This window comes from Moschus berezovskii, chromosome 9 (assembly GCF_049115385.1).
Source record: "Moschus berezovskii isolate FMDL1 chromosome 9, NW_MosBer_1.0, whole genome shotgun sequence".
NCBI classification, from domain to species: domain Eukaryota; kingdom Metazoa; phylum Chordata; class Mammalia; order Artiodactyla; family Moschidae; genus Moschus; species Moschus berezovskii.
Genome location: NC_142468.1, coordinates 57,482,019 through 57,599,804, shown reverse-complemented (window position 1 = coordinate 57,599,804; position 117,786 = coordinate 57,482,019). Strand labels below are relative to the sequence as shown.

Sequence of the window (117,786 nt, the reverse complement as noted above, 5' to 3'; positions counted from 1 at the left end):
TCCTTGAACTGGTCTTAGTAATTAATAATCTTCTTTTTAAAAATATTTATTTTTATTTATTTGGCTGTGTTGGGTCTTAGTTGTGGCATGTGGACTCTAGTTCCCTTGCCAGCGACTAAACCTGGGCCCCCTGCACTGGGAGCACACTCTTAGCCACTGGACCACCAGGGATGTCCAGTAATTAATAATCTTAAGGAAACAAAAGAATGCAGGACTGTTATCAGGTACAATAACAATAGTAAAGATAATACATCAGCAATAAAGACTCCCAGTTCTGTTTCAATGGTAAAGATTTGCCTAAAACCTCAACCACCAGATCAAATGGAACCTAAGGGATGATGCATTTGACCTTTCCTGACCTTCATGACTTCAATCAACTAAAGCTTGGACTGTTGTCAACCTTTGTCTCAATTCTACGCTGAATTCCCCTCTGCTCAAGCCCTTTCATGAATATGCATGTACAGTTACCTTGAAATTTCCCCATTTTGCTGTCTGTACACTGCTTTGAGAAAGACCCCCAGTGTTCTCCATACTCGCTTCAAGTAATAAATCCTTCCTTCTCCTGATCTTTGGTTTCCTTGTGTTTTTTTGCATTGACGTCCACCAAGTGGTGAACCCAGTTTTTCATGTAGCAAAATGGCTATCTACGTTTTTTCTTGCAAATTTCACAAAACTATTTCATTATCATTATTCAATATCTCTAATTTACTCTTTAAGTTCAGGGCTAGGAAAAAAGTTTTGTTTTGCCTGACAAACGCATATGCTCAGCCTGAGAGCTAACTTACCATATTCAGGCTTTATCTTAATTCCCAGGAAGCTTGGAGCTAAATCTAATAGTCGATTATAGCAACTATTCTTCTTCGTTTTAATTACAATTACTGCCATGACTTCAGAATATGGCTTATTCTTTTATCCCTATTTTGATTTGATTACCTCGATTTTAACCAAGATCTGTGTCTCCATTAAAGCTGCCTCAAATACTTTGGAAGTAGGCAACTCAACATAGAGAGCTATAAGTTGGGGGAATTTGTACTTATGATATTTTGACTATATCTCAGTTCACTTTAGTCTTTAAGTCTAGTTAAGAAATGGGGAGAAGGAACAAGATGGCGGAGGAATAGGACGGCGAGAACAATCTCTCCCCCCACAAATTCATCAAAAGAACATTTGAACGTGGAGTAAAGTCCACAAAACAACTTCTGAAGGCTGGCAGAGGACATCAGGCACCCAGAAAAGCAGCCCATTGTCTTCTAAAGGAGGTAGGAAAAAACATAAAGATAAAAAGAGAAACAAAAGAAGTAAGGATGGAGCTCTGTCCCGGGAAGGGAGCTTTTAAAAAGAGAGAAGTTTCCAAACACCAGGAAACACTCTCACTGGCAAATCTGTGGCAAGCCTTAGAACCTCAGAGGGCCACATAACCCGGAGGAAAAGAAAGAAATAATTAAAACCCACAGATTACCCGCCAAATGGTAACTCCCAGCGGAGAAGCATCACAGACGCCTGCATACGCCATTAGCAACTGGGGGCTGAGCAGGGAGGAGCCGGCTGAACTGCTTAGAGAGAGGACTGGGCTTGAATGCCGCGAGAACAATCTGAGAGAACTGGGGATAGCAAAGCAGACTGGGATAGCTTCCCCACGAAAAGGTGGAAAGTTCTAACCTAAGACTGTGCTAACCCCGCTCACAAAACAAAGGACTGAGCAGAGCGAGCCGGCTGCGGTCGGCCCATCCCCCACCCCCCCTGCCGAGACAGGCAAGGAAGGGCAGCCAGAGCCTGAGGGGGAAACTGCGGCCCCAGAAAGGCATCTGATAAAAACTGCAGGCAGGCTTGTTGCTAATCAAGACTTCTTGGGCTCCAGCCGGTCGATATCCACCTGAGAAGGTGCACCGGTTGTACACCCAGAAAACCGAGTGGCAGGGACTGGGGAGGTGACAAGTCGCAGCGACCGCACTTGCCAAACACCTGGTCACCTGAGCTACTCAGACCTGGGAAGGCACAAAACGCAGGCCCAACCAAGTCTGCGCCTTTGTGGAGTACCCGAGAAACTGAACTTGAGCTGCTCAGACCTGGGAAGTTCATACAACCCAGCACCGGCCTCGGACAGTTCCTGGCACAGCAACCTAGAGCCTGTGCAGTGTAGACTGGGACAGCACATGCGCTGTGAGCGGAGGCAAACCCAGTGTGGCCAAGATGCTGCGAGTGTCCCCACAGACGCCAGAGTTATTTGTCTGCAGTGTTCCTCCCATCCCAGAACAGGACTGAAAAACTGAGCCTTAAAAAGTGCCCACCCGCACCCTAGTGTCAGGATGGAAATTAGACACTGAAGAGACCAGCAAACAGAAGCTAAAACAGAGGGAACCACCTTGGAAATGACAGATAGAGTAGTCTAGAGGCTACTCCAAGAATAAGACCAAAAACCAGAGGCAAGAGGCTTAAGCCCGAATCCTGAGAACACCAGAGAACTCCTGACTCCAGGGAACATTAATCGATAGGAGCTCATCAAACGTCTCCATACCTACACTAAAACCAAGCACCACCCAAGGGTCAACAAGTTCCAGAGCAAGACATACCACGCAAATTCTCCAGCAACACAGGAACATAGCCCTGAGCTTCAATATACAGGCTGCCCAAAGTCACTCCAAACCCACTGACATCTCATAACTCATTACTGGACACTTCATTGCACTCCAGAGAGAAGAAATCCAGCTCCACCCACCAGAACACCAACACAAGCTTCCCTAACCAGGGAACCTTGACAAGTCACCCATCCAACCCCACACACAGCGAGGAAACTACATAATAAAGAGAACTACACAAACTGCCAGAAGAGGGAAAGGCCACCCCAAGTAAAGCAATATAAGCAAGATGAAGAGGCAGAGAAATACCCAGCAAGTAAAGGAACAAGACAAATGCCCACCAACACAAACAAAAGAGGAAGATATAGGGAATCTAACTGATAAAGAATTTTGAATTTTGGTGGTGAAAATGATTCAAAATCTTGAAAGCAAAATGGAGTTACAGATAAATAACCTGGAGAAAAGGATTGAGAAGATGTAAGAAAGGTTTAATAAGGACTTAGAGGAAATAAAAAAGAGTCAATATTCAATGAATAATGCAATAGATGAGATCGGAAACACTCTGGAGGGAACAAACAGTAGAATAACAGAGTCAGAAGACAGGATAAGCGAGCTAGAAGATAGAATTGTAGAAATAAATGAAACAGAGAGGGAAAAAGAAAAACGAATTAAAAGAATGAGGACAATATTAGAGACCTCTGGAACAATGTTAAACGCTCCAACATTCGAATCATAGGAGTCCCAGAAGAAGAAGACAAAAAGAAAGACCATGAGAGAATACTTGAGGAGATAATAGTTGAAAACTTCCCTAAAATGGGGAAAGAAATAATCACCCAAGTCCAAGAAACCCAGAGAGTCCCCAACAGGATAAACCCAAGGGGAAATACTCCAAGACACATATTAATCAACTTAACAAAGATCAGACACAAAGAACAAATATTAAAAGAAGCAAGGGATGTACACCCGGGGCGAATTCATGTCAATGTATGGCAAAACCAACCAATATGATATTGTAAAATAATTTGCCTCCAATAAAAATAAATTAATTAAAAAAAATAAAAGAAGCAAGGGAAAAGCAGCAAATAACACAGAAGGGGATTACCATAAGGATAACAGCTGATCTTTCAACAGAAACTCTTCAGGCCAGGAGGGAATGGCAAGACATACTTAAAGTGATGAAAGAAAATAACCTACAGCCCAGACTACTGTACCCAGCAAGGATCTCATTCAAATATGAAGGAGAAATCAAAAGCTTTACCGACAAGCAAAAGCTGAGAGAATTCAGCATCACCAAACCAGCTCTCCAACAAATGCGAAAGGATCTTCTCTATACAGGAAACACAGAAAGGGTGTATAAACTCGAACCCAAAGCAATAAAGAAAATGGCTTCGGGATCATACTTATCAATAATTACCTTAAACATAAATGGGTTGAATGCCCCAACCAAAAGACAAAGGCTGGCTGAATGGATACAAAAACAAGACCCCCATATATATTGTCTACAAAAGACCCACCTCAAAACGAGGGATACATACAGACTGAAAGTGAAGGGCTGGAAAAAGATATTCCACGCAAATAGAGACCAAAAGAAAGCAGCAGTAGCAATACTCATATCAGATAAAATAGACTTTAAAACAAAGGCTGTGAAAAGAGACAAAGAAGGAAACTACATAATGATCAAAGGATCAATCCAAGAAGAAGATATAACAATTATAAATATTTATGCACCCAACATAGGAGCACCACAATACGTAAGACAATTGCTAACAAGTATGAAAGGGGAAATTAATAACAACGCAATAATAGTAGATTTTAATACCCCACTTACATCTATGGATAGATCAACTAAACAGAAAATTAACAAGGAAACACAAACTTTAAATGATACAATAGACCAGTTAGACCTAATAGATATCTATAGGACATTTCACCCCAAAACAATGAATTTCACCTTTTTCTCAAGCGCACACGGAACCTTTTCCAGGATAGATCACATCCTGGGCCATAAATCTAGCCTTGGTAAATTCAAAAAAACTGAAATCATTCCAAGCATCTTTTCTGACCACAATGCAGTAAGATTAGATCTCAATTACAGGAGAAAAACTATTAAAAATGCCAACATACAGAGGCTGAACAACACGCTGCTGAATAATGAACAAATCATAGAAGAAATCAAAAGAGAAATCAAAATATGCATAGAAATGAATGAAAATGAAAACACAACAACCCAAAACCTCTGGGACACTGTAAAAGCAGTGCTAAGGGGGAAGTTCATAGCAATACAGGCACACCTCAAGAAACAAGAAAAAAGTCAACTAAATAACCTAACTCTACATCTAAAGCAACTAGAAAAGGAAGAAATGAAGAACCCCAGGGTCAGTAGAAGGAAAGAAATCGTAAAAATTAGGGCAGAGATAAATGCAAAAGAAACAAAACAGACCATAGCAAAAATCAACAAAGCCAAAAGCTGCTTCTTTGAGAAGGTAAATAAAATTGACAAACCACTAGCCAGACTCATCAAGAAACAAAGGGAGAAGAACCAAATCAATAAAATTAGAAATGAAAATGGAGAGATCACAACAGACAACACAGAAATACAAAGCATTATTAGAGAATACTATCAGCAATTATATGGCAATAAAATGAATAACCTGGAAGAAATGGACAAATTCCTAGAAAAGTACAACTTTCCAAAACTGAACCAGGAAGAAATAGAAAATCTGAACAGACCCATCACAAGCATGGAACTAGAGGCTGTAATCAGAAATCTTCCAGCAAACAAAAGCCCAGGTCCAGATGGCTTCACAGCTGAATTCTACCAAAAATTTAGAGAAAAGCTAACACCTATTCTACTCAAACTCTTCCAGAAAATTGCTGAGGAAGGGAAACTTCCAAACTCATTCTATGAGGCCTCCATCACCCTAATTCCAAAACCTGGTAAAGACCCCACAAAAAAAGAAAACTACAGGCCAATATCACTGATGAACATAGATGCAAAAATCCTTAACAAAATTCTAGCAATCAGAATCCAACAACACATTAAGAAGATCACACATCATGACCAAGTGGGCTTTATCCCAGGAATGCAAGGATTCTTCAATATCCGCAAATCAATCAACATGTAATACACCACATTAACAAACTGAAAAATAAAAATCATATGATTATCTCAGTAGATGCATAGAAAGCCTTCGACAAAATTCAGCATCCATTTATGATAAAAACCCTCCAGAAAGTGGGAATAGAAGGGACATACCTCAACATAATAAAAGCTATATATGACAAACCCACAGCAAACATTATCCTCAGTGGTGAAAAACTGAAAGCATTTCCCCTAAAGTCAGGAACAAGACAAGGGTGCCCACTCTCACCACTACTATTCAACATAGTTCTGGAAGTTTTGGCTACAGCAATCAGAGCAGAAAAAAACATAAAAGGAATCCAAATTGCAAAACAAGAAGTAAAACTCTCACTGTTTGCAGATGACATGATCCTCTACACAGAAAACCCTAAAGTCTCTACCAGAAAACTACTAGAGCTAATCAATGAATACAGTAAAGTTGCAGGATATAAAATCAACACAGAGAAATCCCTTGCATTCCTATATACTAATAATGAGAAAATAGAGAAATTAAGGAAACTATTCCATTCACCGTTGCAACGAAAAGAATTAAATACTTAGGAATATATCTACCTAAGGAAACAAAAGACTTATACATAGAAAACTATAAAACACTAGTGAAAGTAATCAAAGAGGACACTAATAGATGGAGAAATATACCGTGTTCGTGGATTGGAAGAATAAATATTGTAAAAATGAGTATACTACACAAAGTAATTTATACATTCAATGCAATCCCTATCAAGCTACCAACGATATTTTTCACAGAACTAGAACAAATAATCTCACAATTTGTATGGAAATACAAAAAACCTCGAATAGACAAAGCAATCTTGAGGAAGAAGAATGGAACTGGAGGAATTAACCTGCCAGACTTCAGGCTCTACTACAAAGCCACAGTCATCAAGACAGTATGGTACTGGCATAAAGACAGAAATATAGATCAATGGAACAAAATAGAAAGCCCAGAGATAAACCCACGCACCTATGGACACCTCATCTTTGACAAAAGAGGCACGAATATAAAATGGAGAAAAGACAGTCTCTTTAACAAGTGGTGCTGGAAAAACTGGTCAGCCACTTGTAAAAGAATGAAACTAGAACACTTCCTAACACCATACACCAAAATAAACTCAAAATGGATTAGAGAGCTAAATGTAAGACCAGATTCTATAAAATTCCTAGAGGAGAACTTATGCAAAACACTCTCCGACATAAATCACAGCAGGATCCTCCAAGACCCACCTCCCAGAATATTGGAAATAAAAGCAAAAATAAACAAATGGGACCTAATTAAAATCAAAAGCTTCTGCACAGCAAAGGAAACTATAAGCATGGTGAAAAGACAGCCTTCAGAATGGGAGAAAATAATACCAAATGAAGCAACTGATAAAGGATTAATCTCCAAAATATACAAGCAGCTCCTACAGCTCAATTCCAGAAAACTAAGTGACCCAATCAAAAAATGGGCCAAAGAACTAAACAGACATTTCTCCAAAGAAGACATAAAGATGGCTAACAAACACATGAAAAAATGCTCAACATCCCTCATAATCAGAGAAATGCAAATCAAAACCACAATGAGATACCATTTCACACCAGTCAGAATGGCTGCTATCCAAAAGTCTACATGCAATAAATGCTGGAGAGGGTGTGGAGAAAAGGGAACCCTCTTACACTGTTGGTGGGAATGCAAACTAGTACAGCCACTATGGAGAACAGTGTGGAGATTCCTCAAAAACTGGAAATAGAACTGCCATATGATCCAGCAATCGCACTCCTGGGCATACACACTGATGAAACCAGAATTGAAAGACACACATGTACTAAAATGTTCATTGCAGCACTGTTTATAACAGCCAGGACATGGAAGCAACCTGGATGTCCATCTGCAGACGAATGGATAAGAAAGCTTTGGTACATATACACAATGGAGTATTACTCAGCCATTAAAAGAATGCATTTGAACCAGTTCTAATGAGGTGGATGAAACTGGAGCCTATTATACAGAGTGAAATAAGCCAGAAGGAAAAACACCAATACAGTATACTAATGCATATATATGGAATTTAGAAAGATGCAAATGATAACCCTGTATACGAGACAGCAAAAGAGACACAGATGTATAGAACAGTCTTTGGGACTCTGTGGGAGAGGGTGAGGGTGGGATGATTTGGGAGAATGGCATTGAAACATATATGTTGTCATATGTGAAACAAATCACCAGTTCAGGGTCGATGCATGTTACAGGATGCTCGGGGCTGGTGTACAGGGATGACCCAGAGGGAGGATAAAGGGAGGAGGGAGGTGGGAGTGGGGTTCAGGAAGGGGAACTCATGTACATCCCGGGCGGATTCATATCAATGTATGGCAAAACCAACCAATATAATATTGTAAAATAATTAGCCTCCAATAAAAAAATTTTTTTTAATTGATTAAGAAGAAAAAAAATGGGGAGGCAATGTAAAACCTGTAATTAAGATTCGGTTTTCATCATTGGAGAAATGATGTTTTAATAATCAGTTATCCACTCTCCAAAAAAACATACCTAGACCTTACAAAGAAATATGAGCAGCTCTAATTATGAAGTAAATGGGAACCCATTCCAGTGTTCTTGCCTGGAGAATCGCATGGACAGAGGAGCCTGGTGGGCTACAGTCCATGGGGTTGCAAGAGTCGGACACAACATAGCGACTAAACAGCCACCACCAATGTAAAATGTAATGAATCTGCCCCCCTATCTATGAAGACATCTTTTTAAAATTTATTTTTAATTGGTGGATAATTGCTTTACAATGTTGTATTGGCTTCTTGCATAAAACAACATGAATCAGCCATATGTGTATATATATATGTGTGTGTGTGTGTGTATCTCCTCCTTCTTAAACCTCCCTCCTATCCCCATCCCCAATATTAAGACATCTTTAACTGATATGTCTGTTGGAATAGAAATTAACTAGAACAAACCATCAAAATCACCAATGAGATAATCTTCAGCATTCATGGTTATTTACAAAAAACACTTATTTCAAGCTTTCACTGAATTACATTTATATAGCGCATTGCTGTTTAAAAAGCACTTTACACTGATTTTAGCAATTCTGTTTACAAGTGAGGACTGAGAAGCTAAGTAGCTGTGCTATTGACTTCTCAAGTTTTTATGAACTTGCTATGAGCTTTCTCCAGAGACTCGAAAACATACTAAGTGATGTTGGGAGTTAAGTCTCGAAAAGATACCTGGGGGAAGGAGGCTGACACACTCTATGGATAAGAATACAAACTGCTGGGTGTGCACCTGGAGGAGTGGGAATGTAACAAAGTAATATCACATTTTAGCAATTTATCCAGTAATGCTTGGACATCAGTTCAGTTCAGTTCAGTCGCTCAGTCGTGTCCGACTCTCTGCGACCCCATGAATCACAGCACGCCAGGCCTTCCTGTCCATCACCAACTCCCGGAGTTCACTCAAACTCATGTCCACAGAGTCGGTGATGCCATCCAGACATCTCATTCTCTGTCGTCCCCCTCTCCTCCCACCCCCAATCCCTCCTATAATCAGACTCTTTTCTAGTGAGTCAACTGGTCACATGAGGTGGCCAAAGTATCGGAGTTTCAGCTTTAGCAATACCTACTAGTAATTCACAATATGCTAATGAATTCACTTGAGCTTTATTTTCTGATAGTGCCGATAGATTATACTCAACCATTTACTTATTCGTTCAAAATGCATGTTGCCTGACTATGACGTATCAGGCACAATGCTAGGCACTGGGAGTTACACCAATGAAACAGCTGTGCATCCTGTCTTCAACGAGCTTACGGTCTAGTGAAGACACCAGACAGACAAGTGAAAGTCATTCAGTTGTGTCCAACTCTTTGTGATCCCAGGGACTATACAGTCCATGGAATTCTCCAGGCCAGAATACTGGAATGGGCAGCCTTTCCCTTCTTCAAGGGAATCTTCCCAACCCAGGGATCAAACCCAGGTCTCCCGCATTGCAGGCGGATTCTTTACTAGCTGAGCCACAAGGGAAGCCCCAAAATACTGGAGTGGGTAGCCCATCCCTTCTCCAGCAGATCTTCCTGACCCAGGAATCGAACCAGGGTATTCTGCATTGCAGGTGGATTCTTTAGCAAGCCAGGCAAGAAGGATTATGAGGATATAAGAAAGGGGAACAGAAATCATCCTGTCATTTTTAAGATTGCATCCAAGTACTGCATTTCGGACTCTTTTGTTGACCATGATGGCTACTCCATTTCTTCTAAGGGATTCCTGCCCACAGTAGTAGATATAATGGTCATCTGAGTTAAATTCACCCACTCCAGTCCATTTTAGTTCACTGATTCCTAGAATGTCGACGTTCACTCTTGCCATCTCCTGTTTGACCACTTCCAATTTGCCTTGATTCATGGACCTAACATTCCAGGTTCCTATGCAATATTGCTCTTTACAGCACCGGACCTTGCTTCTATCACTGGTCACATCCACAACTGGGTACTGGTTTTGCGTTTGCTCCATCCCTTTATTCCTTCTATAGTTATTTCTCCACTGAGCTCCAGTAGCATACTGGGCACCTACCGACCTGGGGAATTCCTCATTCAGTATCCTATCATTTTGCCCTTTGTCACTGTTCATGGGGTTCTCAAGGCAAGTATACTGAAGTGGTTTGCCATTCCCTTCTCCAGTGGACCACATTCGGCTGTGGTCCATGTGATCAGATCGGCTAGTTTCCTGTGATTATGATTTCAGTTTGTCTGCCCTCTGGTGCCCCCTAGCAATACCTACCGTCTTATCTGGGTTTCTCTTACCTTGGTCGTGGAAAATCTCTTCACAGCCGCTCCAGCAAAGTGCAGCTGCTGTACCTTACCTTGGACGAGGGGTATCTCCTCAAGGCCGCCCCTCCTGACCTTGAACGTGGAGTAGCTCCTCTCGGCCCTCCTGCGCCCGCGCAGCCACCGCCTGTTGGACGTGGGGTAGCTCCTCTCGGCCGCCGGCCCTGGCCTCAGGCGTGGGGTAGCTCCTCACGGCCGCACCTCTTTGTGTGGTTTGTTGCGCCGGGGCCGGCGTCTCTCGCGTCGCCTCTGCGCCGCCAGGGCCGGCGGATGCAATCTTAAAAATGACAGGATGATTTCTGTTCGTTTCCAAGGCAAAACATTCAATATTACAGTAATCCAGGCCTATGCCCCAACCAGTAATGCTGAAGAAGCTGAAGTTAATCGGTTCTATGAAGACCTACAAGACCTTTTAGAACTAACACCCAAAAAAGATGTCCTTTTCATTATCGGGGACTGGAATGCAAAAGTAGGAAGTCAAGAAACACCTGGAGTAACTGGCAAATTTGGCCTTGGAGCACGGAATGAAGCAGGGCAAAGGCTAATAGAGTTTTGTCAAGAGAATGCACTGGTCATAGCAAACACCCTCTTCCAACAACACAAGAGAAGACTCTACACATGGACATCACCAGATGGTCAACACCGAAATCAGATTGATTATATTCTTTGCAGCCAAAGATGGAGAAGCTGTATACAGTTAGCAAAAACAAGACCAGGAGCTGACTGTGGCTCAGATCATGAACTCCTTATTGCGAAGTTCAGACTTAAATTGAAGAAAGTAGGGAAAACCACTAGACCATTCAGATATGACCTCAATCAAATCCCTTATGATTATACAGTGGAAGTGAGAAATAGATTTAAGGGACTAGATCTGATAGATAGAGTGCCTGATGAACTCTGGACGGAGGTTCGTGACATTGTACAGGAGACAGGGACCAAGACCATCCCCATGGAAAAGAAATGCAAAAGAGCTAAATGGCTGTCTGAGGAGGCCTTACAAATAGCTGTGAAAAGAAGAGAAGCGAAAAGCAAAGGAGGAAAGGAAAGATATAAGCATCTAAATGCAGAGTTCCAAAGAATAGCAAGGAGAGATAAGAAAGCCTTCCTCAGTGATCAATGCAAAGAAATAGAGGAAAACAACAGAATAGGAAAAACAAGAGATCTCTTCAAGAAAATTAGAGATTCCAAGGGAACATTTCATGCAAAGATGGGCTCGATAAAGGACAGAAATGGTATGGATCTAACAGAAGCAGAAGATATTAAGAAGAGGTGGCAAGAATACACAGAAGAACTGTACAAAAAAGATCTTCCCGACCAAGATAGTCACGATAACGTGATCACTGACCTAGAGCCAGACATCTTGGAATGTGAAGTCAAGTGGGCCTTAGAAAGCATCACTACTAACAAAGCTAGTGGAGGTGATGGAATTCCAGTTGAGCTATTTCAAGTCTTGAAAGATGATGCTGTGAAAGTGCTGCACTCAATATGCCAGCAGATTTGGAAAACTCAGCAGTGGCCACAGGACTGGAAGAGGTCAGTCTTCATTCCAATCCCAAAGAAAGGCAATGCCAAAGAATGCTCAAACTACCGGACAATTGCCCTCATCTCACACGCTAGCAAAGTCATGCTCAAAATTCTCCAAGCCAGGCTTCAGCAATATGTAAACCGTGAACTCCCAGATGTTCAAGCAGGTTTTAGAAAAGGCAGAGGCACCAGAGATCAAATTGCCAACATCCGCTGGATCATGGAGAAAGTAAGAGAGTTTCAGAAAAACATCTATTTCTGCTTCATTGACTATGCCAAAGCCTTTGACTGTGTGGATCACAATAAACTGTGGAACATTCTGAAAGAGATGGGAATCCAAGACCACCTGACCTGCCTCTTGAGAAACCTGTATGCAGGTCAGGAAGCAACAGTTAGAACTGGACATGGAATAACAGACTGGTTCCAAATAGGAAAAGGTGTACGTCAAGGTTGTATATTGTCACCTTGCTTATTTAACTTATATGCAGAGTACATCATGAGGAACGCTGGGCTGGAAGAAGCACAAGCTGGAATCAAGATTGCTGGGAGAAATATCAATAATCTCAGATATGCGGATGACACTACCCTTATGGCAGAAAGTGAAGAGGAACTCAAAAGCCTCTTGATGAAAGTGAAAGAGGAGAGTGAAAAGGTTGGTTTGAAGCTCAACATTCAGAAAACAAAGATCATGGCATCTGGTCCCATCACTTCATGGGAAATAGATGGAAAAACAGTGGAAACAGTGTCAGACTTTGTTTTTTTGGGCTCCAAAATCACTGCAGATGCTGTTTGCAGCCATGAAATTAAAAGACGCTTGCTCCTTGGAAGGAAAGTTATGACCAACCTTGATAGTATATTAAAAAGCAGAGACATTACTTTGCCAACCAAGGTCCGTCTAGTCAAGGCAATGGTTTTTCCCGTGGTCATGTATGGATGTGAGAGTTGGACTGTGAAGAAGGCTGATCGCTGAAGAATCGATGCTTTTGAACTGTGGTGTTGGAGAAGACTCTTGAGAGTCCCTTATACTGCAAGGAGATCCAACCAGTCCATTCTAAAGGAGATCAATCCTGGATGTTCATTGGAGGGACTGATGCTAAAGCTGAAACTCCAATACTTTGGCCACCTCATGCGACAAGTTGACTCACTGGAAAAGACTCTGATGCTGGGAAAGGTTGGGGGCGGGAGGAGAAGGGGACGACGGAGAATGAGATGGCTGGATGGCATCACCGACTCTGTGGACATGAGTTTGAGTGTACTCCGGGAGTTGGTGATGGACAGGGAGGCCTGGCGTGCTGTGATTCATGGGGTCGCGGAGAGTCGGACACGACTGAGCGACTGAACTGAACTGAACTGAAGAAAGGGGAAAGTGAATCCATGGAACTCAGATTGAACTCAAACCCAGTCAAAACCCATGGTCTTTTAACTGAGATCACACACTTGTTTTCAAGACTTAATGAAACTCAGGTTTTGAATGTTCCATTGCAGAAAGAATTCAGTGAAAGACAAAGTGATAAGTAAAAAGTGGATTTATCTAGAGAGAAACACACTCCACAGTGTGTTGGCCATCTCAGAAGGTGAAAGTTGACTTGAAATATGGCATGGTTATTTTTTATGGGCTGGGTAATTTCATAGGCTGAGCAGGAGGAGTATTCCAACTATTTTGCGGGAAGGGGTGGGGATTTCCAGAACTGGGCCGCCGCACACATTTTGGCCTTTGACGGTTGGTCTCAGAACTATCATGGTGCTGCTGGATGTGTCATTTAGCTTGCTGATGTGTTACGATGAGCATATAATGAGGCTCAAGGTCTAGTGGAAGGCAACTCATCTGCCATCTTGGACCTATTTGTTTCTTCATCCACCATCTTGGACCTATTTAGTTCTGATCAGTTTATGTCATGTCCTTGGGCTATGTCATTCTTTCAAAGGTTGTACCCTGCCCTCTTCTCTCCTGTTTCAGAAGGAGAGCCAATCAAATTTGTGAGGTATTGCTAAAGAAGATGACACCCACTCATTCAGGATTCAACTTTGGAGTTAGTAAAGCTAGGAAGTAGGAGAGACGTAGAAAGACAAGAGAAAAGGCTTCAAAGTGAAAGAAAGCAGGGCATTTCTGAGGACAGAAAGTAGGTCAGGATGTCCTCGGAGGGTGAGGAGAGAAGAGACAAAAAAGGCCAGCAGGTTAGAGTTCACCTCAAGTTCCAGGCTTATCCAAGGGAGTGGCAGAGTCTGATCTCCTTTGCAGATAATGGGAAATGGGATTCCAGGTAAGAAGTTCTCGGCATCTGCAGGTATGAATCAGGGAAACAGCAGGAGTCTGGAGAAAAACAGATAAACTCAAGAGATTTAGGAACTGTGCAAAACAAAAGTTAGTTACTGATGAGCTCCATGGAGTGAGGGAGAAGGAAAAATCAAGGATGATGGTTTCTGCAAAGATACACACACACACACACACACACACACAAATTAATTAATTTTACTTGTGTTGACTGAAAAAAAAAAGGCACAACCTAAAAGTTGAGAATTTTGTTTCATTCAGCCCACTTCATTCATTTAGCCCATCAGACAGCCTCTCAGGATATTTCTGAGTTACTGATCCAAAGAGGCAAGGAAGATATATAGGAATTTTTGAAAAAGCAAAAACCTGGTAGTCAGAACATCAAAAAGATTACTGTTCATGTTAATGAATTTAGCACTTTTCTACAGGTGGGAAGATGCAAGAGACTGGGCTCATTGAAATCATTTCTTAGGTATGCACCTTACCTATCTAGATCTAGGGTGAGCATCCTGCTTTTCTTCATCCTGAATCCCCTCTAGGTGCTGTTTTGTGGGGGGTGTGTGGGGGGGGGTGGATGCAGTCAGTGGCTCATGGCTTGATGGCCAAAATATCCTTTGCTGATATGGCCATTGATATGTTTCATACATACTTGCTGTGGGAGTAGACTCATGTATCCCTGTAACTAATATTAAAAAACTTAAATTTTGTGAATAGGAAACATTGAAGAGAGGGGAAGAGAGGATTTACTCAATTTACTGATATATAAACAGCATTCTGCGTGATTTGTCTTAGAAGATCCTTCTGTATTTAGTAAAGGTTAAAATAGTGTACGGAGAAGGCAATGGCAAGCCACTCCAGTGTTCTTGCCTGGAGAATCCCAGGGATGGGAGAGCCTGGTGGGCTTCCGTCTATGGGGTCACACAGAGTCGGACACGACTGAAGTGACTTAGCAGCAGCAAAATAGTGTAAGATATTTAACAGAGACTAAAGATGAGGGCCATATAATGAAGCTTCTCTTTTTATTGCCAAACTTACTGAGGCTCTGATGAATTTACTTCCAACTTTTATATTTGGTTTCTGTTGTGGTGCCCGGGCTCCAGAGCATGTGGGCCACCCATGGGGCATGTGCAGGCTTAGTAGTTGAGGCCCTTGTGGGAGCATGTGGGATCTTAGTTTCCTGATCAGGCATTGAACCTGAGTCCCCTGCACTGGAAGGAAGAGTCTTAACCACTGGACCACCAGGGAAGTCCCCCTTTACTTTTAATCTTTCTTCAAATTAAAAAGTAAATGGAGAACCAAACAACTCCTAATTTATACTTAACTTTATTCAGTGACAGTTGATTTTGATGACTGCTGAAATTCACTCATTTTTCCCCCAACATTTCTTAAACACCTACTATATGCCAGGTCCTTTGTCTGATACTGTGAATACAAAAACCAAACACTCAGTCCCCAGCCTACAAGAGCTGAGTCTAGTGGGGAAGGAAAGTAAACAGATGATTCCAATCCAGTGCCGTGAGTGACACTTTGGGCAGACACAGGCGAGTTCCTAACCACGGATGGGGCTGTTGCTGAAGTCTTCCCACCAAGCCCTTACTGAATATTGAAAGATAAGGAGAAGTCAGTCAGGTAAGGGGTGAGGAGTCAGCAGAAGGAGCAGCCTAAGGAAAGGAATGACAAAGCGTGTTATGTTTGGAGATGCAAGTACTGATGAGGTTCAAAAGATATGAGTTCAAGTGTGACAAAATCAAAGGCTGGAGAGAAAGAGGTGGAGATGGCAAAGTGTGGCAGTGACAGATTTAAAAACCATTCAGCACTGTGAAAACTGGAGAGGAGGAAAATAAAATTAGAGACTAGAAGACTGGTTAGGAGAGGTTACAGAAATCTAGACACAAGATAAGGAGGCCTGAACAAAGAGAAACTAACATGACATTGTAAATCAACTATAAATCATCAAATCTGCTGCAAAATATAAATAAAATTTCCCTCTCCCAAAAAACAACAACAAAAAGAACTCTAAGTCAGATATAAAGTTTGCTAAAATATCTCAGGTCTACCATGGTTTGTGACACATACCTAGCAAAGTAGAAGAAACATTTTTAAAATGTGCATTTCAGACAGACATGAATATTTTCATTATGTAGTTTTTATTTTAGACGAACATTGTAAAAAAAAGTTCATCTGGAATAAAATCCATTTTTTTCTTAAAAAGAAAAAAAAAACCCAAAACACAGCATCATTATCAGTACACAGTTAATGAGTTGGCTTCAACAAGATTAACAACATGACAGGTCCACTTTATCTGCAGGTTTTTCACATTAAGCCGTTGGAGCAAAGGTAAAGTATACTGAAACACAGGATGACAACTCTATGGAAAAAACAGGTATTTCCCATTTGGGACATGATTTTAGTCAAAAACTTTAAGGTATTTTGCTTTAAAGGAACAGTGTCAGCTGCAAATAAACAAAGTAAGACCCATCTGTAAGGCCATAGGAATGAATTATAATTAAATTCACATTTTAAAAAGTAAGAAATGAAACAAGAAGTTCTATTAGTTCTTGGCAATAAGAAATGCAATTGTGTATGGCACAAGCATTTTAAAAAATGAAGTAAAATGTGAAAATATACCTAAAACAATTGCTTGCTAATTTCCATTTCTGCAAATTTCACTTACATTTTCTTCATAGTGATCATGACATTAATTTTATTAGTCTGAAAAAAGACCATTTCTACTGTAAAATTGTGCTAGTACTTGAAATTTTATTAGCATATCCTGTCCATCTACATTTCTACAGGACAAGGAATTTTTTAGACATTCCCCCACCCCCTTCTTTGGATGTAACAAGAAGGAAAAAGGAATGTCCTTTCTGTTTTAAAGGAAAAATCTAAAAAATCTGACATGAGAAACAAGTGCTTAAATCTGAGATAAGAAAACCAACATAACAAAATGCTGTTTTAAAATTTTAAGCTTAGAAACTCATCTTTCAAGATTAAGCACTAAATTTATAAAGAAATCAAAGTTATGAACAAGGAAAGTCTGCTTACTTAAGAAAGTCTGTATCACTTACTGTTCACAAGAAAAACTCAGTAAGCCATAATACAGATTCTCAGCATTCAGAACCTGTAAAATGGAGTTATAATCTCTTATTTAGAAATTTCTGCAAACATTTATCTATATTGCACAGCTAAATTTATTAATGGAGATAGGAAGATAATACTTTTTTTTCTGCGCTATTGGATAAGACATGTATGTTCTATCCTAAACTACCTCCTACCTTTTCCAATGATGCTTTAGTTCAAAACAAAACATAGAGTCTAAATTGTGCTGGATACTTAAAAGACTGGCTCACTGTTTTTCTACTAGGTATTAGAATACTAGTTAGCTAAATGAGGTATAATTAAAAAATAGTCCTTCAAAGTAAAGAGCATAGTCTTCTGAAAACTTGTAACAAAGACTGCACAAAATGTTCATGTGAAGAGTAAGAAACCCTGCAGCACCGCCTAACTGATGCACAGGTGGATTATTTTCCCATCATCTGTCTGAAGAAAAATGTAGTTAAAATAAGTTCCCAGTGAAACATTTTACAATTAACTGATCTACATGCTACTTAGTTACAGCACATTTGCATTGTCTGATAACCCTCAGACTCTTATGTGAAAAGGTCGAGCCCAATCATTGTCAGAAATCAGCACACAGATAATAAAACGCAGCCACTGAACCACTAACACTGCTGCAAAAAATCTTCATGTATCCTGACCCATAAGACCACAAAAATGTTCACAAAACTAGATTTCTTCAGTTTCAGCAGGGAAAAGACAATTATCTGTCACTAAATTCATCTACAAATAGAAAAAATAATGCACCATATGTACATTATTAAGCAAAGTGGAATATTTATTGGGGCAGTGTTACCATGCAGAAAGTAAATTTCCTATGGTCTTAGCTCAAATTATATACAATTTAGCAAAGCTAAATGTAAGAAAATAGCAAGGACAATTTATTTCTATATAACAGAGTATATACCCCCAGTTTGCTGCTACTTCAAAGAACACTTTTAGACTCATCTAACTTGTACAGGCTTTTTCAAACGGAAGTTCATGGAGACTAGTTATTAACCCATAAGCGACAACAGAAGAGAAAAGGAAAAAACAAACAAAAGCAAAGCATTCTGTTAAAAATTAAAAAAGGCTAAGCACAGAATATGTCAGTTTTGGTTTGCAGACAACCCCTGAGATATAAACCAAAGTGTTAAGACACCAAAGAGTCCGAGGTGAATTACTAAGAGGGTTACATTCATATGCGGTGTCCTAGCACTTGCCTTTTAGAAATTACCTTGTTACCATCCAAAAAGCTTGACTGCTGTGATCTTTTTCTGAAAATTAGTGAACACAAGATGTTTCTAAGAAATTATTTTCTTCATTTCAGAAATTTATTAATATCTAATTTTAAGATGGTAGACTTACAGTCCACTTGTGATCAAGGAACTACTGATTTTACTGGTACACCAATAGGTGCTTTTAAGCCTATAAGTAAGTACAAAAAAAAAAAGTCAAGGAGACCGAAATTTGTGAATATTAAGTTTAGAGAACCCATCAAAACTAGCTCTGGTATATATTTCCTGCCACTAAATTGTGCCTAAGTTTTCAAACAGCAGTGAAGACTGACTGGTCCAAGTGTTCCAGTGATACATCTTAATTTGAAGCAGAATTCTCTGCAGTAATAAGCAATCCATTTCCACTTTCACCTACCAGCCTTAACCATCAAGCATGATGGTAACCTTTGTGAAACAGAACTGGCTTAACAGGAAGTATAATTATTATTCCCTAATCACCTCGTTATTACTCCCTCTGTGTTATGACACTGAAGACTGGAGTAATAGAATGAATTTGGCACGTAAGTTAATACTAAATACTTCCTTTTTTTCCTTATGTGACGGTTTCATCTACAAAAGGCATTACCAGTACCAGTGTATGATGAGAAAGGCAGCTAAGCTTTTGATTGGCTTTGGCCCAAATGGCTGGACCAAGTTCTATAACAGTGAACCTAAACAGATGGATCTGGGTTCTACACATTCAATAACAGCTGCTGTAAAACTGAAACCATGCTCTTATTTTCTCTAATGAAAAGGTGGGACTTTTTCTAGAGGATGCACTGGGACTAACTACTCTTAATAATAATAAAAGTCCAATAAAAAAAAATCATTTCCACCACTACCAACAACTATCTCTAAGAAATTACATCCACAAGTTAACCTCTCTCCCCATGGGTAAGCTTTCTATGATCTAAGTCTGAATCTAACTCTTCAGACAGGGATTATGGTAAGACCTGGACATTACTACTAAACCAGCAAGGTAAAATCGAATCTAGGAAAAGATATATGACATATGCTGATGTGACAAAACATCAATTAGGTGCTGAAATAAAACCCTAAACTAACTCTCTGCCTATGTAAAATTCCAGCTCAAGAAGTTTGCATGTAGAAACAGACAGCAGTGTTCAAATATGTCATAGGTGAGTGATTACAATAGGTCAAATGTAGGAAAGAAGAGGGAATACAAATCTCAAGAAAAGTGACATTAGATGATTTCCAAATTCAGCTTCAATAGATTAGGCAGAAGTAATCAACTGAAAAAAATGATTTATTTAGCTACTCAGACTCTCTTGCAAAAAGGTCAGGAATGAAGAAAAACTCTAAACAATCTGAAGAAATAAACTGCGGCCTTTTATGGGCATTTTTAGGAATTTCTAAGATAAACTTTTATCAAAATTTAATGACTCTTTTATTTAAGAAAACCAGAGCCCTTAAATAAATGCTATCAATGCAATAACATTTGCCCGTATGAACCAGACCAAATGTCCTACAATTTTAGTATATTAACCTCTGCTTTAAATGTTCTATTCTTTTCTAAAAAACATTCCCCAAAGCAAATTTGTCTAGAACTTCATGTCAGAAGTGTGCAGATATGAATCTCAGATTGTGTTGTAACAATGAAAGGCTAACACTGATGTGCAAAGTGAAAAAGAAAAAGATAGCAGCTTCTGCAACACGCAATAAAACAGAGGAAAAACAAGTTAAGTCCGGCACGTGTCTCCACTTCATGGCTTCCACGTTTGAAGAGAGAAGCCTGTTATCCTGATGGGCCATAAGGCTGGAATCCACTGCACACTCAGTGTGCAGAATCTAGGCATAGGTTCAGCGGTGCTCTCAGTAGCAGCCAGGCAGGATGGTTCTGAGGCTGGGTGACCTGTGCTTTCAGAGAAGCAGGAGAGGGTCCTCAAGGTGTGCTGCAGTCTCTCAGAAAGAGTTCATCAAAGTAGCGAACAACGGAAGAAACTGGTCTTCTTTGATCGGTTTTCTGTTATTTTCACTGGTCCACCTGCCCCTGATGAATTGCTGTCATTCTGAAAAACAGAAGATGAAGTTACCAAGGAGATAAAAGTTTCATGGTTTGAGCCCAATTATCTAAAAAATAAAAATATCTAACCATGCCCATAAATTTGTACTCAGTAGTCTAAGGAACTAGTTAAGCTCTTACATTTTCTATTTCTTTGGAAACAGTGGGTTAAGATGGGAAAAATATTTTAAGGTGAGCACCTAATATATTAATAACATTTTCGTTAGGAAGTTCCTATTTCCAGTCCAAAGAAATTATAGCCACAAGAGTGTAAAGTATCAAGGGTAATGATGAAAACGATGTTAAGATATTGGTACAGGCAATCCTGTTAGAGGCAAGAAGAGCTGGTAACATAAGGCATACAATTACATGCAAGATTCAGGGTAAACCAAACTTTTCAGGTTGTCCTAATGAGTCATCACTGAGGTTGTTTCAAATTGAAGCAAACTTCAGCAACTTCAAAATCATAGCTATATACAGACACAGAGAGAGATTATACAAACCATTTTTCTGTTGAGTTTTGTCATTATATCTCGTGCAAGTGTAAAAAATGCCTAAAAGGTAAACCAAAAGATTCCATTATCATATGTTTATCTTTTAAATTAGAAATGTAGATTTATTTCATTATATGGTAAAAATATATTAATGTTTTTAATTGAGAAAAAGAACATAATTGCAATCAGCAGACACATGACTACTGTAACTTATTTTTCAATTTTATCATAAAGGTTTTCCAATATAATCAAACTGTCATTCATCAAATATTTTCTGCACATAACAGCTGGCACTGGGACTTCCCTGGTGGTGCAGCGGTTAAGATCCGCCCTGCAATGCAGGGGACACTGGTTCGCTCCCTGGATGGGGAACTAAGATCCCACATGCCACGGAGCAACTAAGCCTGAGCGCTGCAACTGCTGAAGCCTGCAGGCTTTAGAGCCCATGTGCCACAACTAAGACCTGCGTGATGCAACGACAATCCCACATGATGCAACTCAGACTCAGTGCAGCCAAACAAGAAAAATATTAAAAAAAACAACAACCCACAAACATCTGGCACAAGTTCTAACATGACACTTGAGTTATGCAAACACCAAGATCATTTTCGAGGCAGAGGCTCTACAGCGCTTGTGTGTCCCCAAGTGGGGGCACAGTTCCTGGTATAGGAGATGATGAGTATCTGCTTAATAACTGAAGGAGTAATTCTCCCTTGTGGCTCAGACAGTAAAGAATCTGCCTGCAATGCAGGAGACCCAGGTTTGATCCCTGAGTCAGAGAAATCCCCTGGAGAAGGAAATGGCAACCCATTCAAGTATTCCTGCTTGGAGATTTCCAAGGACAGGCTACAGTGTGTGGAGACACAGAGTCAGACAGAACTGAGTGACTAACGCTTTCATTTCACTTTCACAGCTCTGAAATCTATTTTCATAAAAATTTCTACCCTTTATTCCCAACTTCCTCTCTTTCAAATTACTTTCACTCTTATCCCTGAAAACATAGAACCTCTCGTGTCTCAACCTCCCCAAATTCCAACAGCTTCTACACTCAACTAAATTCCCCACTATGGAAATAAGTTCAAATGGTAGCGGGACAAAATCTCAGTGGCATTTTATGCCTAGTGTGTCTTGATCCAACTCTAAGCCAAATGTTTTTAAAACTTATCATCCTGACTTTGTTTCTACAGAGCCAGGATTCTTAAGGCTTCTTCAGTTGTCTCCACGCTAAACCCACTGGTACATCAGTCTGTTCCCAACAATTCCTCATGTCCCCAAACATGTCCAGCAGGGTTATTATTCCCAAACCAGTCAAAAAGAAGCAGTATGATAACTACTATTGTCACTCTGTCAGTGTCTCACGGTCACTCTGGTCACCTGTGTGTCCAAGTTTCTAAGTAATCCCATCCCAGTCTTTGAGGTTAAATTAAAGCTCTGGGAAAATTGCTAATCTTCACAGAATACCTGACTAGAATAAGCAGCTTGAGCAATCCCCAGGTCAATATTTCCATAGAGAGAGCTCAATGTGCTCTCTTTCTCTTTTTTCTTTGGCCATGCCATGTGCCATGTGGGATATCTTAGTTCCCTGACCAGGGATTGAACTTGGGCCCTCAGCAGTAAAAGTGCAAAGTCCTAACAATTGGACTGCCAAGGAATTCACAATTCAGTATTCTCTTTAAGTCACAGGTGAGATCAGGGCACAGGACTAGTGGAGACTAAAGTCAGAGTAAAGAAAACATTCTGTGGCATGGTCCTACCACATCTCAGAGCAAGTTTCTCTCCTGTCTCCACCATTAACGCTGACTGAAGAGGCTCCTTTTTTGTATGAAAGCAAATCCTTTTGTTGCAAGCAAAAGGAAGCATTTTTCTGCTTTTCTATTCTCCAGTAAATAAATTAGAAGAGGTTTCCTGTTTCCTAACACCCACTAGCCAACCTGAAAAAATGACCATTAGTTATTTAAAAGAAAGAAAAAGTTCTGAGCAGTGACCACGAGTCAAGTCATTAAAGTCTCAATTTGCAGTCATGATGTCACAGTAAACAGTGACTTAGCTTGAGAAAGCAAATGTTTACAAAACCCTCAGTATTACTGTTAAGTAAATGACATGTATTAACACATAATACATAAATTATTTTTAAGATCAATTTTAAAAATGTTTTTAAAAAAGAAAATATTATCAAAATTCTGCCCTTCTAAAGAAAATCTATTTCTTTGGAGACTTTATATAATTTGGTTTTAACAGTTAACCCACTGAAAACTTATTAAAACGACCCTCTGATAAACAGTTTCTTATATCTACTTAATGCCATTGTATTAAAAGGGATCATGCTTAATTACTTCAAGCATGTATTCTAAGGGAATCTGTTCAGTAAGCTAACAGTTGAATTGTCTCTTGAGAGTGCAGACATGAAAGGAATTAAGACTCTGTGCTACAAGTTAGTGTAGGATGACATGAACAATGATGAATTAGCAGAGACCACAGCAGCAGGATTTCCAGCTTCCCAAACAAAGGGCAAAACTGAACTTAACCTGAACTCCCATCTTCTGTCCAGTGACGCTTAATGAAGCGATCTAATATATGCCATGTGAAAGACAGGCACCAGAAATCTAGCAACCAAGGTCCTCATAACAGCCAGAAGCACAAAAGTTTATGAAATGGAAGTGGAAGCATTCACTAAGTCAGGAAATATCAAGGCTCGGAGAGCTGAACACCGGCGCCAAGACACGAACGCTACTACATAACAGGTCACCAAACATTTCCTTCTCACCTCTTCTACATTCATACTGGATTTTGCACTCGTCTCCAAGAATTTAATCCCATAGTCAATTGCTAACTGAAAGACAAAAGAGGAACACTGAAATTCAGGGCAAGCTTCTTGAACATATACAGCATTTATTTATTTTTTTTTTAGGTTTTCTGAAGTCCCAAAGGGAGAGTACTTAGTTCAGAACTCCTGTGGTCCTCAAATTTCTTTGCTTTCTTCTATCGTGTTTGAAATTTAGAGATCCAATTCCATCATCATAAGTAACTAAAATGGCACCACTGCCACTCAAAACATAACTTGGGTACTCTCTTTTTTTCTATTATATCTTTAGTTCTCTAATCACTAGAAAACATATTAGACACTCACCTCTAGCATAAATGTGGGATACATATGACTTAAAATTACAAATCTCCAACAATTACTATTGTAAGTTTTCATTATTTTCTTAATAAGTTGGATATTTAAGATAATACATATTATCTTAATAAATAAAATAAATAAATTTTCTTAAACTGCATAAAAGAACTAAAGCCTAAAATACTAAAAATCTCATTGCTTGGGTTTCTATTAATTGTGGCAAATTGTGAATTCTTCTACATTCCCATCTATTTCCAAAGAATTCCCAGTTCATTTGCAACACCAAGACTAAGTGAATGTTTTCAGGGGAAAAAAATGTATTGTCAGATTAAAAAACAAAATGCATTTTGCCTGTACCCCCTAAAAACAAACAAAAAAAAAGCTAAAGCAAAACTCCAAGACTTCAAAAATTGAAGCCTTTAAGTCAGTTTGGAAACTGTCATAGAAATGAATATATATGTATAATAGACTCTTGTTTTGCAGGACACAAAAGAGAGAAAAGGTTATAAATATAAATATCTACAGCTCAATGAGTTTACAAAGAGTTTATTCATAATGACCTAAATCTAATATGTAGTAAAATATTCTTGGAAAACGAAATAGTGAATTGAAAAATGATTACTGTTGAAACTTTACCTATCCTCTGACTTTTTTTCAAAGAGAAGGAATTGGTTTAACTTCAGAACTGGGCATTTGCACACAGATATGGAAGAAACAGCCTGAACTCTCAGCCGCGCAAATCTGAAAAAGGACCAAATTGTATCTCCCAGAAAAGAGCAAATTCTTGAGGAATGAGTCATGACTACACAGTCTATGGAGCTGGAGCTTGAATACTAATTCATACCATTCAAGTATGGATTACAACTGTCTGCTGGCTTTTTAATGGATTAAAATATAGATATTTTTAAAACAAATCAATAAATAATAGCATGAAAATGAATGCTTAACATGAGTAGACTCCAATCTTCATTTATTCAGTTCAAACTTACCTTCTCTCCTCTTTCTTTTGATACTTGTCTTTTGTCATTCATATCACACTTGTTCCCCAGGATCATTCTTTCAACATCTGAAGAGGCGTGCTGCAGGGATAAAACAGTATATTAGGAAACAACATGAGAAAAACACAGCTGTCCAACAGGCACATCTTAACCTGTCAGAAGCAGATCCATAAATTTAATTGCAAAACAAATAATCTCTTACTCAAGACAAAACCTGATTCAGAGAAAAATTTTTTAAATGAGAGGAGGGGAAAGTTACAGCATAACTTTTCCCCCAAAGCCCTTGCAGTCAATCTGAGGTCTTCTTTGGTATATGAACAAACAAAAATCAAACCTATAGTTATCCAACAATAAAACTCCCAGATGTTAGTCTGGGTCAAAGAAAGGAGAGAATCTCAGTACCAAGAGAGCCAATGCAGAAGGTATTCTGGATTTTGAACTACTTAAACAATAAATTCACATGGTTTAATATAAATGTGTATTAAATTATTTCAGAGTCTGAAATGTCAGAGACAATAAAAAAAGGTCTCAATACCAAAGTGGAATTAAATCAAATTTTAAATATCTAAGAAAAATGAAATGTCAGAAGGGCAAAATGAGTTACCAGAATAAAGATGTATTTCTGCCAGTCAAACAGTATGAGGGAACAGATAGAACCTGAGAACCAGACAATCCATGGGGTCACAGAGAGTCGGACACGACACAGAGACTGAATGACAACAATTTCTTTTTAAAGGCTCTAGGAGCACATGCAAGTACCTCTTTCTGACCTGAGTCTTCTCATGTGTAAAACAGGGGTTTTTTAACTTACATTATTTTCAAGATTGGGGACAAGTTTAAAATTCTGCGAAACCGCCCTGCTGTCTGCACTCCCTAGGCCAACGGAGGAGTCAGCCTGGCAGTACCAGAGATGTTACTCTCCCTGGCACTCCTCAGAGTGGAGGGCCTGACGTGCCCGCACCCTACTTCTAGCAGCTCAGCTACGTGACAGGCAGACAGAAGGAGCGAGCCCTTTATAAGCACCCAGAAGGATTCTTTTCCAGTATCCATTGTCTTTCCCATACCTACCTCTTCAATGTTTCTTATCCAATTTTTAATATTGTCAAAGGACCTTTCATTTGTGATGTCATAGACCAGCATAATTCCCTATAAGAGGAAAAAAAAAGATCTTTAGTGCTTTATACATTTTAAAGCAAAGAATATCATATCAACGTTCTCTTCCAGGAACTCTGTGTTAGTCCTTTTTCTGTCTTTATAAAAGGAATTTATAATAAAAGTTTAAAATACAGAGAAACAAAATAAATTAAATAAAATCTTCCATAGTCTCACCATGTAAATAAATACTGTTAACATTTTTTTCACTGTTAACCTTTAATGAATTCGTGATTATGGTAAAGGTGATACACCCTTTCTACCTGACCTCATATGATGAGAACGGGTACCAATTAAAGCTAGCAGGATATTTACGTTACGTTAAAATAGAGATAACATTGAAGGTAAGAGGGGATCACTTCTGCTGTGCACTTACTTATTCTAAGCAGAAATTATCTTGCTTCTTACTCTTAAAAAAAAATTTTTTTTTTTGGCCACATCACACAGTATGTGGGATCTTAGTTCTTCAAACAGGGATTAAACCTGAGTCCCCCGCATTGGAAGCATGGAGTCTTAATCACTGGACCAACAGGGAAGTCCTTTTGCTTCTTATTCTAAGATTGTAACCACAAAACTTTAGATTCATTTCTTTTTATATGACTGATCAAACATTACTAATCTAAAAAAAGTAAATCACAGACACTCAAAATATAATGCATTTGTTACACAGTTTAATGAAGGCACAATCATCATATTTTGGAAGACCCCATGTCTGGTATTTGTGAACAGTTAATCTTCTAAATGTTTCAGCTGACACTTGTATGCTACCCACTTCAAAATCTATATCACAAGACTGTACTTGTGTAGTAAGTGCTAGATCCACCTCTATCTATCTATTTCAACAAATATTTAGTGAGTACCTACTATGTGCCTGATGGTGTAACAAATGCTACCAGCAGTAAATAAGACAGGCAAGGGCCCTTCTTCTTATGGACGGCTGGCAAAGAAAACAATGAACCACTAGTTATATAATTAATTATAATTTAGACAATTGCTATGTCTATGAGTTCTGAGTGAAAATGCTAATCTAATCTGGTTGAGGGGCTAGGGTGGTTCTTGGAGGGTTTCCCTGAGAAAATGACATTAAAGCCAAGGCCTGAGGCCTGAGAAGACTTGAACTGGGCACAGGGGTAGAGGCTGGGGTGAAGAGGGCAAGCCCTCAGTGTCTGGAATAGCACAGAAACGGGACAAATTATCTCACTCTCCAGAAAGGCACAAAACCTGTTAGACTGAGTAAAGACCGAGTAAAGGTCTTTAGATTTACTCAACCTATTAGACTGAGTAAAGCATGGCAAGAGTGCCCCGGTTTGAGGGACTTTACTGGTGGTCCAATGGCTAAGATGATGAGCTCCCAATGGAGGGGGCTGGGGTTCGATCCCTGGCCAGGGAACTAGATCCCACATGTACCAACTAAAGATCCCAGAGACTGCCAGGAAGACTGAAGATCCTGTGTGCTGCAACTAAGACCCAGCACACTCAAATAAATGAATAAACATTATAAAACAAAACAAAAAAAAGAGTGCCTGGATCCAGTGGGAGAAGGGCACAAGATAAAGCTGAAAACAAAGACAGGGGTCAGGGTGCCCTGGAGAACACTGATTGGACGTCAGCTCCTAGATGGCCCATTTGGTCACCGAAAACTCAACTTAGTGAAACAGAAGTTGTCTTTGTGTCCTCCAAATCTTCTCTTTCTCCCTCTACTCTCATTTGAAAGAAGTGCAATACAACCCTGTAGGGCTTCCTGTGTGGCTCAGTTGGTAAAGAATCCGTCTGCAATGCGGGAGATCTGGATTCGATCCCTGGATTGAGATATCCCCTGGAGAAGGGAAAGGCTACCCACTCCAGTATTCTGGTCTGGAGAACTCCATGAACTGTATAGTCCTGCTGCTGCTGCTAGGTCGCTTCAGTCGTGTCCGACTCTGTGCGACCCCACAGACGGCAGCCCACCAGGCTCCCCCGTCCCTGGGATTCTCCAGGCAAGAACACTGGAGTGGGTTGCCATTTCCTTCTCCAATGCATGAAAGTGAAAAGTGAAAGTGAACTCGCTCAGTCACGTCTTAGCGACCCCATGGACTGCAGTCTACCAGGCTCCTCCGTCCATGGGATTTTCCAGGCAAGAGTACTGGAGTGGGGTGCCATTGCCTTCTCCAACTATATAGTCCATGGGGTTGCAAAGAGTCGGACACGACTGAGCGACTTATACTCACTCACTCAACCCTGCCAGCCTGTACAAGCAGACCCCTGGGAGTAATTTCCTCTACCACCAGTCAGTCACTAAGTCCTATGGACCCAACAATCTCAATATTTCCACAATCCAATACCCCACATGCATGGCCTTATTCACATTTTCATCAATTAGCCTTTACCTGGGTGACTTAGGTCTCCCTGCTTTCATTCTTAACCTCTTCTAATCCACTCTCCGTAAGGGCACCAGAGTTATCACCTTATTGCTTAAAATCCTTTAGCATCTCTCCATTGTACTCTTAATTATATTAAAATTCCTTAAATAGTAGGCAAAATCTTTCAGGGTCTGGTTTCCAACTTTATAAATAAAAATAAAATATAAATAAACAAATCATATACAACACACATGTACACGTAGATGAAAGAATTCAGGAAACATAGCAAAATGTTAACAGAAGCTATGTCTCATGTGGGGTTTTAAGACAATTTCTTGGGATTTTTAAAGCTTTTGAATTCAGCAGTGGCCACAAGACTGGAAAATATCAGTTTTCATTCCAATCCCAAAGAAGGGCAGTGCCAAAGAATGTTCAAACGACCGCACAATTGCACTCATTTCACATGCTAGTAAGATTATGCTCAAAATCTTTCAATCTAGGCTTCAGAGGTGCATGAGCCAAGAACTTTCAGATGCACAAGCTGGGTTTAGAAAACCAGAGATCAAATTGCCAACATTCGTTGGATCATAGAGAAACCAAGGGAATTCCAGAAAAACATCTACTTCTGCTTCACTGACTGTGCTAAAAGCCTTTGACTGTGGATCACAATGAACCATAAAAAATTCTTAATGAGATGGAAGATCACCTTACCTGTCTCCTGAGAAATCTGTAAGTGGGTCAAGAAGCAACAGTTAGAAGCTTACATGGAACAACATACTGGTTCAAAATGGGAAAGGACTAAAACAAGGCTGTATATTGTCACCCTGTTTATTTAACTTATAGACAGGGTACATTATGCTAAGTGCCGGGCTGGATGAATCACAAGACGGAATCAAGAAAAGGATCAACAACTTCAAATACACAGATGATACCATTCTAGTGGCAGAAAGTGAAGAGGAACTAAAGATCCTCTTGATGAGGATGAAACAGAAAAGTAAAAGAGCTGGCTTAAAATTCAACATTCAAAAAACTAAGATCATGGCATCTGGTCCCATCAATTCATGGCAAATAGAAGGGGAAAAAGTGGAAGCAGTGACAGATGTTATTTTCTTGGGCTCCAAAATCACTGTGGACAGTGCCTGCAGCCATGAAATTAAAGCACACTTGCTCCTTGGAAGGAAGGCTATGACAAACCTAGACAGCGTATTAAATAGCAGAAACATCACTTTGCCAACAAACATCTGTATAGTCAAAGCTATGGTTTTTCTAGTAGTCACGTATGGATGTGAGAGATGGACCATAAAGAAAGCTGAGAGCCGAAGAATTGATGCTTTCAAACTGTGGTGTTGGAGAAGACTCTTCAGAGTCCCTTGGACTACACGGAGATCAAATTAGTCAATCCTAAAGGAAATCAACCCTGAGTGTACATTGGAAGGACTGATGCTGAAGCTGAAGCTCCAATACGCTGGCCACCTGATGCTAAGAGACGACTCAGTGGAAAAGACCCTGATGCTGGGAAAGACTGAAGGCAAACAGAGAAGACAGAGGCAGAGGATGAGATGGTTAGACAGCATCACCAACTCAATGAACACGAATTTGAGCAAACTCCAGGAGATACTAGGGATTCCCTGGTGGGTCAGATGGTAAAGCATCTGCCTGCAATGTGGGAGACCCGGGTTCGATCCCTGGGCTGGGAAGATCCCCTGGAGAAGGAAATGGCAACCCACTCGAGTACTCTTGCCTAGAAAATTCCATGGATGGAGGAACCTGGTAGGCTACAGACCATGGGGTCGCAAACAGTCGGACACGACTTCACTTTCACTTTCCAGGAGATTCTGAAAGACAGATAAGCCTGGCTGGCTGGAGCCCATGCAGAATGGGACACGACTTAGCGACTGAACAACAAGAACATTATATGTAAGCTTTTCACAAGCAGAAAAATAAATATTCTTTAAATTTAAATGGCAAACATTTTTACCCTCCTTCCTCCTAGCCTCAAAAGGAAATGTTTAACTTTGACTATACTGTAAAGAAGATTTTACAATAAGCAAATTTAATTTTAAAAAATCAAAGTGGAGAACTATACACTTAAATGCTAAATTTTATCTTACATATATTTTACAAAAATTTTTTAAAGCCTCAAAAAAATGCAGCCTGAATAATTCCTGATTCAAACAGCTTAGCTGCCTAAAATATTAAAATTAACCAAAATACTTCCAGAGCTCTACTGCCTCTTGGGCTATACAGACAACCTGGATCTTCACTGCTTTCTGTCTGTCAAGTAGTACTTGGAGTAGTTAGCACAGGAAGTAAACACAGTGTAGTGGTTAAGGGCACAGATTCTGGAGTCAGAGACGCTCAGCCTGGGCTTCACCACATGCTACCTGGGAGATGCTGGAGAGATTACTTTGTCCCTCTCAGTCTGCATTTACTCATTTGGGAAGTGAGGACAAAATATTTTCCACACTGCCCTTTAAAAAATAAAAACAATATTTATGTACTTTAAAAATGTATTATATATTTTTATTTATTTGGCTGCATCTTAACTGTGGCATGCAGGACCTTTCGTCGTGACATGCACACTTCTCCAGTTGTGGCATCTGGGCTCTGGAGCATACGCACAGGCCCAAGAGTTACTGCATGTAGGTTCAGCGGCTCTGTGGTATGTGGGAGCGTAGTTCCCCAATCAGGGATTGAACCCACTTTCCCTGCATTGCAAGGCAGATTCTTAACCACTGGACCACCAGGAAGTCCCCCAGATTGGATTTTTGAGGATCAACTGACGTTATTTGTAAAGTATTTTACCTAGAACCTGGAAGTTCATGGTTCACGTACTGTTGAAGCCTGGCTTGGAGAATTTTGAGCATGACTTTACCAGCGTGTGAGATGAGTGCAATTGTGCGGTAGTTTGAGCATTCTTTGGCATTGCCTTTCTTTGGGATTGCAATGAAAACTGACCTTTTCCAGTCCTCTGGCCACTGCTGAGTTTTTCAAATTTGCTAGCATATTGAGTGCAGCACTTTTACAGCATCATCTTTTAGGATTTGAAATAGCTCAACTGGAATTCCATCACCTCCACTAGCTTTGTTCGTAGTGATGTTTCCTAAGGCCCATTTGACTTCACATTCTAGGATGTCTGGTTCTAGGTGAGTGACCACACCATTGTGGTTATCTGGGTCATGAAGATATTTTTTGTTTAGTTCTTCTATGTACTCTTGCCATCTCTTAATATCTTCTGCTTCTGTTAGGTCCGGACCACTCCTATCCTTTATTGAGCCCATCTTTGCATGAAATGTTCCCTTGGTATCTCTAATTTTCTTGAAGAGATCTCTAGCCTTTCCCATTCTATTGTTCTCCTCTATTTCTTTGCACTGATCACTGAGGAAGGCTTTCTTATCTCTCCTTGCTATTCTTTGGAACTCTGCATTCAAATGGATATATCTTTCCTTTTTCCCTTTGTTTTTAGCTTCTCTTCTTCTCCAAGCTATTTGTAAGGCCTCCTCAGACAACCATTTTGCCTTTTTGCGTTTCTTTTTCTTGGAGATGGTCTTGATCACTGCCTCCTGTATAATGTCACGAACTTCTGTCCATAGTTCTTCAGGCACTCTGTCTATCAGATCTAATCCCTTGAATCTATTTGTCACTTCCACTGTATAATCATAAGGGATTTGAACATCCATGAACTTCCAGATGTTCGAGCTGGATTTAGAAAAGGCAGAGGAACCAGAGATCAAATTGCCAACATCCGCTGCATCATAGAAAAAGCAAAGGAGTTCCAGAAAAACATCTACTTCTACCCTATTGACTACACCAAAGCCTCTGACTGTGTGGATCACAATAAACTGTGGAAAATTCTTAAAGAGATGGGAATGCCAGACCACCTGATCTGCCTCCTGAGAAATCTGTATGCAGGTCAAGAAGCAACAGTTAGAACTGGACATGGAATAACAGACAAGTTGGCTTAAAGCTCAACGTTCAGAAAACTAAGGACATGGCATCTGGCCCCATCACTTCATGGCAAATAGATAGGGAAACAGTGGAAACAGTGACAGACTTTATTTCTGGGGACTCCAAAATCACTGCAGATGGTGACTGCGGCCATGAAATTAAAAGACGCTTGCTCCTTGTAAGAAAAGCTATGATCAACCTAGACAGCACATTAAGAAGCAGAGACATTATTTTGCCAACAAAGGTCCGTCTAGTCAAAGCTATGGTTTTTCCAGTAGTCATGTATGGATGTGAGAGTTGGACTGTAAAGAAAGCTGATCGCCGAAGAACTGCTGTTTCTGAACTGTGGTGTTGGAGGAGACTCTTGAGAGTCCCTTGGACTGCAAGGAGATCCAAGCAGTCCATTGTAAAGGAAATCAGTCCTGAATATTCATTGGAAGGACTGATGCTTAAGCTGAAACTCCAATACTTTGGCCACCTGATGCAAAGAACTGACTCATTGGAGAAGACCCTGATGCTGGGAAAGATTGAAGGTGGGAGGAGAAGGGGATGACAGATGATGAGACAGTTGGATAGTATCACTGACTCAATGGACATGAGTTTGAGTGAGCTCCAGGAGCTGGTTATGGACAGGGAAGCGTGGTGTGCTGCAGTCCACGGAGTCGCAAAGAGTCAGACACAACTGAGCGATTGAACTGAACTGAACTAACTTACCTAGAACCTAGGACACAGCTTGAACTCAATGACTGGCAGCTATTACTAATTTATATCTGGTTTCAGTAACAAAAACCCTTTGACTACTTCCTACGTTTTTAGGCTAATTGATACTATCAATCAGTTGGAAATACAAATTCAGGTACACCAGTTAAAATTTTTATATATTTAGTATACAGACCTTTAACAACAACAGCCTCTTTAGAGTTCACAAGACAGTACTGAGAAATGTTGAATACGGTCCCTCTTCTCCTCAGAGCCTGACTGTCCATTAGGGTTACTGCTATGCCTACACATGTTGCCGAATAGTACGAAACAGGCCAAAGGACTGTGTCATGGTGGCAGACTCAGTAGTGTACTTGCCACTACGCTGTGAACCTGAGCCAACCCAGCCAAACCTGCCAGAACCACCACTTGTGGAAATGAGAACATGACGACCCCACATCCCACTGAAACGGATGATATGCAGGATCCAAGACTCAAGTAGAGCAGGGTTTCCTGAGGATGTGTCTAAGATTGTTTCTGGGTCTGAAATTTTTCACTGATTCACTCCTTCAGTAAGTATTTATTGAACATCTACTATGTGTAAGGCCCTGACATCATAGCAAAGCAAAAGAGATAAAAAAAAAAAATCCCTACCATCAAAATGGAAAGGATGATATATTTTAGAATAGCAACGATATCTAATTACTTGCAATAATGTGAAAATGGCTAGGCAGTACATAAATGAAAAAGACAGAACATCTTCAAATCTCAAAGAACATATTTCAATGACTTCTTGGCTTGTACCATAAGCTAGAGCTACACATCCAAGGCAAACATTTGCTCCACACTTCAAGTGTTCTTGCCCACTGTCTAGTGAAAACAAGCTTGTAAGTGGTATCGATACATTATTCCCCAAAAATAAAAAACTGTGTTTAAAAGATGCCTCTAATCAAAATTACCTATGAACTATTCTAAATCATCCCATAAAAAGATGTTCTTATTTACCCTTAAAAATGCTTCCTGGGGGAAAATAAACAACAAACAAACTTTTCACACAAGGTAAGTCCCTTCCCTTGGATTCTAATCTAAGCAAAATAGAGAGTAGTTGACAACTGCCCTTCTTAAAATAATGACTTTTAAAATCTTAAAGTATTATAGGGTGGAGAACATATATATATGTAACACTTAGTTGTATATAGTTCCAAGATAGGAGAGCTTTAAAAAGGAATCCCCAACCTCTGCGGGGGGATATTACTGGCACTAAATAATGGAGAGTAAGTGGCAGTGAAGGAGGCGGGGAGAGCAGCATGACAATAGAGGGATCTGTGGGTTCAGATCACAACTGCCTGCAGCAAAGGGGCAGCCATCGCCCCTACAGCTCCACCACCTCCACACCACTCTCAGCACCAACAGTCTTTTACACAACAAGCTAGGGATGATGGCAGCTGGCACCCCAGAGTCTACCAGGTTGGTCTACCTGATCTCGACTGTACAGTCTTCTCTATGAGCATAGGTGATTTCATCATAATTTAAAGCTCCAAGTTATACATGACTTAAGCCTAAAAGCAGGAGATAAAGCCCTGCTCTGGGTCTGACATTCTAGGCTTGGTTCAGTAGAGCTCAGCTTCTACACTGCCTTATTCACCATTGTACTCGCAGCACCACACAGAATCCACCATGAGCCAACAACAGAATGGGCTGTGTAGATGAGGCATCTTAGGATGGAAAACAGCCAAGTGACAAAGTTATGATAACAAGGATAAGGCAAGTATGTAGCAAAGACGGACTTGGTAGTCAAAGATTCACCAGATGCTAAGCCTCAGATAGTCATAGATCCTTCGGCTACTTCCTGGCCAGCTGGCAGAAGACTGGTGGAGGAGACTCCAGAAAGATGAGCCAATAGGAGTGGATGTTGTAGATCTGGTGAGAGATAAAGCATGGTGGTGGCAGGGCTGAATGGGGGAGAAGGTGCAAGAAATGAATACTTGGTTACAGAGCTTGTGGTTTGTTAAAATTTGGCAAAGGCATTAATAAAAGGACAAAGCACAAAAATATATTACCACTCAGAATGTGTGGAGTTCTAACGCATCTCCAAATACATGAGTAATATTATGAAGACCAATGGTTGAGGACACAGCTACTAAACCCAGTATTAAAAAACCCTTTAAATGCCTTGTTTGCACATCAGAAAATCTATTTTCTCCAATGTACTAGACTCCAGCTTGAATCCTACAAATCTGACAAATGAACATGCATGTTTTACTTCCACGAAACCCTAAAATACACTCACCATGGCTCCTCTATAGTAGGCTGTCGTGATGGTTCGAAATCTTTCCTGACCCGCTGTGTCCCTAAAATTTGAAACAAAGGAAAGAGTGGTTAGAAAAATCATCAACAACATAGCTGACAAGAGACTCTGAGCTGCAGGAAGATGTAATTGCGGTCTGCTCACAAATGCAGTGGTTTCAGGGAGAAGGGGGACAAGACACAAAGGGAGCCTGTTGTGCGTCTGTGAGCTGGAGGCGGCTGTGGCCACGGGAGCCTGTCAGGAGCTCACAATGACTTGGGTGAAAAACTTGGACTCTGATGACAAAAGCAGCGACAAGAAAATGCACAGCCCTGCTAGGAACCGGCACACTGTGTTCGTCAACCAGAAGAGGAAGAGAATAGAGAATAGTTGTAAATTCTTGGACTCCTAGAGGAGTCCTATTCCTATAGAAAGGAGTCAATTCCTTTCTATAAATGCCTAATCATTAGGGCATTTTGCTCTTTTGACGGAAAGTCTGATTTCTATACAAAGCAAGCAGTCAGGCTGGACTTACTACTGTGCAAATTCTGCTCAGTAGAGCATGCTAAAATGGATCTCCTCAAGAACTTTTTTAGCTCTAGAGCCCGTGATTAAATGAGACCCTGGAGTTCAACATGCAATTGTTGACTAAGACTTCAAAATATGAACAACACCTTCAAGTTATATAAACTTGCATTTATTCTTACTTTTTTGGCTAATGACATACCATTAAAATACATTTTGAAAAATGTTGACATTTTAAATTACATTTACCAAAGCGATTCTTATAAAGGAAGTCAAATTTCCTTGGTATCTGGGAAAAATCAATATTCCTAAATTTTCTACTTCCTGCCAGAACTAATTTCATTCCCTGTGTTACTAAGACAAAACTAAATTGTTTAATTTGATTGCTTCTAAAAAGGAGGAATTTGTGGAAATACACTAAAACTGTAATATGTGCATACCAAATTTAAGTGAGATGAAGGCCCAAGGAAAATATGGTAATTTAAAATGTTAATAAATACCTTACCATTTATGCATACCTTATAAAATACTTTCAGATGGTGTGCAAATGATGCCCACCACAGCCCAATGTGGTAGTTTTACCATCATCCATGTTCTCCAGAAGAGGAGACAGGCTCAGATGGGCTGTGGGCCCAGCTCTGCCACTAAACAGCTCATGTGAGTGCTGAGTCACTTCAGTCATGTCCAATATTTTGCAACTCCATGGACTGTAGCCCGCCAGGTTCCTCTGTCCATGGGATTCTTCAGGCAAGAATACTGGAGTGGATTGCCATGCCCTCCTCCAGGGGATCTTCCCAACTCAGGGATCAAAACTGTGTCTCTTAGGTCTCCTGCACTGGCAGGCAGGTTCTTTACCACTAGCACCACCTGGGAAGCCCAAACAGCTCATACCCTTGAGTGAGAATCAAGTATCCAAGACCTTGGCTGTTTAGTGCAGGGCCGGGTCTCACACCACCATTATCTTATCCTGCCATCTTCTCATTGATCAGGATTAGATAACACATGCACTTATTCTGATACCCAGCAAACAAATGGGGAAAAGAGAAGCAAAGCAGCTTTGAGCAGACTAAGTATATATTTTGATTCTACTATGCTACTTGATTTAGAACCAGCTTTGCAGTGAGGATGGAGAAGAAACCCTACCATCCTGAACGCAGGTCATGAAGAATGAATGTAGGCTATTTTGCAGCCAAGAGTGCTGATAAATAGTGCCATGGAGCTCTAATTAGCTGATCACCCACAGGCTCCTAGAAATGTTCCTTATTGTTCTGATCAAGACTATACAGCAGTGGTCCCCAGCCTTTTTGGCACCAGGGACCAGTTACATGGAAGACAATTTTTCCACAGACTGGTGCAGGGGGAATAGTTTCGGATGACTCAAGCACATTGCACTTCTTGTGCACTTTATTTCTATTATTATTGCATTGTGATACATAACAAAATAATTAGACGGCTCGCCATAATGTGGAATCAGACCAGCAGGCATTAGATTCTCATTAGGAGTGCCACAACCTAGATCCTTGCATGTACAGTTCACAAGGTTTGCACCTCATATAAGTTTGCATTCCTTTGAGAATCTAATGCTGCCACTGATCTGACAGAAGGCAGAGCTCAGGCAGTAACGTGAGCGATGGGGAGTGGCTGTGAATACAGATGAAGCTTCACTCTCTCGCCTGACCCTAGCCACCTGCTGTGTGGCCTGGTTCCTAACTAGGCATGGTAGTGGTCCCTGGCCTTGGGGTTGGGGAACCCTGCTGTACTGCATAGAGTCAGACATTCTCTTTGCTTTTCCCTTAAAATAATTTTTTTAACCTTTAAAATATTTGACTTCTTATTAAATAGCAACAGATGAAAAAAGCAGCAGGTGGTAATCTTCAAAATGTCTTGCAATGAAATATACTGGGAACCTCTATAGGGGTTAATAATGCATGAAGCTGACGCAAGGTTCTGGGATACTGGGGTAATTGTCCCAGTTCTATCACTAACCCAGACACACGCCCACAGATGGACTTAACCACTCTACGTCCCAGTTTCCTGTAAAAGAAAAGCGGTGGATTTCAATATAATGTTCTAGTTCTATCCTGGTTCTAAAATTCAAAGAAGAAAAACAGCCCAAGGAAAAAGCTGACATATATGTATTACTTTACTATTTTGACCTGCTTCCTTCTGAAGTCTATGATGTTCTAAATGTCTAAGCTTTGTTTCCTGCTGTCATTGTCACACATTAGGTCAGTAAACATCATCAAAACCCTTCCTTAAGGCTGCAAACCTATGTGGGCCCATGGAAGGCCTCATACTGAAAGAACTTAGATCAGTTTATAGGAGGTTCAAAAAAAAATCGAAGAGTGTGAGTTCAAGCCAGAAATATTCAACCAGGCAATCTGGAGGAACCATATTTATTCATTGTAGTTTGACATATCCTTCAGGAATTAAACCAGTTGGAGTTGACTGATCGTAAGGAGACCTTTGCCATGCCTATTACATGAGAGATGAGAGGCTTGCCTTTTTCCTCCCTTATTCTCCAGCGCAGGGTTCCCCATTTTAAAATGAAGGAGAAGAAACAGGCAAATGAATGAGGAAATATCAGAGCCGGAAGGGAACTCAGATGTCGTCAGTCTGACCAACCAATTTACAAATGAGGTCAAGAAGGCCCTGAGAAGGGAAGCAAAGAGCTCCAAGTTCTTAGCGTACAGGCTGACTCTAGATTGGCACTTTGTTTGGGGTTCTTACCACTCAACTCCTTTGCCTTATCTGATTTCACAGCTACAACAACCGCAGTGAAAAAGTAACTGACATACTTTAGAATTCAGTTTCCTCCCCTCTAAAATTAGCATTTTGGAAGAATGAGTTCTCAGATCTCTCCTGGCAGTGAGCATTAGTGATACCATCCTTACTATCCCACTCTTGGTGGAGACATCTTTGCACCCATTTCCCCTTGGTTCTGATAAAGAAAAGATGTTTTAGCTACCCAAGGATACCGCTAATTTACCACAATTCACCTTCTTATTCCTGCTTCAGTACCTGACTAAAGTAGAAATGCTGTTTGCATATATATATATATATATATTTTTTTTTTTACTTACCATATCTGAAGCTTAATTTTCTTTCCATCTAGTTCTATCGTTCTGATTTTAAAATCAATGCCTGCCAGAAAAAGAAAGAAAGACATGCTCAATGTCTTCAAATATAATTCAAGTCTTATTGGGAAAAGGACAAAGATTTCTATTGAAGAAAAGCTCTCCAACGCACTGGAAAATGTGAACACAGAGAGGGTGTGAGCGGTATGTGTCCCCTGAATACAGGCTAAAGAAAGGAATGCTAATTACTCTGCAAAGAATTCCCACACATGTTAAATGCAAAGTATTATATGCCTCCTTATTTTGACACAAATGGATCACATCCCTCAAAGTTACGTAATTTAGATAGATTGAGACCATGCCATATTTTCTACTTCCTGAAATGCAGATAAACAAAGCTTCCTACCCACCCCTCATGCCCCATCCTTCCCCAAAGAAGGCTATGAGACCTCTTTCTGTTTTCTTCCACCTCCTTCCATTTATTTCTTTAGAATTTGCAACTGGCTAAGGAAGAAAGAACAAAAGAAAAACCATCTATCTGAAGGCAGAAATAGGAAAGTCTGTAGATTTATTTTATACAGTTAGCAAGTATTTTACATACACGTTAATAAATGTAAATAGCTAAAGGGGCTTTTAGACCTGGCTGCACTTTAGAATTACCAGCAGAACTTAATAAAAATAATGGCTAGACCTGCTCTTTTCCCCAAATTTTCAGATTCTGACTTAACTGTTCAAGGGTAGGATCTGCACACTGGTAATTTTATTTTTTATTTTTTAACTGAAGGACAATTGCTTTACAGAATTTTGTGGTTTTCTGTCATACATCAACAAGAATCAGCCACAGGTACACCCATGTCTATTTTTACTTTAATATTTATTTATTTTGGCTGTGCTGGATCTTAGTTGTGGTATGCAACGTGGGATCTAGTTCCCTGACCAGGAATCGAACCAGGACCCCCTGCATTGGGAGAGCAGTCTCATCCACTGAACCACTAGGGAAGTCCCCACACTGGTAATTTTAAATGTTCCCCAAGTGATTCTAACCTGGAAGCCAAGGTTAATAAAGTATCAACAGACCTGACAGGTAGCACTGTGACAGTCATTTGCAGTCCCAGCATTCAAACATTCAACTCTTTCCTCACCTATTTATCCCCCCCACGGAAAGTGAAAGTTGCTCAGTTGTGTCCGACCCTTTGTGACCCCATGGACTATACAGTCCATGGAATTCTCCAGGCCAGAATACCAGAGTGGGCAGCCTTTCCCTTCTCCAAGGGATCTTCCCAACCCAGGGATCAAACCCAGGTCTCCCACATTGCAGGTGGATTCTTTACCAGCTGAGCCACAAGGGAAGCCCAAGAATACTGGAGTGGGTAGCCTATCCCTCCCTTCTCCAGCAGATCGTCCTGACCGAGGGATTGAACCGGGGTCTCCTACATTGCAGGCAGATTCTTCACCAACTGAACTATCAGGGAAGCCCTATCCCCCCACTACAGTAGCTCAAAATCTACTCAGCAATTTCAAATATAAAGAACCACAAAGTCCCTGACAAATACCAGCATCCCCTATGATTTACTGAGAATAGGCTGCTGCTCTTTCTGAAGGGACCAGTGAGTGAACACAGCTCAGTTGCAATTTACTAAATCCTCATCATCTGGCCACTCAGCTTTTGTTTCAGACGTTTCTACTCCTTCACATTCTCTATGCTGTGCTGTGCTTAGTTGCTCAGTCCCGTCTGACTCTGCAACCCCATGGACTGCAGCCTGCCAGGCTCCTCTGTTCATGGGTATTCTCCAGGCAAGAATACTGGAGTGGGTTGCCATGTACTCCTCCAGGGGATCGTCCCAACCCAGGGATCGAACCCAGGTCTCCCACACTGCAGGAGGATTCTTTACCGACTGAGCCACCAGGGAAGCCCATGAGTACTGGAATGGGTAGCCTATCCCTTCTCCAGGGGATCTTCCCAACCTAGGAATCGAACAGAGGTCTCCTGCATTACAGGCAGATTCTTTCCCAGGTGAGCTACCAGGGAAGCCCTTACATTTTCTATGCTGCTGCTGCTGCTGCTGCTGCTAAGTCACTTCAGTCGTGTCCAACTCTGTGTGACCCCATAGATGGAAGCCCACCAGGCTCCCCCGTCCCTGGGATTCTCCAGGCAAGAACACTGGAGTGGGTTGCCATTTCCTTCTCCATACATTCTCTATAGAACCCCTTAAAGTGATTTCCAAACATTTCAAGAAAACATGTCAACTATGCATTCTCTAAAAGCAGGGGTCCCCAACCTCCAGGCTATAGACCAGTACCTCTGTCAGATCAGCGGCAGCATTAGACTAGAAATAAAGTGCACAATAAATGTAAATGCACTTGAATCATCCAGAAACTATCTCCCCCACCCCTGGTCTGTGGAAAAATTCTCCCACAGAATTGGTCCCTGATACCAAAAAAGTTAGGGACTGCTGCTCTAAAGTGACTTAAACATCAAATGCAGCTATTTAGAGGTAGGAAAGTCTTCAAGGGCTATATTACTACATTATTTCTGCATATTAGCACTGAGAACACCCAAAAAGGCTGCTTGCCAGCTCCAGCTTCACATAAGGCAAAGGCATAAGCCAAGTGGATTTGCCCATTCTTCTCTATGTGGCAGCTTTCCACCAGGGAACCTTTCTAGGTATGCTTGTGAATCTCGAAATAGGTGGCAGTCACACCCAAGCTAATCTAGCAGAACGGCTTCACATTCTGTCCCCTCACTAATAACCACGTAATATTAACAAATACACGCTCATACCCAACATCCCCAGGTTATCTGATCCACATTCCCTCCTCTAAGTTACCTCAGTACTGCAGGGTCTGCGGTCGCTGAAGCAAAACCGAGCAACACAGCAGCACATTCTTGTTAGCATCACACAGAATTCACTGTGATTATCATTCATTTAAGACTTAACACACACTGATTTTTGTGATTTATCTTTTTATATCTCTCCAAATCCAGTGTAACAAAGACCCTCCAGGGATTCTCTCTAGCCTTTATTCTTTTTGGTCCTCGCATCAAGAACAATGCCCAACTCCTGGTAGGCAATCGATAAATGTTTCTTGATACTTTTTTTTTAATTCATAATTTTTCAAATTTATAGAAACAAAAAATAGAATGGTGGTTATAAAAGGCTGAAGGGAGCAGGGGGGAAAGGAGAGCTGTTTCATGGGCAACAAGTTTCAGATTTGCAAGATGAAAAAGATCTGTTTCACAACAATGTGAATGACAATACTGCTAAACCGCTCACTGAAAAAAGGGTTAAGATGGTTAACTGTATTTTATATGTTGTTGTTTTTTTTAATCACAGTAAAAAAAAAAAGAAGAAAAATTCCTGACTTTCAAAATACCTACTGTAACTCCGGAAAACAACCTACTTAACTGGAAGACTAGGGTCATCCAACATTCCATCTTAAATAGTTTGTTCACATTTTAAATAAAGGATGATGTCTATCAAAATGCCTGCCAAGTGAATACTTTTCTTTATTCTATTTTATTAAGATGTAACTCCTTTACTTTCAAGGCTGTTGTTACCTGTAGTTGGAAGTCATGGGCAACTTTTCTACCTTCATTTAACAAAACCATCCTGAGGCTCCCTTAAATCTCAGTTACTCTCCATTCATGTGAAACACTGAGAAAGCTTTCTACTGACCTAGCCTTTTGTTTCCTGTATTTGTTAGGATTACCTTTCTGTTATTTGAGGAGATTCTACCATTATCTGTGACACTTAACAGACTGTTCACTCTTCAGAGGTTTTCAATGTTTTATAAGAGTTGTGAACTGGTATTTAGCTTTGGTTGACGCTGCTGTCAGGAGCCAGCTGACAGACAAACACTAGAGTAGTGGTCCCCAATCTTTTGGGCTCCAGGGATCAGTTTCATGGAAGACAATTTTTCCACAGAATGGGGGTAGGCGGGTGGGGGATGGTTTCGAGATGACTCAAGTGCGTTACATTTATTGTGCCCGTTATTCCTCAGATCATCAGGCATTACATCTTGGGGGTTGGGGACCTCTGCTTTAGAGCACAATCAAATTAGCACAACTTGAACTTCATAGAAATGGGAAATACCAGTGTGTATTACAATTGAAAAGTACTGGCCCTGGAAGTCAAAAGACCTAGATGGTAGGTTGGGTTCTGTCATCAACAATTTTTAGGAGGTTTCTTACCTGCTCTGAACCTCTAGGTTCCCATCCATAAAAAACGGCAGAGAGGATCTCATTAGAGAAACTAGATAATGTGTTTGATTATGCTGTAGGAACTCTGAAATTTCACACAGATGTAAGATACTCCACACTCAGATGCTATTACCTGGCAGCTCTTGTCACCTCCTTCATGGATTATGGTAATAGCTTCCCAGGGCACCATGCCAAAACCTCTCCCTGGTCTAATTCCCCTGCATGCCACTGTGAGAAGAGCTTTCAACAAGCCCTGTGGAAATGTCACCTCCCTATTCAAGAAGCCATGGATCCAACTTCCTCGGCCTCGCAATCCAGGCTTTCCCATCGGAAGCACAGCCCTCCCAACACCGCCACGCTCACCGCCTCTCTCCAACTTCAACCTCTGTTTCTCTCACTGGGCCCCACACCTCTTCCCCTCAGCACGTGCATGGCCACCGCACTCGGCAGCCTACTCTGAAGATGCCACTCTACCCTGTGGTCCTGTCCTGCTTTCCCTCCTCCGGTCTCCATTCAGCCCATGTCCATCCCTACCTCCAGGCCTGGCCTTTACACAGCAGCTCAGTACTGTGTTACTGGGTTTAATGAACTACTCTGAATTGTTCTCACATCAAGTAAGGGCTCCACCCTCTCTTTGCCAACTAGGTTGTACACAGAAACATGACCATAGATACTAAATGAAAAGTTAAACACCTCTATATAATTAGGTAGGGCTTCCCAGCGGGCATTAGTAGTAAAGAATCTGCCTGTCAATGCAGGAGACATTAAGAGACACAGGTTCGATCCCTGGCTCAGGAAGATCCCTTGGAGGAGGGCATGGAAACCCCACTCTGGTACTCCTGCCTGGAGACTCCCATGGATAGAGGAGACTGGTAGACTACAGTCCATAGGGTCGCAAAGAGTTTGACGTGACTGAAGCGACATAGTGCATAGTGCATAATTAAGTAAAGGTTATGAGTGTGGAGAGAGCTAAGAAAACTTCAGAAGTTCAAAGGTTTGTTAGCATACTCTAGTGACAACAATAAGGATGCTGAGAAAATCTGATACTAAGAAAACGATGATCTCTACATTACCATTAGTTTTGACAATATCAGTAGAATATATCGTGTATTAACAATCGCTTTAAAGGAAAGACAACTTCCTGAGGCTACTCCAGGATTAAAAGAATAGCCAGTCATAAGAATAATAATATAATTATATCAATGAGGATGCTTTCTGTTGCAAATAACAGAAACCCCAAGTCAAACTAGTTTCAGGTAATTTATTGACTCATGACAAGCCCAGTGGTAAGTGGGGGTTCAGAGATGGCTCAGTCCAGGAGTTCCGGTTCATTTCTCCATACCTCCTCTGGCTCTGTCCTCTTGGGAGAACCAATTTCATCCTTTGACTGACAGCAGTTCCTGACTACAACAGCAAAACTGAAAGGAAAAGAGGTGATCTTCCTGTGCCTCTCTCTTAAAAGTGAGAGATGTTTCCCCACAGCCTCCAGCGACCTTTCTTTCATGGCTCATTTCTGGATTTATAACCATGGGGATGGCCTGTTCTGGGGGCCTGGACTTCAAGGCTAAGCTCCTGAACTAATCACTGCCATGGGCAGTTACCAAGATTGGATTAACCTAAACCCAGCCCTAAATTTAGATGAATCCAGGCCCATCCCTGGAGCTGGGTCACTGCCCCTGATCTCCAGGGGCTGCTAAAAATAGGAAAGAAGGAAAAGCTGTTGAATCAATCATAATATCTGCTAAAATAATGCAAGTTAATTTAATAAAATTTTATATTCATAGCTACATGAAACAGATAAATCCTAACAGCTATCACTACTACCCTGGTGCAAATGCTATTAAATTTCATGATAACTATAGTACTCCTCTGAAGATAATTTCTCCTACTGTTCAGCCACGAACAAGAAAGAAAACATGAAGGAAAATAAGGACAACGAGCAGCCCAAGTAGCTGCCACAACCTCTCTGGGCTAAACCATGATCTTCACTGCTAGGAGAGTCCCCGAGTCCACAGCTCCAAAGACCTGGCTTATGCTCTGGCCCCAGAGGAGTAGAGACCACAGATGAAGAGGTGGTCATTACTGCCAGCAGCAAGAACCAAAACTCATCTTGGCAGTAAGAGAGCAACTTTTTTTTCCTTTTAAAAGAACTACACCATCTCAAAAAACATGGCTTCTGGAGAGATTACATTTAGGGTCAAAAAGCCCTCTGTATTTCAATAGCGTTTTAGAAAGCATCATTTTTTGGCAGCATATAGTAAATCATGTTCAAAATGACAATCCTGAGTCATCCCACCTCATGAGCAATCCGTGAGCCACCAGCCTGCACACAGCCTACCCGGCCGGCAGCACAGCCAACATCAATGCTCAAGAGAAGACTCCATCCTTGCTTGAACATGCCCTGACATTAATTTTTTGATGACTTTAAAGAAGTGCCAGTTTTCTCATTAATATTCATCTAGTCAATAAAACTGGAGAAGGAAATGGCAACCCACTCCAGTGTTCTTGCCTGGAGAATCCCAAGGACAGAGGAGCCTGGTGGGCTTCCGTCTATGGGGTCACACAGAGTCAGACACGACAGAAGTGACCTAGCAGCAGCAGCAGTCAATAAAACAGGAAATCTAAATTGTAAGAAACACTGTAAGAAAACATTAGAAGGGACTCAAAACCATTTTTGATTCTGAATTTAAATATGTGCATATACACACTGATAGATTTTCATTTCTTCTGAACTGATTCTCATGATAGTTGCTCATCGCTGATACATATGGTGCAACACAAGCAGGCCTGGAGGGAAGAAGGAAAGGAATCACAGAATTCTAGGCCTGGGAAGTAGCTTGTGGTCGTTTAGTCCACTCCTCCCTCTGTGCCGAGGAAACCTGCGGCCCAGGAGATGCAGCAACTTATTGGCAGTTCACAAGAGCCACTTCAGAAGGGGGTTAAAATCAAATCCTGACATTTAAAGATCAGGACTTAAACTAATAAATAAATAAAGATCAGAACTTCCTAAAGAGATGTGTACAAGAATTCCATGTCTCCCTGAAGAGGCCTCCTCTCCAAGGATCATAGTAAAGTACTAGCAACAATGGAAATGCCCTGGTATACAAGGCCAAGAACACCCTGGAACACAAGGAAACACTACGGAACAGTGAACAAGAGCCCCATGAGTGAAGCTCAAAACAAAGTCAAGTGAACAAAGCAACCGCAAACACGCACACACAATCCAACCACTTCTGTAAAATTTCAGTAATATCCAAAACAACAGACGGCATCATTTATATCAATACATCTATCCATGTGCAATTAAAGTATTTTAAAAATGCACAAGAAGGATTATCAGAGAATCCGGATAGCTGTTTGCTATCTCTGGAGAGAAGCAGAAGACTAGGGAGGGGTTCCCGGGGACTTCAACTCGACTTCAAAATTTCTAAAAGTTGAGTGGTGGTACATGGATGGGGAAGGGTTTTATATTAGGTATACTTTTGTATGCCTAAAATTGTTCATATTTTTTTTATAAGCAATGATTAGTTACTGGGGTAATGACATAGGGAGGCATATATTCATTCATGGAAGGAGAACAATCAAACCAAATTTTAGGGATGAAAGGCATCTGAGAAGATTTAATCCAGGGAAAAGCTGGCACCACTCCTTCCCCAATGTGTTCTATACAAAGAGGGACTTGGTGCTCAGTTCAGCAGACTAAGCCTTTCAGTTCAGTCACTCAGTCGTGTCCGACTCTCTGCAATCCCATGGATTGCAGCACACCAGGCTTCCCTGTCCATCACCAACTCACAGAGCTTGCACAAATTCATGTCCATAGAGTTGGCAATGCCATCCAACCATCTCATCCTCTGTTGCCCCCTTCTCCTCCTGCCTTCAATCTTTCCCAGCATCAGGATCTTTTCTAAGGAGTCAGTTCTTCGCATCAGATGACTAAGCCCTTGGTGACCAGTTATGGAGTGACAGCAAGACTGGATCAAGTTCAGGAAAAGAGGGGGGAGGGACTTCCCTAGTGGTCCCTGGTTAAGAATCCACCTTCCAATGCAGGTGACCCAGGTTCAATTCCTGGTCAGGGAACTAAGATACCACAAGCCTCGGAGCAACTAAGCCCCAGAGCCACAACTAGAGAAGCCCTCACAGTGCAACAAAGAGCCCATGTGCCTCAACAAAGAGCCAGTACAGCCAAAAAAATAAAGTGTGCTGTCCACTCAGACTTCAAATAGGGGGTTCAAAGACATTTCCTTCCCTGCCTGGAGGAAAAGGAGCTTCCATTCGGGCCAAGGACAAGGGAGGAATACACAAGTGGTCACTGCTGGGCGTGGCACTGTGAGAGAGGAACAAAGGAGCCCTGATTTTCCATCTCTAACGGGACAGGGAAGAGGCTTCAGCTGGGAGAGGGGAGGTGAGTGGAGGGGGAGGTGTCTGCCCTGCACCTCTAAGGAGAAGGTGGAGTGTACCTAAGATGTTTTCATTGTTCAGGGTGACCCACAGGGGCAAAAGCTGGCAGAAGCTACAGTGAGGCTTTACTTAGGGATATGGACCAAGCACTTGCCTAAGGCACTGCTTATCAATCGGACAGTTCTCAGAAACCAGTGGTGGACTTGGAGGCAGCTGAGGTAGGGTGTGACCAGCAAAAGAAAGGGATGGAAGCTCTGAACTTGGCTCAAGTCCACAGTTAACAGCCTCAGAGGGAAAGGAAGCTTGGAATGAGCAGTCTTGGGCCTCCTTTCATTCTGCGAGTTCAGTTCAGTTCAGTTCAGTTCAGTCGCTCAGTCGTGTCCAACTCTCCGCGACCCCATGAATCACAGCACGCCAGGCCTCCCTGTCCATCACCAACTCCCGGAGTACACTCAAACTCATGTCCACAGAGTCGGTGATGGCATCCAGCCATCTCATTCTCCGTCGTCCCCTTCTCCTCCCGCCCCCAACCTTTCCCAGCATCAGAGTCTTTTCCAGTGAGTCAACTCGTCGCATGAGGTGGCCAAAGTATTGCAGTTTCAGCTTTAGCATCAGTCCCTCCAATGAACACCCAGGATTGATCTCCTTTAGAATGGACTGGTTGGATCTCCTTGCAGTCCAAGGGACTCTCAAGAGTCTTCTCCAACACCACAGTTCAAAAGCATCCATTCTTCGGCGATCAGCTTTCTTCACAAGAGTTAGACACGATTTAATGTGGAGAGAAGACAGACAAAATTCTCTTACACCGAAGTCAAATTAGTCAGACAACAGATATAATAACGTTACCTTCTCTGTTTCAAGAGAACAGGACAGTTGCTGGGCTCGTGAATGGGTGAAAAGATACTCTTGCTGGAGTGTGGGAAACAGTAAAAAGGACTTTTCCTGGCCTTCAGAACTAACTCTCTGTGCCCAGGGCGCTGTTGTGACCTTCAGCCTAAGCTGTGACTGGATGCATTTTTGCTCTGTGGCTGCTGGAGTTTATAATACACATAGCTCTTCTATCTCAGGTCACTTTAGGCAAGTCTGTTGCCTGGCTGAGAAAAATCAGGAGTTGAGAAACAGTAGGGACCTTCCTTCAACTGAGGTTTTAGATATGTGGTTTCCACTGATGTTCTAAAAGTCCAATTTGGCTGAAGTCAAGAGAGCCATGAAAAAAAACCAAACAGATTTCTGGGATATTTAGTCTTTCAGTGAATGATAGCAATGCAAGCTTTCAATGCTGGGTTTATCACAGTGCTGTGCACACTGAGGGGGAAAAAACATGGATCATCTAGCCCCTTTGACCGACTTTGAGAAGCAGAAGTTTAACACTGCACTTTTATAATTAAAGAAAAAAACGTACTTTGTTTCAAAAGTACATTTGGGAACAACAAACATCTGTGATTCCAGGCGATCTGAATGACTTATGTGGTTTGTCTATTTACATTTCAGAGAGATATTCCAGAAATAGAAGAAAAAAAAAAAGTTTCTCAAATGTTGAAATTCACTTTAAAGAAACATTACATTCATTTCCTCACTCAAGAGCTTTATTATTAATGATAAAGATACAGTGCAGATAGATCCTACCAGTTTTGAAACCTTGTCAACTATATTTTGCTTGTGCTTTTTCTGTGGAGACTAATAAACATGGAGAATAATAAAATGGAGAATAATTAAATTTTAGAGCAGCTAATTTCAGGATAATTAGCTAAAGCTCTAATTAGAAAAACAGATTAATGAAATAGGAAAAAATATGAGTCATAAATTGAAGCTTTAAAATATTTTTTTTTCCAAAATAAAGGAAGGACTTAGAAAAAAATGTGTAAAGGTAGAAATAAAGTTAAGAATGTTACTTAGATTGAAAGAGAGGAGATCAAGGTATTGTTTTTAAGAAGCACATTCTATAAGTTCATAAAAGCCATATTTCCACCAAGTGCCAACATATTTAGAACTATTTAGAACTATTTAGTGCACATATTTAGAACTATTTTTTGTCTTATTCATTTGTATTCAAATTTACTGTTTTCTTATTTGAAAATTAGAAAATCTAAAGTTCAAGAGGAAAAACACATTAAAAGTAAATTTAGAAGACACTGTGACAACAGTTTGAAATGATCACTGGCAGCAAAAGATGTAAGTTTTGTTAAATCCAACACTGGAAAAGAGGGATTTTTTTTTTTAAGGTGGACTAACAAGAGGTCTGTGAACACAATTTGCCCTTAGAGGAAAGAACACCTGAAGGCAGACTAGACATTTTCAGATTTCTTTGGTTCTTCTACTTGGTGAATAGGAAGTGACAAATGAAACCTCATTTATGGTGTAAATCAACACTGACACTTATCACCATTTCCTGCTGAAAAAACTGCACATCTTTATACTGTTTTGGAATTTGCTAGTTGTTACTGAATTAAATCCAATTCTTGGCATTCTTCATAAGACAGCTGAACCCATAAAATCTAATCACACCAACAAAAGATGACAAATTCATAAACTAATTCTAGTTATTAGGAAGAATTTACTTATTTTTCTTCAAGCCATAAATATATGCATGACAGATACAAAAACAGAACATTTAAGAATAGTTTTAAGGAATCACTGTATTTGAGAATCTCAAAGGGCTTTATAGATTAAAATATAAAGATACAATTAACCTTTAAAATATCTTTGGGCAATGAAAAGTCAAAATAATAAATCACCACAATACCAAATGATAACTACTAAAATATAACTGAATTACAATTTAAAGGTTTTTAATGCTAGAACAGCCAAAACATCAAGAAAGAAAAACAACTGGCAAACAAGATGTAATAACACAGCTAAAACAACTCATATAAAGTATGAAGAAATTCCTAGGAAGGACTGAGAATTTTTAAATCTGATTAAGGAGCCAGCAGTGATCATCCAGCATTCAACTCACCATTTGAGAATGGCCAAAGAATGCACAAGTCTCTTTTGCAAATTGTGCACTTTCAAAAGGAACTGTGTTTTGAGTGTTACTCAATCTGGAAATAGCAATGTGCTTGAAGTTGTCAAAATGTGGATTTTAAAGGCTTTCAATGAACAGATGTTTTCCCTTCAATAAAATCTCTTCTCATAAAAATCCTACCAACCAGAATTCCTTGTAGTTAGAAAAGTTTAGAATGCCTCTAAGAGTTCTTTTTTCCCCTTATTAACAAATGATCACCCCCGAAACCAAACTGCTCCCAACGAAACCAGTTGCATCTCCCCTGCTCTATCCACTGTTTCTGATGGTGTACCTTTATAATAGGCATCCACTAGAGTCCCAACCTGGGAATTTCTTTGTTCTTTGACAACTCAGGGTCAGGTCTGCTTCATTTAAAGGTGAAGGGAATACTGTGGTTATTTGAAAGATGAAGATAAAAAAGCAAATCTCAGATTCTACATATTAATGCTATGGGAAAACCATACTGCCAAATCACTGGAATTACCACCGGAAAAAATTACAACTACATTCCAATGATGCTGCACCAAAAATGTAGTAAAACTGATCCTTTAAATTTTTCCAAGTTTTGACATGTATCACATTTTCCATTCATTTGGAAGTAAATGAAAGCTATAAAGAAAAAACAAAAACTAAGAAACAACATTACATGGTGTAACTAACTAAAAACAAAATGTATATTTTCCTTTTGAGAAAAGAAGGAGTTCTTAAAAGAGGAAAACCAAAAAAGAAAAAAGATTGCTATCAATGTAATATACTAGTCAGCAACTAGGGCTGAAATAAACCTAGCTACAATCTTTTTTTTTTACTGCACTGGGTTTTGTTGCTGCCTGGGCTTTTCTGTAGTTGCAGCAAAAGTTGCAGCAAGCGGGGGCTACTCCTCATTGCCGTGTGCGGGTTTCTCATTACAGAGGCTTCTCTTATTGTGGAGCACAGGCTCTAAGGCTCTGGGCCCACGGGCTCCAGTAGTTGCAGCAAACAGGCTCAGTAGTTGTGGTTTGTGGGCTCCAGAGTGGAGGCTCAGTAGTTGTAGCACATGGGTTTAGTTATTCTGTGGCATGTGGAATCTTCCCAGACCAGGGATTGAACCGGTGTCCCCTGGATTGGCAGGAGGATTCTTACCCACTGCGCTACTAGGGAAGTCCAGCTACAATTTTATTATTGAGTATTTTCCAGGAAAATGTCCAAATCTCTTGTTTAAGATTTCAGTTTATATTGGTACAAAATGTAAAAATGTCTTCATCCAGTTAACACAAACCAGCTTTTAATGGGGAGCAGGTAATGGTCTATACCAAATTACTGGAGGCTGAAGAGAAGAATCATCTAAAGTCTTACACTGTCTCCTGCAGTACCCACCTCACCCCTCCCATCCTCTTTTCCCACTTACTTTTCTCTAGAAAAAAGGAAAGTGATCAGAGATTACAAAATAAACAAACATAGCTGCAAACTCACACTGCTCTGAATCTAGTTAGCAAAAACACCTTTTCTTGATCAAAACCAACATCGATGCCACAAAAGAAGAGCAAAATAAAGCAGCACTAACAGCTCTCGGCAGTCAGGGTGGCAGATGGATAATTATAATAAGCTACTGCTAATGAGTAGGGTTAAAAAACAGATGGGGTATATGCAAGCAAAAGAATGAGACAAAAATCCACAAAAATGGCACAAACAGAATATAGTTCTCCTAATCAAAAATGAAAACCTTTTCCAGATGATTATATCGGCGTGATTTGTAAACATACTTCCCTATGATACAAAAATTCAAAGTTGACAACACCCTGTAACTTTCATTATATAGTAAACACTTCCACCAGCCTATTATGCATATCTCATGTATATATAATATATAGCCAGCCACCTCTAAATACTTGAGACATTTTTGTAATTTTATAAGGTGATAAAGGATTATGCCTCCTACTACTTCCTTGGTTTGACTTTTAAAACAGAAAACAATGTTACAACTGGTTGGTAAATCCAAGATCTTTTCTAACTTATGGATGTGGTCTGGACCAATGATGCAGCATGTCATATTTTATTTTCTCCCCTGTCCCCTGGCTAATTGCCACTGTAAACTTCAAATACACAAAGAATGAGTAATAACTAGATTCAAAGCATAAAAAGAGTAGGTTACAAAAATATGCTATAGTGAATTCACATTCAATCATTCTTTCTACTTCCAAAGCCCTGTGTTTTGGAGGGGTGCAGTGGGGAGGAGACCTACACAATACTGACAAGAGATCATTTTTTAAAAAGTCATCCTAGAGGCTTCCCTGATGGTCTGGTGGCTAAGACTCCATGTTTTCAGTGCAGGGGGGCCAGGTTAGATCCCTGGTGGGGGAACTAGATTCCACATGCTGCAATTAGAGATCTGGTGTGCCGCAACTAAGATCCAGTGCAGCCAAATTTATATATATATATATATATATTTAAAGTCATCCTATACTTTAATGGTTGGGAGATACATCCAGCGCCACATAAAATAGTTTTCTAAAATTGATCAAAAAATGTATTTAACAAACAAATCTTTTCAGGTTTATCTGTATTTTAAAAGAAACTCACTTTCTTTGCCTTAAAAGTCTGACTCCCCAGTGGTGAGATTTTAGGCTGTGTGTGCAGAAAGTATGTAAGGTGAATTGGGAGTAAATTCCCAGCTTTCTGGGAATCAGTGTGTTTTTATAAAACCAACTTCAAAGTGGAAAACCCCATTCAAGGTCCCCTTCCCCTTGTCGAATAACTAAGGTCTCAGGCATTAGAGCAAGAAACTACCTCCACAGTTTCCTCCAACTGGTCCTCCATCTTGGATAGGAGAATTATTTACCTGAAATTTCTTTTTACCCATTTTGTTCAAAATAGACAGCTCTTTCCAAATCCTAGAAAAATATGTTAAGGATCACAGAATGTCTGTTAATACCTGTCCTTCTCAGGCAAGTATTGCAAAGTTACAAATATGTTCTTTAAACAAGTCATAATCAGGCAGTTGGTCTTCCCAGGTGACTCAGTGGTAAAAGAATCCGCCTGCCAATGCGGGAGACAGAGGAGATGTGGGTTCAATCCCTGGGTTGGGAAGATCCCCTGAGAAGGAAATGGCAACCCACTCCAGTACTCTTGCCTGGACAATCCTATGGACAGAGAAGCCTGGCGGTCTAAAGTCCACAGGGTCACAAAGAGTCTGATGTAACTGAGGACACAATCAGGCAGTTGCCCCAACCAACGGGTATATAAAATGCAAACAACTCATTTGGAAGTCTCCTTGAGTCCTGGAGCAGAACATTATTTCCCACAGCAGAATACCAGGAGTGAGTGACCAAGAGTTACATTCTCTCTTAGGCAGCTACAGACAGACACTTCCTTGAAGAGGGCATCCGCTTGCCGCCCCCAGCCCTGCCTCCCCACCGACAGCTCCTCCCCTATTTCCAATGCTAGAGAAGCCACTGAAAGCTTTGCTTCTTTCTCACCATCAAAGAGTATTTTCAGTCTATTAAAAGCAATCCTTGATCATTATCAAAAATACACAGAAACTTGGAAAGTTTATGTTCTAATTTGATAAAAATAGCAAAATATAAAAGGCATTATGTCTATAAATATGTAGAAAATGTATGTACATATGGGAAGCACCATGTAAAACAGTAAAGCAGTTATGTTAGGGTAAGTACATTACTGTGAGGTGATTTTCAAATTTATGAACTTAAAATGTTCACATATTCATGCATTTCTTTGCATTAAGCAATTTTGAAGAAAATGTTACAAATGCTAGAGATGAAATAGTAGTCACTAAAACTAAACCTCAAATTCTGGATTAAAGAAGTTTTTTGGGGGGATTTCCCTGGTGGTTCAGTGGCTAAGACCCTGAGCTCCCAATGCAGGGAGCCTGGGTTCAATCCCTGGTCGGGGAAATAGATCCCACATGCCACTACTAAGGAGTCTGCATGCCTCAATGAAGACCCAGCGCAGCCAAGTAATAAATAATTTTTTTAAAAAAGAGCTACAGGGGACTGCTCCTACAAAATCTTACCTTTGAATATAATACTGTTACTACACGGGGGAAAGCGTAAAAAGGCACACCAAGTAACCAATTGCATACACTCCTGAAAAGAGTCTTGAACTGAAGACTGCAACCATTATCTACAAAACAGCCTAGACAAATGTGTCCCTTTTCTAATTCCTCAGTTTCAGTTTATTTGCTGTCACCTGCAAGAAAATGTGTGACAAAGGGATAAAGAAATGTGAGCTTGCTTTCACATGGTATGTCCTGGGGGCATCGGCAGAACACACCCAGGAGGAAAGGCATTTTTCCATGCTATCCCTGTCCTTAATTAACAAGATAATTCTGAGTTTGCCATACTATAATTTATTAATCTTATTCAATTAATCCAATCAGCTGTAAAACAGAAGAGGGCAACAGTGCAAGCTTTAATAAAGGGAGCTCGCTGAACTTGAAAAGCTGCTTAGCTGAGGCTCACGATATCCCCCCACACCACAAAGGGCACGACTGGCCCTGGTGAATAATTTGCTTTGTGTATTTTTAACTCATCTTTCTACTTAAGGTTCCATATTACAATGTGGTTTAGAAAAAAACAAACAGCAGGTATATACAGATTATTTTAAATGTAAACTCGGGGGTACAGAGAATAGATAATTTCAGGTTCTTAGGTGTGGAGGGGTGGATCCAGCCCAAGTGTTGCCACACATAAACAGCTGAGAAAAAACTACACCAAACAAACCTGATCATCAAGTTGAAAATTTGACCTCTGCAATTGAAAAGGTGGTACTTTAAAATGTAAAAACTCATCTACCCAGTTTCTGACTGATCCAAAAAGTACACTGGCAACACCCTCACTGTAACCCTCAGTTACTAAAGTGAAAAACAAAAACAGAACTCTCCAAGCATGTGATCATTTTATAGACACACTGTCATTTCAGTGATGTTCTCGGGCAAGCCCGGAGCAGGATTTCCACATCTGGTGGTCACGAAGTCAGTGCACCCAGTTTGGACAGCACAGTCATTAGGTCAGGAAATGCATACGACAGTGATGCAAAGAAGTTAAGAAACGTGATACACAATGACTGTGTGTTTTTAACCTCAAATGGTATATCAGCAGAACAAGGAGGGTGAAGAAAAATGTCACTGGCCATTCTGGGAACGGAAGAGATCACACCCACTGGACTGGTGTTCTTCGAATGAATTTCTGAAAGTGACAGAAAAAAGTTGTGCACTCAGAAAAATGGATACTGAATCGACTTCAGATAAGCCTCTGCAGGCCTCAATGTTGCACTCCATGTTTGAAAATTATGATATATTGAGCGCAGAGAAGTGGCGGACATGGCCTTCTTTTTGACTTTGCAACTGGTTCCTCAGCCTGTCTGTGAGTATAATTAATTCATGACTCAAATTATAAAACAGAAACCTGACTGAGACAGCTTCATTTTGTCTACATAAAAGACACTGCTATAAGAGTGCTCAACCACATATGACAGACACAAGGAAGCTGAGCTTAGTTAGATGTAAGTCACATTAATGAAAATCAAGTTTACTAATGAAAAGACAAATTTCAGTATTCCTCTGATTCAAAGTCCTGAGCCTGACAAGATGCTATGTGCTAAGAAATACAAAGACGAAAAGTTATGGGCTTCAGGGCGCTCTCAGGCCAATAGGCCCCAAAATCTCATAATGTGAAAATCCCATGTCATACTTAAATCTTTTGTTAAAGATAATACTCTAAGGTTTGTTCTTCAGAAGCACGAACTAACAGCAGATGACGAACCAACAGAAGATGTGATTTCCTAAGATATGAAACTGCCTGCTTTAATTCTATCTTTCCCATAAGTAAGTGTATAATTATCTCCCCAAAAGCTCAGAGAAAACAAGTGGCATTTGTCTATCACAAATGGCAAAAATGGTAATAGCAATTTTTCACTGTTGTTTAGAAACCGATTTGGCTTAGGATTTAAAACAGTCTTAAAAAAAAAAGGATTCATTCTACCCTCCCAGCACTCCAATATATAAGCGATAGTCTTGGTCAAGTGTGATATAGTCTCTGAACTCTAAGAGCTGTGATGACCAGCTAAAAATCAAAATGAGCAAACACCACATTTACAAAGAATGGTAATATTAAAAACAATTTTTGCTAGAAACTAACACAAACACTGTAAATCAGTTATACTCCAATTAAAAAATTAATTTAAAATAAAAAAATTCAAATAAAAACTAACAGTTTTAAGTTACATGAGCAGAGACTAAAAGGCTCAGATACCCTCTGGTGCTCATCTGTAGAATCTTGAGCCCCTTACTCAACTCTTTTGTCTGCTACTGATGAAATGATATTAAGGAGCTACCATTTGGAGCTACCATTTACTGTGTACCTACTGTGTTCCAGGTATAACCACAAGAAATAGCCACTATTATCCCCCATTTCACTATCAGAGAATCTGAGGCTCAAAGGAGTAACTTGTCCAAGACGACAGGCTAGAGAGAGCAAAGCAGGGATGTTTATCTGTGCCTGCCTAGCTCCCTTCACTTGGCTATCCACTAAGAATTCTGGGACTCAGGTAGCACAAACAGCGGAATCACCTTTCAGAGTTTGCCTTGAAGGTATCAATTCAGATTACAAAGGATCTGGGAAGAACCACTTTCTGAAAGAGCACTGAAAGTTGAACCTAGCTCTAGGTCCTCTCTAGATCACAGAAGGAGAATGGGTCCACTCAGGGTGGACTTGAATACTAGGTATTAGTTCTGTGAGCCCTCTCAGTATGTTTGGTATAGCCATTCCATAAAGAATTCTTATTCTAGACTAATATGAAACAGATCTGATCATCTTGGAATCTTTCAAACTGGAAAGACTCCATCACACCAAGTCCGTTTTGAATCAAAGCAAACCTCTCCCCTCAGGCAAGGCCCAAAATAAGGAGTGTTCAAGGAGAAGGGGCAAGAGGCAACCTTTACTCTTATGATGGAAATCCACCTCATGTCAGTCTGCAAGACAGGAATTGTGATAACTCACGCTGCCCCAGGGAACATGCTTTTGGTTCCAAAGGAAAGCTAGGAAGAACCAAAAAGTCTTGGATACCTAGGGTATCATCAGTGGTCAAGTGTATTTCCTGGCCATTGAGAGAATACTCTTTAAATGCACATAAATTTCTTCCAAGATGAGATGACTGCTTTATACAACTTTATAATTGTAGGTGCATCTTCCAATTCTGAGTTTATAATGAGAAAGAAACTGTGCTGGATATAACTACAAATGATCACAAAAAATTAAAGTAAGACCAGCTGATAGACTGTTCTGGCACTTCATTTAGGTTCCAAACCTAGTGTTCTTTTCACATTACATTGCTTTATTAGGAGATATTTTGTGGGATAATAAAATTGGCTTATATCTAGTTCTGTGGCTGCACTATAGAAAAAGCAAAAAGAAATACTCCTTTTTTGAAACAATGCATCAGTTAGGGTCTAATCAGGAAAGAGAAACCACTTCAAGTATTTACACAGGAGGAATTTAATACAGGGAATTGGTTATACAAGCCATGAAGTTGCTGAGCACCAAAGAGGGGATTCCCTGGGCTTCCCTGGTGGCTCAGATGGTAAAGAATCCACCATGGGTAAAGACTCTCCCAGGGAGACCTGGGTTCGACCCCTGGGTTGGGAAGATCCCCTGGAGGAGGGCATGGCAACCCACACCAGTATTCTTGCCTGGAGAATCCCCAAAGACAGAGGACCCTGGTGGCCTCAGTCCATGGGGTCGCAAAGAGTCGGACACGACTAAGCAACTGACTACAGCAGAGGAGATGGTAAAAGTAAACCTTTCTGCTGCAACAGCAGGGAACCATTACCACTCCCAAGCCAGAGAGACAAAAGGAGACAATTACTGGAGCTGAAGGCCTAGATACTAGACCTGATAAAAGGGTGGAACCTCTGTGCCCCTGTCCAAGAGGAGCTGGAGCCCCAGAGAAAGAGTCTGCTTAAGAACCCACCTGGGGCCAAAAGGGAGGAGAAATACCTTGTTTCTCCCCTTCTCTTCTCCAATCTCCCTCTAATGTTTCTAACTGGTTGAACTCAGTCTAAAGCCAGCTGACCCAGGAGCCTGGGCAGGAAAAGAGTTGGAAGAAATGGATTTGACAGAAAACTGACCAAGGATATGATCAACCTTTAGCTGCAAGAATTAAATGTATGTTACTGTTGTAAACCAGTAAGATTTGGGGGCTGTGTATCAGCAAAAGCTGACTGACACCTCCATAAACAACATCAAGTAGGTAAATAAATAAGCAGACAGAAAAGTCAGATAAATGGAGAATCAAACGTTAAATAATGTGAATAATTATTTTCAGCAGCTGCTGAAATAAACATCTCCACCATTAATGTGGGAGCCTGGGGCAGAGGGCAATCCCTGGACAGATCCCCAACCACACCCTGGCCCTGAAGGAGAAGCACATTCAGGATCTCCAGCTGGAGATGTATATACCTGGCTATCACTATCTTGCAGGAATATCTCAGTAACGTACATACCTCAGTACATACCTTGCTATTACTGTCTTGCAGCTTCAGAATCAACTGGGCAGTTTGGGAAAGGAAGACCTGGTGAACTTAAGAGTGAAATATGCTTAGCAAGTCAGGAACCAGGTTTCCAAAAGGAAGTCTGTCACTGAGTCAGCGATGCTGCCAAGCTCTAAGTCAGAGCAGTACCAATATAGCTCAAGGGTAGCCACTGACATGGTGACTCCAAGGTTTTTGCTTATACTACTTCCACCATGGTACCAGCCTCCATCATGGTATTCACAGAACATTCTGGTTAGTTATTTATAATCCCTTCTCCCAGAGCAGATGGTAAGCACCTCAGGATGTGAAGTGCCTTTTTAGCTTCTGAGTCTCTACAATTACCCACCTTAAAATACATGGCCTCACCTACTATATCTAACCATACTCTTCACTGCGCCTCCGTACATACCCTCAGAAATGCTCCCCTCATGTTGACCTCTGATATTCCCTGTCTCTCCAGGATCCCCCTGCCATCTGGAACATTCTCCATCCTTCCCCTTGGAATCCTGATAGTGACTCAACTAGCCCAGTAACTCTACTCCCTCTGTCCTCCAGATATCTGGGTCAACTCTCAACCCTAAATTTCTACCAAATTTAGAACACCATTAGTGGTGGCATTTAATTATTCTCGTTGCTTCATATGATAAGTTTTGCCTTCCCGATTAGATTTAGGCAGAGCATCTGGCACAGTACGAAGCTGACTAACTAGGGGCTCAATACATATTTAAAGGGAAGAAGGGAAGCGAAGCTTCATCTTTTACAAGCTATTCTCTTTGCAACCTTCCCTCCTGTTTGCCAAGTACATCATAGGCACTCAATAAATACTTATTGACACTGATTAATCACTTCTACTTCTGAAAACAATCAGGCTGACATATTTCCAAACCAATCCTACTGGAATGCATCTTAATGCCTAACAAGTTAAGCTACATATTTGGATAACTTTAGGGAGGGAAGGAAGGGAGGGAGGGAGGGGGGAAGGAAGGAAGGAAGGAAGAAGGGAAAAAAAGACAGGGAGGGAGGGAAGACACACAAACACTAAATTAAATTATTGAGAAAAGAAGAAATCAAAAACACAGTACTCAGCACACATAAAACAGATGTCTTTTCTTTTTAGAATGAAGAAAAGACAGTAACACAGTCTCTTCTAGAGAAACAAAATTGAATTAAAAGTTCTGTTACCTTTAATTTAAGGTTCTGTTACCTGATAGGCTTAGGAATCTAGATGATTTTTTAAAACATACATGAAATGAGATAAAAATTCTGCAGGTATATTAGGAGAACCAATATAACACTCCAGGTTGGGAGGAGAAGTGGAAACTGAATATTTCATATGGAAGTTTTACTTCCTTCAGAAACCATAATTGTCTTAAAACTTTGGCAACAACCACAAAACCATATGTTGTAGACGTCTCTGCTGTGTGGGACCTTTTGCCATTGCTCCAACAACTAGAATGGTTGTTCTTCCCTCTCTAAGTGGACTTACAGAGAAAGAAAGAGAAAAACAAAAAAAGGAGACAGACTATAGGTTTACTACCCAAAATAGGTTTTTTACCTTACAGAAACACAACAAGTCAAACTAGCAGTGGAAGCCTTCCTTCCATCAACAAAAGTCTGAGAGTTAAAAAGTCTAGTTTTTTTCACACACAAAAAAATAATGTATTCAATTAAATACAGTCTCCGTGTTGCTGCTGTTGTTGTTCAGTGGCTCAGTCATGTCCAACTCTTTGTGACCCCACAAATGGTGGCACACCAGGCTTCCCTGTCCTTCACTATCTTCTGAGTTTGCTCAAACTCATGTCCATTGAGTGATGATGCCATCCAACCATCTCATCCTCTGTCGCCCCCTTCTCCTCTTGCCCTCAATCTTTCCTAGCATCAGGGTCTTTTCCAATGAGTGGGCTTCACATCAGGAGGCCAAAGGATTAGAGCTTCGGCATCAGTCCTTCCAATGAATAATCACGGTTGATTTCCTTTAGGATTGACTGGTTTGACCTCCTTGCTGTCCAAGGAACTCTCAAGGGTCTTCTCCAACACCACAATTTGAAAGCATCAATTCTTATGTGCTGAGTCTTCTTTATGGTCCAGTTCTCACATCCATACAGGACTACTGGAAAAACTGTATAGCTTTGATTATATGGACCTTTGTCAGCAAAGTGATGTCTATGTTTTTTAATATGCTAAGTTTGTCATAGCTTTTCTTCCAAGGAGCAAGCATCTTTTAATTTCACGGGTTCAGTCCACAGTTATTTTGGAGCCCAAGAAAATAAAATCTGCCACTGTTTCCACTTTTTCCCCATCTATTTGCCATGGAGTGATGGGACCGGATGCCATAATCTTATACATATACATATTCTTTTGCATTATGGTTTGTGACATGTTATTGAATATACTTTGCTGTGCTATACAGTTGGAACTTGTCATTTCCCATCCTATATATAATAGTTTGCCTCTGCTAATCCCAAACTCCCATTCCTTTCCTCCCCTACCCCGCACCACAACTCTGTTATCTCTTATCTGTGAGTCTGTTTTGTTTAGTAGGTATGTTGATTTGCATCATATTTTAAATTCTACATAAGTAAACACTGGGATTGCAGGTATCCTTTTGAACCATGTTTTCCTCTGGACATATGCCCAGGAGTGGGATTGCTGGATCATATGGTAGCTTTACTTTTAGTTTTTTAAGGAACCTCCAGACTATCCTCCATAGTGGCTTCACCAATTTACACTCCCACCAACAATGTAGGAGGGTTTCCTTTTCTCCACATCCACTCCAGCACTTGTTACTTGTAGACTTTTAATGATGGCCATTCTGACTGGTGTGAGGTAATAGCTCATTACAGTTTTGATTTGCATTTCTCTAATAATAAGAGCTGTTGAACGTCTATCTTTTCGTGTGTCTAATGGCCACCTGTATATCTTCTCTGGAGGAATGTCTACTTAGGTCTTCTATCCATTTTTCAGTTGGGTGGTTTTGTTTTTTTGTTGTTGAGTTGTATGAGCTGTTTGCATATTTTGCAAACAATATATTTTCTTTTCTATTCTTATGTTCTGGTCTGGTCTCTTCCCCTTCATCCAAAGAAAAAAACAGAGATTGGTCTGGACACACTAAACTGACTCCATGACCCAATAATGGGCTGCAATCCACAATGCAAAACACTGGCTTAAAGAACATTCTGGAAGTCAACCAAAGGTCACATGCTATTTCTTTCTTTTCTAAAATTCCTTTGCTGATAAGGAAAAGCCACTCCAGCTTCACTTTTGTTCTTAACAAGAGAGAGAGAAAGGGAAAAAATGACAACTTCAGGGCCCAGCATACTGTAAGCAATAAAATATTTGTTAAATTTAAGAAGCCATTAAAAAGTGTACATGTATGTTTTTGTGTTGTGGGTAAAGTTAACAGAGAGGAGTAGGGTGAAGAAGACTTAAAGGAGACAAAGGAGAATTCCAATGACAGAAATGCTACCTGGGTAACCTGCCCAATTTTTTAGCAGGACAAGGCCAGAGCTTCTGCTTCCTCATTACCTGAGATGCTTTAATTCACTGGCCCAAGGCCAAGAAGAAAAAGAGAAAAAGTCCCTTCAAGAAAGGGTACAAGAATTCAACAGGGTTTGATAATTTATCTTATTATAAATTAATAAAATAGAACTATATCTTTTAAATGAGGGAATAATTGCCTGCAAAATCAAGGATTTAAACTTCACTTTAAATCAGTCCAGAATGGCTACAGTACAAATTGTACCACAGAACAAAGTGTAGCCAAACAAAATAAGCATCAAATTAGATCACCCTGTATAATGGAATCATTATTAAATAATATCCCTCAAGATACTCTCCTGAGATGCCTCCCCCTTCAACATATAATGATGCTGACAGTTATAATGGGATAGGCTATCATTAATAAAAATAGCTAACATTTCTCAAGAGCCCACTTAGTGCCAGGCTCTGTGCTATGTACTTAATATACCTTACCACTAGTCTCAACATGGAGAAGGCAATGGCAAGCCACTCCAGTACTCTTGCCTAGAAAATCCCATGGATGGAGGAGCTGCAGTCCGTGGGGTCGCTAAGGGTTGGAGACGACTGAGCGACTTCACTTTCACTTTTCACTTTCACACATTGGAGAAGGAAATGGCAACCCACTCCAGTGTTCTTGCCTGGAGAATCCCAGGGACAGGGGAGCCTGGTGGGTTTCTGTCTATGGGGTCACACAGAGTCAGACATGACTGAAGTGACTTAGCAGTAGCAGCAGTCTCAACATAAGCCTTCATGAGGGCTACTATCCCTATTTTACACAGGAGGAAACCCAGAGGTCAAAATCAGAGAGTGGAGGAGGGATGAGTCTGAGAGAGGAAGGATCCTGGGACTCAATTATGCAGACATTAGTCTTCAACTTCCAAACTCCCTGGGCCCCTGTTGGTGGTCTGGGACCACCATGGCATTTGGTCCCAAACAGGAACAGTAGGTATGTGGCCCATGTGGAATGGGGAAGCAACTCAGAATCCTATAGAGACTGCAGACACCTGATTCTACGCTGATGAGGTAGAAGGTATGAGGACATGGGAGCTCTAGAGACCCTCCTTCAACTGTAAAGACCTTAGTAAACAAGAAAAATAAATACTGTATATGTATCTCATAGAAAATATGTTTTTCTTTGGAAAAAAGCATGCAGTGTTTAAGTTAGGAGGGGGGAAAAAAATGCAAACGTGAACTCTCAAAAGCAGAAACTCGAATCTTGATGGTTACGTAAGAAAAGAGAAATGAACTGCTGCTGAAACTGGAGGCAGGAGATCCCCGCCCTGGTCATGTCCATTGTCAAATGCACAAGCTTTGGAACGTGTTAGAAACTGAGCACACCCATTTCCAAGGAATTCAACACCATCACGGAATTTTTTTCCAAACTGTAATTAAGCTCTCAGATAACTACATTAAACAGACCCTTTACCTCCCACACTGTTAAGGCTCTGAAGGGAATAACCAATTTGAATTTTTAAGCACTGAAAATGTCTACATTATACAAAACTGATGGACAGAATGAAGCTACATTTGTTTTGTTCCTGAGAGCAGCTATGAGAGGAATAGATGGAAAATGCATAATGTTATTTGGAAGACAATTTACTCATTTTAAGTTTCAATACTCATAAACAAATGCGGTTGGAAAGAGAACTCGTGTTAAGAATTCCCCTTAATCAGAGGAAGACTGTTTGGTTTCCTCATTTTTTTTTAATGTCCTTATAATAACTTAAGCTTTTGTCATCATTTTTAGAATGAAAGCTGCTTTATCTGTGGGCACAATGCACAGCCTAATGAATTTAAAAGAGGAACACATTAGTTTTAAGCATAAGTACAAGTGGCTAAATGAAAAGAAATTCTTTAGGCAGTACCGGCCTTTCTGGGCATCTGGCACTATGAGGAGCACAAAGATTTACCATGCGCCAACCCACTGACCGAAGTCACACTGTGATTGCTCCCGTAACTGACCTCTGTCTCCCTTCCCATACCCCACCTCCACACATACCCACCTGTTTGGGGTAGTGAAATGGTGCCTCGGAGACATTTATCCTTTGAATTCTACTTGAAGAAAGATGTTAGAAAGCAATTATCTAGTATAACTCAGTTACAGTTTCAGGTACTAGAGAAACGAAAATTTAATCTGTGTTGAGGTTGGAATTATCCCTAGTTTTGAAAAGAGATTAGTCAGAACCTAGAGAGTTTCCTTGTTTCCAAAGGGAAGGGAGGAAGGAAGGGAGGGAGGGAAAGAGGGAAGACGCTGACACTAAAATATGCTTTATGTTTCTGCCAAAGTCTTATAAAAACCTAACATGAACCTCACAGTTAACTACTGACAAGGGCATGTGCTTTTAATTATATTCTGAAAATGTGCAAGCAAGCGAGGCAAAATTTTTTCACGGTTCTCATTTACATTTATCATTTGCTCACTATGGGAATCTATAATCACATACAGACATCTGTGGGTGATTATACATGAAGATGGGCCTTTCAGGATCAAGTGTGAGAGTTTCAGTCTTTCTCTCTATTCATACACCAATCGTGAGGCAATTCACGAGAGCGATCTCAGTGGATAGGGCAACACATGGGGAAGTCCAGAGGCCCTTACCCTGCCATGTATAGAAATTCTATAGTAATTTCCCTGATCCACACCCCACCTCCTTCCCACAGTAAAGCTCAGAGGTGACTTTCCTTTCCCTCACCTGTTTATAAGAATCACTGCGTCCTTTTCAACACTTTCCTTTGTAAGGGGTTCTCTATTTTTCCCTCGAGTCAAAGGTGATGCAGATTATCACTACTGTATCTTGGCTATTCTGATCCCCAATTAGAATTTCCCCTCCCCTGGTTGAAAGTGACATTTTCTAGCACAAAAAAATTTCCAAGCAAAATGGAGTTAAGAGTCGAATGAGTCACAGCTGAACATGAACTGAAACAGCAAACGTGCTGGTGAAATCCCTCCCTTAAAAACTATCCGTAAAAACTATCTGATAAACACCGTGGCCAATGAAACAACCTGGGTATCGAGTTCATGTTGCTGTCTATTTTTTGCTGGGAACTAGCTCAGCATGCTCTGCTTGCCCTGCACCAAAGATACTTCCATGCCAACTGAGAAGGCAGGACCACAATGCACCGTCCAAGGAAGACAGGACTCCATGTGACGTGGAACAATCAACTAGGGTATTTCATCCTCAGATCTGATACATAAGAGATGCTATCTCAGTCGCTATGTGGCGAGACTAAGGAAAATGTGGGTGCCTGGCAAAAAGTCCACCAAAGCTATAAGCTGATTTAACCGGAAGTTAATTTTGAACTCTGCCATACTCTTACTTTTAACAAGCTATGTTTAAAGAAAGTATTTGCTAAATACAGTATCAAGATCCTTTACATGAAGAAAATCTCAAACTAAGAATCTCTCCAAAGCCTTACACATTCTTTCCTGTCAAATGGCCCTCATCATTAAAGTATGACAGGGTTAAATAAGCCTGTCCCTGAGAGATACAGGGAGTGAATGCAACCTGGAGCAGAGCAGTTATAATAGACAGTAATCTCCCAAGCTCCCAGCACATAAAGGGGCAAGAATCCACTCAACTTGGCTGTAGTTTCAGGAACATCTGTGAAGCATTTCCCCCTAATCCTAGTGATTTCTCTACTTGTGATCTACCAACAATATTCTATCATTTGTTCCCCTGTCAGAAAAGTTAGGCCAGAAAAGCCAAAAGAGATTTTAACGTAAACACTTTAGCCAATGTGGGTGGAGCTGATCATTCACTTTTATCCTGGCCTTTTCGGATAAGACACACGTCTCAAACAAAGTACAGAACCCTCCCCAAACTCTATTCCTGCTTTGATCTTCCGATGTTGCAAGAATTCCAAAGGGTCACTGTGCAGTGGTTATCTTTCAGCAAAAAACGAAGAAGTTCCTTGGGACGAGTTAAGTCCTGGCTCTTCAAAGCTAATCAGAACCACGTCATGCATAAAAAAAAATTTATTAATTTTTTTTTGCTTAAAGAAGAACAAAAGTGATAGGCCTGTATCTAGTTCAAAGATAGCTTTTTAGTAGATACAGAGAAAGTCTCCTTATCCAGATCATGTCAACGTTCACAGGACACTGACAGCTCTAGGGAAAGCCAGAGACAAAGAAAGTGCAGCCTTATCACCTGTGGGAAAGAAGACTTTTCAGGGCCTCCTCTTGTCAAATGAAATCAAAATCAATGTTCCAAGAAGTCCACAGAAAAAGGCCAAATGAAATGTTTAATTTCTTGACCACCTCAACCACAGCAGACCTTACCCACCCCCCTTCCCCTGACTGGAGCTATCTGGGGTTGCAGTCTAAGATTGTTTTATCTTTAAAAGATAAACAGATCATCATTCCTAACATATTTGAGTAAGCGACTGTAATTCTAATTTCAGAACTGTCAGAAGAAAAATTCTAAACTAGTGCCTTTAGAGGTCCCCTACCTCCAAAGATGAGCTTTACTTAATCATTTCATCAGTATCACCCTGAAATTTCAGCTCAAGGACAATTTTTCCAAGCTCCAAATATGTGCCAAATACAATGTCTGGCAAATGCAAAGAACACAAAGATAAAACAAGCTTCTGCCTCAAAGAAAGCTTTCATGGGGGTGGGGAGTTGGGAAAATAGAGAAGGAAGCCGGTTCTACTTTGAACACAGGGAGAACATGGGAAATGCCAAAGCACTACAGGGTATAAAGTACCACGGAGGAAAGAGAACGCATCGTCCAGTGCGGAAAGAAGGCCCCGACAACAGAACGAAAGTAACGTCTGAGGGGAATCAAGAGGGAAAGGCAGGATGTCAACAGGCAGAATAAGGGGTGTCATGGAACCATCTGTTCTGATAGAGCAGTGATTCTGAGACTCTTGAATTTTGTGAGTTAGTAAAATCTCCGGCAGTGGGTGGGGGGCGAGGGGCAGGAGGGGACACGGAGAAAGGATGAAAGAGTAGCGGTGGGAGAATGAAAGAAGGTAAAAAACGGAATATACTAAGCGAGGAACTCTGTATTCCATAAAATTTGCTCGGGCAGAACACTGGCTAGAAAGGTTTTTCTCCCCCCTGGAGAAACAAAACAGCCAGAATTCAACTGATTTTATTTCTTTTTTAATTTTGCAAAGGATAATGAGATAAATAATGACTATCTATTAGCCCATTTTATAAGTAAAGGAGCATTTTCATTCCAAAAATGCAGGAACCACTTCATCTCAGAAACTTAAAAATACCATTACTTCTCATGAATGTGAAGTGCTAGTCGCTCAGTCATGTTCAGCTCAGCAATCCCATGTACTGTAGCCCACTAGGCTCCTCCATCCGCGGAATTCTCCAGGTAAGAATACTGAATTGGGTAGCCATTCTTTTCTCCAGGGGAATCTTCCCAACCCAGGGACTGAACCCAGGTCTCCCACACTGAAGGCACTTTCTTTACTGTCTGAGCCACTAGGGAAGCCCTCTCATGGAAGGGTAGCTGGTAACCTCACTGGTCAGGTGGAAACTCAGTCACTGCCCACTGTTTAATAGGAGTCCATAGGTTGAGTCTAGGACTCCAAAAAGGAGATGAAGGAAATAAAGGTGAAGCCACAAGGTAGGGGTTTGGAATGGCAGACTGAGGAAGATATATTCAATTAGACAAAGTGAAAGATAAGATTTTCAGGGGAGCGATAGGAATTAACATGATGTATAATCAGAGCTATGTTCCACAGTTAATTGATCAGAGTGGATGAGATGGAATGGAGTGGGTGGAGTGGGTAGCTGTCCAAGTGAGACTGAGCGCTCAGGCCACCCAGGAGGAGAATGCAAAGTTCAGGTGAGAGGCGTTGAGGGGCTAAAGCAGGATACTAGAAGAATGGAAAGGATTTAGCAACAAATTATATACAGGATGTAAGGAAAAGAACAAAGAGATTTCCAGATTTCTGAACCTAGGTAAATAAAAAAAAGATGCCAGTAGTGTTAACAGATATATGAAAATTTATGAAGGGTACTAGATAGTAAGAGGAAATTAATTCACGTTGGGGTGAAGGGCAAGAGTTTGGGAAAGAAGTTTGGGAAAGGCTGGGGACACAAGACAGGACACTGGAGAGTCAGACATGGAAGGCTTGAAAGGGGGCAAGCTTACCCGCTTCATCACTTGAGGATGTCTGAGCCCTCACTATGTGCCAGGCACTATACTAGGTGCCAGAGATACACTGAAGACCAGCCGACCTGGGACCTGCACTCACGGAATCACACAGGTGGGTGATTGCAAATTGCATTAGAATGTCTAATTTCCGTAAAAGGAAAAAAAAAAAATAGAGAGCAGATACTTGGAAAATCACTTCAATTAAAAGGCAAAATGAGACTACCCATGGAACAAGAAGGCAGTTAGAATAGTAGGAAACAAACTGGAGCAGACAATTCCTGGAAGTTGGTGCAGGAAGAGTTTCAAGAAGCAAGTAATAAACAGTGCCAAGGGCTGTTAAGAGGCCAAGAGGGATGAGGATCGGGCAAAGGCCACTGACCTGTTCAGTGAGAACAGGACCCCCTGAGTGCAGTGTTGAAGCTGGCAAGGCAGGATTTCCAAGAGTTAATGAGTGAGAAGATGGTAGAAAAGCGCAAGTGATAAGACTTCTCTTTCAAGAAGTTAAACAACAAGAAAGGTGACGTGAGGAAGTGAATTTAAAAATTTTAAATTTATCAAAATGGAGGTGATTTCAACAGGATTAATGGCAGAGCAGAAAGGGCCAGCAGAGCCAGAGAAAGAGGGGAGAGAAGACAGGAGAGGAAGATGACTGCCAGAGCCTGGCCCCAGGAGAGTGGAAAGGTATTCCACCAAAAGCATCAACCAGGGACTTCCTGGTGGTTCAGGGTTAAGACTGCGCTTCCAGTGCACAGGGCACCAGCTCAATCACTGGTTGGGAAACTAAGATCCCACATGCTATGCAGTGTGGCCAAAAGAAAAGAAAGAGCGTCAACCAACAGGTCAACACTGGCTCCTTGGAGAGAAGGGGAAAGGAAACAAGGGAAGATGAAACTATCTGGAAATTTAGATGGCAAGAAAGGATGTTGCAAGGTTCTTGTTAGTCATGGGCTCTTTGCTGGAAAAATACGGGGAAAGAGGAGACATCTGCTGCAATCTGAGTGAGACATGAACAGCTGGAGAGTGCTAATGGCCACCAACTGTACATTCAGGCTACAAACATTTAAGCAGGGCCTTCCACGCACCAGAAACTGTGCATTTACAAGTGGGCATACGTGAAGTCAGCAGGCATTTATTACTATAGGCATATACTCTAGGCAAAAGAGAAACAGATTGATTTTATCACTCTCATATCTAGAAAAAGACCACAAGCAATAACAGGTGATAATTACATATCCTTTGAAGATTACGTATGTGCTAATGGATGAGATCTCACTATTAGAGGAGCCCCAAATCCATTCCTCAGAAGGAAATATAGGGTGTTGGTTCATTTATCCCACAGATACCACATGCCTGAACATCAGACAAATGAGCTCTGAAGAGGCAAACCGTGGTTGCTGTCTTCCAGAAGGTCACCATCAGGTGGGATGTCCTGAAAGCTTCTGCATGCTCACAATTTTGGCACATTTGAGTGTTCAGAACATTAGCTGAGCCAACCCTCACAAATTTTTATGCTTCATTAGGAGGTGAGACTGGCTAACTGAACACTTTTAACACGACACTTTTCTGGACACAACATGATTTTAGGGAATGGACTGGACCAGAAAGCTACACGGCATGGTTTTTCAGTGCCATTAAACCCCAAGATGGAACTCAATCTTAAAACCACTGCAGCTTTAAAAATTATAAATTATGTGTATCATTTCCCTGCACATGGCCCTGCATATGTACTTTCAATTACAGTCAGAAAAAATGCTCTCCTCCTCACCTCAGCCCTTGAGGCTCTTTGTGACCTGGTCTCTGTGACCTCCTGTACCATCCCTGTATATGTATGTATACACACACATACATATAAATGCTTAAAAATACTTTTAAACTAGAGAAGAGCATCTCACCTCACCTTCTTGGTCTAAGTAAGCACTGTACAAAGCCAAACCCAATTCTGGCTTTATTCCTACTATGTACAAGTAATCATTTAGTATGTGGGAGGAAACAGGTTAAAAGGGAGGAAGATCATGCTTTATGCTCACCCTGACACATTTATTTCCCTAATCCTCTTGCAGAGATAGTTTAATGATTAAAAAGAAACTAATAGCATGTATCGATACTGTGAAAATATGATTAGTGACTTTTGATTATTAGGTAAAGAAAAGCCTATTAACTAACTTTCAAGTTGGGTAATTTACTCCATTAAAATCAGCTATGGTGTTTCAAGATTTAATGTATTATTCAAATTCATGTATGCAAACAAACTCGTTATAATTCAGGACCTCACTCAGAAACTCACTGTATTTGAAATTCAGGGCCCTAACAGAGGACACTGAGCTCAAATATTTAAATTGAAACATTTGTCCTTCCTAGACAGGGCATTCAACACTGATTTTATTTATATTTTCACCAGAAGGAAGAATTCAATATGCCTGAGAGTTTGCAGCAGCTAGAAGGCTCTGAAGAACTCGCCCCTTATATCATCACATTAACATCCTGCACCCAAGGCCAAGGGCTGTCTTGGACACCGCCTTATGCCAGCTGAGGCATAAGGACCTTCACTTTGGGAATGAGTTTAAAGAAACGGTTCCCATTTGAGCTTAGTTAAACGCATACAGTCCTAAACTTTAAAGCACATTCCATTAAGTAACCAAAATGTTCCCATTCATATTTTTTATGTAACTTATTCTAATAGGTGCTTCTTAAGTTACCTGGGAAAAACCAAACCCTCACCATTTACTGAGCCTGGCTGCATGTGTAGCCCTGTGTTAAATGCTTCCCTCCAGTATACTTCATTAAACCATTCCACGATAGTTCTCTGCAGAAGAGGAGACAGGGACCAAGGAGGTTTAAAGGATGTGATGATGTCACCCAGCTGCTAAGGAGCAGCCCCCCAATGCGTCTTGCACCACATTAACTCCTTGTGTGTGTTACTCGCTCAGCTGTGTCCAACTCTTGCAACCCCACGGACTGTAGCCCGGCTCCTCTGTCCATGGGGATTCTCCAGGCAAGAATATTGGAGTGGGTTGCCATTTCCTTCTCCAGGGGATCTTCCCGACCCAGGGATTGAACCTGGATCTCCCGCACTGCAGGCAGATTCTTTACTATCTGAGCCACCAGGGGTAGCTAATCTTTTTTCTTTTTTAATATTTCTGAGTCACCGATGGGGCAGAAAGGATTAGGGCTTAAAACCACAGACTCTGGAGCCAAAGAGCCTGGATTCAAATCCAAGTTGGTTCTACCACTTATGAGTTCTGTGACCCTGAGATGTTCTTTAACATCTGTGCCTCAATTATCTCGTTTGGAAAAATGGAAATAATAACAATGTACCTGAGAGGCTGTTATGAGAATTAAATGGGTCAACCCATGAAAAATGTTAATTCATGTAAAATGCCTAAAACTGTACCTGATATATAGTAAACACTCAGTAAATATTAGCCCTTATTAATTAAAAGTAAGTGTTGTAACACTGAAACCCCCACAGATCACCAAGGTTCTCAGAGCTGTATGGACCTACCTTCAATGAACTCAGACTGAGTTCACCCACACAGTCACACACACATGCCTTTCTATGTCTCCCATGTGCCAAAGATATTATGCACACAACAATGCATTTCGTTCTCGAAATAAAACAACAAAGTTCTTGCAGTACTCTTCCTTTATCAATAAGGAAAATGGTTAAATAATTCACTCAAAGCTCTCAACAGGAATTAGCAGAATCAGGATTTGAATTTGAGTCTCTGTCTCAAAAGTCCAAGTTCTTTTTTACCTATACAATGTTATCTTCAGTTTTTACATCTGTTTTTACCATTTTGTGAGTACAAGTGGTGAGTGAATCCACTGTCACCACATAGGATCAGAGTTTTGGAAGGGACTGTAGAGTGAATCTAGCACAACATTCCCTGTTTGCTTATGGAGAAAAAAGGAAGGCTGGGAGGCTGGCTGCTGACTTGCCCCAGGTCACATAAAGAATGCCACTGCCACAGTGCCATGTTGCCACTTTTTCCTCTCAGATGCTGGTGGCCCACCTCTAGGAGGCCCCCAGCCCTGCTTTAAAGCAAGAATGCAAATGTTAAGTTTGGATCCAGGGGCTCCCTCCCCAATGAGGCAAGTTCAGCATTTTAGCAAATGGACTTTGTATAACTAGTTTCACTGCTTGGACCTTTCTGCTTTCTGGCTCAACAACAGCATTCTAGAGACCCAGGGTCAGCAAACAAATCAGGTGTTAGACTGGTCTACAATGTCACCATGAATCTGAGGAAAACTGCCAAACACAGCTTTACAAACAAAACCCAGAGCAGAGCCAATTTCACTCTGGAAAAAAAGGAAAGGAGAAGCTAACGTAAAGTTTAAATTTAATTTGTCAAAGGAAGGAAGCTCACAATTAAAGCAGCAGTTCCTAGCACTCTACAGTCTAGCTGAGACCAACAACAAATGTACAAGTATAACAAACCAATGGCCCCATGTGGAGAAGCAATCCTGAGATTTCCGATATAATTAGTTTCCGTTCCACAAAAGACTTGGATTCATAATTAAACTCTGTCTCCTCCTGCCCTGGTTCTGCTGTGTATGTATTTGATTGCTTCCTATGGGACTGGGTTGGGAAGCCAGGAGACGAGCCGAAACCAGAGTCTGCTGACCTTCCACGGCCAGCAAGCAACACGATGTGTGTTTGCGTTAGCTGTTACTGGGCCTTGTCCAGGAAGAGGCTCATCCCTCTACTCAATACACTTCTCAAGGGTTCGCTGGTCAGTTTACATAGTTCTTACAGACCACTGGAGGTGACCGCTACTACGGGCTAAGTGCCAGAGCACCGAGTCCCATGGAAAATTTCAGGACCCCCTCTGAGAGGAACAGGTTGTTGTGGACAGACTATGGTTCAGAACTGAGTTCAAGGCTCAAGTCTTGGCTCCTCTACCTACTTAGCTGATGGATCAAGAGTCTATCACTCTCTCAGAACCTTACCTTCCTCATCTAGAACATGAAGACAATCTCTGTCCATGGACATGATTACTGAGGATTTTAAACAAGGATGTTAGTGAAAGTGCTCTGCAAATGGGAAAGGGCCACAGAAGGGAAGGGGCAACCAAGGATGTCTGCTTATCTCCTCACTGGCCTCCCTACAGAGAATCCCCAGTGACTCCCCACTGCTCTCAGGATAAAGTCCAGACTCCTGGATAGGCTTAAAGTCCCTTCACAACCTGCCCTGTAATCACCCTTCAAGTTGACCCCGCGCCACATGCCCATCTATTGAGGAGGAGCTCCTTCAGGGGCTCTCTCCCCGACATCTGCAGGCGAGAGCCCCTCCTCCTGACACTCCAAATTCGACCCAACTAAGGCCTCCTGAGGCTCTGATCTAAACCTCCACATCATTCTCTCCTAGATGCCCTCCTCTCCCTCTCCTCTCCTCTTTCCTGACATCCGACATTAACCCCTTTGAAGCCCTTTTCATCACTGTGTTCAAATTGCCTGGACACCTGTTATTCTTTCTCTTCTCAATATTTTGTGGACTGAAAATTGCTGCTCACTGAACGAGTAAAATTAGTGAAAATGACATTAGTAGCCTACTAATAAATCACCACAGTTCCCAACCCCAGCTTCTCCTTTTTACAGAGAAAAACAAAGGCAAAAAAAAAAAAAAACCCACTAGTGTCCACCTGTAAAAAGAAAAGAAAGAAAGTGAAGTCACTCAGTCGTGTCTGACTCTTTGCGACCCCACGGACTGTAGCCCACCAGGCTCCTCCATCCAGGGAATTTTCTAGGCAAGAATACTGGAGTGGGTTGCCATTTCCTTCTCCAGGGGATCTTCCTGACCCAACTTCCCCACAATCATTGCTGCTGCTGCTGCTAAGTCACTTCAGTCGTGTCCGACTCTGTGTGACCCCACAGACGGAAGCCCAACAGGCTCCCCCGTCTCTGGGATTCTCCAGGCAAGAACACTGGAGTGGGTTGCCATTTCCTTCTCCAATGTGTGAAAGTGAAAAGTGAAAGTGAGGTCAGTCAGTCGCGTCTGACCCTTAGCGACCCCACAGACTGCAGCCTACCAGGCTCCTCCATCCATGGGATTTTCTAGGCAGGAGTACTGGAGTGGCTTGCCATTGCCTTCTCCACCCACAATCATTAACTAAGGACAAATCCTTTTTTCTTTACAGACACTACCTTATTTCACAGACTCACAGAATGCTGCAGCCAGAGAGATTCTCAAGACCCCTGAAGCCTGAACTTTCCTTTCACAATGAGAAAACAGACCCAGGCTAATGTCCTTAGAAAGGACCTGTACCACCACTAACTGGAAACACACACCATTGTTTTTCAGAGCACTGTATATGTGGTAAATCATATTCATGAGATCCCAACATAAAATAAAATGGTGTTTATCCAAATTGAAGGCTGAAGGGCTAAGACAGAGAAACACCTCTGAATTTATATATATATATATGTTTTTACATTTCATTGTTATAGAATTTTGTGGATGTAAAAGATATTATTTCACTTGTTTCAGTACTTTTTCATGCTTCTATAAGACTGGAAGTTTTCAAAACAATGGTAAGAAGACAAAGGAAATGCACTTACTCAAATGACTTTGCTTGTGGACAAAGTCCTAATCTGTTCATCATGGTTATGACTGAGACAAGCACCTAGTTCTCTGACCAGGGATTGAACCCTGGCCCCCTGCACTGGGAGAACAGAGTCTTAGCCACTGGACCACCAAGGAAATCCCCCAGAAATGAACTCTTATAATTCAACTTTTAAGTAGAACACCTTATATTTAATGTATGTTAGAAACTGTCCTTCTACTTTATACATCAGGAAAGTATCTATGAATTATTAAAATAACTACTGCCAAGTTCTCCCCCCAAATATACAAAATTGCAATGTGAAGTGGGGAAATCATGATTTTTTTATTATTTAGTTTTAAACACTATAAGAAAGCAATGCAGTCAGAAGTCACCATATTTTAGGCAGAAGTTTCTCACTTCTCACCCAACAATTTACTCCAATTTACAAAAGCAAAACAGGCTGAACAAGTAGCCAAAGAAACTGATACAGGAGGAGGGCAGAATGCTGTTTTCATCCTTCTCTCCCCTATGCAGACCCCTCTCCCCAAATCCTGATAGGGTTGACGTGTTAATGGAGAGTGAAATGAGAAAGTGGTCTGAATCATTTCAAAAATGGAATAGTTAAAAAACTGTTTTCCATGCCATCTCAAGATTTTATTCAGAGACTTAAGATAAAAAAATCCCTTGTTGAAAACCATAGACAGCTATCCCATCCAAATTCATAAGCAAAAAACAAACCACAGCAGGGTCAGTCACTGGCATCTCACAATGTACACACTTTTTTTTTGTAATGAATTTTTTGTATGAGATTAGAATATTTTGCAATACCTATTCCAGCTAAGAAAATATTGTATAGGGTCATAAGAAATGAACTTTTTGGGGGGACCATGCTGGGATCTTATTAATAGTTCCCCAATCAGGGATCAAACCTGTGCCCCCTGCAGTGGAAATACGGAGTCCTAACCATTGGACAACCAGGGAATTCCCAGAAATGAACGCTTTTTAAAAATATTTATTTGTTTTGTTGCACTGGGTGTTCTGTTAGTTGCAGCATGCAGGATCTTTAGTTGGGGCATGTGAACCCATAGTTGCAGCATGTGAGACCTAGTCCTTGACCAGGGATTCAACCCTGGCCCCCTGCACTGGGACAGCAGAGTATTAGCCACTGGACCACCAGGGAAGTCCCCCAGAAATGAACTCTTATAATTCAACTTTTAAGTAGATCACCCTATATTTCATGTCAAAACTTGATCATGTATGTTAGAGACTGTCCTACTTTATACATCAGGAAAGTATCTATGAGTTATTAACATAACTAGCCAAGTTCTCCCCCAAATATGCAAAACTGCAATGTGAAGTGGGGAAATCATGCCAGTGCTAACTTTGCCAGCAGAAAGCTGTGAAACACTACATATTGCTTAAGACTTTGTGGTTGGTTTTTATCATGATGAGGTAAAATTCCATACCGTATTGAGCGTCCACAAAGTGCTTTGAAGTCCTGCAATGCCGTCATGGGACTGCAAGCAGTACTGTCACCCAGCCTGTCGTGGTGACAGTAAGCCTAATCTGACAAACATGGGGACGTGCAGAGCTTTCACACTTCCTCCCGGGAGCCAAGAATTAAAATTCTGGGCCCAGGAAGATGAGAGCTCTGTGGAAAACGTCCAAAGGTTCAGCAACAGGTAAATACCGGAGTACGTAATTAAACTGATGCTGAATGCTACAGATTAAGACAGCAAGAAAATACTTTGTCACAGTCAAGGGACAGGGCTGCTGTAAGAACTGTTTCTGAGTTGTCTCCATCACTTTATGTGCTTCGCTAAGGAAGTCCTGAGTAACTAAGTAACTTAAAAAAAATTGCGCAGACATTTCTTCCTCCGAAGACACTCAGGCAGCTATTTCCTTTAAGGTTCTTTATAATTGCATGCAAAATAAGAAGAATTTAAAATTTAAAAGTGAACCAAGGAGAAAGTCACATCTCCAGACACAATATATCCAGCAATCACTGACGGATAATATTTTAATACTGAAATTTAGCCACAACACATTGGAAAGCAAATACTACCTATTCACTTCAGATAGAACAAAACCGAAAACATTCATCAGTTCCAAGGATACAGTTTGCCAGGCTGTGCCCAGTGACATCCTCTATCAATATACATAGAAGAGCAAAACTATCAATGAAATGCTTCTTTTATAACATGGTGGGGGGGGCGGGGCGGAAACAGACAGCAAATGTGTAGGATGTTGCCACCCATTCTCTCCATCCCCTGCCCACGACTCACATCAGGAATTTGTCACAGTCCTCGGTCTTGCTGAGCTCAGACAGGACCTGAGAACTCTACACAACACAGCATGCCAGGAGGCAGCTACCAACTCAGCGCTGGCATTCAGGTTGAAGCCCATTTCACCCCAGCTCTGAACAGTCCTCAACCCACTCTACCGAAATACTGAAACCAATCTTCAGAGAAAGCCACTTGGTGACCATTTCAAGATCCCCCCAAACCCTTCATTTAAGCCAAAAAATGATATTTTTCCATATTATATAATTACTAAAGGATAGTAAGAGCAGAACACATAACTGCAAACATTAGTTTTCCTCTAGACATGAAGCTGTTCCACTGAGATACACAAGCAGTTCTATGTAATAAATGTTTATATTCATCTTTTTCAAAATAGCATTTGGCTTTATTCAACCCAAAGGCGCAGCCCAGTTCCAATCCACTCACTATGCTGTCACTCAAACCAGTGCTGGGCAGAACACAAACAGAAACACAGCTCCATCTGCTAATTAAAACTGGGCATGAAACTGTTAACAGGCATCTGTTGCATTGTTTGCAGCTAATGGGCAAAGACAAAGCTGAAATGGCTCTTCTAAAGCAAACCCAGTGATTTCACTCATTTTCTGTTTGGTATTTATGTTAGTGGGGGGTTGGAAGCAGGGTGTTAAACAGCTTATTATGGAGACTGAAAGACAAGTGATATATCTTTCAGAGTCTAAAATATCCCTTTAAAACTGATTATAGAAAGACAGCATTTGATAGAGGGAGAATAGTGTTAGGAATTCAAATTAAGCACTTTTAATCTCATCTCTGACATCATCTAATTATCTAGAACACTATGAAAGATAATGACTAAAATTCAAGCAATGCTGTATGGCTCACATAGTGCTTTATAATTCATCCATCCAGCCATCCACTCATCCAGTTGATCAGTCATTTAATAGAGGCCTTGGAGACTTAAAAAGTGAGTAAGATTTGATTCTTGCCCTAGGGAACACAGAACATCCCTGAGAAGCTGGCATAGTATTAATATACTCTAGTATAGATAAAGGAACTAAGGCCCAAGAAGGACCACCAACTCACTAAAGACAAGAGAAGTAGGGACAGCAGATGTCATGACATGAACCCCGATTTGACTCCAGACCTACTGCTCTTAATTCACTGTGCAATCTTCCTAACACCAAACACCAACCAAGCCACTTCACTGGCTACTTACATCTCAGTAGCTCCATATTATGCTATGGAGCATAGCATAGCATACTATATTATATAGCTACACTACCACCTAGCATCTAGTTCCCCATTCTCCACTCCCATCCTCTTCTCATGCCGCTGTGAAAACTCTTTCCTGCACATCTTTCCCATGTAGCGATTCTAACACACACAAGAGCTCGTCTCCAGAATGGTCCTGTGTACAGGCAGGCAGACCTGACTTAGAGCCAGTCAGCCTCAGGCCATGTTGGCAGCTCCCAGGTCTCCCAATTCTGGTTCCATGTTTTTTCTCAGATTCAGTTATGAGCTTCCATTAAAATATAAACTGCTAAATTTTTCCCTGTCTTCAAAGACCAGACATTTTCCACTTAGGCAATATCCAAACCTATTTCCCTCCAGCATTTCTCAGAGGATCCAAACAGTTTTGGTGCTGTTGCCAAGAGAACCTCCTCTCTGGTTTGCTGCCATGCAGAACAGCTGGCGAAGCTCTTTGTTAAAGTACACATATTCTTAAGATATGTCCAGGTCTGTCTCCAAGACTCAGTTTCCTACCTTAATTTGTTGAATGGCTCTTTGCATTCAGTAGAACACTAACTGAGGAGATGAGTTTAACCCTTCAGGATCAGGTATTACACTCTTGAAACAGTGTTATTTTCAAAGCTATCACTTAGGTGGGAAGCCTACTGATACTCTGAAAGAACACAATGACATTAAACTAAGGTTTTATGGACAAAATGTTCAACTTGAAGTTGCCTGAAAGTGTTCTTCACTCAGTTGTGTATGACTCTTTGTGACCCCATGGACTGTAAGCCTGCCAGGCTCCTTCCTCTGTCCATGGAATTCTCCAGGCAAGAATACTGGACTGAGGCCATTCCCTTCTCCAGGGGATCTTCCATACCCAGGGACTGAACCTGCATCTCCTATACTGCAGGCAGATTCCTTACTGTCTGAGCTACCAGGGAAGCCCTGAAGTTGCCTGGCCCTTGCATATTTTTCTTTGAGAGGTTGAAATCAAGCAAAACAATGTTGAAAATCAAAATCAACTTGTATTACATATCTGGATTATGCTCAGCCAAATGCTGATATCATCTTGGATAAAAATGTAAATATGACAAAGTTTGTTTTTCGGTCAATAAGTCTTGATAAAAGTTTTGAATTGCTACCAACCAAAAACAGTATTTAATTGTAAGCTGGGGTCGGCAAACTCTTTCTGTGAAAGAACAGTTAGTAAATATTTTTAAGCTTTGTGGGACACATATGGTGTCTGCTTCATATTCCGTGTTTTGTGTTAGTTTTTAATAACCCTTTAAAAATGTGAAAACCATTCTTTGCTTGTGGACTGCACAAAAATAGGCAGGAGGCTACATTTGGCCTGTGGGCTATAGTCGACCAACCCCTAAACATAGAGAAAGTGTATCCAAGAAAAAAAATGCCAGGGAATAGATTGTCTAAAAGTGCTCTGATGGGACTAGGCTGCAATGACCAGCACACTATTAATACAATGTCATTAGTTACTTTGCACATGGATGGAATTTTAATGGCAGGATGCACTTTGATTCCCTAACCTGAAACAACAGGCAGAGAAACAAAGGGCAAAGGACAGTTAAACCATGCTGAGTTAGCCCACATAAACTCCCGCAGGACTCTGATTGCTGTATTAGCGTTTACTGTTTCCCCGAAGAGATACAACTGATCCAAATGGGAGCACTTTAACTTTCCTCACATATAAGCAAATGTGCAAAATTGAATTCCTCCCTGGAAAAGATGGTAATTTGAATTTACAGCGGTGATCATGCTGATCAGAAACAGCAGCAGCTCAACTATGAGCAGCAATCCAGACAGACTTGGGTTTGAGGTTTCACTAGAGATGCTTCTACAAACGTCTGATCAGCTGTGTGATCTTGACAGCATCAACCTAAGCTTGGTTTTCTTATTTATAAAACTGGGGCACAGACATCATGTAGATAATTTCTAAGGCTCTTTATGCTGTTCAACTATGACTATACTAAATAATATAACCACTCAGGAAATACCCTAACAGGAAGAAGGGGGCTGGGCAGGGGAGAGACAGTAAAGGGAAGAAGCTGAGACTGTCCTGTTAGAAGACAGGGCTGGGTTTTTTCTGTTCTCCCGGCACCAGGTTCAGGACAGGCCATTCCAAGATGTCCCTCTGCCTTCGTATCAATATTAAAATGTACCCACATCCCATAGGAAATACAATTCAGAGAGACTGCATTACTGTTTCTTAGTTGTCTTCATGATACATTTTACATACATTTAATTAACCATTGATAATGATTATGCAATCCACGGGGTCACAAAGAGTCCAACATGACTTAAGAGACTGAACAACAACGATGATTATGTAAGGGGTTTGAGGAGCCAATCAACATTTATTTTTCAGTTCTTAAACATCTGAATTGAATGCGAGTTGGTTGCTGGTTCTAGGCACTGAACCTACAACTTCAAATGGATAAAACATCTCTACTCAATAGTTAAATATTATCTGACTGATATATGAAGACTCCCAGCAAGTCAGTTGAAAGAAGTATCCCCTCCACCACCCCCAAGAGCAGAAAGGAAATGAGGGGAGCCAGGATATCAGAGAAGATCAGAACCTTAGATACCTGAAAGAAGAAAGTATCTGTGAGACAACTGTGTCTGTAATCAAAATGACTGTCTCCTTCCTTTCATGAAGGCAGAATCCCTATCAAAACAGGGTCGAGAGGTGGCAGATGTCCTTTTCTAAAACTACCTAAATTTTAATAAAGCAAAATTAAGAGAGTAAATGTAACTCCATGGAAAGAAACAGTATTTATATATATCTCCCGAAACACACGACACACACACACACAAACCCCAGGTATTAAGAAATAGATCTTTCCTGTGATGTAGACCTTATCAAATTTTATCAGCAATCATGTGGCAAATCTTTCCAAACCCAGTCAGAGAAGCCCTGGAAACTTCCATGCTGAGGTGCCTCAAGAAATAATTGTGACTGGGAGGAGGTGGACCACCAACGCTCCCTTCAGCAACTTCAGACCACCTGGAAACGGGGGTGAAGGTTGGCAGCATGAATATTTCTGCTAGAGATGCAGACACTTCAAGCCTATGTTTGTGGTCAATGTGTGTGGAACATTTCACTAGAATGATGTTAACATTCACCTTATTTTCCTAACTTAACTTCAACTCCAAAGCATTAGGTTGCAGGTAACGTATTTTTTGTGCTGTTTGAAAGTTCTGGGCTACCACTTCCTGTCAGAGCTCTTGGGGCTAAAAAAGAGGCATGGGATTTCCCCTCCTCCATGTCAACCGAAGACACAGCTCAGAGCCTCTTTTTACCACATCTGCTCCACAGAAAATGCAAAGGCCAACATCATACATGAGATTCACCCCCCCTTTAACGTCTCCCTCCAGGTCTAAACATTTTCAGGATGCTCACTTTCCTGCAACCCTCCACAAAACCGAATTTCAATCATTTAAAAAAAAAAAATTCACGCAAGAAAGACTGTACTCCTTCAGAATAAAAAGTAATTTTTCAAAGCTACTATTGTAAAAGGCAGCAGACACCTTCACAGAAAAAGTGGGACAAAAATTAAGACTAAAAAAAGAGGAAACTAATAAAACTTACAAACAAGCAAAAATCATTTAAGGAGCTTAACAGAAACAGCCTCAGTGAGATTTAGTCACTTTCGATGCAGGAGAATGCTTCTGGGAGGTTCACTCATAGAATGGACAAAAGGCGACCCACTTGGCTTGTTGGAGACTGTCCTTCACCTTCTGGACTTCAGTGTGCACTCAACAATGAAAAACGGTGATTTGAGGTTTTGACATGAGTGCCAGCATCAAAAATGAACGCCTTTTGATGGCTACAACAGCTCCCATCAAATCTCTTAAGAATACACTTGAGACATGACATTTAAAATCTGCTTCCTCAGAAAAGAAAAAGTCCCACTCACAAATGACTGCCAAGAACTTGCAACTCAAACTTCCCTAAGCCCAGACATCATAACACCCAGGAGGTTTCAGACCACTCAATCCACATGAAAGATGCCAGAACAAACAAACCATAGCTTTTCCCAGTGCTTCACCGAAGAGTGCTCTATACACCAATACTCTTCTTTTATAAGTGATAAATTATCCTTAAAACATAACGCATTACCATAGCACTAGCCCCCCTAATAATCCCAGCAATTCATTGTGAAATATGCTGTAAGAACCATTTGAAAGATGCTTAAGTGAGCTGCTATGAGAAGCCATACATCACCCAGACAACCAAGAGCTAAGATTCTTAAGGTGCTTAATAAACTGCAGCTATGATGTTAAGGTCACTTGTACAGGCAGCTTAAAACCAGCTCTGATTTGCTCTTCTTCAGTTTAGGTTAAGTCTGAGATTTTGTTACCTGAACACAGTCTTCCAAAAGTAGGAAGGACAGCTCCCAGCCAAGACCAGAAAAATCAGAATCAATTGAAAGTAACTGGGGGGTACATTGCATGTTCTGATTCATTTAGCAAGTAATAATTAAAACCAAAAGGAAAATACATAGAAAGGCAGGCAGAATGTAAGATCAATTTCCCAGCTGAGAATCACTAAACCTTCAAGGCTAAGAATTTTAAAAATTGAGAAGTGCTGCTTTGCAGGAGATAGTAAACCATATTTTCCTGATCATAGCATTCCAAAAGTCACCAACCCTCCCAACGCCCATTAACACTCCCAGAACAATTTCATGCTCCACAGACAGTATCTCATTATTAGTCACTTTTTGCTCTTTCTCCTGCACTTGATCCAGAGGGAGTAAAGAAAGAGAAATGGTAACCGGCACTCCCAGGAACTGGAGAAAGTTCTGCTTTCCATTTTCTCTCCCTTTCCCATCTTCTCTCTTCTCTGCCCCACCTCTTGACTGTACATTTTGCTTTTCCTTTCTATTTCACACCCAGCTCTCCTTTACTTTTTCCAAGTATCCTCATGTCGTTCTTGGGTCCCCTTAACTCTTCTACCTTTTCCTACAATTCTGACCAGACTTCTTACAGCCAGCGTCCCTCTCACCCTCAGCTCTCACTCACTCCTTCCTCCGAGTTCCCTTCGGATTCCTGGGTTCGCCTCTACCCTGTCCCTTGTGCCCTCTGTCCCTTTACTCCACGGACCTCCCATTCCCACTCCCCCAACCCTTCGTTTCCCGCTTCCATTTCCTTCCTCTTTAAATCCATTTCACACCCACTATCCCCTTCTCTTTCTCCACGAGCTTTCCTGTGTCCCCCCGCTCTGTCCCTCTGAGACCCCCTCCCTGTCACACCCCCCACCCTCCCATTTCCCCCAACACCCCTCGTCCTTGTTCTTCTGGTTCCTCCTCCTCTTCCTTTGCCCCCAAGTTCCTCCTTTCAACCCTCTCAGCCCCACGTCCTCACCGCCTCTCTCTCTCACGCCTTCACGCTCTCCCACTGCCCTCGCCGCCCAGGTGTCCCCGGGGTCCCCTCCCCGAGGCTCCCAAGTCCTCCCACCGCTCTCTCCCGGCCCCCTCGCACCCGCCCCCCATTTCTCACTCCCAGTCCCCGGCCGCAGCCCCTCCCTCACCGATGGTGGAGATGAAGGTGGTGTTGAAGGCGTCTTCGGAGAAGCGGAATAGCAGGCAGGTCTTGCCCACCCCAGAGTCGCCGATCAGCAGCAGCTTGAACAGATAATCATACGTCTTCGCCATCTTCTCGTTCCGGCCCTCTGACCGGGGAGTCAGAAGAGCGGCGCAGAGAAGCCGGGAGGGGGCCTCGGGCGAGGGGGCGTGCCCGCCGAGCTGCCGCTCGCCCCGCCTCTTCTCCCGCCCCCTTCATCGGAGAAGGCCTGCGCGCCCCGCCCCGCGTGGCCAATCCACTGGGGCTTCGTAATCACCGCCGGCGCCCCAGTGTCTTATGGGACTTGTAGTTCTTGTGAGGCGCTTCGGGCGTGCCTTGGGCAGGCTGTCCCCGCGGCCCCAGAGGATAAAAGAGGATCCTCTCTAAGCTGGGTGACCCGGCATTAGGCGTTTCCTCTAGAGCTAGCAGGGAGGCCGGGCTTCCAACTCTGCGTGTTGTGCCACCGGAACTTAACTTCGTCGTTTCTTTGTGTGCGGGCGCCTTTCAAACGCAGGACCTTGAAGGCTGAGTCCGCAATTCCCGCATCTCTTCCACCGCGGTCTGGAGCTGAGATGCTTTCTTTCCTTCATGCTGCCGTGGCGCTGCCTGTGGGTTATCTGCAGAGTGCCTTATCTGGCTTCTCCTCCAGTTCCTGTCCAGCACTACGTCTAAGCCCCCTCCCCTCCCTCAACCCCTCAGTTACCGAGCTCAAAAAGAATGATTGCCTTTCTCACTTGAATCCACTCCTATTCTCTTCTTAAAACTTCCAGAGCAGAGCTAAATACACTGGGTATTTTAAAGGATCTACAGGGCAGACCGCTCCCCTCTTCCTGCAGGAGGATGGACAAAAAGAATCTGGGAATTGAAATCTGTGAGGCTTGTGCTTCAGGCACGTGCCTGATAAAACTGCAAGCATTCATTCGAGGCAGGAACTGACGGTGGGAATCTGGAGGGTAAGATTTGGATTTTGTCTTGGCTCAGCTGCTTAACAGCACATAGGCTTTCTGCACCTCAGTTTTCTCATCTGTAAAATGAGTATAAAACAAGTATTTCATAGGATTGTAGGAAAATTGAGATACTGAATGTGAACCTACTTTGAAATCCTTAAGGCAATGTAGCAATGTTAGTGTTGATGGTTACCTTCTTCAGCCCTCTGTAGGCTCTCATTTTAATGGATAACAAGTAGGGGAGAAGAAACATTCTGTTATACCCAATCTGTCACTTATTGTCTTAGATTATTATTTAATTGTTTCATGGATGTATTGTTAAGGCCTCTTTCAGTAGCTTGGGGCAGAGACCCAGCCAATGAAGGGGATTTAATGACTCAGGTAAATCACAAGGGCAAGTGAATAGCTAAGGAGGTCTGGGACCAAAAGCTCTATCCACTAGGGGTGTCTCTGTCTCTCATCTCTTTTATCTTCTAATTTCTAATATGTCAAATATGAACAAAAGCTCTTTAGAGGCCTCAATAATTTCTAAGAGGATAAAAGGATCCTGAGGCCAAAATATTTGAGAACCACTGTCTGTGGTTCTTCGCTCTAAAGAAACACCTTTCTGGGAGGTTAAAGGTTATTAAGGGAACCAGTGCACTCAGCCTTTAGTAGACTAAGGAGAAAACTTAGACAGCTGGTTGAAGAAGACAGCAGGATTTTCTAAAACACATCTTGAGTGCCTTATGACTTCATATTCAATGCCAATGATATAACATTCTTAATCTTGTGAGTTAAGAAAGAGGAGCAAATTCAGTTGGCCCTAGTAACTACTTTCACCTTCTAGGTAGAAAAAACAAAAACAATGAAATGTGTCATTGACACACTTATTGATCATGCAATAGCCAGAGGGTTGTTGCTAATCTAATGTCTAATTTCTAGAGTCCACTTGATGGAAACAGATCTAAGAAGGTTAAAGTCACCGTTTATATCCCCTAATGAGGACAGATTCTGCCCTCTGGCACAGGCTGAGCCTCCTTGCCCCAGTCAGAGCGCTTGGGCAAGTCCTGTGAACCAGGCCTCAGCCACGGCTGAACAGGAACTCCCAGGTGGCACTAGTGGTAAAAAAAACTCACCTGCTAATGCAGGAGACATAAGAGACACAGGTTTGACCAATGGGTTGGGAAGATGCCCTGGAGGAGGGCATGGCAACCCACTCCACTATTCTTGCCTGGAGAATCCCAGGCACAGAGGAGCCTGTAAGGCTATAGTTCATGGGTTCACAAAGAGTTGGACACGACTGAAGCAACAGCACAGTATAGCACAGCACGGTGCTGAACAAATATGGACAGTTTAGTTCTATACCTTCCTCTTCATTCTGGAAAAGAAGGGGAAAATCTTTACGACCACTGGAATCCAGTTTCTTTTATAAAATGTGTACTGATTAAAATAACTTTTAGTTCCACTAACCTGCATGCAACTGTTGGCATTCTCTCTGTGTATGAATAAGAACACACTGATGTGGCAAAGAACTTAAATTCCTAAGAGAAGCTCGGGTTAGGAATTTTAAAGTCCCTAAGTTTCCTTAGGGGAATTTTGTTAATTTTTTTGTCTTGTTTTCACTTCCTCGGTTTTTCTCTATTAGCAAGTGTGTATAACGTTGGGACTTTCTAGCTGGTAAGTCTATTCACCACTGTTGAACCATGCAAGCATTTTGATTTATGACACTACTTCAAGAAGTATCCAATTTTTTTCCTTTTGTGAATGATGAATTTTCATATTTTGTATAATAACATGTTACTTAGAGATCAGATTTGGATGGTAGCAACTACAATTGAATCAAAGCACTTTGCTCAAAGACTGGACAAGAAGTGTATTTGTAGAGCTGAAGGTTCCACGGGTAACAGGTTGCTGGCTGTCACTTTCTTTCTCCAAGTGGCATGTTGCTATGTTCTAAGAAAACCACATCAAGACATTTTTTTGCCAGTTGCCCAGTAATATAAAATACTACGTCACTGCAGAACACTAGGCAGACCAGCACTTTCTGATTCTGTAAATGTTTACTGAAGCTTTTGATAAGGTTGATATTACATGGCAGCTTGACTTACAGTAATCTAGCTGTCCAAGGAGTTTACCCTCTGTGGTTTTTGTCAGGCCAGCACTCTTTTTCTTCTTGCTTTTGGGAAGCTGCTCCTCCCCAACTGGTGGCTGTGAATCATGGTACTTTACTCCTTCAGCCACAGAGACGGGCATATGGCCAGGCTGGGTCAAACTGAGTTCTTCCTCGTGAATTTTCTAATGAGGTGGGGTGATGATGCTGAAAGGTCGTCTCTCCGATAGGAGGTCTGTGTGAGCTTCAGGCTAGTTGGTCAGAGCTCTAGTCCATCTTCCTCTGCTCTTATTGCGGCTCTCCTCTGTTTACTTTGTCCTCGGTCTGGCTTTCCTTATGGGAGCAAGCAGGACTGCCATGCTGCACAATTCCAAGAGCCATTATTCACTTCTTACACTAGTTTATTCATCTTGGAGGTCTTTAACCTTCAAGAATCCACGAACAGGGGCTTCCCTGATGTCCAGTGGTTAGGAATATGCCTGCCAATGCAGGGGACATGGGTTCAGTCCCTGGTCAGGAACATTCCACATGCCACAGGGCAACTAAGCCTGGTGCCACAACTATGGAGCCCAAGTGTAGCAACTACTGAAGCCCACACTCCACAAGAGAAGCCACCGCGGTCAGAAGCCCCCACAGGGCAACTCGAGAGTAGCCTCTGCTCTCCGCAACTAGAGAAAGCCCACGCAGCAACGAAGACCCAGCCAATAATAATAATTAATAAATAAATATTTTAAAAAGAATCTACAAACACGTTCTTGAGGATCTATGTGTTCACTAGGCAAATTTTCAAATTAATTCAAGCATCCTTTAACTAGTTTAAAATTGTTCCATAACACCTAAATGCAAGAAATGTCACCTTTCTTAACTTCTTAAGTGAAATTAAACTTGGCTGAGATCCCTACTTCTCAAGGACTGGCAAAACTGGTCCCAAATATTACTGGGACTCTTCCTCCTCTTAATTGTATCCTACAAGAATCCAAGTGCTTATATGGTCCTGAAAAATTCGGGACAAATAAACCTCTGGTCCTTTGCCTGCATTTAGCCTACTGATGCTTCTGTCCAGCCCTGCATGGATTCTGGTCCTCTGCCAGTTGAGCACAGCTGTCCCGGTGGGCTACAAAGATGTCCTTCATGGTGATTATTTTCACTGACTGATGACTCAGCCGTCAAATAAGTTCTCTCTCTGTTATCTAAAAGTTTGTGAACTTCTTTGTCTTCTCCCTTAAAAGTTGAGCCTTTTGAGAAAAGGGACATTGCTTATTTTTCACTGTGTCCCCAGCATGCCTAGAATGATGCCTTACACATAGTAAGTACTCAGTTAAGTTGTTGAATGAATGAATAAACATCTGACTATCATGCCAGCCGTCTAGGTTTTTTTTTTGGCGGGGGCCATGCTATGTGGCATATGGGATCTTAGTTCCCTGACCAGAGATAGAAACTGCACCCCCTGAAGGGGAAGTGTGGAGTCTTAATTACTGGACCACCAGGAAAGTCAGTCCCCAGTCTAGGTATTTTTTAAAAACATTTGGGACACCTTCAGTTTATACTCAGCCCTAGAAACTCCAATATTTTGGTCACCTCATGCGAGAAGTTGACTCACTGGAAAAGACTCTGATGCTGGGAGGGATTGGGGGCTGGAGGAGAAGGGGACGACAGAGAATGAGATGGCTGGATGGCATCACTGACTCGATGGGCATGAGTCTGAGTGAACTCCGGGAGTTGGTGATGGACAGGGAGGCCTGGCATGCTGTGATTCATAGGGTCGCAAAGAGTCGGACACGACTGAGTGACTGAACTGAACTGAGGTATTTTTAGCTTCACCAATACCTTTCTGGTTGTCCTCTACCTTGTTTTTGTATGTTATTCATTCTGTAAGAATAATATTTATTGTTGTATTTTAAAATAGGTGTGATTATATATTATTTCTCTAGATTGTCAAGATCATATTGAATGATAACTCCTCAAAAATATCAATTTCTCTTATCCACTGTGTGTCATCTCAAAACATTCTGTTTGTTTAGTGATAATCCAGTGGGATAATTCTATAATTATCTTCATCAGAGAGGGACTCACTGTACTCTTTCCACCCACTGATGTTTCCTGAGCAATCACTGTTGAATAATGTCCACTTAAAGAAATAGTCATTAAACTCACACTATGAAACCAGCTCAGCAAGGCCTATCTGGAGGATTCAAAGGTATCTATGGTATCTATCATGTGGTCCCTGCCCTTAAGTTTGTTTCCCAGGTAACTGAAGGGAGATCCCCCAAGTGAAACGTTCAGTGATGAATGGGAGGCAGATATCTGGTTGACATACATTTCATTTATTCTGATGGATCAGGTGTCCATTCTGATTGGTTGGCTTTAATTCTGATTGTTTAGAGATTCAATCTGATTGGTCAAGTGCTCATGCCAAACACTGTTAAATATTTTGATATCACCACTGAATGTTAAATAAAAATGACATGATAATGCTGAAAAATGACTACATGAAATTTACTCCACATAAGGTGGATTGGAAGAAATCTATTCTAATACAGCTTTATAATTTCTTTTCTAATAGTAAAGTTTTCATAAGCCTAGGCATTGCTATATAGTATTTTGTGTCAAGTAAGGTACATACACAGTAAGTACTCTGTGTTTTGGGTAGAGTTTCTTGTTCAAATGAATGATTCAATAATGCCTTTTGGAAACAACTCTAAAATGGACTTTGATCTAATGGTGAAGTCAAGATGTGCTGAAACTCATAATCAGCATCATAACAGATACTGAGATACATGTGGCAGTAAATAATAGAATACTGAATGACTTAAATAAAAAAAAATATTTACTTGGACTTCCCCAGCAGTCCAGTGGTTAAGACTCCACACTTCCATTGATGGAGGCCCAGGTTTAATCCCTGGTAGGGGAAGTTCGGTGTGCTTCGTGGTGCAGCCAAAAACAACCCCTAAAAAGCAAAACAAAACCAAAAAATTTACTTAATCACATACTAAAATAATCAGATCTAGAATGAGTGACAGGGGAGTAATCCAGTAGATCAGATGACATGCCTGGGACCTGGTTTCTCTCTCTTGGTTTCTTAGCAATGCTTCTTCAAAGTAACACTTATTTCAACAGGCCAACCCCATTGCAAAATGTTTTCCTTAAACTCCTGGGACTCTTTGATTCAAAGAGAGCAGAAGGTAAAGAATCTTCTTTCTCAGGAGTTCAAATAACCTGGAATTCAATTCCATGGGCCCTGACTACTCTTTTGTGAACTGATCCTGGGGTCCAAGAGAATGGCGTATGCCAACTGGCTTAAGTGATTCAAGCTGAGTATGGGGTCAGATTTACCCTGGATCACAAGGTTCTGTTAGAGAAGACAGGAGGCGACAAGGCTGTAGAAGCAACCAATGAAAACTAATAGTTGCTTCAGTGTCCAATGCATATAGGTATTTATATCATGTTTGGTTATACTGGAATTTCTGGAGAGGTCAGGGGGCTGAATCCAGGAAAATTCTGACTTGTCATTCTCTTAAACAGATGGATTGATGTTGAACTGGGAAAAAGAAGCAAGAAAGAAACAATGTTTCTGTGAGGAGGGGATGGGTGCCTAAAGTCAGAATTAAATAGACATTTAGACACCTGCTACCTTTTCTATCCCACTTTAGCAACCAGCTAAGACATGGGGTCTCAAAGAGTTGGACATGGGGTCGCAAAGAGTTGGACACGACTGAGCGAATGAAATGAACTGAACTGAACTGAAGGCTAAGCACTTTGGGAGACTTGAACTTTCTAAATTCTCTGTCAGACCCTGACAAGCCTGTCCTGAGATTTTGTAATGGAGGGAGAAGGACAAAGCATCAGGTGACATGGGTTCTTTTCCTAGTTCTGCCACTAACAAGTTCTATGACTTTAAACAAGGACAACGACTCTTCTGTGCCTCAATTTACTCTTTGTAAAATGAAAAAGGCTGGATTAGAGAATCCCTTTCTGTTCATAAAATCCTTTGACTCGTGAACCCAAGCTCCTGACAGATGTCCTAAGATCTGTCCTAGGGGTTCTGGTTTACAGACTTTGGTCTCCAAGGCCAACCAAACGCTGTAGTGAATTTGAGATTTATCAACAGGCCTGGCAGGTCCCTTGGAGGCCAGGCAGAGTGTGGTGTTGGGAAAGGAGCCCAAGACACCTAGTTCCTTATTCTAAAGAGCACTCAGTCCACCCTAGACTCAGTTATCAGTACTTCTCTCTTTCCAAGGAGCACAGAGTCTCAGTCTTTTCTGTGATGGCAGCAATTTACTGGGTTGTCAACCTGCAGGATGAAGAGAATGAAATTCTGTTTTGTATTTTGAGCCATATTCAATAAGATTCCTGCCTCAAATGCCTACTTAATATTGATAATCATTACCTGAATAACCTTACACAGACTTTTCCCTGCCACCCTAATTTAACAGCAGCAAGGGCTTATAAATGGAATTAGTTAGGGAACTATGAATACTCCCAAACCTATGATAAAACACCCTGTCTCTCTTGAAATTCATTGCTCTTTGTGTTCAGGAAGAACTGAAGAATTAATATGGAATCAAGCAGATCTCTTTGATGGCTCATTTTTAAGATTTACAATTATAAATTATGGTAACAATCTAATAGAATGCTGAGAAATAAGGCTAGGTAGGTGATTCTTTTGGTCCAGGATGAATATTCAGATTAAGAAGAACTGCTAATGAAATCCCAATCACATAGTAATTTCCCCCTATTACTTTCTGGAACTCAAGTAGCTTTATGGCCTAATTAGGCCTGTTTGGGGGATTATCACAACATTTTATTTCTGCAATGAATGGCATCATTCGGCGTTTAATATTCATTGAGGGTTTTACAGAACAGAGAGGTTTCCATATGTCTCTAGAGCAAAACATTTGTGTTTGCCATCTGCTACTCAAGAGTAGTTCTGTATAAAAAAGAATGCAAATCACTTGGTTCTTTAATTACTTTGGAGTTAGGCTATACTATAGCTGGGACTGTGGGACAGCCAAGTCCTTGCTTCAAGAATACTGTTGTTTACTTAGCCACCAACTCAAAGGACTCTTTTTCAAGCAAATGGCATGAAAAGAAATTGAAGCCTAAAATTATCTTTGTCCTTTTAAGTAGAGTCAAAGACCACTGTGAAGTGATGTGTGAGGCGTTTTAAAGTTGGCATTAAGGAGACACTATTGAGAGCACTGGACGCTGAGGTCAGTATAGCAAACATCAGTTCTCTTTTCTTAGTCCTGACACCAAAGGAATATATGACTCAATACTTAAAAAAAACTCAAGGATCCTGAATTGAATATCAAAACAAGGTAATTTAGTCACCCAGGAGCTAATTGCCTTGACTTTGGACTCAGTGCCACTTGCTTCTCCTTCTCCCATTCTCATTAGCTTCTTGAATTGTGATAATTGTCTGCTCAGTAGTATCTCCACTGGCCTATGGATGCACACCATTAATTTTGCTTAATCAAGAGTAACTTCAAACAACAGAGTTTAACCAAACTGGAAACCCTGGAGCTTCCAGGTTACTTGTAGATTTCAATGACTGATCTTTTTTCTAATCCTTCTCACAGTAAAATTTCATTCACTGCGGTTTTTAGCATATAGAATGTGAAAAACTGGCAAATGAAAGGGACCTCGTTTGGCCACTGACTTGCTATGAGATCCTAAACTCATAGGACCTCTGATTTCTAAGGCTATTTTCTGCTTTAAATTGCTATAAAATCAGTGAGTTTAAGAGATCGTTTATTGTTTCCGAAGTTCGTACCTCAAAATACTAAGTGTATCAGCAGATGTTAGTAGGTGAAACTAGAAGAGAGAGTTTCATGGTCCAACTCGTTTGAGAAATGCTATCAAGTGTTTGGAAGGTAACAGCTTGTCAGAACCCTTCCCTAGGCTGATGCACCCTGTGACTCTGCATCACTGGGTGAGGTGGGCAGCTTGCCCTGCTGTGCTGCTCCAGGCCACTTTTTGAAGAAGTGTCTTATGGGACCCATGGGCTTCCCTGGTGGCTCAGCAATAAAGAATCTGCCTGCAATGCTGGAGATATGGGTTTGATTTCTAGCTCAGAAAGATCCCCTAGAGAAGGAAATGGCTACCCATTCCAGTATTCTTGCCTGGGAAATCCCACAGACAGAGGAGCCTGACAGACTGCAGTCCATGGGGTTGCAGAGAGTTGGACACAACTGAGCAACTAAACAACAACTTACAAGACCAGTATATTTTGCAGAATATAATGTGGGAAACTCTGATGTAATCAAAACCCTTAGTTTTAGTGATGAAAATCAGCATGTTACAGGAAGCTGTCGAGAAAGGAGGCAGTGTCCATTACCAGAGTGGCCGACAGACTGGACTGAGAACACTGCCCTGCCTCCTGGGTTTCTCCTGACTCCAGGGCAAGGCTCTCTCATGCCTCCTCTGTCACCATCACACCCACAGAAAGGTCAGGAAAGGGTGGGGGTACTGCAATGGCTGTTCCCTCCCTGATTTGGGCTGTTGCTTTACCCTCAAGTCCTGGGGGGACTGGCAGGTACTGTAGTAACTGAAATAAATATCATCTTAGGTGCAGGAGCAAATTCACCCAGGATTCTGAAAGTGCAAAAAGCTAGATCCTTAAAAGAACATTCTGGATGCTGTTTTGTAGGGGTGGGGGGGAGGCAAATATCAAGTAATTAAGCTAACATTCTCACATTCTTTCTTTTCTGTTATTCTATATTTTGAGTGAGTTATAGGATGTGTTAGACTGTCACATCACTCCCAGGCTAATTTATTACAGTGACATCTAAAGTTCTGCAAAATGATCTGCACAATAAAATGGTTTTAAAGATGAATTATTTACACTTCTCTAGGGCATGAATTATATTCACATTGTATCCCTAATGACTAACACAGGGCTTGGCATATACTAGGCACATAATGATAAATATGTCTGTGTTAATTAGTAAATTATAATCTGATGATTAGGCTTTAATAAAATAATTGTAATAATATATTAATGGTACTAATGATGTCCTACTTTTCAAACATTTCCTTGTCCTGGTTAAGGTTGATGAACAGAAGCTAGTTAACACTCCTTATTTGTAACCTTCTATTTTCATAAACAGTTGCACTGTGATGTGATGCTTCTTTTAGGCAGTAATAAATGTGATCTCTTCTGTATTTGACTTTGAGACACATGCACACAGACTTAGAACTGGAATGAGTCAGTAGACATCAAGTTCTGTCTTTCAGTCATTACTGAATTCTGCTTTCAGTTACTTGGCCCCTATTAAATATCTCCAGAGAAAATACACATAATAACAAGCCTGAAGAAATGTGTGATCCCCAAGGGTCTTCTGAGTCATCAAAGGAGGATTAAGTCATGTTGGTAAATTATAGTCTGTGTTCTATACAGTTGACCCTTGAACAGCATGGGCTTGAACTGCATGGGTTTCACTTACATGTGGATTTTTTTTCAACAAGTATCCAAAAATATATATGTAGAACATCCTGTGCAAGACTTGAAGAGAACTGCTTATCCTTACATAAACATGAGGTGAATGATATTTAATAACGTTAGTGTTCAGCTTTATTTCATTTTACTTTTTTACTTCTTAGTGGCAGCATGCAAACTCTTAGTTGAGGCGTGCGGGATCTTTAGTAGCGGCAGGTGGGATCTAGTTCCCTGACCAGGAGTCAAACCCAGATTCCCTGCATTGGTAGCATGGAGTCCTAGCCACTGGACCACCAGGGAAGTCCCTTCTTACTATTTTATAATTTTGCTTTCAAAGAATGACAGGACTGTATAGTATGCCTCTGCTTCCCTCTGTCTTTCTCTGTCTCTCTCTTGTTACTGGAGAAATTGCATATCAGCCTATCACCACAGGTATGTATTTTTTGTTTTGTTTGAATATTGGGACTTCCCTAGTTGATAGGTGGCTAAGACGACACCTTCCCAATGCAGGGGGCCTGGGTTTGATCCCTGGTCACAAAATTAGATCCCACATGCTGCAGTTAAGAGTCTGCATGCTGTAACTGAAAAAGACCCCACATGCAAAGGGGAAGGACATCAGAAGAAGGAATGCCCCATCTCAGGAGAAGGAAGGCCCAAGCTTAACCCTCTTCGTTTTAGCTCCTGGTAACCAAAAAAGAAATTGATGGGGCCTGAGGTCTCTTCACCTGGTTCCACAAAACACCATCCTGATCTCCCCTAAGAAGTCCAGAGTTACTTTAGAAGTAGCAAGAGAGCAAATTGAATTTTTGTTAGATACTGGAGCCAGATTCTCAAAGTTGACCACCTCAATAGGGAATGCAACACCAAAGAGGAAAGATACCAGGAAATATTGTCCTAAAAATGTCCAATGTAGGGCTCTTTTAACATCTTAAAACTGGGCTATACATATGCAGTTAGTAAAAAACCAACTTTCTATAAGGAACTTGTTTCCTTGATATGTAAATGTTCTACCCAGGCTCTCAGGAACTTTCATCTAGACCATTTTTAATTCCTGGGACTGAAAGAGAGAAAAAAAGGGAACTTTTTAAACTTAAGAAGAAAACTACGATATCTTTGTGTCTATATGAATGTATATATATGTTCATTATAGATATGATATGTCTACCTCTAGACAGTATTATCAAAAGTAATTTGTGGATGAGCTCTATGTGATTGGCTTAAAGGAAATTAAGCACTTAGAAAAACTCTCACAGATGTTAAGGAAACTGGCCAGAATGAATTTCAGGTTCACATGATCTAGGAAATAGTTTCTATAATATCAATATCTGGTACTGAAGCCAACTTAAGTTTGGCTTAACTTAAAAACTAAATTAAGTTAAATGAACCTTAGTTTCATTTGAAACTAAAGTAAGTTAAATGATGAGAATTCATTGACTACCTGCTGCTGCTGCTAAGTCACTTCAGTCGTGTCCGACTCTGCGTGACCCCATAGACGGAAGCCCACCAGGCTCCCCTGTCCCTGGGATTCTCCAGGCAAGAACACTGGAGTGGGTTGCCATTTCCTTCTCCAATGGGTGAAAGTGAAGTCGTGTCCGACCCTTAGCGACCCCACGGACTGCAGGCTACCAGGCTCCTCCATCCATGGGATTTTCTAGGCAATAGTACTGGAGTGGCTTGCCATTGCCTTCTCCACATTGACTACCTAGGTCATTTCAAATAGGATAAATACTGGAACAGTAATTGTTTGCAGGCCTAAGTTTACCTACTTCTGCCTTCTTATCAGAGAGAAACTGAAGATGCTTGGGTGTATTAAACACATACTCTGTACCACATTGGTGAAAGAAATTTTGTTATGAGAAAATGTGTTTCTAGAGATTATGGATTGTGTTCAGAAGTTTTCCAAGTGAGAAATACTAGTAGGATAGACAATTTATAATTGCTTGCTTCTTGGTTTTCACTGGAGATTAAGGTTTTTAAGGGTTAATATTATATGTAATTAAAGCTACTAAGATAATAAAGAAAACAGTTCAGTATGCCAGGACAGTAAGATGTGTGTTTTCAGTAAAAGAAGTGTGAGGAATGGAAATGCATTTTGTTAGAAGAAAAAAAAAGGGGAGGGGATTTCCCTGGTGGTCCAGTGGCTAAGATTCTGTGGTCCCAGTGCAGAGGGCTCAGGTTTGATTCCCGGTGAGGAAACTAGATCCTGCATGACACAACTAAGAGCCTGAATACCACAACTAAAAAGAAACCAGATGCAGCAACAAAGATCCTGTGTGCACAACTCAGACATGGTGTAGCCAAATAAATAAGTAAATATATTTTTTAAAAAGGTTCAGTTCAGTTCAGTTCAGTCGCTCAGTCGTGTCCGACTCTCCGCGACCCCATGAATAGGTAGTCTTGCCCTAAAGCTTCCTTTTTAATGGAAAACAAAATAATATGAATAAAGGGACAAAATAATATGAATAAAGAAAGTTGTAGGTTTATGGAAAAGGGACACTGAGAAAAGAACTTTGTACATGGTCAGGACTGGCTTAGACTGGATTAAATTTAATTAGGTAAACAGATTCTATAGACTGGTATAGGACTGGAGTATTGTGCCCTCTTATAAGAGAACAAAATTTTCCTGAAATGCTGCTTTTGATAACAGATTATGTGAGGTTCTTTGCCTTTCAGTTCACAGTTGCTCAGTCGTGTCCGACTCTTTGCAACCCCATGGACTACAGCATGCCAGGCCTCCCGGTACATCACCAACTGCTGGCGTTTACCCAAACTCATGTCCATTGAGTTGGTGATACCAACCAACCATCTCATCCTCTGTTGTCCCCTTCTCCTCCCGCCCTCAATCTTTCCCAGCATCAAGATCTTTTCAAATGAGTCAGCTCTTTGCATCAGGTGGCCAAAGTATTGGAGTTTCAGCTTCAACATCAGTCCTTCCAATGAACACTGAGGACTGATCTCCTTTAGGATGGACTGGTTGGATCTCCTTGCAGTCCAAGGGACTCTCAAGAGCCTTCTCCAACACCACAGTTCAAAAGCATCAATTCTTCGGCATTCAGCTTTCTTTACAGTCCAACTCTCAGATCCATACGTGACTACTGGAAAAACCATAGCCTTGACTAGACAGACATTTGTGGACAAAGTAATCTCAGCTTTTTAATATGCTGTCTAGGTTGGTCATAACTTTCCTTCCAAGGAGTAAGCGTCTTTTAATTTCATGGCTGCAATCAGCATCTGCAGTGATTTTGGAGCCCCCCAAAATAAAGTCTGACACTGTTTCCACTGTTTCTCCATCTATTTCCCATGAAGTGATGGGACCAGATGCCATGATCTTAGTTTTCTGAATGTTGAGCTTTAAGCCAACTTTTTCACTCTCCTCTTTCACTTTCATCAAGAGACTCTTTAGTTCTTCTTCGCTTTCTGCCATAAGGGTGGTGTTATCTGCATATCTGAGGTTATTGATATTTCTCCCAGCAATCTTGATTCCAGCTTGTGCTTCCTCCAGCCCAGCATTTATCATGATGTACTCTGCATATAAGTTAAATAAGCAGGGTGACAATGTACAGCTTTGATGTACTCTTTTCCTATTTGCAACCAGTCTGTTGTTCCATGTCCAGTTCTAACTGTTGCTTCCTGACCTGCATACAGATTTCTCAAGAGGCAGGTCACGTGGTCTGGTATCCCATCTCTTGAAGAATTTTCCACAGTTTATGATGATCCACACAGTCAAAGGCTTTGGCATAGTCAATGAAGCAGAAATAGATGTTTTTCTGGAACTTTCTCGCTTTTTCGATGATCCAGCGGATGTTGGCAATTTGATCTCTGGTGCCTCTGCTTTTTCTAAAACCAGCTTGAATATCTGGAAGTTCACAGTTCACATATTGCTGAAGCCTGGCTTGGAGAATTTTGATCATTACTTTGCTAGTGTGTGAGATGAGTGCAATTGTGCAGTAGTTTGAGCATTCTTTGGCATTGCCTTTCTTTGGGATTGGAGTGAAAACTGACCTTTTCCAGTCCCATGGCCACTGCTGAGTTTTGCTGGCATATTGGATGCAGCACTTTCACAGCATCATCTTTTAGGATTTGAAATAGCTCTTCTAGAATTCCATCACCTCCACTAGCTTTGTTTGTAGTGATGCTTTCTATGGCCTTTAAGTGGTTTGTATTTGCTTTTGAAGTCTTTTGTCATTTTAGTTAAGTGAATAAGTACTGCTTCACAGTAACCTGTGATCCTGTTTGACCAAGTGTCTTGAAACCCTTTTGATATTTTTATAAAATCACCAAATATCAAATTATTTTTGTTCACGCTGCAGGGCTTTCAGGATCTTCGTCCCCAACCAGGGATCAAACCCGTGTCCCCTGAGGTGGAAATGCAGAGCTTTAACCACTGGAGTTCCAGGGAAAGTCCCCCAAATATTAAATTCTAACTGAAGTTCTTTTGACCTCCAGCTAACTGTGATGTTTCAGAGGAATCCTGAAGCATCTTAGAGAGAGATATTAAATTAAACAGGATAACCTGATACGTTAAATTACATGGGAAGCGCTGTCAAACAAGTGACAAGGGTTATACTATAGGAATGTGCTCAGTTGCACAGTCATTTCTGACTCTTTGTGAATCTATGAACTGTAGCCCGCGAGGCTTTTCTGTCCATGGGATTCTCCAGAGAAGAATACTGGATAGGATTGCCATTTCCTCCTCCAGGGGATCTTCTCAACCCAGGGATTGAGCTTGAGTCTCCTGTGTCTCCTGCATTGGCAGGTGGATTCTTTACCATATCGTAGGAATAAATATTATCAATATATTATTAACACAGGCATTCTAGATATTATACATTTCTGAACTTTGGATATGTCCTAGTATAATTTTAGTTGCTATCTTAAAATTGTATGTCAAAACAGTAACCAAGATTCTTTGTCAATTACATTGCAATCAGGTGTGCATCATGTCTTTTCAAGTCCTTTGCCGTTTATAGACAGTTATTGTTATACTTTGATATTTCGCAAAAGTGCTTCATCTTCAAGAAGATTCTTAGGAAGAAATTTTTGAAAAGTAAAAAAGCAGAGACATTACTTTGCCAACCAAGGTCCGTCTAGTCAAGGCAATGGTTTTTTCCCGTGGTCATGTATGGATGCGAGAGTTGGACTGTGAAGAAAGCTGATCGCCGAAGAATTGATACTTTTGAACTGTGGTGTTGGAGAAGACTCTTGAGAGTCCCTTATACTGCAAGGAGATCCAACCAGTCTATTCTAAAGGAGATCAATCCTGGATGTTCATTGGAGGGACTGACGCTAAAGCTGAAACTCCAATACTTTGGCCACCTCATGCGACGAGTTGACTCACTGGAAAAGACTCTGATGCTGGGAAAGGTTGGGGGCAGGAGGAGAAGGGGACGACGGAGAATAAGATGGCTGGATGGCATCACCGACTCTGTGGACATGAGTTTGAGTGTACTCCGGGAGTTGGTGATGGACAGGGAGGCCTGGCGTGCTGTGATTCATGGGGTTGCGGAGAGTCGGACATGACTGAGCGACTGAACTGAACTGAACTGATAGGTCTCTGATAAATTTCAGATGATACCATTGAACTAGGTAAGAAATTAAAGAATCCTAATGAAAACCTGTCTAGGTTTAGGTTGACAGGTTTTCATTAGGATTCTTTAACTTCTTACCTAGTTTTAGACAGTATATTAAAAAGCAGAGACATTACTTTGCCAACAAAGGTCCATCTAGTCAAGGCTATGGTTTTTCCAGTAGTCACGTATGGATGTGAGAGTTGGACTATAAAGAAAACTGAGTGCTGAAGAATTGATGCTTTTGAACTGTGGTGTTGGAGAAGACTCGACAGTCCCTTGGACTGCAAGGAGATCCAACCAGTCCATTCTAAAGGAGATCAGTCCTGGTGTTCATTGGAAGGACTGATGTTGAAGCTGAAACTCCAATACTTTGGCCACCTGTTGGGAAGAACTGACTCATTTGAAAAGACCCTGATGTTGGGAAAGATTGAAGGCAGGAGAAGAAGGGGACAACAGAGGATGAGATGGTTGGATGGCATTACCGACTCAATGGACATGAGTTTGAGTAAACTCTGGGAGTTGGTGATGGACATGGAGGCCTGGCATTCTGCAATCCATGGGACCGCCAAGAGTCAGACACAACTGAGTGACTGAACTGAACTAAACTGAATGAAAACCTGATGGCTTCATAAAACTGTTAACAAAAAGGATCAGTTACTGAGTGAACTGATGAATATGGTTATAATTTTTAGGGTTTTTGTCTAAAATATTACTGGCTTTAATCTGTGTTTTCCAGACATAATGATATGCTCCCTCTCAAGCTAATTATGACTAGCAGCAATTTGGTAAATTACACCTTTGAAAGTAAAACAGAAACGTTTATCTTTTCTCTCCACCTGATTCCTCCAAAAATTAGAAATCCTTAAGTTTCCAGCAGCTTTATAAGGTAAATAAGGAAGGCCACCTCCTAATGGATGCAGGAAACTCAAGGTATTTTGGAGACCTTGAAAATGGTGGAATTCACACAAATCTGCAGATGTTGCAGGCACAATCTGTGACAGGCCCACAGAATGGCTTTTCTGGCTTTGAGAAATCTTTCAACATTTCAGTCTGAGATCCCTTATGAAAAGCTCCAACCCAACCAACTTAAAAGAGGCTAACTGATCAATCAATCAGACTTATTCTGCAAACAAATTGGTCTTAATTTGGCTACATTTGGTAAAAGTGAGGTTAACTTTAGAGAAAAAAATTATGTTTCAGTGGATATTAAAATCTAGTTTTGTTAATTGAAGTCTGTATTTACTGAGACTCAACTTCCAGATAGCTACTTATGGTTAAGTTACATAATTATAAAGTTGAAATGAATTGTTAAAGGGACACTCTTAAATTTGTTTCTGAAGCTTACCACGACAATCTATTTTTAGATGAAGATCCAATACCCCATGTTAAGGCCCTATCAAGATCGAAAGTTATTGTGTTAGCCATACATTTGCCCTGATGTTCAGGAGGAAAAGAAAATTATCTAGTGAAGTTGTCACAGAATATAACTACTCATGACAGGTATCTCTGCTTGCTTTAAGTCTAGGGCTAAAAGCACATATTCAATGTTTGTGTTATAATTTGATACAATTGATAAATGTGTAACCTACAAAATGTTTCCCCACTAACATACCTCTGAGCCTCTTCACAGATACCTGATAAATTCTTCCCCAGTGTGGATACCTAGACAAATATTTCTATATTAACAAAAAAGAGGCCTAGCATCAAGGGACAATGGCAACCCACTCCAGTACTCTCGCCTGGAAAATCCAACGGACGGAGGAGCCTGGTAGGTTGTAGTTCATGGGGTCACAAAGAGTCGGACGCAACTTCACTTTCACTTTTCACTTTCATGCATTGGAGAAGGAAATGGCAACCCACTCCAGTGTTCTTGCCTGGAGAATCCCAGGGACAGGGGAGCCTGGTGGGCTGCCATCTATGGTGTCGCACAGAGTCGGACACAACTGAAGTGACGCAGCAGCAGCAGCAGCAGCAGCACCAAGGGACATGACGGACCCAGGACAGGCTGCAGCCACCCTGGCATCAAGGGACAAATATTTTTGTGCATTGAAAGACTTGCGATGAAGAGGGGAAATGACAAAAGTCTTTTCATTAAGGTATGAGGTAAGTCATGCTGGCTTATACCTGGTTGATCTTAAACTTTACTGACCAGAGTGGCCTGTTTTTTGGCCTATAGAACATGCATTGTACATCTGCTTTGGCCATTAAAGAGAGGAATGCTTTTAGAAAATCAAACATTAAAGGAAACTCCCTGGTAGTCCACTGTGTAGGACTTGGCACTTTCAACTTTCACTGCACTGGGTCTGGGGTTCAGTCTCCAGTCAGGGAACTAAGATCTCACAAAATGCATGGCATGGCCGAAAGAAAGGGAGAAAGAAAGAAATCAAACATAGAGGACATCATCACTCTCACAGAGGCTTTAGCAAAATTTACCCAGCAAGCCTTAACAGAAGTAATCAGGCTGTCAGTCTAATGAACTCAGAAGTTTCTATGATGAAAAAATGGCCCTTGATATTTTAAAAGCCTCTCAAGGAGGAACTTATGCTATAATATATATCAAACACTGTTTTTAATTCCTGATGAATTTTCTAATGTGACTCATCTTATGATCCACATGAAAAAAATCAAACCTCCTCTCTGAAGGTTCCCTTCCCAGTTTAGTGAAAATATTAGAAAAATGGTTTGGTTTAGGGGGCTCTTGGCTCAAGTCTCTGCTAATGATGTTGCTATGTTGCCGTTAATTGTCTCTTCCACTGTGCCTCTTCTACACTTGCTGCTGCTGCTAAGTCACTTCAGTCGTGTCCGACCCTGTGTGACCCCACAGACAGCAGCCCACCAGGCTCCCCCGTCCCTGGGATTCTCCAGGCAAGAACACTGGAGTGGGTTGTGCTATTGAAGCAAGGTTCAGACACTACTTTGGTGGACCCCAAAACTGACCTAGCTCTAGCAACAAGAGAATTTCACTCCTCTAACTCAGGAAACTGAAACATCCATTCTCAGCAGGAAGCAATTACAGAAGTCTTACCTTCAGTCCCATACCCCTCAAGACTGAAGACTGAAATTTCTTAAAGGGGGATTTTGTAAGCAGATTGGGTAGAAGGTCCCCAGAGAAAGAAAACTAGGCATGACTTTCTTGACAAAGAGAAGCCGCTTTTGGCCCAAGTCATTTTGTAATCTAAGCCTGACCACAGTGCTTGTCCTTGGACAGATCTCAGTAATTAATAATCTTAAGGGAACAAAAGAATGCAGGAACAAATGACTGTCATCAGGCAAGAGAAGTAACAATAGCAAAGATAAAAAATCAGCTGTAAAGACTCCCAGTTGTATTTCAATGGTAAAGAAGAGCCTGAAGCACTTAAATTACCAGGTCAACCTGAATCTAAGGAATGATGATGTTGACCTTTTCTGACCCATGTGACTTCAATCAACTAAAGTTTGGACTCTGTTGACATTTGCCTCAATTCTGCACTGAATTCTTCTCTGCTCAAGCTTCTACATAAACATGCATGTACCTTTAGCTTAAAACACCTCTAGTTTTGCTGTTTGGGGAGACACTTCTTTGGGAAAGATGTCTAGCATTGTCCTTATTTGCTGCAAGTAATAAATACTTCCTCTTCCTGATCTTTGGCTTGGTTGTGTCTTTTGGCTCAACACCCACCATGAGGTAAACCAAGTTTCTGGGTAAAAGTGTGACACCTACAGTGTTTTGTATCATGTAAGATAACATGGATTCAGGTACTGACAGAAGATTCATCTTGTAAATGAATAACTTAAACAGTATCAATAAATACAGTATAGTACTGTAAATGTTTTTTTCTTACGATTTTCCTAATAAAATTTTATGTAGCTTATTTCATTATAAGAATATACTATATACACTACATATAACATACAAAATATATGTTAATGGACTGTTATGTCATTGGTAAGGCTTCCATTCAATAGTAGGCTATTAGCAGTTAAGTATTGAGAAATGAAAAGTTATATGCAGATTTTTGACTGTGTGGGGTAGGCACCCTTTCCCCACATTGTTCAAGGATCAACTATATTTTCATTCATTTAATAAAAACATTTTTTAGCATCTACAATATATAAAGCAACTCTCTAAGTACAATAAGGGGAATAAAGATGAAACTGATACAAATCATCCTTTAAAAACTCAATGGCCTTGCAGGGGAGGTGGAGCACACACATAAATAATTACAATGCCAGCTAAAATTATGATCTGCCAGTAATGTGCTGCTGTGTTATTTATAGTTCTTTCCAAATTAGTTTATTTTTCTTTCAAAACTGGTAGTCTATAGTTAAGCAGACTGCAGTTTATTAGAACTACCTGTTCCCTAACTATTCTGGATAAATGAAAAGTTACATTCCTTGTATCAATGACATCAGATATTATCAGCAGCTATCAACATCATCTGAGAATCATGCTTGTCATTCGATGACAGAACTGTAGCATTCCAACAGTCTTATTGACAGCACCAAGTCACCTTCTTTGGACCTATAATTCACCTGAACTGGAAGATCAAGGAAGATGAATCAGATAACATGGGAATTTAAACTGTGGTGGGGAGACAGAGGGCATGCTTTCAGGAAGTAGGACAGTTGTGTGGGTGGCAACACAAAAGTAGATGGGTCATGTTATCAAGTGACAACCAGAAATGGGGTCAGTATAGGCACACAAACTGTCCCTGGCTCTACAGAAAGAGTCTGTATGAACAGATAGAGGATCTTTGGCAGAGAAGTCTATGGGGGCAGGAAGAGAACCTATCTGTCCATACTGCAGATGTGACCACTATCTGATGGTGTGAATTGACTGTTTTATTCTGATTTGGACTGTATTTTTATCTCCATTTTAAAAGCAAAATAACAATGAGTTAATTTATATAAATACTATCTAAAGATCATTAAGGAAATACATCCTTCGTACATTAGGAACAAAACTGTAGGAGAAGGTTGGACTAAAGCCTTTGAATCAAGACTTTAGAATTCAGGGACATCCGTGGTGGTCCAGTGGCTAACACTCCATGCTCCCAATTTAGGGAGCCTGGGTTCAATCCCTGGTCAGGGAACCAGATCCCACATGCCACAACTAAGAGTTCAAATATCAGATTAAAGATCCCACATGCTGCAACTAAGACCCAATGCAACCAAATAAATAAATATATATATATATTTAAATCTCATTCTTTAAAAAAACAAAAGAATCCAGAATTCAATGCTGTTGGCACTGACATACACAGTAGCCACAAATTAGCATCAAAATATACATCTTATACATTTCCTTATTTCTATCTTTTGCCTGAAGAATTTTTTTATAATTTTATTTAATCATTTATTTTTGGCTGACTGGGTCTTTATTGCTTTGCACAGGCTTTCTCTAGTTGCCGTGATCAGGGACTCTTCACTGTGGTGCTGCACAGCGCTTCTCAGTGCGGTGGCTTCTCGTTGTAGAGCATGGGCTCTAGGCACGTGAGCTACAGTAGCTGCAGCACACAGGCTTCAGCAGTTGCAGCCAGCAGGCCCGAGAGCGCACAGGCTTCAGTAGTTGCAGCATGTGAGCCCAGTAGTTGCGGCTCACAGGCTCGGTACTGTGGTGCATGGGCTTAGGTGTGGAATCTTCCTAGACCAGGGGTCAAACCTGTGTCCCCTGCACTGGCAGGTGGATTCTTATCCACTGAGCCACCAGGGAAGTCCTGCCTTCAGAATTTGGTGATAAAAATACTTTTTATATGTGGATATAGTTCCCTTAAAATTAAATGTTGTAAATCATTAATTGAAACAAAATAGAGATATGAGTTAATAAGAAAGCTTGTGATGTAAACCTCTTTTCATCTCAGGCCCCAGGACTGGGATTATGACTCTGATGCTATGGAAAATGATGTGGACAGGGGGATCCGTTTTGTCCCCAGGGTCCTAGCAACCTTGACTGACCTAAGGACCCCTCCACAAAGAGCATGGCAGCACATTTCCAGGGGACCAGGGAGTCATGCTTCTCTTTTTCTTCCTAGTTCGTCCATTTTGGGGTGGCGATAGCAGGGGTACCCGACTTAGTGTTACCACCTAGAGTTCTGACATCTGGTCATTTTTATGGGAGCTCAGCCTCTCTAGTAAAATATTTAATTACAGAGCTGATTCACTTGGGTTCTGGCCCTTATACCTACTGAAGACCATGCCTATTGCCCAGAGTAAGTTATTTGTGGAAGGCGGCAGACATAACATCTGAAACAGCTCATGCCTCTGGGTCTTACAGCTGAAATGAAATTATTTATGGTAACCAGATTTGTATAGACTCCAATATTAACTCACACTTCTGGATGACTTATTCTTTGGCCAGATATCATTTGCTCTTAGGTCTTGGCAAGAGGCCCCTCCCTGGGGCCCATTCTTTAGAGAGCCCCCTCTTGTTCTCTTCTGGTCACTCCTCTTCACTAGGCAAGGAATCCACAGGCCAAGTGATTTATTCACTCAGAGCCCTGCCCTGCTTTTAGACCCAGAATTCCCTACCCAAGTCCCTGTTTCTTCAACTGGTATGAACCTCTTTTCCTGATCTATCCTTTCAAGGGTAGATTGTGCTATTGATTGTGGTGCCACAGGCCCAAGGTGGTGGTCATGAGAGGGTGCTGATGTGGCAGGAACTTGCACGGATGTGGGGTGGGATCATCATTGAATGTATATGAGGCCCTTTCTGATATGGGCCAGGCCTGTGGATGGGGAAGGACATCAGGTCAGAACTGTTCTCCTGGAACCAGACCATTCTGATGTGGAGCTCTGAGAAGTTCTGCGTCAGTCAAATTAATATTACAGGTCATTATAAAGACAAGTCTGTCAAGATAGGGAAAGTTAACCGGCCTATCAAGGCTAACTAACTTGTTAGCTTCAGTTACAATTTTTATATGGACATATGATATGTGGGCCTCCGGTTTTCCTCTTCCCCACATCCCACCAATATGGGACTAGGCCACTTCTGAATTCATTTGAAATTTTAGTGTAAAGAATCTGGTAAGCGAGGGGTGAAGAGTGGGTAGCGAGCAGGCTGCTTTCCACCAGGTCAAATGTCAAAGGCAGCATTGCTACAACAGCCCACATGTCCTGGCCTGCTCTCTGGCCTGATGGGAGAAACTATGTGCATATGTGTTGAACATCCACTGAGAGCCAGAAAAATAAGAGTTGGCTGTTTTCAAATAATTCAAGCCAATTATGTTTTCAATAATTCGTGCTCCAATCATAACGGCTATCATTGTGCTGCCAAACAGCTCTTGCCAGCTGATGTCCTTAAGGTGCTTGAAGTTAAGAACTGGGCACTTTGAAGGCCTCTTCCAGGTCAAAAAAAAAAAAAGAATGAACTCGAAAGGGAACTGGGGCAAGATTCCTTGGCTGAGCACCACTTCATCTCAGCAAATCCCTAAGCCTTACTATCTGTTTCGTCAGCTGTAAAACGAGCAGACTACTTCAGACCTGGCTCAAAGGGCACTGAGTGGTAGGTTTAATTAACGGTGATTGTGATGGCCTTTGTCATGTAAAGTTGTATACAAGTGAAAAGGAGCATTAGATCTATTTTATCCAGAGTCTGGAGTTCATTCTGCTTTCTACTGCCACAGTTAAGCCTCTAAGTCCTGTTCACAGACAACTGCCGACTTCAGGGGTGAAGAAAAGCCCAGCTGGGCTCGCCTTACCTGAACAAAAAGCAGGTTTGGTCTTGGTAGTGGAGCACAGAGCAAGCGATCAGGGCACAGTTCAGATTTCTGATGGCAGACAGCACCGAGATCCACTGGATCCAGCTGGCTGCAGATGGTGGACTGGTTTCTGCAATCAAAGGACAAAGAACAGGTGTACTCGTTTATTCCTGGGGCTGTTTTGGAAAGATCTTGAGACAAAGTTTCGTGTTGAGGGGAGAGTTTTTCTTTTTGCACTTCTCCCTGTTGTCCCAGATTTGCTGGCTGACAGCTCACGGTAGAGGTGCTTTCTTTAGGGACAGTGTTTGTTTACTGAGAACAGGCAGCAAGGATCAAACCTAAGATCCATTCCTTCTTTCAGTCTTGTATCTTATTACAAAGGGTCACAACTCACAGTTCACTTAAAGACACAGGTACATGATTAACCAGAAGTCATAGTGGCCCTGCTGAGAATCACACCTGAGAACAGTTGATTACTTTGGCTAACAAGGGAATTCTGTCCCTCACATGATTCAGCTAACAACATTCATATGAAGCAAATCATAACTTTTATATACTTAGTAGACACGATCATTCCTTCCCTTCATCTCCTGGAGCTAAGATGTTACTGGGATGGCACCTCATGTTCAGTGTTCTGTTATAACAATTTGTATATCCTCTTGCTCAATATTAGATGACCTTGAGCTCCTTGAAAACCCCAAGAGGGTCTTAAACATTTTTACATTCCCCTAGACATCAGTGCCTTTCTTCAGTTCAGTTCAGACGCTCAGTCATGTCTGACTCTTTGCGACCCCATGGACTGCAGCATACCAGGCCTCCCTGTCCATCACCAACTCCCGGAGTTCACTCAAACTTATGTCCATCGAGTCAGTGATGCCATCCAGCCATCTCATTCTCTGTCGTCCCCTTCTCCTCCCACATTCAATCTTCCCCAGCATCAGGGTCTTTTCCAATGAGTCAGCTCTTCGCATCAGGTGGCCAAAGTATTGGAGTTTCAGCTTCAACATCAGTCCTTCCAATGAATAGTCAGGACTGATTTCCTTTAGGATGGACTACTTGGATCTCCTTGTAGTCCAAGGGACTCTGAAGAGTCTTCTCCAACACCACAGTTCAAAAGCATCAATTCTTCGGCACTCAACTTTATAGTCCAACTCTCACGTCCATACATGATTACTGAAAAAACCATAGCTTTGACTAGACAGACCTTTGTTGGCAAAGTAATGTCTCTGCTTTTTAATATGCTGTCGAGGTTGGTTATAACTTTTCTTCCAAGGAGTAAGTGTCTTTTAATTTCATGGCTGCCGTCACTATCTGCAGTGATTTTGGAGCCCAAAAAAATAAAGTCTGTCACTGTTTCCATTGTTTCCCCATCTATTTGCCATGAAGTGATGGGACCAGATGCCATGATCTTAGTTTTCTGAATGTTGAGTTTTAAGACAACTTTTTCACTCTCCTTTTTCTCTTTTATCAAGAGACTCTTTAGTTCTTCTTCACTTTCTGCCATAAGCGTGGTGTTATCTGCATATCTGAGGTTATTGATATTTCTCCCAGCAATCTTGATTCCAGCTTGTGCTTCATCCAACCCAGCATTTCTCATGAGGTACTCTGATCAAAAGCAAAAGAAACAAACTTGTTTAGATGCATTGAAAATGAAAACTCCTCATGAGATAAAAAATGATAGGAACTCCTTCTGTCCATTAGGGAACTTCATTTTCAATAAAAAATATTTCTTAAAAAATATATATTTCTTGCTGGAAGATCTAAACATTTTATATTGGTTAAGTTCTTCAGCTTCAGCCAGGCTTGGGCTTCTATCTTGGTTCTACCAATTACCATTCGTGGGAACTTGACTAGCATGGCGCCTTAGTTTCTTCATCTGTAAAATGTGGAAAATAATACTATCCATCTCATAAAGATGTTATAAACATTAAATGAGATAATCTATGTAAAATGCTTAGCACAGTGCCTGGCACAAAATTAGTGCTCAGATAATGCCATCATCATCATCATCATCATCATCATCATCATAATCATTGGAGATTGTAAGGAAGGAGTCTTGATTGCTTTCTGAGACTAAAAGTATAGCCTTCAGGGACCTCCCTGGATGTTCAATGGCTAAGATTCCATGCTCCCAAGACTTCATGTTCAATTCCCGGTTGGGAAATTATATCCCACATGCCACAACTAGGAGTTGACATGCCTCAACAAAAAATACCAAAGATTCTGTGTGCCGCAACTAAGATCCTCCCATAAAGTTTCTTTTAAAGCCTTCAGATTTAATAACCTGCTCCAGAGTTCCCTTAATGCTACCTTATTAATCTGTGGCACAAATTCATTTATATTAGAACCTCCAGGTTTTCTGCTTCTAATCTCTGATTTCAGGTTTTATTCTTTGGATACCTAGAGAAGTATAAATATGATACTTTTCATTCAGGTATTATATGAGGGCTGTTTTAAAAGGCACTATGCAAATGAATTGCTTGTACATATACCTAAGTAATTCTGTTGCCTGTAAAAAATATACTGTTAGGCAATGCAGATCCTTGTAAAACAGGCTCAGTTCCACTGTACTTGGTAGGTCTTTAGTTTAAATTGGTTTTGCCCCTTTATGTACAGTTCCTAGATTATTCTACATGAAAAACAATGTTTTACTTGTAAACCTTCATCATCAGTTTGGTGAAGTTTGTGATGAAGGTCTTTTCAGTTAACAAACTATGTTTAGGTATTGTTCAGGGTTTTAAAGAGAGTTACAGCGAGGCAGCTGGAACAGGGTGGAGGGGGGTCTTAGAACCACTGGCTGTCTTAACGACAGTTTGGAGGGAGTAGGCACCTTAGGGGGTCTTCGTTCAGTCTGGGTCTCCTGTTTTAAGAGCTTCTGTGCCATCTACTCCCTCAGGGGTGGGTCCCAGGAGTCACTACCACCCCAACCGCCCACAGCTGATTGGAGGAGACACTCCCGACCGAAACCGAGACAGCCAGATTCTCTCTGCAGGACATCTGGAATGGGGACACAGGCCTTCTGGTCAGTCACTATTGGCCCCAGATCTAGGACAGCATACAATTAGGGGCTGGCATGGTCATTTTCACTATGTGCTCTGGGAGGCAGGAAAAACTGGAATGTAGAGAAAGATGACTAAAACAGTGTCAGGGAGAATAAAGTAAAGATGAAAAGCCAGGTTGCCACTGGAAGAAAAGGGAGGGGGTGAGAGAATAGCTGTGTGCATTCCCAGGGGCCTCTCAGGGCTTCGTTTTGACCCCCATGCGGCCCAGCTGCCCTTCTGGCCCTGGCCCATGTCCAGCCCACTCTCCATTTTAGCTCAGGCAAGCTTGAGCTGTATCTGTTATGGGAAACCCAAGGAGCCTTGGCTAAGCAAGTGGGCTGGCACAGAAAGAGAGGCCAAGCCAAGCTTTCTGGTTGCACAGGCAGAGTCCACATGGGGATGCCCCTGGAGGGGTAGGGTGGTCCCATCACACTGGTCTGCCAAAATCAGACATGCATACAACTGATTTTTGCTGATGATAAAACTGAATAGAACAGATTCACAGTTATTCCAAAACAATGTTCTCTCTTAGTCACTTCCTGAAATGCTTTCTTATGTAGTAGGAAGCAGCTGGCATCGTAGATGGCACACCCAGAATTGTGTCTAACCCTAAATATTTTTAAAGGGGTACATGTACTTACAGCTGTCATTGGTCATACATGTTGCAGCAGACAAAACAAGGCACAGCTGGATAGGCAGTGGTCTCTACTAAGGAGCTGTAAGTCCCCATTGCTGGGCCACTGGACACTCATCTGTAGCTTTGGCCCTTCCCCAGATTCACAGTCAAATCCTGTCTCTAGCTGAAGGCCTTAAGCAGCCCTGTTTTGGTAGTTCAGGATATAACAGGATATCCTGTAACTTGTCCTGATCAGATGCCCTGGTTCTGGCCTCTCGGCTTTTGCCTTCAACCTGGTATTAAATCCTTGTTCTAATTCCCTGTTGTAGAGTCTGAGTCCTTGACTCCCCAGGTTTTAGCTCCTCTTCCATAATCTGACCAGGACCCCGGCATTTTCAAAATCAGGACTCTTAACTTATTTACGTCTATTTTTTCCAGGTATCACACCTGAAATGCAGACCAAGCTGGGAACTCACTAAACTGCTGCTTGTCGTGTCTGACTGATGCTGCCAGTCTGGGTCACTCACACTGTTCCTCCCCCATGCCACCATCCCTACTGTCACCACTGTCAATAATCACATTTGTTCCATGCATAGGACACCTACATTTTGCTACCTTCTAGATTTTTCTAATTTCAATTGATTTTAATTGAATCTCTCTCAATTATTATGTCACCTGTTACGACTCTCAGGAACCATGTGGTCCTGAAGGTCTGCCTACCTGGCAGACTCTTCCACTGATTTCAGCTGGTCACCAGTCACAAAGCCTCACACATAGCAGGGGATAGGGAGATGGTGTGGCATGCAAAGACCACAACACGAACTTGGGCATCCTGGGCAGACCTGAGTTTATATCCTAGCTCCTCCACTTGCCCCAGTTCCTTAGTGCCTGTAGGACTCAAAGGTGTTGAAAGAATTATATGAGGTAATATATCTGTTAAAATTTAGTAGTTATTTAATAAAATACCAAATTTTTTTCTTTTTGGATGCACAGCACGTGTGGGATCTTAGTTCCCCAAGCAGGGATCAAACGCATTTCCCCTGCAGCAGAAGCAGGGAGTTTTAACCACTGTACCGCCAGGGATGTCCCCATCAAATTCAGTAGTTCATAAAACACATGTCTTTCTTTCTCGAACTTGTATTTCTAACAGGTTTATTGAGATAAAATCTACAAATCATTCAACCTACTGATTTAAAGGGTACAATTCAATGGTTTTTAGTATATTCACTGAACTAATATTTCTTAAAATGGAATTATAGCATAAAGGCTATGAGGATTAATAACAGCTAAAAAGGCTTAGATTTTAATCAGCTATGATTTTTTTGTAAATCAAGAGTGTGATGCCATTGTGTTGCCAAAAAATCTTACATGACATTGGGCTATGCTGATACACATGTCCATTCTTTCTCCCACTTCTCATTCTGACTCTCTGTTTTTTAATTAGAGGAAAGAGAAAAGGAAGCCCTAAATCATCAATATGGATTTTTTTAGCACTTCCGATGATAATGGAAATATTTATAAAATAAGACTTTGGCATTACCTAATTAGGATATTGTGCTCATCTCTTCCCCACTCTGTGTTAAGGGACTTCATCTTAGTACTTGAAACTGGCCATGGTGGAAACAGCTACAGAAATTAGCAAATAGCAAATCATCTTCCATTACTCCTCCAGCTCACGGACCAGCGCCAACTGCTTTAGCTTCTACGCGACCCAATGATGACAGAGCTGGCATTGTTAATAACGACAATAGACCTTCTACTAGATTTCTTGACTGTGTGTCTCTATAAGAAATATATCTACAGATAATGGTATTTAACTCCCATATAAGGGCAATCTGGAATTTAAGTAATTTATTGTAATTAGTTTCAGATGAGTAGAATATTTAGGGGGAAATATCTGGGGAAGACTGGGCTCATTCTTAACTGCCTTCTAGGCCACATCTCTTTTTCTTAAGAAAAACCCATAATCACCATGGTCTGTATATTTGAATAGTCTATTCCGCACAGCTACTTATGGAGTGACCATGTAACAGACTAGGAAGACATGTACAAGATGAAGGCCCCTGGAAGTGGAACGATAAAGCACTCCATTGGCCAGTGCTTGTCCTGCACAAGTGGCTCCTTGTGCCCCCTATTGGATCTTCAAAGAACAATCTCTCAGCCTTAATTCAAAGGTGAGACTCCAGCAAGTATTTTCTTCATATGGAACATATTCGTAATCTCCTTTAAAGCAGAACTATTGTAAAAACTTTGCCCTGTACACATTGTCATGAGGGAAATCACTATCAGTCAAAGATACCCATAGTCAACTGATTTTTATTTTATTTTTTTTGGCCATGCCATGAGGGTTGTGGAATCTTAGCTCCCTGACCAGGGATCAAACCTGTTCCCCTTCAGTGGAAGCAAAGTCTTAACCACTAGACTACCAGGGAAGTCCTCCAACTGATTTCTTTATCAACAAGCTCTAGGAATTACAGCCGGCATTTATTGAGCATGTATAAAGAAATAGAGGAAAACACCAGAATAGGAAAAACAAGAGATCTCTTCAAGAAAATTAGAGATACCAAGGGAACATTTCAGGCAAAGATGGGCTTGATAAAGGACAGAAATGGTATGGACCTAACAGAAGCAGAAGATATTAAGAAAAGGTGGCAAGAATACACAGAAGAACTGTACAAAAAAGATCTTCATGACCAAGATAATCACGATGGCGTGATCACTCATCTAGAGCCAGACATCTTGGAATGTGAAGTCAAGTGGGCCTTAGAAAGCATCACTACGAACAAAGCTAGTGAAGGTGATGGAATTCCAGTTGAGCTATTTCAAATCCTGAACGATGATGCTGTGAAAGTGCTGCACTCAATATACCAGCAAAATTGGAAGACTCAGCAGTGGCCACAGGACTGGAAAAGGTCAGTCTTCATTCCAATCCCAAAGAAAGGCAATGCCAAAGAATGATCAAACTACCGCACAATTGCACTCATCTCACATGCTAGTAAAGTCACGCTCAAAATTCTCCAAGCCAGGCTTCAGCAATATGTGAACCGTGAACTCCCAGAAGTTCAAGCAGGTTTTAGAAAAGGCAGAGGCACCAGAGATCAAATTGCCAACATCCGCTGGATCATGGAGAAAGCAAGAGAGTTCCAGAAAAACATCTATTTCTGCTTCATTGACTATGACAAAGCCTTTGACTGTGTGGATCACAACAAACTGTGGAAAATTCTGAAAGAGATGGGAATACCAGACCACCTGACCTGCCTCTTGAGAAACCTGTATGCAGGTCAGGAAGCAATAGTTAGAACTGGACATGGAACAACAGACTGGTTCCAAATAGGAAAAGGAGTATGTCAAGGTTGTATATTGTCACCCTGCTTATTTAACTTATATGCAGAGTACATCATGAGGAACGCTGGGCTGGAAGAAGCACAAGCTGGAATCAAGATTGCCGGGAGAAATATCAATAACCTCAGATATGCAGATGACACCACCCTTATGGCAGAAAGGGAAGAGGAACTCAAAAGTCTCTTGATGAAAGTGAAAGAGGAGAGTGAAAAGGTTGGCTTGAAGTTCAACATTCAGAAAACTAAGATCATGGCATCTGGTCCCATCACTTCATGGGAAATAGATGGAGAAACAGTGGAAACAGTGTCAGACTTAATTTTTTGGGCTCCAAAATCACTGCGGATGCTGATTGCAGCCATGAAATTAAAAGATGCTTACTCCTTGGAAGGAAAGTTATGACCAACCTTGATAGTATATTAAAAAGCAGAGACATTACTTTGCCAACAAAGGTCCGTCTAGTCAAGGCTATGGTTTTTCCAGTGGTCATGTATGGATGTGAGAGTTGGACTATGAAGAAAGCTGAGCGCTGAAGAATTGATGCGTTTGAACTGTGGTGCTGGAGAAGACTCTTGAGAGTCCCTTGGACTGCAAGGAGATCCAACCAGTCCATTCTAAAGGAGATCAATCCTGGGTGTTCATTGGAAGGACTGATGCTAAAGCTGAAACTGCAATACTTTGGCCACCCCATGCGACGAGCTGACTTACTGGAAAAGAGTCTGATGCTGGGAGTGACTGGGGGAAGGAGGAGAAGGGGACGACAGAGAATGAGATGGATGGATGGCATCACCGACCTGATGGACATGAGTTAGAGTGAACTCCAGGAGTTGGTGATGGACAGGGAGGCCTGGCGTGCTGTGATTTATGGGGTTGCAAAGAGTCGGACACGACTGAGCGACTGAACTGAACTGAATAGGTATAAATATTTTCATTTTACAGATGGGGAAACAACTTTAAGTGTTTAAGCAGCTATTAGAGTTAAAAAGTTTCTGTGCTCCTAGGAAACAGGGTTTACATTGCCTACTGCTTTGTATATAGCAGACATTCCATAAATAGTTCAATCAGTTTTTTAATGTGAATAAATAGAGCACCATTCTTCCTAATACTTTGAGCCCTTTGACCTATTAGTATTTTAAGCAGCTTTTATCTAATGGAAAATCAGAGTTATTTCCATTTATTTTGCTTCTACACACATTCCAGGGGTAGATCTCACTCTAATATCTCATTAACCCTACAATGACATAATTATTTTCCCAATTTTAGAAACAAGTTAATGAAGGCTTAGCTGGAATTCATATTTGATATTTTTATCACACAAAGTCAAGGCAGAGGAACGACCAAAGGCATGCTTTAAGAAGAACCTAGTTCTGGGATTTCCCTGGTGGTCCAGTGGCTAGGACTCTGAGCTCCCAATGCAGGAGGCATGGGTTCAATCCCTGGTCAGGGAACTAGATCCCACATGCAGCAGCTAAGAGTTCACATGCTCCAACTAAAGATTCTGCATGTTGCAACTAAGACCAGGCACAGCCAAATAAATATTTTTTTCAAAAAAGAAGAAGAATCTAGTTCCTACTGTATAGCCACAGGGAGCTATATTTAATATTCTGTGATAAATGATAATAGAAAAAATATTTTAAAAATGGATATATATGTATAATTGAATCACTATGCCATACAATAAAAATTAACAACATAAATCAAGTGTACTTCAATAAAATAAACTTTTTTAAAAAATGAACTTAAAAGAAATTTTAAAAGGAAGAACCTAGTAAAGTTATGACTAGAAAAAAAGGGCTCAAGATAAACTAGGAGGGAAACTGTCCTCAAAGAATGACCACAGGTCAGTTCTGTTGAGTATGTCACTCAATGGACAGAGTTCTGTGCTTACTAAGCACTATACTAGGTGTCAGGGAGATGACACCAAATACTCATTTTGAGAAACCTATGAGCTTTTAGGGAAGAGAATACGAAGACACATAGACATAAGGAGAATGAATTCGCAGTATGAGAGTGCAAAAAGGAAAAGCACGCAGGATAGCAGTAGTTATTGAGAAATGGCTAATGTCGGCAGGCAATAAGTTCAGAAAAGGGAAGTATTATATTTGTATAAATTTATGCTGACCTCAGTACCTTCACAAAACCTCTTTACTATGAGTTGTAGGAAGACAATGAAGTTTGAAAGAGTACTTGGCTTCCAAAGAGCTCCCTTTCTTCCCTGAGAACACCAGAGACCTGATCATTAAGACCCATAAGACAGTGCTAAGACAACTCCCCTTGCTACTGAGCCTGGGTATTAT

The 117,786-nt window shown here is 41.2% G+C and overlaps 1 protein-coding gene across 1 annotated transcript; it reads right to left on the bottom strand.

The window, feature by feature from the left end:
• Nucleotides 1-16,454: 16,454 nt before the first annotated feature.
• RAB8B (RAB8B, member RAS oncogene family) lies at nt 16,455-84,969 on the bottom strand. Its single transcript, XM_055435843.2, has 8 exons — nt 84,739-84,969; nt 39,366-39,426; nt 35,761-35,821; nt 26,401-26,478; nt 25,324-25,413; nt 23,981-24,046; nt 21,226-21,276; nt 16,455-20,729 (listed from the first exon to the last, which is right to left on the bottom strand). The coding sequence occupies exons 1-8, from the start codon at nt 84,860-84,862 to the stop codon at nt 20,637-20,639; spliced, it is 624 nt and encodes a 207-aa protein (XP_055291818.1). The 5' UTR covers nt 84,863-84,969; the 3' UTR covers nt 16,455-20,636.
• Between the last annotated feature and the right edge of the window lie 32,817 nt (nt 84,970-117,786).

Excerpts from the sequence above, each read along its gene's own strand:
- RAB8B (XM_055435843.2), bottom strand. The coding sequence starts at position 84,862 with ATGGCGAAGACGTATGATTATCTGTTCAAGCTGCTGCTGATCGGCGAC. Across the intron at positions 26,479-35,760 it reads CCTACTATAGAGGAGCCATG|GGAATTATGCTGGTCTATGA; the intron begins GTGAGTGTATTT and ends TTCCTCTTATAG. Across the intron at positions 21,277-23,980 it reads CCAGTATGAATGTAGAAGAG|GCATTTTTTACACTTGCACG; the intron begins GTGAGAAGGAAA and ends TTTACCTTTTAG.